This window comes from Anopheles gambiae, chromosome 3 (assembly GCF_943734735.2).
Source record: "Anopheles gambiae chromosome 3, idAnoGambNW_F1_1, whole genome shotgun sequence".
Lineage (NCBI taxonomy): Eukaryota > Metazoa > Arthropoda > Insecta > Diptera > Culicidae > Anopheles > Anopheles gambiae.
In genome coordinates, this window is record NC_064602.1 from 50,769,793 (window position 1) to 50,904,835 (window position 135,043).

The 135,043-nt window shown below is 39.4% G+C and overlaps 13 protein-coding genes and 1 long non-coding RNA gene across 23 annotated transcripts; 7 read left to right on the forward strand and 7 right to left on the reverse strand.

Annotated features, from left to right (window-relative positions):
• Positions 1 to 1,211: 1,211 nt before the first annotated feature.
• LOC1279687 (neurogenic locus protein delta) lies at positions 1,212 to 27,483 on the forward strand. The gene is made up of 6 exons (XM_061656016.1): positions 1,212 to 2,889; positions 12,520 to 12,825; positions 22,369 to 22,432; positions 22,730 to 22,978; positions 23,437 to 23,491; positions 23,834 to 27,483. The coding sequence occupies exons 1-6, from the start codon at positions 2,830 to 2,832 to the stop codon at positions 26,175 to 26,177; spliced, it is 3,078 nt and encodes a 1,025-aa protein (XP_061512000.1). The 5' UTR covers positions 1,212 to 2,829; the 3' UTR covers positions 26,178 to 27,483.
• Positions 27,484 to 33,355: 5,872 nt separating this feature from the next.
• On the forward strand, positions 33,356 to 64,294 carry LOC1279690 (protein unc-79 homolog). Of its 6 annotated transcripts, none has more exons than XM_061660924.1 (28): positions 33,363 to 33,868; positions 34,053 to 34,172; positions 35,853 to 36,185; positions 36,726 to 37,234; positions 37,334 to 38,459; positions 38,523 to 38,665; positions 38,739 to 38,867; positions 38,939 to 39,034; positions 39,121 to 39,253; positions 40,182 to 40,229; positions 40,907 to 40,986; positions 42,102 to 42,219; positions 42,309 to 42,657; positions 43,168 to 43,340; positions 43,407 to 43,967; positions 44,107 to 44,178; positions 44,338 to 44,483; positions 44,733 to 45,545; positions 45,682 to 46,228; positions 60,436 to 60,839; positions 60,916 to 61,269; positions 61,388 to 61,566; positions 61,697 to 61,851; positions 61,915 to 62,246; positions 62,308 to 62,694; positions 62,762 to 62,940; positions 63,015 to 63,438; positions 63,508 to 64,294. In XM_061660924.1, the coding sequence occupies exons 1-28, from the start codon at positions 33,814 to 33,816 to the stop codon at positions 63,799 to 63,801; spliced, it is 8,259 nt and encodes a 2,752-aa protein (XP_061516908.1). In that variant the 5' UTR covers positions 33,363 to 33,813; the 3' UTR covers positions 63,802 to 64,294. The 6 variants fall into 6 exon arrangements, 4 of the variants coding, with proteins under 4 accessions (XP_061516911.1, XP_061516910.1, XP_061516908.1 ...); XM_061660925.1 differs by having other exon boundaries at positions 60,439 to 60,839; XM_061660926.1 differs by lacking the exons at positions 62,762 to 62,940; positions 63,015 to 63,438; positions 63,508 to 64,294 and having other exon boundaries at positions 33,362 to 33,868; positions 62,310 to 62,478.
• Positions 64,295 to 64,364: 70 nt separating this feature from the next.
• On the reverse strand, positions 64,365 to 67,036 carry LOC1279691 (probable glutamine--tRNA ligase). Its single transcript, XM_319458.4, has 2 exons — positions 65,383 to 67,036; positions 64,365 to 65,308 (listed from the first exon to the last, which is right to left on the reverse strand). Exons 1-2 carry the CDS (start codon positions 66,890 to 66,892, stop codon positions 64,500 to 64,502), a joined length of 2,319 nt encoding a protein of 772 aa, XP_319458.4. The 5' UTR covers positions 66,893 to 67,036; the 3' UTR covers positions 64,365 to 64,499.
• A 601-nt stretch (positions 67,037 to 67,637) lies between these two features.
• LOC1279692 (small ribosomal subunit protein uS9m) lies at positions 67,638 to 82,814 on the forward strand. Its single transcript, XM_319459.5, has 7 exons — positions 67,638 to 67,858; positions 67,937 to 68,323; positions 68,391 to 68,479; positions 68,555 to 68,799; positions 68,876 to 68,991; positions 82,390 to 82,552; positions 82,636 to 82,814. Exons 1-7 carry the CDS (start codon positions 67,790 to 67,792, stop codon positions 82,725 to 82,727), a joined length of 1,161 nt encoding a protein of 386 aa, XP_319459.5. The 5' UTR covers positions 67,638 to 67,789; the 3' UTR covers positions 82,728 to 82,814.
• Positions 73,047 to 77,447, reverse strand: LOC1279693 (transient receptor potential channel pyrexia). Its single transcript, XM_061660928.1, has 2 exons — positions 77,296 to 77,447; positions 73,047 to 77,116 (listed from the first exon to the last, which is right to left on the reverse strand). Exons 1-2 carry the CDS (start codon positions 77,445 to 77,447, stop codon positions 73,888 to 73,890), a joined length of 3,381 nt encoding a protein of 1,126 aa, XP_061516912.1. The 3' UTR covers positions 73,047 to 73,887.
• On the forward strand, positions 79,092 to 81,638 carry LOC133393902 (uncharacterized). The gene is made up of 2 exons (XR_009766471.1): positions 79,092 to 79,223; positions 79,299 to 81,638. It is a non-coding gene; the product is annotated as an uncharacterized LOC133393902 (long non-coding RNA).
• A 2,794-nt stretch (positions 82,815 to 85,608) lies between the features above and the next one.
• On the forward strand, positions 85,609 to 88,083 carry LOC1279694 (nitric oxide-associated protein 1). Its single transcript, XM_319462.5, has 2 exons — positions 85,609 to 86,344; positions 86,495 to 88,083. Exons 1-2 carry the CDS (start codon positions 85,673 to 85,675, stop codon positions 87,914 to 87,916), a joined length of 2,094 nt encoding a protein of 697 aa, XP_319462.5. The 5' UTR covers positions 85,609 to 85,672; the 3' UTR covers positions 87,917 to 88,083.
• Positions 88,084 to 88,760: 677 nt separating this feature from the next.
• LOC1279695 (ionotropic receptor 25a) lies at positions 88,761 to 93,190 on the reverse strand. The gene is made up of 10 exons (XM_319463.5): positions 92,646 to 93,190; positions 92,389 to 92,538; positions 92,056 to 92,261; positions 91,664 to 91,928; positions 91,348 to 91,585; positions 90,904 to 91,264; positions 90,237 to 90,829; positions 89,928 to 90,113; positions 89,515 to 89,844; positions 88,761 to 89,451 (listed from the first exon to the last, which is right to left on the reverse strand). Exons 1-10 carry the CDS (start codon positions 92,749 to 92,751, stop codon positions 89,046 to 89,048), a joined length of 2,841 nt encoding a protein of 946 aa, XP_319463.5. The 5' UTR covers positions 92,752 to 93,190; the 3' UTR covers positions 88,761 to 89,045.
• A 113-nt stretch (positions 93,191 to 93,303) lies between these two features.
• LOC1279696 (phosphatidylinositol 3-kinase catalytic subunit type 3) lies at positions 93,304 to 97,302 on the reverse strand. Its single transcript, XM_061660929.1, has 14 exons — positions 97,093 to 97,302; positions 96,830 to 97,018; positions 96,594 to 96,753; positions 96,381 to 96,530; positions 96,085 to 96,207; positions 95,911 to 96,006; positions 95,757 to 95,842; positions 95,421 to 95,684; positions 95,263 to 95,365; positions 95,097 to 95,196; positions 94,806 to 95,039; positions 94,451 to 94,733; positions 93,914 to 94,272; positions 93,304 to 93,828 (listed from the first exon to the last, which is right to left on the reverse strand). Exons 1-14 carry the CDS (start codon positions 97,152 to 97,154, stop codon positions 93,383 to 93,385), a joined length of 2,655 nt encoding a protein of 884 aa, XP_061516913.1. The 5' UTR covers positions 97,155 to 97,302; the 3' UTR covers positions 93,304 to 93,382.
• A 6,622-nt stretch (positions 97,303 to 103,924) lies between these two features.
• LOC1279697 (PP2C-like domain-containing protein CG9801) lies at positions 103,925 to 106,988 on the reverse strand. The gene is made up of 5 exons (XM_061655494.1): positions 106,445 to 106,988; positions 105,812 to 106,377; positions 105,628 to 105,711; positions 105,348 to 105,563; positions 103,925 to 105,276 (listed from the first exon to the last, which is right to left on the reverse strand). The coding sequence occupies exons 1-5, from the start codon at positions 106,576 to 106,578 to the stop codon at positions 104,309 to 104,311; spliced, it is 1,968 nt and encodes a 655-aa protein (XP_061511478.1). The 5' UTR covers positions 106,579 to 106,988; the 3' UTR covers positions 103,925 to 104,308.
• Positions 106,989 to 107,079: 91 nt separating this feature from the next.
• LOC1279698 (myotubularin-related protein 10-B) lies at positions 107,080 to 110,349 on the forward strand. Its single transcript, XM_061655493.1, has 9 exons — positions 107,080 to 107,427; positions 107,540 to 107,591; positions 107,666 to 107,814; positions 107,882 to 108,034; positions 108,109 to 108,233; positions 108,307 to 108,541; positions 108,624 to 108,854; positions 108,947 to 109,669; positions 109,743 to 110,349. The coding sequence occupies exons 1-9, from the start codon at positions 107,365 to 107,367 to the stop codon at positions 110,160 to 110,162; spliced, it is 2,151 nt and encodes a 716-aa protein (XP_061511477.1). The 5' UTR covers positions 107,080 to 107,364; the 3' UTR covers positions 110,163 to 110,349.
• On the reverse strand, positions 110,265 to 116,184 carry LOC1279699 (pyruvate dehydrogenase (acetyl-transferring) kinase, mitochondrial). 3 transcript variants are annotated; one of them, XM_061655495.1, is made up of 8 exons: positions 115,466 to 116,184; positions 114,520 to 114,727; positions 114,240 to 114,430; positions 113,993 to 114,154; positions 113,444 to 113,740; positions 113,261 to 113,370; positions 113,086 to 113,184; positions 110,265 to 110,816 (listed from the first exon to the last, which is right to left on the reverse strand). In XM_061655495.1, the coding sequence occupies exons 1-8, from the start codon at positions 115,566 to 115,568 to the stop codon at positions 110,742 to 110,744; spliced, it is 1,245 nt and encodes a 414-aa protein (XP_061511479.1). In that variant the 5' UTR covers positions 115,569 to 116,184; the 3' UTR covers positions 110,265 to 110,741. The 3 variants fall into 3 exon arrangements, with proteins under 3 accessions (XP_061511479.1, XP_061511480.1, XP_319468.4); XM_061655496.1 differs by lacking the exon at positions 115,466 to 116,184 and adding an exon at positions 114,810 to 114,947; XM_319468.5 differs by lacking the exon at positions 110,265 to 110,816 and adding an exon at positions 112,242 to 112,580 and having other exon boundaries at positions 115,466 to 115,915.
• On the forward strand, positions 116,141 to 117,308 carry LOC4578233 (succinate dehydrogenase assembly factor 3, mitochondrial). Of its 3 annotated transcripts, none has more exons than XM_061655497.1 (4): positions 116,141 to 116,301; positions 116,384 to 116,493; positions 116,574 to 116,745; positions 116,848 to 117,308. In XM_061655497.1, the coding sequence occupies exons 1-3, from the start codon at positions 116,244 to 116,246 to the stop codon at positions 116,727 to 116,729; spliced, it is 324 nt and encodes a 107-aa protein (XP_061511481.1). In that variant the 5' UTR covers positions 116,141 to 116,243; the 3' UTR covers positions 116,730 to 116,745; positions 116,848 to 117,308. The 3 variants fall into 3 exon arrangements, with proteins under 3 accessions (XP_061511481.1, XP_001238160.2, XP_061511482.1); XM_001238159.3 differs by having other exon boundaries at positions 116,143 to 116,301; positions 116,878 to 117,308; XM_061655498.1 differs by having other exon boundaries at positions 116,145 to 116,301; positions 116,940 to 117,308.
• On the reverse strand, positions 116,476 to 117,468 carry LOC1279701 (dihydrofolate reductase). Its single transcript, XM_319471.4, has 2 exons — positions 117,327 to 117,468; positions 116,476 to 117,257 (listed from the first exon to the last, which is right to left on the reverse strand). The coding sequence occupies exons 1-2, from the start codon at positions 117,407 to 117,409 to the stop codon at positions 116,777 to 116,779; spliced, it is 564 nt and encodes a 187-aa protein (XP_319471.4). The 5' UTR covers positions 117,410 to 117,468; the 3' UTR covers positions 116,476 to 116,776.
• Positions 117,469 to 135,043: the final 17,575 nt, after the last annotated feature.

Here is a 135,043-nt window from a genome sequence, read left to right on the forward strand (position 1 = left end):
CGAACGAGTCGGTAGAGTGAATTACAACGTGTTTTTGGAAGACAACCAGCGAATTAATCGCTCACATGCAAATCAACTGAAGAAGCATCTACAGGAGGAAACATCGTGTGGAAATAGAAATTGTCACGACACTGGAAATTTGTTAACTATTTTCTTTGAGGAATTTGGATTGGGAACTCCACAGGCAGTTGAAAACTCAATTGAAATGACTGAACAAGAACATTACTATTCAGCTGATGAAGAGTCCGCTGAAGAAATTGAAGGAGAAAATTGGCAAACATCACCGTCCACAGTTACTACTGAAGCCACTCCACCGATGCCTGCATCTTCTGCTCAACCCGTGATAGCGGAAAGACCTCGAAGAATTCGTAGGCTAGCCGTAGGTTTGAGCCGTATTGGCTGAATTAAGGGGGGAGATGTTACATAGTAACACGCATAACGCAGTAACATTGCAAGACTCGATCAGAGTACACATTGAGTGAATAAAGACGATTCCATTCTAAACTAAGGAATAAAGCAGTTGTGTTTTTCTCAAGATATATTCCCTGCGACATATCAGTCAAATCAGTACAATTTGCTCAAAGAACCAAATTTAGTCAAATTTAGAAAACCCCGTATCTCCTGAATCCGCGTGAACTTTGGAGTAAACTCGGCCAAGGTGTTATAATATGACAAGGTGAAGTTGTTCAGAGCAAAATTACATTTCTAGACATTCCTATAATCTTTTGACGGGAAGTTTACGCTTTTCCATACAAATCAAGCGTAAACTTTTTGAGTTTAGGGCTCGTGTGACGTCCGTATTATGAACAGAAAGAACTGAGAGAAAGAGCGAGAAAAAGCAATGTTGACAACTCAGCGGACTCGGATTGTTATACGGGAAGTCGAAAGTGCTCTATATCTGTCTCGTTCCAAGCGACGTTGGCTTCTCGCTTTTTGCTTCAAACTATGATCCAATATATCACACTTGTTGGACATATTTTCTTAAAAAATGAAAATTTTAAATCGCAGTCACCAAATAATTATGAATAAAGTTGTGATAAAATATATAGAATAATAATTCTAGCATATTATTTTCACTATACCATCAACCTCTCAGTACATTAAGTGTAGTAAAACTTCATTGTGCTTGATTTGTAGTTTTCTTGGCCATCAACACAGCACCGAGTGTGTTGTTCTTTTCCTGTTTGCCCTTGTGCCGCTTTCTGCGAAAGAGTGAGCGAAATGACGGCTGCACTGCCGGTTCGTAGATGCTGCGCTCATGGCGTTTAAATTACTTCACCTGTACAGCTACGAGCGATCGCGCACGAATCGAGATCCATCCGTACGGCGTGTGCAGCTGCTGGACGAAATGATATTCAGACAGAGAGCGCTGCAAGTGACTCGTTAGCTTTGCCAACTTGAGGACTCCGTTCTTCCTAGCCGCGCGACCGGCCAACTGTAGTTTGAACATTGTTGTGCGGTGCTGTTTCCGAACACAAGGGTACTGGTTGATGAAGTTAAAAAAGTGGAAGTAAATTTTTCCAGACTACCACAGTGCAGTGCCGTGCCTGCGTTTTACAGCCAAAACGCCAAACTGTTGCAATGTGCCGTGAAGCTTGTGTAACTAAAAAGTATGCGTATTTGAGATATTTTACGCTTGGATATCATCGCTTATGAAATACAGTGTTGAAAAGGTGCAGAAAACAACCACTTTCAAGAAGTTAACGTAACGCGCTCGGTAAAAAACGGTATATTTGGATGAGCTTAGCGGCCATCATTATTAGAGAAGGTTGCAGTGCTGCCGCTGCCGGGAGTGGTGAAACGAAGAAGCTAAGGCTGGGCTAATGAAAATAGCGTGGCTCGTACTCAACTGGGAGCAATTTGAAAGTGCATATGCGTGTGCATCATAATAACCGTCATCGTTAGAGTCAACCGTTGAAAGAAGGGTGAGACAACCAGTTTCACATTTTACTACACCGCTTGTGGCCAATTTCGGGGTAGCGTTTGTAGAGTGGTCCTTTTAACCTGGCCTAGCGGTAAACTGGATAACTGCTTTCCGAAGACGCGTACCGTTTACGCTTATCAACGTTAGTGTTGGAGTTTGCGGGTGCGATCCCTTTTACCCTCCTACGCCACGATACAGTGAAGATGTTCGTGTGAAAATTTCGGGTGAAATTTACTAAAGTGCGCGCGCGGCATTGTATTTTGTTGTTAAAGCGAAAACGTAAAGTAGGCAAAAGCGCCTCGGGAAGAAATCCAAGTGCCACCAGAAAGCGGCCATGTGGTGCTAAAGCAAAAAAAAGAGAGAAAAAGTGCTATAGCTAAAACGTGTTCATCTTTTTTTTTCCTACTTGGTTTGCCTGTTAATGTGTGCAGTATGGAGAAGCACCAGCAACAGCAGCAACAGCAGCAGTAGAGAGCTGCAAAGTGAGTGTGCGTAAGCGAGTGAAGTGAGCGTTGTTTAAGTGGAAGGGAGAAGGGAGAGTGTCGAGGGTGACCCACAGTGTGCAATCGTGCACGCAGGGCAACGGCAATCGATCCTCCAGTCCCTGGCAACGGTCGATCAGAGCTCGTGCGAAGGAGGCAAGAAGGGCTGGCAAACGGGTACAAGTGAGGCGGAAAACGGAAAGGCGAACCATAGCTCGCATTTTTCTGCATTTGCTTGTATTTTCATTTTTACTTTCCGTCGCCTCTCTCTCTCTCTCCTTCTATCCATTTGTATCTTGCTGCCGTGGGCCCGGTGTTCTGTGTTTGTGAAGTTTTGACCGCGTATTGGAATTTAATTCCCTTTCCCCACATTTCCGTCAAAGCGCGCGCTCACGCCGTGGCTTAACGTTAAAGACACATACAATGAATTGGATTTACATCTTAGCCTGCATTTATGTATCATCACAATTTCTGCTGCTCAAGGTAAGTTGTGAGGTGTTAGTTAATAAACATTTGGCCCATAACCTCCAATATACTATCACGACTGTCTATAGCGTTTACATTGCTTTTCGCCTTCTATGATTCTGCCTGGGTTCGTTGATCGAAGCGGAACTATTGGAGAGTGAAGTAAAGTAAAAATCAAATTTAAATAACAAGGATTGAATGATTGGCTGATTGCATTTCAGGAAAGGTAAAGAAAATAATGGCAAAATAAAGGAAAAGGGCAAACAAGGAAAAAAGCTTCATTTTTTTCTTTCTCTCATTTGGAAAACATATTCCAGAGCTAAAAAAAAGCTCTATCCCATCGCTGCGAAGGAAATGCACGATTCAATTCACGCTATGTGCATCCATCAACAGCGTTGGATGAACGGCGCACTCTAAAATTCGCCCAAAACGATCTACCTTTAATTTTCACATAGTGAGGAAAGCGTCTTTGCCATTTCTCTTTTGATATGTCTCTTCTTTTTTGCGTTTGGTTGTATTATTCGCCTTCTCGAATGCTTCCATCCAATGCGAATGGTGCAATTTTTTTCGTCTTATTTCGTTAGTCCTCCAACTCCAACCCTTTGCATCATCATTCACAAATGTATTTATACGGGTTTTTTTATGTTTCCTTTTCTTTGCGTTTTTTTCCTTTCCCTCGGTTTCTTTCTACCCATTGCTCGCACGAAAGGTGTACTTTAGTATGTCAGCATTCACCTCGCGAGAGAGTTAAAACGATGCCACCTGGCTATGGGTCGGATGGTATAAGTAACAAATGCTGTCTACCCGCCAATGTGTGCGTGTCATGGCGAAGCTAGCGAGCCGGCTTACAGCTGTGTGGGTACGGCGACGGATACCGTATATGCATTAACACACATACACTAACAGACACGCCGCTTGCCAGCAGGATTTCTGCGTTAAATATCTGGCATGGTGGATGGTAAACGTCTCTGCTGGCGTTGTTTCCACCAGTTAGGAGAAACGCGATTCTCTTAAAATAGGAAAAATCATACAATGCACACAATATTAAACGTTTTATATAAGCTTAATTTTACCAAACGACCTAGTGGCAAGAATGTGGTGGTTAAAATGTTAATTTTTTGTGGAATGAGTTTTAACATTTTCCAAAAAGGATAGTTTAATGATGAATTTAAAAAAAACGGGGAAATAGATTATTAGTTATCTTTCGTCCTCACCCACGGAGTTTGATTGAGCTAATAACTTTTTATCAAATAAACAAAGGTATTTGAAACGGGGTTTAGAAAAAAATAACCAAAAGAAACTATTCCTGCACTGTTTTGCCCATGGCTTTTATGTTTACATGGGCGAAAACATATGCTTAGTTTTAATTAACATGCTGCATATGGGCAGCAAAGCAAGATGTTCTCGGATAGGGGGAATGTTTGCAACAATGGTTGTATATGTTCAACGTTAATGTTGTTAGGTTGATCATGTATAATTTTTAAAGTTCTCCGTGAATAACCATTTTTGGCAAACTTAGTAGAAATTAAATTTTCTTCTTTCAACAATTAAAAAAAATAGTTGCGGTTGTTAAATAATGTATTGACCGGAACATTAATTTTAAACTGGTTTTATTGGTTACAAAGCATATAACAACTTTTTTGCTGTTGTATAATGTATTTGTATTGTAAAATATTGTATAAAGTATTTAACAGACTTTTTTTTAAAACTCAAGCAAGAGTACATTATCGGAAAGGCACATTTTAAAATTATTTGTAAGGATGAAGGCTTGTAAACCTTCTTTTGCAAATAATTCTCTTGAAAAAATCTATCGAGCTTCATTCTGTCTACCTGCTCAAAGAAAGGTTCGTCCTTATCCGGATTTTTGGATAGAGCAGGGTAAGATTATTTAATTTTTTGTTTCTGCTCTGTTCGTTCGCACACTGTTCATGGTGAGCAAAAGGTTTTTTTTATTCTAAATTTTCAGAAAACTGAAAAAAACGTGATCGAAGTAGTAGTTCTTAAACATACGGTTAGAAGAAGAATTATATGATAATGAATATTTTTTACAGATGTTAATATGCACAGATGCTGTATTGCTTCACATGACATGCAACATTTGTTTATGGTTATATAATATTATGTATATTGTATCAATTTGTAATATTGATAATTTTATTATTATGTTCCGGTTTAAGGCATTTGGAAACGCAGCTCTACAAAAGAATTTCAACAAGAAAGAAGATAATTGTCAACGATTGTGTCACTAATGGAAAGCAATTTTGGACTACGGAAGACGTGATTTACCTGAGTGGATCCACTTTAAACAACGATTGTTAATATTGTTGGTTGATGGGAGGTTAATGTCACTAGAAACGGTCATGTACAACTTTGGGACATAAATACTTTAGAACGAAATGTTCCGAAAATTTCTTACTAATTTCGTTGTATTTTCCTGCCTGTGATGGAAGACTGCGCTGGGAATGTGATACATGGAGCATGGTAGAAAGAATTCAGAAAAGCTGTCGAGATGTTCTCGATCTTGCAATCACAGAGAAGGGGCTATTACTTAGAAAATTCGTTTGGTTATAGTGTCAAATCATCGAACGCTTCGGCCGCGTAATCGTGAATTGTTTGCTTGGAAACTTCTTTTTATTGTTGCTGCTCAACAGCAGCTTCTTTACAAGCTTTTAAAAAAATCTCTCTTGCTTCCTTTTTTTGCATTGAGCACAACTCGGTGATCTTTCAATGGATGGGAAAATGTTGAGTAGCAAAAGCGGCAAAAGAATTGGGTATTTTATTTTTTCTTGATTCTGTTTTCGTTTCTTTCTCATAGTAAGATCTTTTGGAAGGTTCTCTTTCTTGTTATTGTTGTTTGGCGCGTCAGTTTTTCGTCGCTGTTACTGATGTTACTGCAGCAGTGCAATGCACCTGGAGTGTATCATCGTACCGATTCTGCATGCATCTACGTGTAAAAGTGTGGGTCATTAGGCATATATCATGCACAATAATGAAAATAGGGACTATCGTAAATATGCATGTGAACCGTAATTAAAGCATATGCATAGTCAAATATATGGTGTAAAACAAACATTGAATTGACGATGGTAGGTATCACTATACTTTCTGGTTTTTTTTTCGAACGGCATGACGGTGCACTCATTGGAAGATGGCAATGATGTATTTGACAGTCAAAAGAAAGATTTACGTTTTGTAACATTCGCTCCTACCTCGATACAACCTATGTGTGTGTGTTAGTTTGCATGGATTGAGGTGACTTGAGAGGAGAAGTAATCTGTCGCTGATCAGAATCGTTGGAACTCGCGAGCAAAAAAAAATATGTGAACCAAGGAATTGATGCTAAACGGTGAAAAGAATTGAAAGGAAAAGAAAAACAAAAGCAAACGAAAATTAAAAGAGAATCATAAGGACCGATCTTTAGCGACCGCGTGGTGCACAAATACAGGTTTGGATGAACTGACGGAAGAACAAATGCTTCTTCTCGCAGGAGAAGGCAAAAGACCAAGACTACAGCAGTGTGATGCACACGTGATCGCACGCGATCTTGCCCAGAGAAAGAAGCACAGGCTGTGCGGGGCGGGCGGCCAGGCAGGCTGGCGATTGGGTCGTGGTGCGGCTGGCAAAAATCGGTAGAATGAGTGCGCGAAGTGGAATGGAGAGGGCCGGATAACGCGCAAGACGCTAGAAGTTCTTGCGTGGTGGTGGGTAAAGCAGCAGCGCGCGTGTTTTCGTCCGCACAGGTAGAGGCAACAGACGAAACAGCAGCAGCAGCAGCAGCATGTGCCAGGTGAAGGAGAGCCAGCGAGATCGAGTTGCTTTGTGTGTTGGTGTGAGCGGTACGCGTGAGTGAAGGAAGTGTAGCTATAAGGACCGATGTATGTGGAAGGGCAACAGAACTAGCAGCAGCGGCGGCAGCGCGCGGTGGTCAGATCGTGTAGCTGTAGCTGTGTGCACAGGAGAGAGGTGGCGGAGGAGAGAGGCGCATGAAATGGATGAATTGTTTCCCACGGTTTGAACGAACGGATGAGCGAGCGAATGAACGAATAAACCGGCAAAAGCTGTCGAGAATAGCAATAACAGCAGCAGCAGCAGCACCAGGCGAGGGCAATAATAAAAATAGCATCAGCTCTCCAGGTCGCCTGCAACGAAGGAGCGGATAAAACGCAACAAGGCAAAAGAAGACGAACGAATGAGCGATCGGGTAAAACGCAAACGAATGTTGAATTTTTGTTGGACCCAGATGAATGGAACGAAGTAGGAGGAGGAGGAGGAGGAGGGTAGGAGGACGAGGAGGACGAGGAGGAGATGGGGCATCGGTGGGGGAGGAAGCCTGGTTGCTGGCGATGGGTGGCAGGTGGCGTGCGAATGAGCGAAACAAGAAGCTTATGACGACATTAAAACAAATGCTATGTAATATCAAAGCTATAAATGCTTTTATATACACCCATATACGCGCACGCTCGATGTGCCCCAAGTAATGAGAGAAAGAGAGAGCGTTGCTAGTGTTGGTGCCTAAGGAATTTCTAATATCTATTGCCATCTACTCATTTGGTTGGGCGTATTACCCTTCTTTTTGCTGCAATTTTCCTAACAAAACAAAAATACATTGTTGCATGTGGAAGAAGCAATACAGAGACTCGCTAGACAAAACGATGGTGAAAGATTGGACAAAAAAGCCAGTAAAATCGGTCGGTAGAGAGTTGCATGTGTGAGGTAAAAAGGAAGAAGATAGTATGCGCCGGGTGTGTGTGTTGCTGCAATGCACTACCAACCTGGCAAAATAGGTTTGCAGTTTCTTCGGGCTGTTGCGAACGATGCAAAGGATTATGATGAGCATGTAAATTCATCTCGAGAGCTTTCGTCGAGCTCGAACACAAACACACACACATAAATATTCGCTAGACGACCCCCAAGTGGGACCGGTTCTTCCCTTCACTGGCGGCACCAGATTGTGAATTCCATAGCCCCTCGTTCGCTTAGGAATGAATCATCATTTCAAACGTATCCGTTTACGTACTTTATGGCTGCATCACGATGACGATTCTTATTGAAACAGTGCTATTAATTGAATGCTACTACTTATTGTAGTTAGTTCTAATCTCTGAGGTCATATAATAAAGCATCAAGCTAGCAACTTGATGATAGTGTCAAAGTGTCAAAAACGTGTATTGTAAGCAGCCTTTGACAGTTTATTTTGCAGGGTTCCAGTGTGAATTTTCCTAAAAGTTAGTTTTATTTATTGACTGCTTCTCGAAATTTTGGATTTAAAACAACTTAACCATCGTTCAATACGCGTTTTTAATATTCAATGTTCGCAGAAAAAGAAAAACAACTGGTTTGATATGTTTTCCGGCAGCAAATACGCAATGTGGTAACAAAAAAAAACTAAAAAAAACGTTAAATTTCAACAAAACACCTTTTGAACCCTGAAGAATTAATAGACAGAGGTAAACAAGCACCGGGTAGCGTGTAGAATTCGCAGAGAATAGGTAGTTATTCAAGTACAGATTAATAGAACGAAATTGATCAAGCATTGATCGTCACATCAAAAGGAAGAAAAAAAAAACGTATAACCAGCGCGCGTCCTAAGATCTCAGGCTTTCCTTCATTGAGTGGTTGTTAATGGTAGGAGCCATGTACAACACTTTGGTTGATTGTGTTGCTGCTTCGGGAGGATGCTCTGAAAGGCGAGAGAAGAAGGTGTGTCTTGTGGGTGACTGTGCAAGAACTACTGCTCGGGGCGTCCAGTATGTATTAGTCGGCAGTGTTTTGGTGTTGAGTCTCGATTATACTCAAGCGAAGAGGAAACACCAGAAGAGAAAAGGATGGTGTTAAGTGTGGTCAATCCAAAAGGGAAGGTGTAACAGAAGGTATGCTCCCCAAGAGCCGATGGTTGATTGCGATCGACAAAATTGATTGTATTAAAGAAGATGGTATCTATAGTTTCTGTAGGAAAAGGGTGAGAGAGGGGGCGAAGAATGTGTTTGCGCACATGTGTATTTGTGAGAGAAACAGAGAAATGGCGAGGAAGTGATTTTGTGTACGTTGCTTGCATACTGTTTGTGATACAAATAATTTGGCTCTTAGCGGCGTGCAGTTCGAATAGCAAACTAAACGTGGGGAAAGTTGGGAGCAAGTTGTGAAAATTCGTCTGTTGCTTCTGCCAAATCCATCCGACAAAATAGCAAGCGGAAGGGGAAAAAAACACCGTGAAACAAGCGTACAGAATCGCATTTAAAATAAAATGAAAATACCAATGAACGGCGGAAAACCTCCGCTGCTGCTTCGCCCTTAAGTAGATGTAACAATTCACGTTGCTTTTAGGGCCTTGCCATCCAGCGGAGCCACAGCCTACTATCGAATAGGAGCGGCAGGCAGGGCATGCATGTGCGTGGGAAGATGTGGGGAGTCGCTCGCTTTTTGTCGTCTCCCTTTTCCAGCCCTCCCTCGCTAGAGTTTCGTTTACCCAGAGGTGGTGGAAGAATAGAAGTGAGAGAATGCTGGAGTGATGGTTTTGGACTATTGATGGAATTGCCATTAATGCGCCTATTGAAATGAAGAGGTTTGTTAACCGACTTGTGCTGAACCGGTAAATTTGATCAGTAAACTCATCAGACAGCGATCGGGCGAAGAGAGATCGACGGCAGAGTGAACAGATAAATGAGGAGAAGGGCGCAGAAGAGCATATGATCATTTATGCTGGGTGGGCGAACGATGTGGATCAAGGAAAATCAACTGTTAGTGTTAATTTTTTATTTTTGTTTCTCATTCCCCCTGGTCTCGCTATTGATGTGGTTGATATTATTACTTGCTTTGTTTTCTTCCTTTGTTGTGTGTTTACACTTGTAGTGAGAAAAGATTAAGGCATAAAAAAGGTAAAGAAATAACCTTCGTTGCTCGACCCCTTTCACCACTCCAGTTTCTGGTGTGAGAAGCGGAGATGGGCCTTTGGCTACTGAAGAAGCAAACTTTTCTTACCGGTTCGCGTAATCATTCATTTGCCAGATTTCATTCCTTATTCATTTGGCTGTTCGGACGTTTGTTTTTTAATGTGCTACTGAGGATTGCTCCTCGCTCACGTCACCCGCCAGGAGAAGCTAAGGTCTAACCTGGAATCTTACCTTACTAAAACCGTGCATTCCCACCTTCGGAACACAGATTTTCCTATATTCTTCCCTTGCTCCTTCACCATTCTCTTATGGTGTCGTGTTTATTTATCGAAACTATCTTCTTTACCTTCTAACGTCGTCACTGCGGGAGTGCGCTCTTGGTTGAGTGGAATATTGTCTCTGTGTGTATTCGGAAGATTGAAAATCAGGATCACCAAGCGCTTGATGATGAAACATTATTCATTCTTTATCGTTTGATTGAAAGATTTCTGTAATTGTAAGATAATGCTTACATCCGGAGAGCATTTATACATTCATACAATGACCATATTAGCTATTAAGTTAGAATGTGTAGTTGGAGTGGAACAATTTATTTGTGTAATTGACTGCGTATAAAGCTACAGCATCAATTAGACACGGTTATTACCATTGTCATTGTTTTTATTACTTTGGGTTTGGCTGAAATACCTACTTAATTAAAATTATCAAAATAAATTTGCCATTACTTACAAGTTTGAGGATGCAAAAAAATAAGAAACTATTTTATATATATATAAACAAGTATATACATATGTATATGTATATGTATACATATATGTATAATTCAACCACTTGAAGCGCACATCAGTTCAAACCAACACTAGCGCACACCAGCTGTTGTTTGCCGTTTCGTAGATAGTTTTTTTGGTTCAGCTCCTTTTTTGTGTACTTCCGGTTGCTTGTTTTGCACCGGATGGTGGTGAAAAGCTGTTGCTGTTTCTGCTGGTGATGGTGATTTAGTTTTATGCCAGATGCATGCGTATTTTAGGGACAGACACAAACACACACACCCAGTGTTCTGCAGGTAGTCTCTGTGCTTGCCGGGAAATAAGATACAGGAACACACACACTTTCGAAACGGTCGCACAGAAAACAGGAAATCTGCCACTTCCGGTCTACCCTGTTCGTGTCCTTTAAGAACAGAAGACCATGAGCACGCGAAAGGAAGAATTCGGGCTTTTTTGTTTGTACAGGTAGAGAGGTATTAAAAAATAATGTTAAACTGGATTTTTTTAATGGAATAATTTCTGAAACGATGTGATTATTAATCACACTCAATTGCTGGATAACTTTGTAAAGAAATTGATCGGCTATTTTTTTATAAAAAAATAAAAATAAATCTTATATAATATTTATAGTTTCTTTGTAATTTACATACCAGACAAAAACAAATATGTTCAATTAGTGCAAATATTAATTAAGTTAAGAAATAATTGAGTGTTTGATTGTTACTATGCAACCCTGGAAATGCAGATTCCTGTGGAGGATATTACCTGATTTATTGTGCAATGGAAAAATTGAAATTCTAAATTACTTTTAGTTATTATATTACAGCGTTTACATCAAATAGTTACTATTTTGTAATGAAGATGCAATTTGTGTGTAATTAAATGATACAAAATCCCTTTATTATTCTATTGGTGCATTCTTATTTTCGTAATTATTCGATTCTATTCTTCTACAATAAAATGCTCCCAAACCTCGAAGAAACCCTTTCGTTTACTTGTGCACATAAACTTGCAAATATCACAACATAAAAAATAAACCATGTTCTCCGTTTATCGTTGTGCTCACTTTGCTTTGCTGTAGCTGTTTGTAGAGCTTATGCCCGTACCTTGGAATTTACCTTTAGTCCGGTTTAATATGGAACATTCTCATTCGCGGTCGTTTTGGATTTAATTTGGTAGTTTTATTATCTGACAGTAATTGGGATCCACCTAAAAGCGGACGACGGTGAGGTTTAGTTCGATCCTTATCATTACCAGTGCAGCTTAAAGTGTTTATGGTTTTCTCATGACGGTAATTTGCCGTGGCATCTTTTGATTTCCTGTTTTGCTGGATAGTTTTTGTTTTAGCTAGGCTATCAACTCGAAGCTCTTTTTTAAACTTTTCCATTCCTGCTTTTCTATTTTATATAAAATATGAACATGTATAAACGTATGTTGTGAACATATTCTGTTTAAATGCTATTTACTAATATCAGGTGGCTTAAACAAGATTAGAAACATTGTTTATATTTCTTTTCACTGAGTAGGTGTATGTGAAAGTAGTAGTTGTACGATGTACGATGGTATTGTCCTTTTGATGGTCGTTATGTATCAGCTTGAATGATTAAATCAAGAGAACTTTTTTTCGCATGTCTTTGAAGTGAAACGTGTGTGTATGTCATTACAACGAGTTCCAATGTGCAGGAGAGAAGTCAAATGTGGCATTTGCTTGCCTCTTCATGTGATGACGGTGCTTGCTGTTGCTGCCGAGGTTCGGATTGCTTCACAATTACTAACGAGTATTACGACCTTTTACACATATGCTCCTTTTATTGTATGCTTCAATTTTATGTTCCTATCTGCATACATGATTCACTCGCTGTTCACTTTGTGGTGATGCTTTTGCGTGAATATATTGCATCTGAAATTTGGTCTTTAATTATATCCTAGCCCTTTTCTTTGTTTCCCATTTTCCATTATTTATCTCTCTCTCTCTCTATGTTTTTCCATAGGTTGCCGGATCGGGGCTGTTTGAGCTGGAGCTACGCTACTTTCAAAACGAAAAAAGCATCGACCACAATGAAAAATGCTGCTCCGAAAAGGCGGATGCGCAGGGCCGCTGCATCGGTACCTGTAAAACCAGGTTTCGGGCTTGCTTGAAGCACTACCAGGCCACGATCGATACAACCTCGCCCTGCACTTTCGGTGACGTCATAACGCCTGTACTGGAAGGAACGACACTGAACTTTACAGCGATCTCGGGCGCAAAGGAAGGCTTCACAAATCCGATACGATTTCCGTTTGAGTTCGGTTGGCCGGTAAGTGGTTTTTGGGCTTATTTACAAGTGTTGTTATGTTTTATGATGTTTTTTTTTTTGCATTTAGTGTTGCAGTGCAATTATGGGGATTAGTTTAGTAACATTATATTAACAAATATTATTGAAATTTTTTACCGAACCAATGCAATGCATTAATTGTAAACGTGAGATGTGATTGTGGCTTTCACTCTTCTCGGACATCTAATTATTCATATGCATTACATCAGATATATACCAACTTTGAGGCTATGTGGACAGTTATTTAGGTCGCGTATATGAACGTCTTCACACATGAGAATACTACTTCGCTATGCTGATGTAAAAAATCTTGCCGATATCTAAAAAAACATGGAACAAACACATTTAATAATTGCTGCCACTGGAAGTACTAATATTTATAAGTAATAACTATCATTATTTATTTTCAGTACCATATTAGCCAATATTGGCAAGCAACCTGTCAATTTTATTACAGAATAAAGACTTTCAGTGCTCCTCATACAATTTACGTTGTTTACTTGTATGCATGCTTTTACAATAATTTCTAATAAGGCACCGATCTGATTTTTTGCATAAGCATAACTAAAGTGTATTCTCATCTTTGTGTGAAGAAAGTATTCTGATATGTGGTTTAAAGAACTGTCCAGAAAGCTTCTAATTCAGAAGATGAGTGAAAATATGACGTGTCCTACTTTGAGATGCCGCCACTGTATACCCAGAAGAAGGGAGAAAGAAGTGGTGAATCTGTCTTTTTTGTCATTTTTCATAAAGAAGACTCATACCAGCTGCTTCCTCCCGAAAATTGAGATCGACACCCGGTAGGATGTGTTTCGACTGTTTCCTAGCTGAGTATATTATTTTCGTAGCATGTTCAATCTGTTTCCATCAGGCCCATCAGGACATGATGTTATTGGTTTCGTTGTTGTTTTTTCATATATTGCCGGAATTGAATAGTGGGACATGTGAAATAAAAAATAATTATTTTGTGTTGTTTGATACAGTTTTTGTACAGTGGATTGTAGTTAACATTTTACACACCAACAACACGGCTGCCAATTGTTAATTGTACATTAATCCCCTAAGCCGAATCTCACCTGAAAATTCACCAGGGTTTCTGTAAGCGCCTACCAAATCAACATTTTGCACATCACAAGCAAGTGGGTAGGTACCGCATTGTTTTGTTTTGATGTTCTGACTGACAGATCGATTTGACAGAATGAATTGCTGCATTTTCAGTAATGTTTACTAATATCCAGTGTTGTTTTACTAATATCCAGTGAAACGATTAATTTGACACTTATTTTATTGATTTGATATAGTAAAATGTGTATTTCTGAAATGCATTCAGTAAATTATTTTGCTGAAAGTCAGTAAAAACATGGCATTCATGCTGAAAACCAGTAAAATTTTCTATTACTGAACCTTTACTGAAGCCGAATCAGAAAATTTGCTGTGTAGGCTCAATACCTGCTGGTAGTTTGATGCGTAGCCTTGTATGAAGTGATTGTAGGGATTGAGTTGCTGAAAATATATCGAGGATCACGACAATGACAATCAGGTGGCAAGTCTCAAAATCTCATGAAAACTAGATAGAATCTAAATTTCCCTCATTGGCTGAAATATAGCTGAAGAAATGACAATTCATTTGTTTCATTTGAGCAACGCTACTCACGCATTTGAAGTTCTACGTTGCATACCTTGGAAATGCTCGATGCAATGCAATGTTTTCTTTGGCTAAGCAACTTTTGTCGTTACACAATTCAATACGCACCCCAACTTAGTAGTCAACCTGTTTCCTCTCAAAGGTTTGTGTGACGGTGTACCCGTGTCTGGGAAATTGTATTTAAAGGTAAATCAAGTGCAGTGTTGGTTGCTAAGACAGTTGCGAGACTCATTTGGGACATGCCGGTGTGTTGTGTAGTGTATGGAAATGCATAAAACACCCAACACAACGATGCGCAGCAGTCGTTCTGCCCAACTGCTGCACGAGAAGTGTAAGCAGCAAAATGGTGTATCATGTCTGCAGAATGAGAGAGTACACAATGCGCGAAGCGGGAAAGGTCGATCTTAAAATGCGCCATGTGGCAACACAAATACACAAAAAAACTGCTGGGAATAACAAGCGACATAAAAAAAAACAAAATAAAAATGAAAAAATCCCAAAAAGCACAAGCCTTGTAATAGGGAGAAAATACACAGCGAGAGACACGCATAACGTAGCGGTTGGCGGCGGACTAGTTGTCTGGTTCGTTTGCTCCCAGGCAGTCGCCAAGCAGGACGCAAGGGCCAGGGTACGTCTTGTGTTCTTCACTTTGTTGGGAACATCTGCTATTCAGGTTTTCGAAGCGTCGTTCGTGGTATGTTATACCGTGTGCGGTGTGCCTACGGCTACTGCCAAATGTTCGTCGACATTTACGTTGGTTTAAAGCAGAGGTGGCAAACTTTTTTTTCATATAGATAAGCACCACTCTGACATGTGACATGGAAAAGCGTGCACAGTTCAGATTTCGAATCTGTACTTTTTTAGAATAGGTTTCTATCACATACCATTACTTACTACCGTAGTTTGTTGAAATTATGTAAAATAAAAAATAATAAACAGGAAAACACACAGCAATATTAAGCAATTTGCATAAATTTTGTAGGAAAAGAGCGCGACACATGGTTATGTATCTATACACACTGCTAGAATTTTTATATGTCCGTGTAAATTGCTCTGAAACTCCCAAGACCCGAGACAATCTCGTATGGTATGGTGGTGGCGTGTCGTATGGCACCTTCTGGCGAACGATGCCAGATTCATAAAAAAATGCATACTTTGTACACTAGTGAACGTATGTGTTGGAGTACTGGATATTTAGTTTAAACATCATCGATTAATCATATAAAAGTGATTTTTTACTTTGTTCATGGTTGGAAAACATTTTGTTATGCATATAACACGAATATCCATACCATACTGGAAAGAATAAAGACCGCCAGAAAAATAAGCTGACGCTTTTTGATAAACAAATTACGAGTGCGCTTGAAAATGTCCTGTTGATAATAAAACACATAGAATGTGGAATTTTGTCACGCAACTATCGAGAGTTTAATTAAAAAGCGTTAAACTATTGAATTCTGACAATTTAAATATTCGTACTAGTGCAGTCCTAGGATTGTTATTTCTTCATCATTATAAACTTGTTTGATCCTCCAGGTATGTGTGACTTTTTGCACCAATACCGATATATTTGCTGCCTCTATCAAAAAGTTGGTTTCCTTGGCAACGTTAATGTGATCGTGTGCCCTGAGCACACGACATACGATGAGTTGATTTCACTCAAGCCGGACGCACAATGTTGGTATTGTAGTCTATACTGGTATTGATAGCATCCAGGTTCTTCATTGGCGCACCCCATAAAACGTTCGTTTGTACCTTGGGTTGCAAGGAAGGGAAAGTAGTGTTGAAATTACGGTGGCATCGCGCCTGTTGCAGCTGCTCGTCGTACGATGTCCTCTGTGGCGACGTATATATGTACCCTTCTAGGTATTCTTTAAAATGAAAACAAAAATTTATTAAACACTTATTTTGAAGATTACAATTCGGTGTATAATTCTAGTACATATTTTAATGCAAACTTATTGCAGCAAATTCAATTTTGCTGAGTGTAACACTACCCGCGATTTGCCAAAAGTTTATTTTTATCACTAATCACAATAATTTATTTAAAGTACAGATTTGAAATATTTGGGATAAAATTATGAATAGTTTTATATGTTTTTTCGTAAGAGAAAATAATGTATAATATGTGCATATTTGGCTCTTTAAATATGTTTGCACGAAAAAGCGTGTGATCAGATATGACAACGACGGGGTTTCTCGAAAGTCACCTCCCTGTGTGATGTTCGAGCACTTATGCGACATTCTCCTTTAAGACCTAGAATGCCGTTTGCGGTACAAAGAAGAATGTGATCGGAATGTTTGTTTCCTTGATTTGCTAAAGTATTAAGTATTTAAGTATTAAAGTATTAAAGTATTAAGTATTTAATGATTAGTATGCATAATCTTCGCATTATTTATATTGTATTATCCTTCGATGCTTGCTTGATTCGGTGAAATTCATCTTTTAGCCAAGTAAAACAGACGGTCCCGTGGTACATTCGTCGATTCGCACGATTTAACAACATGCCCGTCGTGGGTTCAAAATTCATATGATCCGTCCCCCCATAGCAAGGACCAGCTGCGTGGTACTAAATACTGGGTTTACCAGTCCAATAAACAACTGTCTGCTTTGTCGTGGTTTTCATTATTTTTTATATTTCTCTATTGATCGAAAAGAAGATGATTTTTCTAGATTCAACATAAGCATCTTTCGTCTCGTAAATCCATTACTAGACTGATCTAACTTTCATCGATATTTTTCCTTTGTACCTTTACCTGTGTCTACTAGATTGTTTTCCTCATTCGTTTCAACCAACTCATTATCTATGCCTACTATTTGTTTTGACCTCTTTTTTTTAAACCTTATCCAAATTATATTAAACAATTTCAAACATATAGTTCAACTCACTCTCATTCCCAACACGCTTGTTTATAACCAGGGATATACCAAAACGGATATTTTCGAATTAGTTAGCAACTATGGATGCCTGACGTTTAAGTGACTCTAGTAGAATATATCTTAAATGTAGAACATAGAAAACATCAGTGTCTTAACTATTAAAAGCAAGCGTTTAACCACTTTTATAACCATTTATGGTTTTCAGTATATATGTATAAATCATTTGTTGAATATTAAAATTTTTATGTCGCTCGCCAAAACAATTTTGTTAAAAATGTTACCCGCAGATCGAAAAAGTTTGTTCTACTTATGAAATAGTGTTGCAAAAGGCATCTTTGTTTTACATTAGCAATACGGCTTGGCCGTTGTGAAGGAAACCAGTATAATCGTATCTTTAGTATGTATTTAGTATTCGTCTGCAGAATCTGTTTATTTTATTGATTCATAATCTATACAAATTCTGGTGATATGAAAGGGGGAAAATAAAGGTGTTGAACGATAGTCTATAGTCGCAGTATATATATATTTATTTATTAAATATTCTATTATGTTTTTATCACTTTCTTATGTTTGTTGCAGTATTAATAAAATTAATATTATGTTCTACATTCCAGTATGGTTTATACTGCATTTTGCTTGAATAAAACGAATGTGTTTGAATCCGTTTTGTTTTTTTTTTTCAAACAAAACAAAGCGTCCCGAATCTGACAGTTGTGCAATCGAAGATGACAATTGTGTTATTATTGGAATTGGACAGATAAGCTTACACCATCTGACGTGTGATCTAGTGGTGGACAGCGTTGTCTATTAAAAAAAGATAATTGTTATAAACAAGTGGAATGTTGTTTATTGGACTAGTAACCCTTGTATGTCTCGATAGTCTGTATAGGCGGCATGTCTGCGTTTGTCGTAACGCCAACAAGAAATCAGATAAAACAGGATTTATTTAGTATATAGTAATGGAATGCTTCATGCACTCGGTGAAATGTTTCAAGTGCAGAGGACAATTTTTCAGAACAGCGGTGGATTTTGTGAAAAAGAACTCCGTGATGTTTTATTAGTTTGGAGCAATAAAACACATGTTTTCAGAAAATAGTAATTGTATATTTGACGCTGTGTGTTTTTTGAACCTTTGTTTTACGTTCCCATTTTGAATAAAGAATGATTGCATTCAAATGCAGAAGGTTAAAAACAGAAAAAAACAGGCGATGATTTTGTTATTCATTGCAAAAATAAATGAAATATGGACCAGGCCATTCTTGTGGAATAAAAAAAATTAAAAAAGGCAAACACTTTAATTTTTGTTAAGTTACTAATTGTTGTTACTGTAAGAAGAACGGAACATTTTGCTTTCGTATGTCGGAAGTGTTATTTGATGTAGGGAACGGTCCGTGTTTAGTTACTGAAATATAGCGATGTACTATGGAAAATGAAATCAGAGAGAGACAAGCACGAGTTCTGAACATAATGAATTCTTCGCTGTGAAATGAAAAGCCAAGAAATGGATGTACGACTGTTACAATCTCGTCCGGACTTGCGTGCTGCCACAGCCAAGTCGATCAGGTGCAAGGTGCAAACGGCAGCACACGAATGGGCTACAATTACAGCAGCGTCTGAAAAGCGAGCAGTACCAAGCGAGCATTGTAAAAAAGGTAGACAAGACTGCAAAAAAAAAACAACCAAAACAAATCACCAACAACAAGTAGACAACTGCAACGTCGGCACTGTGTGGCGACATATATTCGATGGAGTGACAACGATGACGACAGGCTGCTTGCGGTCCATCTGTCGCCACCGTCGGCATTGGATTCCAGTCCAAACGGATAAAGGGTTGCTGGCAGCACGGAGGAGGAAAGCCGATGGTCTGGTTGGAGAGGGCGAGTGGGAGAAGATGGAAGATTTCCAGTGGACCAGAATGGTAATTGAAAACAGCAACAGTAACAATAAAAAATCCAATCTCTTTTCCTGTCTAGCACAGGTGAGCAGCAGCGATTTTTTGTTATTGTTGGAGAGAAACAAAAGATGAGATAGAACCAACGAATTGCAAAAATCAGCCACCCATCAAAGTAAGCCATCCGAGCAAAAGAAGAACTAAAACAGCGTTGAGTCGTTCATCAAAGTAACCATCCATCCAGGCAGACCGGTGTGCGCGGCACACGCAGGAAGACGCAGCCAAAGGCAGCCAACCAGCATAATCTAATTGAGCTCGAACCAACCGCTGGCAGCCGTCGGCGTTCCGTAGTCGGTCGGGGTCGTGTTGGATGGAGCCAGATGGAAAAGTTTATTTTTACACTCGTATATACATACACAGTTATGTTGTATGTGTGCGACGTACAAAACATATACAGAGGACGCGAGAGAGAGAGAGCGAGAGAGAGAGAGAGAGAGAGAGAGAGAGAGAGAGAGAGAGAGAGAGAGAGAGAGAGAGAGAGAGAGAGAGAGAGAGAGAGAGAGAGAGAGAGAGGATCGAGGTTTTGCGTTGTTTGATATTATTTTTCGTCCCCATTTTTCGGCCAATTCCACACTCTGCACTTCTTTGAGCTTCCCATCCACCCAACATAGTATCATCTTCCATTCTCCGTCACCTTGGAAATGTTACCGCTCCGCATGATTCCTTCGGCACTATCTTTTTCGTTTCCTCTGTTGGCGCTGCTGGCTACAGATTGACAGTGTTAGTGTATATTTAGTTAGGGAACGGACCTTTTTTTGTATGTAATTTACCTACGCTCTTTAACTATCCTTACCAGAGCCAGATGTCACGCGCCACATCAACGAACGCATCCACCCATTTTGGATATACCTATCGTGGGCACTGGCATACATTTTGAAAATGTGTACGGGTCATGTTTAAAGGAGCGAACATCATGGGGAAGATTGAACGCAATCAAAATGTAAAAGAACACCTGGGATTTATAATGAACATGTTATTCATAAACATGAAGAAAGAATCGATACATAATTATCGTGCTTACTTCATATCAATATTTTAGTGAAGCTTATCACCGCGACAAGCTTTATTGCATATCTTAATTTATAGCTTAATACATAAAATGATTTCATTCTATGCTCTTCGTTGGCAATTATAGTTGTCATAGATGCATTTCACACCTCGTTCGAATTCAATGAGTTGTACTGTTGCAAAAATTCACACAACAATTTTGATTATTAATATTTTAAATCAAAAAGTGACGATAATATTTTATAAAATGTTTGTAATTGCTTTGAGTTTGTTCAAACGAAAAACGTTGCGTAATGTATAATCACGTTATTCACTCAAATACGTAAAGTGTGCTTATGAGAATTTAAAATACTTTACTACATTTTTCATTTCTTATATTAAGATATGATATACCTAGCATTGTATAGTCGATGCTCTCATGAGCAATTTTAATATATTTGTTGTATTATTTTTGTATAAAATGTTGTTGGAACTTCTTAGAATAGTATTGTATGATTAAAAATACAATATTGTATCTATTAGGATCGTTCTAATTAGCGTGCGATCCTTAATCAGTATGTATCTGAGTGTATCTGATTCAGATTCGTGAATCTGAATAAATTATCGAAATGAAATGAATCGGAATCTCGGATGAAAAGATGTATACTTCTCAGAGATTGATGAATCTCGTAAGGTTCATTAATGTCAAAGATTCATATACCTTAACCCTCTTCTTCTTCTTTGTGTAACGACTTATGCGGCCATGGAGGCCTATAAGGCATTCGAGACTTATAATAAAGTTCTACGCAATCGGATCACACATCAGTCAATGAAAGGGGGGGGGGGGGGGGGGGTGTCCATGCAAATTTAGATCCCACGACAGGCATGTTGTTAAGTCGTGCCGAATTGACGATTGTACCACGGGACCCCGTCCCGAAAATTAATATCTTAAAAATCATTCATCTCAAAAATATCATAACGTTTCATTGATTCATGAACGTTTGGAGATTCGATTCGAGAATTGAATCACTCATCGCCGAAGATTCGTTAGAATGAATCTCTACAAATGATCCATGAAGCACAACACTAATCTCGATGCATTCAGTTTTCATTTTGTGTGTTATAAGGAATGTGCAAAATCAAACAACAATGATGTTCCCGTTAACTGCCATTATATTCCGGTACTGTCACAAAGAGCAGGGTTTTCACTAAATGTGTTAAAATTAATGTTTGATTTATATAAACCCCGATGAACGTAGCGTTTAGTTTTTCTGTTCAGCTTGTATGGAATAAGCAGAAGTTTTCTTGTTCGTATAAATATATTCACTATTTTCGTTGTATTTGGTTTCACAGTTTTGTGATAATTTCATAGGTTGATGTAGTTTTTTTTTCCAATAAGCTTGTTGCAAATGCAGTGTCAAACCATTATTTGGGGCGAAACATGGCAGCTCCTGTAAAGCTAGTCTTATTCTGCAAAACAGGTCTACTATGGAACATACCAACGGGTTACGGGGTCGCAAGTGTAACCCACTATACGCATACCATAAGTTTGCTGCTTCCTCTCGCACGAAGGTGCGACGCGGAGTATAGTGCATTTGCAAAATACGGCACATGGAATTTGCCAAACCTCCGTCATTCGTTAGCATGTGCCGGCTACCAAACATTCCATAGAACGTGGGAGAAGAAGTACGGTCGGTTGGTGTACTAGTTAGCAAGTGTATTGTGACTTGTTCGCAAAAAGCTACAACGAAGCAAGTTCCAAACGACCTTCAGTGGAAGTGGCCGGCTAGTAGGACGCGCGGTATGTGACCTGGTGGCGGTGGATTTTTAAGCCAGTTTGTCAAATGTTTCGTAAGGGGTTTTGTTAATTGTGTAGCATGTCTCGTCGATACAGAAACGGGGGACCGTTCTACAGCGTTCACGGAGGTACAGCAACCACATGGCCAATCAGGGGGTTAAACAAGGGAACGAATGTTACTTAGTGGTGTTGTTGTCTCTAAGGTTTCTACAAAAATGTATCACTGAACTTAATCCATAATTTTTCTTTCTTACTTCTTTCAGGGATACTTTACACTTATCATAGAAGCGTGGCATGATACAAATGAAACAACTACTCGATCTCCAGGTAAATACTTACATTAGCTTTCGTTAGACTTATTTAATGTAGCGTGGAACCAATTTTTAATTGGTTAATTTCCATTCATTCGAAGCTTCATTTCGGGAGTATTGATGGTTTCTTCCATAACACACGCATGTATCCGCTTCAGGTTAAGGTTGATGTCGTTATTTGATGTAAAAGTTCACAACAACAACAACAAAAAATAATTGAGAGAAAAACAACTTCCACAAAAAGCGGGCTGTTTTGATATGATGCTACTCTTTATAAACTAATAATTATGCATTTCTTTTCTCTGCGTAACAGGCACCCTCATTTCCCGTCTCTCAATTCAACGTATACTGGAAGTTTCGGCCGACTGGATGGAAGACAGTTACAACTCATCGCACACGATGATACGGTATGCGTTCCGGGTGACGTGCGATCCGAACTACTACGGTGCAGGCTGTGCCAATTTGTGCCGCAAGCGGGACGATCAATTTGGCCATTACACCTGCTCACCGATCGGTGAACGTGTTTGTCTGTCCGGCTGGCTGGGAGAATACTGTACCGTTGGTAAGTGCTTTAGTGAAGGGGCACGCGCGTTTAAAGTATAAACCACCGGTTTAAGACATCGCTGCGGGTATTGCGCTAAGAAAATGGGTTTCCCTTTCTCCTTCTTGCACGAGGGGTATCACATAATATTGCTTAGAGAGAATGTAATATACTCGTACAATTTCATAAAATGGCGATTCTATAAATGAGAATCTGATCGAAGATTTTTGGGGGGTTAAACAGAAAGTCACAATTTTTAGAAACAGCAAGATCAAATCAAAAGGATGAAGCATATGCCATCGTTTTTAATGAGACATGATAAAACTTTTATGCACAAATTGTATTGAATAGAATGGCATGGATGTATTTTAATCGTATGTTGTTGTGTTTCTCTTAAAGAAATTCGCAAAAAATGATCGAGAAATAGAACAAAAAGATTTATCGGTTATTTATTTATTTTTTTTATTTCATCCATACAGCCCAATGCACTCCGGGATGCCTTCACGGACACTGCAACAAGCCGAACGAATGCATGTAAGTATTGCAACTTGCACCATATCACGACACGCTCACAAAGCATATATTTCTTTACCTTTGCCTTATGTCACCTTCACCTGCAAATACCCTCCTCCTCCTCGTACTCTTTGCCATTTTCCACCTTCTCCTCTTCCCGATACTCCTCCCATTTCTCAGTCACGGGGCGTCGAATGCATGCAAGCTCTGTGTGCAATTAATGCACCCTTCATCTGCGCACTCCCGTCCTCCTCTTTCGTTTGTTCGCTACTGCTGGCATTTTTAATGAGCAATGAGAAGTTTTTTTTTTAATATTTATCTTGCTTTCTCTCTTATATTTCGTTTGTTTGCTACGCTTCTTAGTTGCCAATCGGGATGGAAAGGTCCGCTGTGCGACGAATGTGAACCGTATCCTGGCTGCCTGCACGGTACATGCAAAAAACCCTGGGAGTGCATTTGCAAAGAAGGCTGGGGAGGGCTGTTTTGCAATCAGGATCTAAACTACTGTACCAACCACAAGCCATGCCTGAACGGGGGCACCTGCTTCAATACGGGACAAGGTTTATACACGTGCCAGTGCCGTCCGGGATATAAGGGTACCGAGTGTGAGCTGAGCATCACGAGCTGCTCCGATCACCCTTGTTTGCATGGAGCCACCTGCACCTCAACAGTGGATGGCGAAACATCGATGGACGCTGACGGCCGCAAATATCAGTGCCATTGTGCGAAGGGCTGGATGGGGCGGCACTGCGAACGGGAGGCTATAACATGCGCGGAAAAACCTTGTCATCAAGGAACGTGCGTTGATGTGACGCCTTCCTCATCTTCATCGTCATCGACATCAGCTAACTTCCGCTGTGACTGCCCACCCGGATATAGCGGGACAGCGTGCGAGATCAAATCTGGCGAATGCTATTCCAACTACTGTGCCAATGGTGGTACCTGTCACGTGGCAGGATCATCTTCATCATCCTCCGCATCATCATCCATCATGGCTTCTTCGCAATCATCGTCATCATCCTCGTTATCGGCGCTTTTCGGATCGGGAAATAGCAACAATAATAATGACGGAGGGATTGGAATGCTAATGTGCCTCTGTCCGGATGGATTTGTTGGTGATCGCTGCGAGGAAAATGTAGACGATTGCGTCGGCAACCTGTGCTTGAATGGGGGCACGTGTGTCGATGCAGACAATCACTTTAAATGCCAGTGTGTGCCCGGATTCATAGGAACACACTGCGAGGAAAAGGTGGATCTCTGCCTCACAAAACCCTGCGCGAATGGTGGCATTTGTACGAATCTTGAAAACGATTACCGCTGCCAGTGCCGCGCAGGCTTCACCGGTAAGGATTGCAGCGCGGACGTGGACGAATGCCACTCTGCCCCGTGTCGGAACGGTGGCACGTGTATCAACAGGGTGAACAGCTACCAATGTGTTTGTGCTGGTGGCTATCGTGGACACTCCTGCGAGGAAGAATCCGCTACCGTCATCCAACGTGATGCGGACATAGAAGGGAGTGAATTTCATCATCACCACCATCATCCGCAACAGCAACAACGGCACAGTGGAGGAGAAGGAGTTGACTCCAGCAGTCGCACCGCGGATGGGTTGAGCAGTGGTCAAATCGTTTTAATAGCGATGTTCTCCATTTCAACACCACTGTTGGCGTTCATTGCGACTACGATCGTTATCTGTCTCAAGCGCAAGCGCCAACGGGAACAAGAAAAGGATGATGCGGAAGCGAGAAAACAGAATGAACAAAATGCTTCCCACAATCTTTCCGCATCCTCACATCACCATCATCATCACCTGCAACAGCAGCAGCAACATCAGCAACAGCAACAGCTTCACCATCAACAGTCGTCGTCGTCGTCGTCGTCCACGTCTTCCGGTGCTCTGCTCCATTCATCTTCGCAACAGCAACAACAACAACAATACCATAATGGATTTCACAACCATCTCCAGTCCTCAGGCCAGAAGCGGAATAGTAGCAATACACTTTCAAACTTTGACAGTTCGCATCATATGATTAAAAACACGTGGGATAAGAGCATCAACAACATGCCGTCACCACCAACAACTGCAAGTGGAAGCGGCGTCAGTAGCAGTGGAGGTGGCGGAACCGGTGGTTGCAGTGCTGGTGGAGTTGGTGGAAGTGTCGGGTCCGCAGCACTTTTGCTCAGTGGAGCAAATATGGACGATAATGGCTGCCTCATTGCTTCGGCGGCGGCGGTAGGTAGCAATGGCGCTGGAAGTACTGGAATGGGTGGCGTCGGTGGTGCAGCTGGTGCATTATTGTATTTGAGCACTTCCGATGATGGACCGACGATGGCGTCCTGCTCGACATTACAACGTGCCAAATCACAGAAGCAGCTCAATACAGATCCCTCACTGTTGTTACAGCAGCAGCAACAGCTTCAAAATCATCATCATAGTGTGATATTATCACAAACGTCGGCTTCATCTCTACATCCGTCAGCAAGCGCGGCATCGGTAGGAGGGGGCACTGTATTATCGTCGCCAGTGGTATCCTCTACGGGTACACCCTGTTCCAATGGAAGTGGGAAGGATATGTTTGACAAACGCATATCGGTTCTATCCGAATCGGGGAGATTATGTCATCCTCGGTGGAACGGTGCAACTTCAGCTGGCGTAGTGGGAGGCAGTCCTTCGGTTGTAGGACCTTGTAGTCCACCACACATTTAACCACTATCGCTTTGTTACACTGTAGGACGCAGTCAACAGCCGTTCTATTTAAGTTCATTTCAACCAAAAGAGATCTAGAAAAGATCAAAAACACATACATACACACACGCACATATATCTTTATGTATATATTTACATATATATCTGTGTGTGTATTTACACACTTGAGTTACTGAAAATATGGGTGTCCGGATCTCAGATACCAATCATGCTTTAAATACAAAGGACAAAGTGTATAGTATGATTGATTTTATGTCTTTTGCAATCGTAGTATATGACAAGATCAGCCTTCGGGTATGATCAGACGTGACATATCTGCACGAATATTGTCCTATGGTTTCCTAGTTATTGATCTTAGGATTTTTATTACTTTTATTTCTTTTTGTCAAATGCTATATTGTGTGAGGATTTTTTTTGGTACTTTTTATCAGTCACAAACTTTGAACAAATGATATTCTTTCATGCTTTCATCGCTCAACGCAAAATATTTGTTTGTTTTTCCATCACCGAAATATTCAATAGAACCGTTGCATTATTATGCAATACCGTTTTTTTCGCAGCGGTGATTTTAATTACAATAAAGTGGGAAATAACTATGACTTTATTGCAATGCTGTTAATGCGGCACTGAGTGATGATATTGTGTGTGTTAAAAACTACAATTATTTAAGTGAAGTTCCTAAACAAAAAAACACGCACTTTTAAAACATAAAAATTCACATTTTAATATTATGTGAAATTACCGTAAAATCTGATAAATTTTTCATCAAATATGTGTATTGGTATATTGTTGCAAATTGCTATTAAAAAATAATGGCAACATTATAAGCAAGAGCGTAATAAAGCTCTAATTTGAATGCAATCAACTAGGGCATACATTTTTGGTTCTCTGTGACACGGCACATCTTTCTTTTCTTTTTTAGTTCGCTCCAATTGGCCAGTAAGTACTTAATGGAGCGAAATCCTTTAACATACATTGTTGTTGCTTTTGTTATTCCTCACAGTTATACAAAAACAGTTAACTATTAGGTTTATTTTCACACCGTCATGGTACAAGAGTTTTGTTAGAACAACTCGTCATGATGATTAATAATAATTATAGTTATGTAATTCAGGTTTATGCCGTCAGTGTTTGTGTGTGTTTTTGTATAGAATGGAACAAAAAGAGCGCGAATTTAGTAGAAGTATTACAATCAAGCTATCTTGATTTGCTTCATCGTCGTATTAGCTTATCTCGATATTTTGCCATGCAACGTGTTATATTAAAACATTTAGAGAAATATCATACAACTTTGTATAAAAGAACATAACCATTGATGTTTTCTCTTTATGTTATTCCATGTGTGTCAATTTACAGATTATCTCTTCCGTTCTGTCTCCTTCTTTCTATCTCTCTATCCCTCTCTCTGTCTCTGTTTGAAACTTACTTTTGTTAAATGAATAGTTATTATCCACCAATTACCAATTTCTACACAAAATGTGAAGCAAGGCTAAAACTGAAGTTTTGTTGCTTTTGTGATTTTACCATTCACATCGTATCGTTTTGTAAACCAGAAAAGATTTTGAGGTGAATCATTGAATACATGACAGCACGGTATTTATTGGATGTAAATGCACAATTGTTGTTGTTTTTTATGTGCCGTTCATTAATTAATGTACGGCATAAAAACAATTTCCTATAGAAACAAACCTAGATCATTAGTTTTGCATCATCCACATCAATGTAAAAACCCCCTCTGATATCAAACGCGGCCACATAGCATTGAGCTGGCTTTATCTAACTCTCATGATCAGACTGGGCACCAAAGCAACAAAGGTTCTTTCAAATGAATTTATCAGTATCATCAACATATCTTTCTTTTTCCTTTTTACACAACTGTAGGATGCTTCAATACGTAAACTTTTGTACTATTAACTTAAAAAAAGTTACACCACCTTTGGTAAATAGTAAGTACCAGGAGTCCACTATGCTTTTTTGTGGCAAAAAATGTGATACAGTATAGTATATAGATAACCATTTAAAGAGAAAATGAGAGGTAATAATAATAATAATAATTACAATAATGTTTCATACGATGAAAATCAAAGGGAAAGTAACAAATTGCGTCATGTGCGACTTTCTCTTATTATACTTAAAGTTTTGAAACAACTAAGCAAGCATTCGTAAAAGGAAGAATGGAACCAAGACTAAGTCAATTATTAAGAACACTCTGAGAATGAAACTATCCTACGCTAGGAGTGGACAATGCATGGCAGACTTGAAAAGAAAACTTAATAACAATTACTAATGCCCATCTCTCCAGTTAATGCCTAAGCCAATAATCCATGTAGAACAGCCAACAGTAAATAGCATTACATCGTTATAAGGCAACGAAATGACTGAACAGAAATTGTACATGTTAGCGGATATTATTATATTACTATATTGACAGGAGATGAACAAGTTATTGATTATTTGACCGATTAAGAAAATAGATGGTAATATTATACAGAGAAAAAAAACATGTAATATTTTTCGAGGGGTGCAACCATTTTTGAACGCTTATTCTATTGAAGAGCGTACGTAATTTCATTGCCCTGCATCATAACGCGAAGATTGGAATTGGCTCTTCATTCTGTACATGGAGAAAATGTATTTGTATCTATTTATTTATCGCGCTTGCTTCCAAGTGCGTATTCCGCAAGGAGTGAATGTGAAAGATCAGCAATGGTTTGGGTTGTGTACCATTTGAATCAACATCTTCTTTGTATATTATTAGAACGCGTGAAATAAAATACTATATATACTTATATATATATATATATATATATATATATATATATATATATATATATATATATATATATATATATATATATATATATATATATATATATATATATATATATATATATTTAACGTGTCAAAAATACGAAACGAAGATTGTACAAAATAGGTGTTTGAAACCAAAACAGTCAACCACGCCAAGCAAGGGTGCATTTTTCCGTGTCCTTCAATCGATGTATTGATCAAGAGCAGTGTACAGTAGCGGATTTTTATATTAGTTCGTAAACTAAAATGTAACATAAAGGAATAATGTTATAGGAAAAATGTAATCAAACGAATGAAGTGTACATTGTAAGAACAAAAGGTCGGATGGATGGCTACACAGTGTTCATGCTGATATTTTGTATTAAGATCTTATTATAATAAAATAATGAAACAAATTGACTTTAATCGAACACTGAATGAATTCAACTGATGTTGTATGTACTGGTCCGAAAATCAATGGTTTATTTTTCCAATTTACAGCGGCAACATACTGAACGAAATAATAGGTTTGTAAATCCCGAACTGATAAGCGAAATTGTAATGTTTTTTCAGCGAGTGCATCCTTATGCGCTCAAAACATTGGAGACAAAATGTGAATTTTGTAATTTAAACTACTACATTTTATTTTCGTTTCATCCGGCTGTCCATATATCTATGCTGTTGAGAAATGACAGTTCAATACAAAAGTGCATTGTGTGTTCAGTAGGATATTTGAAAAAAAAGTTCTCACTGCACAGTTAGTGATGAGTCAAGTAGCACTGTGCCACCACGCACACACAGCACAGTAAAATGTGCGAGCACAATTGCACATTTTATAAAATTGTGGTGCCACACTTAGCACAATTTATGTGCTCCGCACAGTTTGTGTGCTCCGCACAGTTATTGTGTGCTTCGCACAGTTTGTGTGCTCCGCACAGTTTGTGTGCGCCGCACAGTTTGTGTGCTCCGCACAGTTATTGTATGCAACTGTGCGGATTGTACACAAACTGTGCGGAGCACACCAACTGTGCGGAGCACAGAAACTGTGCGGAGCACACAAACTGTGCTGAGCACAGAAACTGTGCGGATTGTACACAATAACTGTGCGGAGCACACAAACTGTGCAAACTGTGTGGTAGCTGTGCGGAGCACAAAAAGTGTGCAAAGCACACTAACTGTGCGATAACACAGTAACTGTGCAAAAACTGTGCGGGAACACAGCTACTGTGTGACCACACATTAAGTGTGGTACCACGCACACACAGCACAGTAGACTGTGCGTGGTACCACAGCACCACACAGTGAAAAGTGGTACTTGACTCATCACTATGCACAGTGTCATAATAAGAAAGGTACTGACACATATTTTGCCGAACATAATGAACTTTTAGAAACCCACTACCCCATAGGCCACCACATTGACTGTGCAAAATTAGATTTATCTAAAGTTTTTGACAGAACCTGGCGACATACAATTCTTGAACAGCTCAAAATGTGGGGTTTTGGAGGACGCATTGAAGCGTATCTTCAAAGTTTCCTTTCAAATCGCACTTTTAAAGTTTTAATTTTAACTCCATCTTCTGACCTGCGTGTCCATAAGGAGTGGTGTTCCTCAGAGTGCCATTTTCTCTCCCACTCTTTTCCTGATTAGTGTAGAATCCCTCTTCCGCCCTATGCCTAGTAACATTAAAGGTTTCATGTATGCTGATTATATAGTTCTTGTCTCAGCATCTCACAACAGAACTGAATCACGCACAACTTTACAAGAAGGAGTTAATATAGTACAGAAATGGTTACGTTGGACAAGTTACACAATTTCACACTTCAAATCCAAAATACTTCACATCTGCAACAATACAATAACTCAGTAATAACAAACACACGCACACCCGATGTCCTAGAAGTGACTTTTGATCGTCACTTAACATTTAAAGCACATACTACATGGATCAAAAGAGAAGCGAAGAACCGTATTAATCTTTTGAGAATGTTTGGAACCGGTCAACTTCGTGCCTCCCGTCAAACACAACTTCAAATCATCAAGAGCTGGTTTCTACCAAAACTACTCTACGGCATCGAAATAGTCTCCCGGCAACGGGAAAATTTCCAAAAACAAATTGTACAACTCTACCATACCGCCATCCGCTGTGCTACTGGGGCTTTCGTCACGAGCCCCATAGCATCACTTCTGTGTGAAAGCGGTCTTCAACCTTTCGACCACATCATAACCGACAAGATAGTAGCAGCTGCAGGATGAATGATGGAGATCAAGGCCAATGCCCTTATCCAATGGGCAAACACTGATTTCACCACGCTAACACAACAAACACTCCCCTCAGTCACCAAACTCATCCAAATCGGTAGTCGCCCCTGGTTCTGCCGCCCACCACAAATAGATTGGACCATCAAAAATCAGTTTCGGGCTGGTTGCAATAGTGTCATTTTGAATTAGTCAACTTGTTCAGCAAAAATATCATAACCACCATCTGATATTCACTGACGGATCAGTACAAAACGGTTCCACTGGCTGTGGAATCTACTCTAGCATCGACAATAGCGCCCATCCGACTACCACAGACCATACCGCAATCTTCACCGCAGAAGCTTCTTTTCTATTTCGCGTAACGTCCTTCGCGGACATGCTGCTGGCCTATATAGGCTTTCGAGACTTAATTCATTACCACGTGTAGCCGGATAGTCACAATCCTTGCTACAGGAGGACGGTCCATTGTGGGCTTGAACCCATGACGGGCATGTTATTGAGTCGTTCGTGTTGACGACTGTACCACGGGACCGCCCCTATACTGGATGCTACAACCCCTATTTAATAAACCGCAAGGGATTGAAATGCAGTGGAGCACCGATTATCCGGGCTCATCGGGACTCGTCATCGCCCGCATTCTCGACTAATACGGATAATGAATCAAAGTATATATTTTATCACAAATCCCTGAATTTTTTTAAATTTAAATTATGTTTCGATAAAAATTAGTAAATTTTTATTAACTTCAAGTTTATCCAAAGAGAAAATTCAAAATTAGTTATGCATTATAGCATTTTTTGTTATGGCAATGTGCTCTAGTAACCGCTTTTTCAAATATCGTACTACGCACGCAATGTCATCTTTGTATTGAACAGCACGAATAAACGGACAGCCGGATAAAAGGTACCCGTATAAACGGCGCTCCACTGTATACTTGAAAACGATTTGTTTTCATGAAGCCGATTCCAGAGCCGATACCAGCAACTGATTCCGTACCTACTAATCAGAAACAATTTTACTAAAATTCGGAGCTAGTCGCAATCGATTCTGACCAAAACTTCATTTTTCTAATCACTAGAATCGTGAAGCCAAGATCGATGCCATTCGACGATACTCGATGAGAAATCCATACATTTGTTTCACGGCAAATATTTTTAAGCGACGTGTGGGTGCGTGAAAAATTTGCCATTTTTTCGAATATCATCGCTTGTTAATTTAGGCTTCACAACATGAAATTGTCATGGTATGTCTGGGCGCACGGAAAATGGAATAAAGCGCTTAATAAAAATAACAAAAAACGATTAACAACATTTGAAACAAAATTAAATTGCTTCTGATAAAGCTAATATTTAAAATAAAAAATAGAGTAAAAAATGTAAAAAATGGCAGCAAAATAAAACACATTTTATTTTATTATACTTATCATATTTTTTTTATGGAAAGCAGATTTAGACAAAATAGTAATTTGGAAATTTGTTTAACGCATTATCAATCAAATTTATAAAGTCGTGCATTTCTGAATCCTTGTCTGACTCATATAAACATAGCTTAATGGCATATAGTATGGTACATGCAATTGAAACATCTCCATAGTTATTTTCATCTCCGAAATTTGCTAATAAAAATGCAAATTGTCACTCCTCCAACACATTGAAATTGGACCATATTCGCGTTATGCGCTGTGTAAACAAAACACAAAGAGAGTGTACACATTGAAGTATTTTTGTGTGGGTGTCCATGGTATGCAACAGGTTGTAATTTTGGGTTGAGAAAAAAAATCTGAGTGTTATCTCAGCTGATGCAAAATGGCTTACCTGAATACGTTTGTCGTCTACGTTCAAAAACATAAAATAAAAAATATACAATACTATATAATATAATATAATAAATTATAATATTATAACATTCTTACTGTCTTTGTCGATCTTTGAGGTGTAATGATATTCCCCGCCATTCCAATGCATTTCGCAATAGATGCACATGATACACAACTACATACAAATCCCCATCTGGGAATGTGTACATTTTCCAGCATTCGTTTTCCAAATGCCATGTGCGCATGACTGATTGGAAGAAAAGTACAACTGACAGATAACTGGCCATACCTAACAAATTCTGTCTGTAAACAGTTTGGAGATTTTTCACATCCACAGTTTTGTGCGAGAGCTGTCCGTGTTCACAAGACAATCTGTATTTGGGTTGCAAAGGACATAAAAAAAAGAAAAAAAAACAGACTGCAGGCCCTTTACGTAATCGCAATCAGAAAGGAATCGTGAAACTATAAATGGTGCAAACTTATGGCCACTTTTCATTTATGATAGTGCAGTTAGGTCCCATCGCTTGAATGTGATGTGATTCCGATACTGTGCAAACCTCCAATGGGAGGAATTATGTGGTAATACAGTAAACATGTGTAGGGAGTGGTCGAATCACTAAGTATTATGCTACTATGGCGTTGGTTTAGTTAATTTCGACCTCGGATCTGGAGAGCTCTGGTGCGACTGGATGTGCTGTGTACAGTGAAGCAGAAGAATTTCTATTGTGTTTTGATATTTGTACACAGAATAGCGAAAATCTGTCCTAATGACGGGGAGCTTTCGGATACAACTAATCAATATGAATACCCGAAATGCAGCTTGTAAGTGCGAGGGAAAAGGAAGAGTTTGCTTTATTTATAGAAGGGAGACACACAAACGCTTCCGTATTATGATTGAGTTTGTACTTGGAAGTGGAAATGTGGATAAATAGATTCCATGATCTTAGTTAGCCATGATCGAACTCAACGAGGAATCATTAACTGACTTCTACTTTTTTTTATTTAGTTCAAGCAAAGTTGCGGTGTCTACACGATTTCCACGTCCGACTGTTGGCAAACCAAGCACCGGGACCAACCGGATCGGAAGTTGCCAACACTATCAAATACTTTTCCCAAACTTTACTAAGTAAGTGTTCCTGATAGTTATCTTTTTTTTTTAAAGATATGAAAATAATAGAATATGTAGTAGGCTATGAGTACCAAACAGTGGATTTTGCCTCAGCAGAATTTCGCTTCCTAAGCATTGTAGCCTATGCCTTCTTTTGTAATAAATCAGTTCATAGTTAACCACCAAACGAGCAAGTTGGCTTTTATTTGCTCTCCGTTTGAACTGTAACAGAATATTAGAAATGAAATAATTTATAAGGATTGTACACTAAAAAACTATCTAACACAGTAGAGCGCTGTTCATCTGTTTAGTACCTTTTATCCTGTTGTTTGTTTATCCATGCTGTCAGAGTCAACAGCACAATAAGAAGGTGACGTGGTGTGCTGAAAGGAAGATTAATTAAAACAATTGTCAGACCAAAAGACAAACACTATAATTCAGGACAAATTTAAGTCATTTTGCTTACACAAACTTGAAATCTGTAAATATGTTTCCAATTGTTGTTTTGCATACAAAATCGTCCAACAAATAATTTCCCATAAAAACAATCAATGGGAAGTGCCCAAATTGTGTTTAAATAAGTTTTTAATATTAAAACATTTACTTTGCTAAACATAAGTCAATGAATATCAGTATAGAATGCTCGTTTGTAACAAATATTTATTTCAAGCCACCCTAAATCAGACACCTACCTCTTTGCTCTGCATTACACCTGATATGTACCGCATTTTTTGAGGATACTTGTACAGTTCTTTAAACCCCGTATCGGAATATAGTCTTCATATTAGTCTTCGATTAGTATACTCTTTGATACTATTTGTTTCTGGTGCACAAAGAAAAAAAGCACACCTGTATCTGAAAAATTTGTGAAAAACTAAGCATAGTCATTTTGTTTATTTTTAAAAGCTAAAGTAAGAGTTCTAAATGGTACTTACACTAAATAACTAAATTTAATCAATTTCAGCACCACCATATTAGCTAACATTGTTGAGCTTACATGGACATTATGCTAAGGAATGGAGCCATTCCGACTTTCATTCGACGTAATAAATCTCATGCCATTTTCGACATGTAGGCATGGTTTTACGAGATTTTTCAAGTTATTATTGGCCATAGCTAAGTAATGCTCACACACAACGACGTGTGAAGCAATTTGTCCGATAAATAGTCTAAAGAAAGGTCCAGATCCAGGTTGAAAATATGAGGTACTTTAGGTGACCGTCACTGTGCATGAATGAAGAGAAGCTACAGGAAAACATTGATAAGGTTTTATTTGCATCTTATTTGATAGTATATGCAATATGCAAAGAAGTACGTGAAGTTAAATATCTTTTCAAAATTCAGATGTCTGGATTTGATTAAATGTTCCTTGTATTCGATCAGTTACAGAAACTCATTTCGTATTTTTTTGAAACATTTGTCACAAATTAGTATACAGGATGCAAGAATGAAAGAAGAACATTATTTCAGACAATTTGTATAATTTATAGATATTCTGAGTTTTATAGAAATTCTAAAAATTTAAATTTAAGATTAGGTTAGAAGTAAAAATATTTGTGCATTTTCATCAAATATATTGAATCATTTCTCACTGTACAAATTAGCAGTGGGTGAAATTCTTATCTAGTTTTTCGTTAATCATTTAGTAATAAACTGCAAAAAACTCACGAAGCATTGATTTACTTTATTCTATTACAGCCGTATTGAAAGATGTTCCCTGTTCACCGTTGGAAATGATCAAAGACCCATCATTGGATCAAATTCGCATGTCCAGCTATCCTAACCTGGAGTATCAAAACCTCTACAATGCACTTACCATGCTATTAGATGTGGCGTCCAACATCCAGTCTGGGTTGCACCTTTTTGGAAAGGCGTTTCTTCAGTGTTTGGGATGCATACTGCCATTTCTTGATAGAGATCTTATCGATAATCTTCCCTATCTAACTGCATCTAGCATATCTGTCCTGCCACCATCGCTGCACCAGGATATCATCAACTATCTCTGTTACTATATTCTTCCGTTTACCATCAGTAAGTACGGTATTCAATGTCCATGATTTGCTTCGTTCTACAATGCGCGTGGTCATGAAGATAGCACAGCGGCGTTTTTCTAGCACCCTCTAGAAATATGGCACAGATTTTTTACCGAAGCTATGTTGTGCTAACTTTGCAAGGCCATTCCAGAGGAAGGAAGTGGACATGTTTCTTTCAGCTACCCAACAATGAAATGTTTAGCTGTACAGTGTACATTGCAAAACATTGTTCTTGTCACAAAAAGCTAATTTAAGCCGACGGAAAGTAAAACCTGTCGCTGACCAAGCTCTGTTAAAAAAAAAAAAAACACTTGTTTTCTGGTTATGAAAAAAGGAAAAATTAAACAAGCGTTTGCATTGCATTGCTAATAGGATGTGTTAAAATGGTTTGTTTTTTTTTGTATAAAGATACGTTTTTATTAGTTTTTGCTATTCAAAATTTGTATGGCTTTATGTTCGTTAAGTATTTCAATACAGTTTTCAATATGTTTGTCATCTTTATTTTCGCCCCTCGAAATCAACCCATCGTAATGCGCAGCGCGCCAAAGTGACGACGATCAGGAATGCCACGCGTGCCAATCGGTATCGGCCGTCATAATGCTAGTGTTCCAGTACTCCACCAATCCAGCCCACCACTGTCAGCTACTGGAATGTTTGATGCGATTGAAGCACAACGTCGCCAAAGACCTTCTGTGTGTGATTGGGTATGGAACGGCGATGTCGCGCGCGTCTGCCGCCAAGCTGCTCTTTTACTACTGGCCCGCCTTCGATCCGAACCTGTTCGATCGGAAGGGTCTGCTCTGCAAGTTCACCAACGATCTGGTGCCATTCGTCTGCCAGCGAGAATCGTGCCCGAACGCGGGCAATGCAGAGGCTGTGAAAGTGTGCTACGATCACTGCATCAGCATTCTGTACGCGTCGGATGCGCCACCGCCACTGTATCTGTGCATCGAGTGCGCCAACGAGATACATCGCGATCATCGGAATCTTACTTTCGGCGACATTTTACATCCGATGCAGCAGGTATCGATGGTGTGCGAGAACAAAGTAAGTAAAACGTGCTGCAAGCCGTTCAAAGCCGTACCATTAATTAGTGAGTAATGTTCACAATAATTATTTCTCTTCACTTTGAAATTGAAATTTTAGAATTGCCGCTCGCACGAAAAATCGGCTGTATCGATCTGCTTTTCAAACGAGTGTGCCAGCTACAATGGCAACCACCCAATACGTTACTGTCTGCAGTGTCACGGCAATCGGCACAATAGCCGCCGGGGCATCGATCACATCGTTCATCGGAGCCTGCCACCGATGATGATGATGGATGCCGAGATGCAAACGTATCTGGTGGAGTCTGTAATCAGTCTTCTGCGCGAAGCGAAACCCCTTAACGTGGACTTTCGCAAGGACTCGTCAATGATGGAAACAAAAGGCAATGCTTCCGGCCAGAATGGAGGTGGTGAGCAACAGGTCGACTATTTGACGCTCGAGGAGCGCCAACTGCTTGGACGGTACGGCATATGGCTGCTGGTCGGGCGCTGTACACCAACGGTCGATACGCCGGTGGAAATTTTGGGCCGACTGTTGTCAATGCTCTTCCACTGGTTCCACGTGACTGCATACTCATACGATGGGCAAACTGAGAGTACGCTGGAAAAGCTGAAGCAAGATCACATATGCAGCTGGCTGAAGGAAGTGCGCATCAGCCACTACAAAGAGTTTATTGATTGCTTGCTACCCCATCCACCCGAGTACTCCCGCGTCGGAGGACACTGGGATTCGTTAGCTTCGCGAACGTCCCATCTGAAGGAGGGTCTACAGCGGTTGATTTGTTTGATACCGTACGAAATCATTACGCAGGAGATCTGGGACACGGTAATGCCGCACTGGATGGAAGCAATTACGAACGATGTCCCGGAAAAGGAGCTGATCGAGCTGAAGATCGTACTGAACAAGATACTGGATGCGGAAATGTCACCGCTCGGGTTTGACGCTAGAGCTATGTACAATTTCGTAGCAATACGGTTCGAGAAGACGACAGCCAAGGTGCAGCAGCAGGCGCTCTATTGGTTGCAGAATTTGACCAAGTTGGAGATTGTCATTCCGTTACCGCAGCTCTTTGCGATGTTTGGCGACGGCGTACGTATCATGAAGCATGGAGTACAGGCAGAAATAAACAAATCCAAAGATTCCAGTCGTGGTGGATCGAGCGGTGGCAGCGGTACCAAATTTGCCAAAGAAAGAGAGTTGCAACCACCTAGACGTAGTTCCATTTGTAAGTTTAATATAATAAAAAAACACTACATGATCGATGTGCCATAATTTTCGTCCTCTTCAGCTCCCGTGGTCGAGGATGAATCTGGCAACACATCGGCTATTTCTGACGACGAAGTGCCCATGAGCAAGTGCATGGAGTTTTCGACCGATGCCGAACACAATCTCACATGTTGTGTGCTGATGTTAGATATTCTGTTGCGACAGGTGAACGCTCGCGCCACACATGGTTATACATTTTTTTTTTAAATTCGTCTTTTTCTCTGCTTTCTGATTTTAGATGGAGCTTCAGGAAATTGAGATGCATTCGGGCATCTACACGACCGTGGCCGAAAACGTTTGCCGTTTGCTAAAGTGCATGGTAACAGCTGCTAATGTGGGCATGGGCAATCACAGCTGCCGGCTGATGGTAGGTTCTGTTTTGAATATTCGAAAACTGTCTTACAATAGAGTATCTATTTTGTTGCATTCGTGTTAAAGGATTGCGCATACTGCGAAACTTCTGTCATGTGGCATCAGCTTTCGACCAAGCTGGTTCAATATCTAGCACCGGTAAATCCTGTTAACCCGCCCGATGTAAGTATCACGTGCTTCGATGTGTGTGTGTGTAGTGTTGGAGATTTCATTTTAAAACGTTTCGATACTTTCCATCTGCTTCACAGCCTCCGATGCAGATGGTGATAGATGATGAAAAAACGCGCAAGAGCCCACCAGAATTGGAAAAGGAAGCTAAATCAAACGAACGTGACATGTCTCTATCGATGGCGCCTTTACATATACCGCTTGGGCCATTAGGTAAGGGTTTATTGATGTCCAATGTATTTACCTTTTTTTAGTTATATTTATTCTTTTTACCTCCATTTACTTCCACACAAAGCTGTTTTTTGAAACGTTTATGTTTGTACCATAATAGTTTTCAGCCTGCAGTATTGTTCCATTTATTGGAACAAATGGGCAAATTTGTACAATGGTTGAAATAGTGAAATATATAAATGTGTAACCAAACTGCGCTGCTTGCAGTTTGGAGCAGCACATGCATTTGCACACATTTTCACACTTTAGGAACATTTTTGTTCGATACATAGTTTCCTTGTAAATTTAGAGGACCGATCTGCTTTCCGCATACTTTGGTACGCCTTTGTAGATGAAGTGATCGAATTTTCTTCATAGAAACTACAACTGACGAATTATAAACATTAGTTAAGGCACAATGTATTGCTCAAATGTAGAGGTCTACGCTACAACCGCTTTGATTAAAATGATGAGAAATTATTTTTACGTAATAAAATTTAAGCAAAAATTAGTGCAATTTAATATATTAAAGTATATTAAAGCCTGATATCCAAGTCAATGAAGCAATTACATGAATCCTATATCCATTCCATTCAAGTAGTTTTTTTTTACATATAGTGAAATGTGGCCAAAATGTAAACAAAACTGCCCTTAAAATAACATAAATCAAACGTCTTGACTAGTTGTGTTTAGAAACAATAAAATATTCACGATATCGTTCATTCATTCCTAATGTACATGTGTATATGTCTCTTTTTCGTTTTTTTATATCAACCGACACGCCAAAAAAATCATACTAAAACATTACAAACGCGTCTTATCAACACGTACACTTCACAACAACAACAAAAAATTAAACAATATCAAAACAATACAAACATGTACAAAACAAAATACTTCAATTCCAAAAACCAAACCGAAAAAATAAAAGTCATGCCTTCTATTCTTGATGATGCCGGAAAAGTCATTATAATGGCAGGTGAATGTCTTCCATAATTTCTGAACTTTGCTATGCATTTAATTCGTTATTCAATGCCTTTACAATTCAAACGTTTAAACTATTTTATAGGTCAATTTGTATTGCAACTATATTACCGATACATTAAATTGTGTGTCCATCATAAAGGAGTTTATTGTATGGCAAAGAGAGCCTAGTTAATGTTAAATAATTATGGGTTAAATAATTATGCTTATATTTTTTGGCCATTGTATTGTGTTTGTAGTAGTGTAGTGTTCGGTTTCAAAACATGTAGCACAATCGTTTTGTTGTCAGGGGTTTCGAAATTGAAATTCTCGAACTCTCACTATTGTTTGTTGATAAAAGAGAGTCAACTATATTTTACCCTACACTACTATTTAGCGATATTTGTTCACAATTAGTATTCGCATAGACAAACGCTGTCTGGTAGTAATAATATGCATGCAACAGTAGGTAGCGTTAACCGGCTCTGGATGCAAGTGTTTGAGCCGTTATTAGAAACATTTCTCGCTTCGCTAGCTTTTAAAGCGCACTGAGAAAAAATTTAGCTTGCAGGACCGCTGACAAATAAAATTGAACCAATTAATAATCTTTTCTTTGTTTGTTTCTTTCCATTTTTTTCTTCCTGTTTCTCTGTTCCGATTGTGTGCGTTGATTATCGAAACACTAACATTTAGGTCCAGTACCGGTAGCAGTTCCACAGCCGGAACCTCACTCGGTTGGTGGTGTATTAGTACATATGCCGCATGTTTGTTCTGTATGTATTATATTAACTGTCTTCTATCTTCTCTAATGCAATCATCATCACAGTGTATAAAAAAAACACACACACAAACACAACTAGCACATCTGTCGATCGATATGAGACAAAAAGTAGAGTATAATCGTTTGCTAACTGTTAGCGAGAAAATATTATTTGTTTTTGCTCAATTCATTAAAGGGTGGTGTATTAACGATGTTTTCGATTAGATGGACTTTTTTATGATGTTTTTACCATGCTAATTAATGCATACCTGCATAGGGAGGTGAAATGAACAAGAATTGAATTTGCGATTATCTAATTTTAGGCAAAAATATTTCGTTCCCACCACACATTTAGCATTGTTTTGTTACTTGTGGTGGTAAAGTGGTATTCACTACCGGCTCCCATTGCCGTGGCCCACATTTTACCATATGTTTCGATCGACATTATTTCAATCACAACTCTATATCTATAAAAAATTCGTGTCATTATCTATAAAATTCTGAAAAGTTATATTCTGAAAATTGATGAAAATACTAAATGTACTATAACTGCTAAACTTATACAAACTGTGCATGATCTTAACTTAATGGAAGGTCTCTTACTTGTTTGATAAAATAGAAAATATTGAATGCTGTGAATCATTCATTGGTGTTTTTTTATCATATATTTATGTTCATTCACCGAGAACAGCGTTTAAACGCTCGTCTAAAGTTAATACAAAGTTTGCTTCATTTATACCGTTCCACTGTCTCTCTTTAGTCGTTTCGTTATTTCTGTTGTTTTATTCCAAATCATTTTTGTTTATCTCTTTTGCGTCACCTCTTTGTGGCTAATTGTGTCATTTTAATTTCTGTGTTTTTTTCACTTCTGTGTACGTGATGTGTGAAACTTGTTGCGTATAATACCATAACTAAGATCAAGTTAAAACTATGACACAATCAAGCATGTGTCTGTGAGCGAGGAGTGAAAACGAGGTGTTAAATATATTTGAAACACATGTATCTAATCATGATGCAAATAATTGGTACGAAGTATATGTGTGTGTATATATATTTAAATATATACACACACATATAACACGCTCGCTACATGGATTAAGATCGTTTACGACTTTTTATTGTGTTTAGATCATGACCGCCACGGTGGAAACAGTCTCGGAACAATTAGACCTGGCTGCAATAATGCCTTCGGAAAAGGTGGTACCGGCGGTGGCACGATCTGTTACGTTGTCCGAAGCCGACGTCGGTAAGTATAGATTGTACCTTCTCGTACCTGTCTAGCAGTCGAAAACATAAATAATTGCTAACATTGTTTCACCACTGGTCTGGGTCTAGCTACTGCTACGGTGCAGATTGCGAAACCGAATGTGATTGGCGAAAGCAGCTCTGAAGGTGGCGGCCTTGATTCGGAAAATCTGGACGGATCCCATCCATTCGATGGAGACGAGGAGTTTTGGCACACATCGGTTGGAAAGTTCAAGTTTTCCATCGACACCCTGCCTCAGTCTTTACAGTTCATCTATCAACTGTTGAAGGAAATCCCAAACATCGACAAAGCTGATATACTGTACTACGTACTGCAATGCCTGAACGTGATGGTCCTGCATGGCGATGCTTTCGTAAAGGCCGCTCGAGATAATCGGGGATTCTTCATTTGGTGTCAAGAGAATATGCTAATCAAAAAGTACGTATCTGCTGTACAACTTCTTTTTCTTACGATTTATTGCAACATTCTGTACACAGGGGGCGGAATACGCAAACTAAGCGGCCGCGTGGTGCCCCGAGGTCTTGTAGGGCCCCGAAAAAAGGGACCTTTCCCCGCTCACAAGTAAATTTGCTTCTCAATCCTTCTTTGGTTTAGAATTCCTTTAGGGCCACCGTTAAGGGCCTTCGCTCGTATTAATGTGCCATTTATTTATGCAGACTTTAACCATTTTTCATAATGTACAAGTTTGGATAATTGATAATGTGAGGTTTGGAAAAAAGCACACACTAAGAGACAAGACTTCTTGTTGATTTCGAGGAAAAAAATATTATGGAACGGTTGTAAAAGATGATCTTTAAGGATGCTTTTCTAACATTTATCCGTTACTGTAATCTACGTCATCCAAATGCTGTTTAAAAAATTGGCTAATAGAAGACGAACAATACTAACTCAAAAAAGCATTTGCTCGAATTGTTTATATACTTAAAGCTTGTGGGACCTGTGCACCGCTGCTCAGTCGCACATTTGCCAAGTAACTGTGCCAACTTTGCTGCACTGCATCACGCTTCCGATGGGGTCAGATGTATTTTGGAAAGTAATTCAGGAAGCATTTCATGACGCCGATTGGAGAGTTCGGTTTGAGGCGGTAGAGCGTGTTACTGGTACGTTACAGAAAGGTGTACTTAAACATTAAAAAAGAAGGAGTAAATTCAATGCATGTTTTGCAGTGATCACTCGATTCATGGACAGCACTCCGCTTCGGGCCGAGGTCAGCCTACAAACATCGCTAGCCACTGCGTTTTGCCATCTAATTGCGGCGTGCGACGATATCAACGTGCACGTGGCTCAACGTGCAACCTTATACCTTGGAACCATCCACGATTATGCCATCCAAGCACTGCTGTATTGTCTTGAAAGTCAGTTTGACAAGTTCATCGTAGACCGGCCTGTGGTGTTACAATCGATCTATCAGCTACACAATTCGCTATCCGACCGCAAGGTACTCACGTGGGATTTTTTCTTAAACCGCTTCGATACGCTATTTGTGGAGGCGCAAGTAAATCTGGAACGGGCGGGAGACATTTCGTATTTACGCGATCTGCGAAACAGTGAAAATGGGAGCGAGATCCTTTCCACGAAGATAAACAAGGCCCGGGAAGCGTTGAGTCAGTCCGACACGACCGGAAGCATGTCAAAAACGCTAAGCGCTTCCTTTGGTACTAAATGGCCCTACAAGCGTACGATGTCCGCGCCAGCAACAATAATACCGCGCCAGGAATCAAAAATCGGTACGTTTGATTATTTTTTGGTTGCATTTACTGCTGTGCATCTTTGCACCCGTTTCGGTGTTGGCGCCAAGATTGTATCCACTTCATTACTAAAAGCATTCACTTTCCTGTCACGTTCCTGTCGTCGCTTCATTTACAGAAAAAGAAAAAGTGTACAGCCGCCAAGTGTCTGCACCGATTTTGAAGAGGAAAAGCTCTCGTTTTGGGCTAGGTAAGGGATCGCGTGGAAGCGCAACCATGGGCGGAAGTGTTACACGTGAACAGTACTCGTTTATACCACTTCCGATACACCTTTCGTCTTCATCTGTAACCGTTTCCTGGTTGTGTGTTCGCTGACTAAAATCCTTCCACTGTCGTTGGTCTTTTGCAGATGGACACGTTCATTCGATCAGCGGTCAAAATGAAGATTTTCACATGGGAAGCCTATATCGAGTGATCGATCTAGAAGAAGCGGACAAGGAAACGATCCACCTGCTTGTCTTCCTTCTGATGCAGTTCATGTCCCGGCCTGATCTGGTGAGCATGCGTTCAGTGTTATAGTGCATGCTAAAATATCGTCGTTCTTATTGATTCTGCTTTAGCCGTTTCTTTCTGTTTTCTTTTTTCAATCGTTTTTAATTCTGGCACATGACTTCCTAACTCGATACCCTTTTTTTGTTGTTTCTTGATTCCCTTTCGCCGCATTCGGAACTCGGATTTCATACCCGATGATAAACACACTCACACACCACACCGCGTGTATACGTATATACGGACTGAACGCAGGCTTATCCCACGGATGAGAAACCACTGTTCAAAATTCAGTCCATCGTGCTCCGGCACCTGTATCTTCTTTTGGGCTACAATCAGGGGGAAAAGTTCTTCCATGTGTCGCCTGCCCGCCTGCGCTGCTCATCCGTATTCAACGCATTTATGGCCAATCTCCCGCAGGTGCTTGATCAGAACCATCAAATGGGTTGGCTGCTACTGCCAACCGTTATCCAGCTGCTGCTCTACGCTCCGAATCAGGCAAACGGAGGCTTCCTGCCGCCAGGAACGGCTAGCGGTGCAGATCAAAATCACCACAATAATGTCGTAACGTACAATTTTTCCATCTGGTATCTAGAGCCGCATGTGCGACGGAACTGGCTGATGTCGTTACTGGTCATTTTGTACAAGTACCAGTATAATCAGGCTTCCATGGCCGATCAGGTGCAGAATTTGATTCGCCTTGTTATCAATTCGCTGGATGCACAGTTTCACAAATGTCGTCGTATTCCGACCACCATCATTATGGATTACTCTGCGACACGCTTACGCAATCAAAGTCAACCTTCGCTCGGCGCCACCTCGGAGCTGGGAGATGAAAAACGGACAACAAACGATAGCAGCCCACCGTACAGCCCGCTGCAAACTGCGACACTTTCATTGTATGGATGTGAGGAATCTTCCAAAGGACGCTCATCCAGAGGTAAGGGTGCCGGTGGTAGCAAGGCACGCAAGCATGCTGAGGTCGATGGAGACGACACAGAATCAGAGCTGGTCGTCATACCGGAGAGCGATGTGAGCGACAGCACAATTCAGGAGAGCAGTGTTCAGGTGCGTATGGGTCCTTCGTATTACCCTGATAGTCATGTAGATTTTAAGGTTTTTTTGTTGCTGTGGGATTCACTTGAAGGATACATAGCACCAATATTGTAAACAGGTATTCAAAAACGTACTCTCTTTTCCCCAGGGATCGCTAGAGGATACGGCTAGCAATGACGATGATTCCAATGTATTAAAACCTGATACGGCAGGAAAGATGAAGGAAGGTCTCGCTAGTCTTAGTCGAACAAACTTGTCCATAATTTGCGGAGCTCCAAAAATCGCCCCAGTGGCACAAACATCGCTGCCGACAAAATCGAAGAAATCTCAGCAACCTACTTTGTCGCTTGAACAAACAGATGCGGCAGGTAGCAGTAATGCCAACAGTAAGGATACCGAGGGAAAGGGTCCCACTGGTAATAAGACGGAAAAACCGGAGAAAACAAGCAGCAATATTTTCCGTATGCCGTCAGCCTTTCAAATGAACTCTCAAAAATGTTCCGTTCAGGAGGGCGTTCGTATGATGGTTACATCATCTATGCTAGGCCAACCGAAAGCACAAGCAATTTTAAATCCCTTTGCTAATGTGCAGAAAGCAATCGTCGTTACACAAAGCACCACCAGCAACGCTAGCAGTGTACCGAATGGAGCAAAGGATGTAACCTCAAAAACAAGCCAATCGTGTGCTAAACAAGGTAAGAAATGATAAACTGCATTAATATTACTAGTGAAGCATTACAGGGCTGTCCAATTGAATAAATAACGTTTGCCATTAGGCGAAAGGCCATGGGAGTGACAAAATGCTGACAAATTTTTCAAATCGTGAGCTTTTGTCACTTTAGTTTTTGTCAAAATTTTGTAACCTGGAGTAGCCAGGAAATAAAGTTGATAAAATTGATAAAATGCATGTTTCTAATTGATTTATATACCTATTTAGTATTTCTTAAACAAAATATCGATGATATTCAGATGTTTGAGCTTTTTGTCGTTCTTGTGTATATTTTTGGTGCGGCCACGAGAAAAGCTCATTTTTGAAGTTGACAAGCAATTTTGACAAAGTTGAAAACTTTTTCAATATTTTGTCACCTCCGTGGCCACGCGCTAATTGATCTCAACACCTTTGATTTCGATGTTACAGGGTTTTCCAATTGAATAAATAACATATGCCATAACATTCCGGTTGACTCCGGAGCTGATTCCAGAGTTGACTCCAGAGCCGATTCCGGAGTTGCCTCCGGAGCCGATTCCTAAATCGGCTCCGGAATCGATTCCGCGATCAGAATCGGCTCCGAAATCGGAATTGTCCTGGGAATCGATAACGGAATCATAATTGACTCCAGAATTAGAATTAGCTCCGGAATGTGAATTAGTTCTTGAATTGAAAAAAGAAGTTTTAGAAGCAAAATCAGTCCAGGAATCTCCATGAGAATGGATCTTTTACAAGTAAATTTTGTTTTTTGCGGTTATCAATATGTAGTATGATTGGACCCAAACGCCTAATTTTATGGCGGTGCAGAAACTGACTCCGTTTGGAAGCCGATTATAATTTAGGAGCCAATTACTATTCGAGAGCCGATTTCGATTCTGGAATCGATTCCGATTCCGGAATCAATTCTGGAGCCAATTCCGATTCCGGAGCCGATTCCGGAATCGATTCCGGAAACTGATTCCGGACCTACTATCCCCAACGAACATTTTAAATCTTATCATAGTTTTAACGATATTGCTACGGTTATTGCATTAAGTCTTCCTTTTTCACCTGACTGTCGTGTATGAACTAAGAATTGTCCAATTTACAACTATAGTCTTAACAGAGTTCTGTAGATGGGCCCTTTCAGCCTTCAGTGAGTTTTGTTATAGTCTTACAAAACTCACTGAAGGCTGAAAGGGCCCATCTACAGAACTCTGTTAAGACTATAGTTGTACATTGGACAATCCTTGAAACAATTTGTACTGATTTGTCATTTGATCTGTAAATTTAGAAAACCGCGTAACTCCGAATCTGCGTATGTCGAGAACCGTGTATCTCGGGAACAGACTGTATTGATATGGATACGTTCAAGAGATGGTAATGAAGCATCGAATATGAAGTCATGATAACGGTCTTGATATTTTTCTGTGGAAATCGCTCGCGTATGAGCAGAAATCCATGCCAAGAAGATTTAACTGTTGAAATACATTATAATAATGTGAAAAATATCAAAGCACCTCGATGATATGTATCTTTTGAGTTAAAAATACATTATTTATAAAAAAATTGTTTGGAATGCCCACAATTTGCACCAAAAGCTTTGTTATAATAAACATGACGTGAAAAGCGTTTTAAAAAATGCCATTTTTCAATTTTTCATGTAAACTATGAATTTGTTTATCAAAATATCAACACGATTGACACATATTGGACACACAAATCAACAATCATATCAATAAAAATGGACTCCATTGAATTAAGATCAGAAGGACTTTCTTGATCACAAGTTCAGACCATTTGTAGTGCAATATGTGTGGCTAAGATCGATGTAAACAGCATATAGCTTTGGGAAGCGCTTGTGCAGTCTATCAAGTTTTAAGACTCTCCGCGCACAGGCAGTCAGTTTGAGATACGCATAGTTCATAATCGTTGTTTTCTCAGTTTTATCCCTTTATTAGATTATTAGAATTAGACAGATATTTAATAATCTTTAAAAGGGGATAAATCCACCCACTGCAAGGAACAGGAAAAGAAAAATAAATATGTTATGGTTCAAAACCGTAAAATACAACTCACGAAGAAGTTAGAAATTCTCGGCTCATGCACGTTTTGCGTTAAAAGCGTATTTCAGGAACAACCCGTATAGTATGTTCCAAGTTCCCTTCATCCAAGACTTAATATGCATTTAATAAGATCAATTGATCCTGATGCCTTAGTCTCAAATAACAAGTCTTTAAACGTGCTTAAGAATACATTTACAGGTTGATTAAAGTCAGCCATCAAAACTCCAATTTTAGTTTTAACAGACAGTCTTATAAGCTTCGTCAGAACGTTTTAAAGGTTTAACAACTGTAAAGAATGTTAAGCATCTTCAAAAGACATGTTAAAAGTATATGGCTTAGTACACTCATAATAAAGAATACTTTAAGATATGTTTAAGTGTAAAAGGTATGGAAATGTTTCTTGGGTCCGGAATCGATTCCAGAAAACTGCGGAGCTAGCCGAAATCGATTCCGACAAAAACTTCATTTTTCCCATCACTAGTTTGGTGATAATCAACTCATCCACGTAGTAAATCTAATTAGACGTAATGGGTAAATATATTTCTTTCCTGCTGCTAATACCATACCTTAAATTTATTCGTATGCAATGAAGAGATTCGTATTCTTTTAAAATATCCCAATTTCAACTTCGCAAAAAATTAAACAGCAACTAGTTACAAGAGTAAAGTATCGTTACTAAAGCACCAGTTTAGTACGTTTCTTCTTTTTCTTTGGTCCTACAACTGTTGTCGGTCAAGGCCTGCCTATATCACTAATGGGCTGGATGATGGGCACTAATGGACTTATTGATTACCATAGCAGGATGGTTAGTCCTACATATAGAACAATTGGCCAATAAAATTATTGAAATTATTAAATTAAATTATAAAAAAAACTAGTGAAAATAATGATAACTATATTGATGAAGATAATAATCATAATAATGATAATAATCCTAATAATAGGTGAGAGCACAGGCTAGAAAACTCCTGGGCGTCCATGAAAAACCTCCATGGGAAAGTGGGAGCTAAGGGTACAATATCCTAGGCAATCAAGTAAAAGCTATTTAGCTTTTGTTTTTGGAGGAAATGCCAGGGCAAAAACCCGTATGCCTCCGGGAAAGAAGGCTAACGGCAATAATGGTGGCACGATCTATGAGAAATAGGACCATGCGATTCCCCGAGGAAGGAGCCCCTACTGGAGCTGGGCCTGGGACGGGGGACAGAGCAAACGTCCAGCGGCTAGAAGATGAAATGGTGCAAGAGCGACTTTTCAGTCAACGGGCTCAGCCCGTACCACGAACGCAAAACAGAAACAGCAGCACTATAAATCACCAAGCCAATGCTGCACCTGCTAATGTTGCTGTGGATGATAGACAACAGTCACACACTTTGGCAGGATGCCGACGGCAGCGTATTATGTGGACGAGAGAGATGAACCATTACGTGATTTGTTGCTACTATGTTTGCACGAGGATGGAGACTGACATTTGCATATTTTTTATATTAATTGAAATGATCGACGGACCTCATACGCCCACTCGATATATGTAGGAGTACGATAGGAATATAACATATATTCTTCTTCTTTTTGGCTCAACAACCGTTGTCGGTCAAGGCCTGCCTATACCACTTGTGGGGCTTGGCTTTCAGTGACTTATGGATTACCCCCCCATAGCAGGATAGTCAATCCTACGTATGGCGGCACGGTCCATTTGGGGCTTGAACCCATGACGGACATGTTGTTAGAGTCGTACGAGTTGACGACTGTACTACGAGACCGGCTCACATATATAACCGGCTCATAACATATATAGGGTAAACGTACCTATAGTGGTGCTAGTAGCAATAGTGGTGGTATTGCACTAAAATGCGTCTCATATGATAAATTAACAGTAGTTAAGTTATTTATGATAGTGTGAAATGTTATCTAGCCTTTTACAAAGGATTTTAAAATGAAATGGGGCCATTTCGTTTCTTAGTGACCGAAAAATCTATTATTTTGTGAAAGGTATCAAAATTTTTCCAAAATCCTTAGGATTTCATAACGATACTCAATTTTTTTGGTTAACGTTCTAAATGACCACATAACAACGCAATTATTAGTTTTTTAACATAATTGTCGTCAAATGATATTGTTTTATTCAAATTCATTGGCTTTTGACCATTTTTACGTATTTTTAAGTGTTTTTTACGATAGTGCCATTATAGGTACACCAAACAGGCATGTTCCTATAGTGGTCCTAGTTCTAAAATCAATAAAAACAGCTAATTTTAGATTTTTTTCGACGACATTTATGACATGTCGTACTGTTTTCATTAAAATAAGCAACAAAAATGAGTTTTCTGTAAGTAATTTATCAAACAAAATCCAAAATTCGCTTATCTGGCTGAGTGAAAAATCGACTTCAAATCAAGCAAACTCTTCTAGGTATGGGCTGACGACAGGTGTTATTCAGTACTTCAGTCAAAATTTTCATCAACCAAATTCATACATTTTTACGATCAAATTACGAAAGATATCATTAATATGGCAGTAATCCATGCTATTCATACGAAAACAGCTTCAAAACTAAGCTATATTGATATTATACACTGTTTTGAGGTATCTTTGTTTACCACCACTATAGGAACACAATACGACGACTATAGGAACCATACCACCATTATAAGTGCAACGAAGCAATCACAAAAAAATGTATTTTTTCGTAAATTCGATGTGTTTCATGGTGAAAATGGTTGTGATTGCGAAGATAAAACATATTCCAACTGTTATGTGTTGAAATATACAGAAATTGTCGTTCCTGACACTTTAAATCCATTAAAATACATCTGTACCACCACAAATTGCAACACTATTGGTACATTTACCCTAATCACACGCTTTACACAAAAATAACAAGGACGCTAAAGATTCAGGCGAGATGCGCGAAGCAAATTAAAGCGACTCAACACATTTGCTATCGTCATGCTGGGCTCATGCGCATCAGAAGCCGCATTCAGAGCAAGACATTGGAGGCCTTCACGATTCTAGTTAGTTTTTTGTATGGAGTTTGACAGTTGGAGGCTGAAATCATGTAAACAATCCATACAAAACCACTCAAAAAACTAGCCTGCGATTTTCAGTCTAGAAAATTTTAGTCTAAAAGCTAGAATTAGATTTGAGTACCTGCTCGAAAACACGGGTTTGTTTACATTTATCCCAAGGTGCATTAAAGAAATTAGGTGATCGAATCTGGAATCAAAGTGTATGTAGTCCAGGTGGTCTCATAGCATTTTTTATAACCAAATTTTAATATCACTTTTTGACAGAACGAGTGAAAACTTTTGCTCCAACGAGCTTTCTGGAGGCTTGACAAATACTCAAAACACTCTTACAATCTTCATTCAGAAGCAGAAGCGATAAAAATCAGCCTTCCAAATTCATACACCTTGGGATAAGCCCACCTGTATATTATACTCACTTAGATAGCTGCTCGAAAACTGCTATACAATGCAAACAGCTGACAGGCTGAAATTTCAGCCTACGAGCTTCAAACGGAAAGGGCCCCATTGTTGGAATAGTTTATAGAGGCTTTGGCTCCAACGGAGTTCTTTCGCCTATAAAGAGAAGAAAGATGAGAGCAAGACATGACCGAATAATATGGTAACGCCTGAGCAACTGGAGTTGATCAAGCTGAAGGTGCGGAGGGAATTTGGAGAGGCAAGCTCGCGCAAATCGAGTAGCATTTCTGATGGGCTTAACACAATTGACCAAAATGCATCAAGGGCGAGTGAAGATCGTGATTTGGATGAACCCACCGCTCCAGGATTGTCAGTGGATACCCAACACTGACAGTTACGAGACGAACTAACCCTCCAGATGGCCACAGCTGTTACGCAGTTCCATGGGAAAGACCCCTTGTCTCGTCACCGACTACCAAAACTGCATAATTCTTACCGCCTGAAAACTGCAGTAAGCATCATAAACCAAGATGTCCTACCTCAGTATTTGGATAGCGTGGAGAACATTGAGGATATGCAGTTAATTGTGTAGTCAGTTGCGGTGGCTGTTGTTCGAACGCTAGGATTGCGGACCTATCCGCAATGAGACAGCGAAGGTCGAGCATGCTCCAAGGCTGAAAAGCCCGCCTGGATGCGACGTCTGGAAAACCGGATCAACCGGATCAAAATTCCTGCCAAGTATAGACCAATTACCATGCTTTCTAACTTAAACAAAGTGCTGTCATCAGTGATAACGCAGAAAGTGCAAGATCATTGCGATATCAACAACGTAATGACCGAAGAACAGAAAGGATGTCGAAAAACACGCAAGGCTGCTAAGACCAGGTCATCATTGATACAGTCATAGTTGGTCAGGCAGCCAAGAAGCAAAGAAATCGAAGTATGGCATACATCGATTACAAGAAGGTGTATGATTCAGTACCCCATTCATACCTTCTTAAGGTACTCCAGTTGTACAAAGTAGACGGGAATGTCATCAAGCTAATGCAGCACGCGATGGGTATGTGGAGTACATCTCTACACGTTACCGACGGAAAAGTTGTACTACGGTCAAGATCTCTCAATATCAGGAGGGGTATTTTCCAAGGCGACACCTTTAGTCCGCTGTGGTTTTGTCTTGCTATGAACCCACTTAGCAGAACACTCAACCAGCAATGCAACTTTGGGTATTTACTCAAAAGTGAAGAAATAAGCACGAGAATCACCCACACCTTCTTTATGGATGACTTGAAGCTTTTCGCAGAAACAGTACAGAAGCTGCACCACCTGTTGAAGACCGTGCAGGGATTCAGCAACGACATTAAAATGGAATTTGGTATCGGCAAATGTCGATCAATTCATCTACACCGAGGTCAAGTATTGGATGCCGATAGCTTCCGTGCCAACGAACAAGAGGAAATCCGCCACATGGTTCAAGGTGAAACGTACAAGTTCCTCGGTTTCCTGCAGCTGAGGGGTATTCACCATACAGCAATCAAGAAGGAGCTACTGGACAAGTTCTTACATCGTGTTAGCTGTATCCTGAAGAGCTTCTTGTCAGCCGGCAACAGGGTGAAAACAATATACACATTTGCGGTGCCTTTGTTGACCTACAGCTTTGGGGTGGTGAAATGGTCTAAGACTGACTTGGAAGCGTTGGAGCGAACAATTCGTGTGGCTTCCATTAAGCACCGAATGCGTCACCCAAAAGCGTCCGTCGAGAGAGTAACCCTGCCACGAAAAATAGGAGGGATAGGCATCATTGACATTCAGGCACTTAGTGTTTCTCAGATCCATCAGCTGCGAAGTTACTTCGTGGCAAGCCAAGACCGACATGAACTATACCGCACTGTGTGTAAAGCAGATCACGGATTCAGTGCCCTGCATCTAGCGCAGCAAGATTACCAACTGAATTGCAACATTAACACTGTGGATGAAAAAGTCGCAACGTGGCAACAGAAGGAGCCCCCCCCCCCCCCAGAACAGAAGGAGGCCCCCATCAATTAGACGTGGAACATATCGACAAAGTGTCGTCTAACATTTGGCTTGTGAGGGGTGACCTTTTCTCGGAGACAGAAGGTTTCATGGTAGCCATCCAAGACCGAGTAATTGCGACGAGGTATATATTGCGTGACAGGGCCGGTCTGGTGGTACAGTCGTCAACTCGTACGACGTAACAACATGCCCGTCATGGGTTCAAGCCCCGAATAGACCGTGCATACGTAGGACTGACTATCCTGCTATGGTAACAATAAGTCACTGAAAGCCAAGCTCCTCTCCACTAGTGGGTACTGTCAGGCCTTGATCGACAGCGGTTGTTGTGCCAAAGAAGAAGAAGAAGATAAATTGCGTGAAGACGTGAAGGACCGGTGCAGAATGTGCAACTTAGGAGGAGAATCGATCGAGCATGTCATTGCCGGCTGTCCCGTGCTAGCTGGATCAGCGTATCTCGATCGCCACAACGACGTTTACAAAATTGTGCACCAGCAGCTTGCACTGGGGTACAAGTTGGTAGAGCGATTTTGACCCTACTACCGATATCTCCCAGATCAAGTCTTGGAAAATGATTGCATAAAGCTGTATTGAGATCGCGAAATTATAACGGACATCCTCATCCGTGCCAATAGGCCAGACATCTCAGACTACGAGAAAAGAAAGAAACGAGCGACCATCGACATCGACATTGCTGTAACGTTAGACCAAAATGTTCAGACAACATTTTCCACCAAGGTGATGAAGTATCATGATCTGGCAGAGGAGTTGAAGCAGACGTGGTATCTGGAGGATATCCGCATTGTTCCGGTAGTCATCTCGGCGACCGGAATTGTACCTATGGCCCTCTTACGTTCCCTGAACGAGCTCGAACTGCAGAGAGAACTACCCAGGATTCAGAAGGCGGTGATTCTTCGAACATGTAGCACTTTAAGAAGGTTCCTGAATCCCCATAACTAACATCCGGTGCAAACTCATTAACATTAAGAAAAGAGAGAGGAGAAATGATAATGAGATTCATTCACCTTTGGCATTTGAATAGCCCGGGGTGAAAAGTTCCCAGCATATTGCTGAGAAGGGACAAAATTCGGATAATCTTCTTCTTCTTCTTTGGCTCAACAACCGCTGTCGGTCAAGGCCTGCTTGTACCACTTATGGGCTTTGGCTTTCAGTGACTAATTGATTTCCCCCCATAGCAGGATAGTCAGTCCTACGTATGGCGGCGCGGTCTATTTGGGGATTGAACCCATGACGGGCATGTTGTTAAGTCGTACGAGTTGACGACTGTACTACGAGACCGGCTCGGAAATTCGGATAATAATAATAATAATAAAATGCATAATAATATTAATGCTTTCGTTGAGAGAGCCGTATTAGCTATTGTATTATCGTCAACTTGTACGACTGAACAGCATGGCCGTCATGGGTATGGGTAAGCTCCGTATCGGTTGCTGTGCCAAATAAGAAGAATAACGAAAGGATTGAGGAGTCTTAAATTTGATGAAGTAGAGTTTTGCACGATACGTGAAACCAGCTATAATTCGATATATTGACAAAATTACTTCTATTTTTATAGTCCAAAATAACAGTATAACTTTAATACTTCCGTGGACGTGATGGTTGAAGTATTTTGCCTGAGGCAGAGCAAAAAAAAGCAATATCGAATTATTGCTGGTTTCACGTATCGTGCAAAACTCTACTTCATCAAATTTAACCGTAGAGTTGGCAACCAGATTTACACACGTAAGTTGGCAACCGGCATACCCGGGTATTCCACACGTTTTGATGCAAAAAATTAACGATTTTCATAGGTAAACAATGCTTTCTATATTTTAATGCTGTAAGCAAGTAATGCCGACCATATATTCTCTTCTATTTCATTTATTAATTAAGTTTTTCCATTTTATTATAAAAATAACGGTCAAATTGAAATTTGGAATCGCTTGAATTTGACTCGAAAATAAGCACAATACAAAAAGAGGAAGAAGAGAAACGTCATTCTCCATACAAAATGTATGGAATACCCGGGTATGCTGGTTGCCAACTTACGTGGTAAAGTTTAAAAAATTCAAAATAAAATACTTACAGACTGTTTAAAATTAAAATTTATGTACCAAAAAATCATAAATTAAAAGTTGGGAGGCTACGGAAAATTTCAGGTCAATAAAAGCAATGAATCAAAAGTTATTTCAGTTTAAAGTTGAAAAAAATACCCGGGTATCCGGTTGCCAACTTAAAGGTTAAGACTCCTCAATCCTCAATCAAGGGGCACTTATGGTTTAACTATTCGTATTGTTCCGGACCCGACGGCCAAGCCGACCGCGAAGGTTTCGGTCGTTCTGGAGCGCTTGATAACCGTCTGCTGCCACGGAACAGAACGTCCCGGGCAAAAGGGTTTCGGGAGCGTCAACGGTCCAACTCTCCTTCACCAAACTACTTTCAGTATTGGCCTACCAGGCTAGTTACCTCTTTTCCAAATTAAATTGGGAGGTCTATGCCGTGGTAGCGCCGCTACTGATTTCGTTAAGCGCTGTCGAGAAGGCAATCGTATTCGCCCTGGTTTCACCCGGGAGAATCTTAACACCAAACAGAGAAACGCCCCAAGTGCCACAAATCCACTAAACGACCACTAAACGGCTTCTAAACGACTCAAGTTCTCTACCTAAACGGAATATAGAAAGACTTCGTTTAGCAGACGGCAAACGACTCATGCATTCTAAAAACAGCGAAAAAACTGGTGGCGCTCTCTGTTGGTGGGATACCCCAGCCAGTTGAGCTTCATCGCTTGGAGGAGAGCTTTCTCATTTCCTCTGTACTGTTGTATGGTTTCGCATTGATGTTATGCATCGCTAGAACTAGAACGGCGATACAATTGTTTAAATACTAAACTCCAATGGAAACCACCAGCACTGAAGCAAGTGAGATTTATTTGAGTAATGGTCGTTGGTGTTGATACCCACGTATCTGACCACACGACCATTCATGTAGATTTTTGCTCGGAAAGTTAGAAGGCTATATAGGTCATGATAAGATGAAACTTGCCGAAACACATTGCAAGAAAAGGATAGCAATATAATAATCAGTTTTTAATACGCCATCTATTGATCAAACCAATCAAGCTGTAGAGCTTTCATTTTTTTTTCTATGGATATTCAATTTTCCAGTCGTTTAAGCTTAATCTGTGGCGCTTGGGGCACTCATGAAATGCTGGTGTAAGACTGCCCAAGCGCCACAGATTAAGCTTAAACGACTGGAAAATTGAATATCCATAGTAAAAAAATGAAAGCTCCACAGCTTCATTGCTTTGATCAATAGATGGCGTATTACGCCAGGACTCCACAGAGCATAACACGGAGCGCAACATAACAACTGACAGCTGCCAAACGCTTTAGAAAACGCTTTATTGCTGGTATCATATTTTGAACATCCTTAGTAGGCCGCTCATTGCTCGTAGAAAAACTACCAGCCTACTGCGATGACCGAAAGTTAATGAAACGCTTTACCTCCTTTCCCAAGCGTTTTGGGAAGCGTTTGGCAGCTGTCAGTTGTTATGTTGCGCTCCGTGTTATGCTCTGTGGAGTCCTGGCGTTACAACTCATCATTATATTGCTATCCTTTTCTTGCAATGTGTTTCGACAAGCCATCTTATCATGACCTATATAGCCTTCTAACTTTCTGAGCAAAAATATATATGAATGGTCGTGTGGTCAGATACGTGGGCATCAACACCAACGACCATTATTCGAATCTCACTTACTTCAGTACTGGTGGTTTCTGTTGGAGTTTAGTATTTAAACAAGCGTATCGCCGTTCTAGTTCTAGCGATGCATAACTTCAATGCGAAACCATACAACAGTACAGAGGAAATGAGAAAACTCTCCTCCAAGCGATGAAGCTCAACTGGTTGGGGTATCCCACCAACAGAGTGCGCCACCATCTTTTTCGCTATTTTTAGAATGCATGAGTCGTTTGCCGTCTGCTAAACGAAGTCTTTCTATATTCCGTTTAGGTAGAGAACTTGAGTCGTTTAGAAGCCGTTTAGTGGTCGTTTAGTGGATTTGTGGCACTTGGGTGATTTATTATAATTATTTCCTCCTTTCATACTCTAAATTACAAGCTATCATAGCCTACTAAGAACAAAATATAAATTATTTAATTATAAATTCAAACAGCCACCTTCGATGTGGTCGCTGCGCAACACGTATGAACCCGCCTTGAGCTGTAAATTAAAAAAAAAAAGCAGTGCTATACAAAATTCCGATTGCGTCAACTCTTTGTTCTTGCTAAAGTATCAAAAATATAAGTAAAATCATGTAACGTGCGCTAATGAAATGCAATGCAGTGAACACACGCATAACGAGTTTAATCTGTTCCAGAGACTCACATATTATATTTATATGAGAAGGAAAATAGATGGTTACATGTGCCAAGTCAATGTTATGATTTGAGAATGAAGGGATTTTATTATCACTTTTAAAGCGTGAAAAAGAGTCCAATGTATCAATGTATGTATCAATGTATGAAATAATTAAAAAAAAAGAAATGAAACCAGAACTGAATGGATGTTGCTGGTTGCTGGACGACATTTTACTCGTAAAATTTAACACCTGAGCAGTAATTAGATTTGATTATTAAGCGAAACTTTCTCTTAGAGAATACTCTTAAAGGTCCACTGAAATCTCGCTATATATAAAATCGAAAATCGCCACAATGACGTGAGAGTAACCATTCAGCGAGAGAGAGAGAGAGAGAGAGAGAGAGAGAGAAAGAGAGAGAGAGAGAGAGAGAGAGAGAGAGAGAGAGAGTTGTGAGAGCAGAGCTCTCTTAGCAACGCGCGTTGCTGCGAAAATAATTGCTCCAAGCACCATTGCTAGCCCGCGGATGATGAGGGCACTGGTTACTTAGATTTTTTGAATAAATCGGCTTAGAATTACATGGTATTGGATCTAAGGTTTTTTTTTAATAATTTAAGATGCAAATTTGCCAGCTGATGCTGATGTGTCCCACGATAAATGCTGATGTGATGCTTCCCATGATAAATCAAGATATTCAAGACAAATTTTAAGAAAACATGTTTGAAAACATGCAAAATAGCTTAATTGTGAAATGGTTGATATTCCAATTAATTCAATCATTCATCAAAGCCAACCATACTCATTACTGGAGCTTAAGCACCTCGAATACTACATACAAGGAAAACGCATAACAATAAGAGGCAGATGTAGCCGAGAGACCCTAAGCGGCCATATGCTTAAAAGCCTTGCTGAAATTCCGAGCGAAAAATCGGCGGATGTTGATGGCTTGAAAGTTAAAGTTGAACATTTAAGAACTAATTATTTCAGGATATTCTTGCGCAACATGGCTGCAACATACTGCGCGTTAGGTGAGACAACCGTGCGCACTGCATTCAGCCGGATCAGTATCAACTTCAGAATGATCCACAATGAAACTATGCTTAATGTAGCTTGCCCAAGAGGACTGAAAAGATTCTAACTGTATTTATCAAGAGTGATGACGATATCTACCATGTGATGCTATCACTATGGTGTTGATTAAGAACAACCACGTTATAATTAAGGACACGCCAAATTAAAAGCAAAATCTGAAAGATGTGGGGCGGCAAGAGCAAGTAAAGTAGTTTGCAAGTAAACGCGAATTTAGTTAGTTGATCTGGGAAGGCTATAACAGTGTTGAACCATTCTTTTCTATAACAGTATAGATTGGAATATTAGAACTACACATTTGGAATGGTTATATGAGGGGATATGTTCACTGTTGAAATTTGATACTTGGCGCAACATTAACAATTGTCTCATACACAAATACCAATTCCATTTAATACTTCAAAACCAGTTTCAGGACAATAAAATAAGCATCTATTACTTATTACCTAACGTATGAAACATAGGTCGTAAAAAAGAGTAGAATAGGAATTCGAACCACGTGCGATATCATATATTTTTAATTCGATCTTACATTTATGGGCACAAAAAAATGGAAGATGGATTGAAGCAAAAGTGAGCATTTTGACATTGTATGTTTTTAAGTACGCAATTGGATCTAAACACGTTGTATATGCGGCACCTTAATTTTTTAATCCACTGCCCATCAATACACACTCCTGAGGCAGGCCAAGACCGCAAAGCGGGTGTAGCGCCGGATAAGTAAGTAAGTTATTCAATGAACACGTTGTTGAGGTTACTACTTAACTATGCTTTCCAAAAAATCACGCCAATAACTAAAAAAGAATAATCAAAAAATTATACATTTGTGTCAACAAAGGCATGAAACGTATCAGTTCGATTGAAAATAAGTAGGAATGCAGCTACTGAACCTGCTATTTTATCAAAATAGCCACAAAACACGCCAATCATGATTATCATTGTTATTACTTATAAGTGTTAGTACATAAGATTCATTGGTACTTCACGTGCGTAACAAATAACCTCATTTTTGAACACCACTTCAAAAAAAATACAAAATTGCGTGACTTGGTTTTTTATGGTTATTAAAGATATTAGCCTAATTTTTACATCAGTATGTCACTACATTGTATGTTTACATTGTCACTGAACGTGTAGAGTTTGAAAATAATTCGAAATTTGAGGACATCCGGTAGATTTTACCGGGCCTTAACTAGTATAAATATAAAATAACGCAAGTTCAACTACAAAAATATGTTTCTCTTTTTTTAGCAGATGAATCTCTAGGTTGCAGGAAGACAACAAACACAACGAATACAAAGTTTGATTCTGAACAAACGAGCCGTGCACCTGGTACAGATCCTCACACATTCAAATTATCTTGCGAACGATCCAGTGCTACATGTGTACAACCAACGGATATTAATGAGCGCAAATCTCCGGTGTATGATGCTCTAGCAGAAGCGACTAAAACATCAAGCTGCCCTGTTTCCGCTATTCCCGCTGGATTAGGTAAAAGCTACCTACAACAGATACCAATTCCAACGCCGGAACGATTGTTACCTATAGGGCAGTATGCAACAGAGAGCGTAAGCACTATTGTGGAAAGAGTACGGGAAGGATTGGCGATTCCAGAAGGAACAAGCTCCAATGAAACAACTGATGATCGATCCGATGTAAGTAAATGTTGTGTAACAAACAGCACAACAGCATGTTAGCCTTATTAATTATGATCTTCCTTTCGCGTATTAGAGTGCTGCCAGCTGTTGTCACACACGAGATATATCGTCGTCATCTCCAAGAAAGCTAACGAAGCAGAGTGCCCTAGAATCTCCACCCCAGGCCCTGGATAATGAGAATGGGCCTGCAGGAACTAGTATCAGCAATCCTTATGCTTCGCACGGTTTGCCAGAAAGAGAATTAATGACATCGGATGGCATTAATAAAGAGATCCAACAACCCCAGAAACATTCTAAAAGAACAAAAGTGTTTAGTGACGGTTCGAAGGACACTCGTGTAAAGTATGCTGGCTCCTGGGCACCTGACACTAAGGATGATGGATCCGAAATTGATGATCCTGAGAGCTCATCGTGTCCGGAAAAATCAGTAAGTAGATATACAAAATAGGCGGATTAAATATCCAATCCTACAAACATGGTTAAGTTGCAAAATTGGAACATGCTGTATTTATACTTACACCTTCTACTGCTTCTTACATTTGCAGAGTAATCTGCGGATTGGTGATGAGTGTATCTGTCACCGCTGTACAGAATGTGGAGCGGTGAAAGAGGAGTATACAGATGAAGAAATGGGCATAATGTTAATCGTGCTTGGTACCTTTATCCACCGGGAACCTTCTCTAGGAGCACCGTTCTTACCGGAAATACTAACTATCGTCTCAAGGTACGTTACATGCATTTTGTGTACAATTAATAGCCTTCGAGCATTAGCTCTGCTTTGACAGAGGAGGAATTATGTTCGTGTTTTGCAACTGTGTTACGCAACGATATTATTGTATGTTTTTATCTTCCAGAATTTCTTTACACCCAACATTTCCGTGGCGTTGTGAAAGCTTAACTCATTTGCCAGGTGGTTCACAATCAGTTGCACACCAGTTCATTCGATGTGTACTGCATCAACTTGCTCCTAATGGCGTATTTTATCAAGTTTTTTTAACCCAGAAAGATGGTAAGTATGCATTTTCGCGAACAGTCTAAACCTGCCTACATTCAACTTATCGATTTGGCACAGAAACAACTCGTAAGCGATTCTATCGAAGCGTGTCCAACAGTTTGAACGATTTCTCCGAGCTGAACCCAACAAGCCCAATACAAATGCTTGCCGAAACGCTGAATGCAAAGAAAACACTCCCAACGGATCTATTGCCCGTGATCTTCCGCAATCTAGCCGAGTATTTACAGTGTGTTCCGATAGACTGTATAGCAGGCAGCGTATGGTTACCAGTAATACAAGCTCTGGACAGTTTGCTTCGCCGGGTTATATTGATACTAGGTAGTATCAGTGGTTCCGAGCATCTGCTTGACATAATCGTAGCCGTACTAAAAGTACCCCAACTGTCTAAGGTAAGGTCATTCGGGAATACCAAAGATCAATCAATACAAAAACTACCGTAACATTTTTCAGAGCATTTTGGAACCATTTTCTAAAATCATAAGCTACGCCATACAAAATCTTCAATTGACGCAGAGAGTACTCGTTGAAATTTGCAGCTTGAGTGGACGAGCTTTTGCCAAAGAGCGTGATAAGCTGTACCTTGGACGGCAAATCGTTTTTGATCTAGTGCAAGCACTCAAGTTCAAAATCAACGTACCGGATAACAATCTGCTGCTTTTGGTAGGATTTCTACTACAAGACGCTGGTGGAATTCTGCCACCAGGTATTATCGGAGACATTTCTACCGGCGAATCGTTTGTTCATGCGAACTGCAATATTTCTGAATGCATGAGACAACCCTATCTTAACGATATTCTAGAGTTCTTGGCCGATTTTCATACACTGAGTAAAATTAAGGTAAACGTTTGTTTTTTAATTCCATCATTTAATTATGTCTCATTAGTATGAAACGTAATAATTTTAGAATTTGAAAGCGTCAAGCACCACACCTGGCTTGTGCGAAGACACAATAGGTGGAGTACTAAAGGGTGCAATCGCACAGTATCTTGCACTTGAGATGTCGCGTGGCAATTCAAAGGATAGCCGAACCGTTTCAAAATATCTACCATGGTTGAATAATGCGCCATCATCTTTACAGCAAGGGTAAGAATAGTTATATATACTATTTTATATACTGCAAAAATTAAGTGCATTGACCTGTTTGTTGTTCCACACAGTCCAAAAGAATTCACAGAGTGCGTTGGTCACATGCGTTTGCTCTCCTGGCTACTGATGGGTTCACTAACGCACACAGCATTGATCGTGCGCCGTATAGGGGCTGGTACAACAGCACCGCATCAAACTCACTTGCGGAACAGTGCCCTCATTATCCAACCCGTGCCACAAGAAGCCAGTTGTCATATTGCCGATCATGTGCAAGTAATTTTTGCTGGATTTGCAGAACAGTCAAAGACGTCTGTGCTACACATGTCGTCATTGTTTCATGCTTTTACTTTGTGCCAATTATGGACGGTTTATCTTGAGCAGGTGGCCAGTTTGGCAGCAATTTCATCGGAAGCATATAATACCACTCTCAGTGTTCTATTTGAATTTTGGGCAAAAGTCACTCCATGCATCTTGCAACTAGTGTCGCACTCGAAGGTAAACGAATATTAATCAATGAAAGAACACTTTAATCAACTACCTTGCTCATATCTCTCCTATACACAGCTATCAGAGAGCGTAAACCTTCATTTCTTGGGTCTTCTGGAATCTCTGAAGGAAACTAGATCCACGATACTGGCGAAATTGCTGCCGCTCTGGACACCGGTACTTTCGTCTAACACGCAACTGTCCGGTACGCTGCACGTGCGCTTGCAAAACTGTCGCGATGCCGTTCCTAATATTGAGGAACAGGATTTCCACGCATCGGAAGCTCTACTGAAATGGCTACAGCGTCTTCAGTTTAAAATGGGCCAAATAGAACTGCAATCATCTACGGCCACTCAATTCTATTCCATTTAAGGGTATTTTGTTAGTTTGTATTCATCATATCTTGCTTGCCTAATGGTAGACTTATGTTCCCACATAATCAAATAGTGAGTTTATGCGATATCCGTATCGGGGAGGAAATCGATCCACCTCCGTACTAATATAATGTATTTACAATTGTGTTGCCAATTAAACCACTAATAATTCACGAAAATGTGTACAATTAGAACAGGCCAGCTTGGATATGTTTGTTATTTTTTCCCTTCGATAGAGTGCTGCCATTCTAATGATATTCTACCGTAATAGTACGCATGGCAGATATTACAAAATGTTAATCTTAAACTTGAACAGAAATTCCGAAACGGAAAAGCGGTGTTGGAAATATAATTCATTCATTAGCATAATTGTCTATGTCACGTGATTGGAAAATTGGTAGTAAACCAATGTCGATATTGTACAACTTGCAAACGATATTAACAAATAAACAATGTGCTGATGAAAGTTTGCAAATGCTTACCATTAAAAACTGACGCTTGTAATATTCATCACTATAATTAATTATTATGCAGAGGGCAAAAAAAACTCCACTCCAAGAATCACTTCACGAACATTTTTCTTTTCTTTCTATTATTGTAGCATTTACCACATGCAAACATCTCCATAACTGGTTTAATATTTCCTCCAATCGTATCATAATGACTGCAAGATTGAAACGGGCTTGATTTGTCAATCTAAATATTTTTACCAGTATCTTCTTTAAGCGTGACGGTACGATTGAAAACAAGCTGGCCGTTTCTGCTATCCGGATCCACGGAGAAGTAACCAATGCGTTCGAATTGATATTTATCGTACACTTTACTGTTCATGACATGTGCATCGACATAGCCGCACAGCGAACGAATCGTGTCCGAAGCACAGTCGCTCAAAAACCCATTGGGAACATCGTTACTGTCTTCTGGGTTCTTGTGCATAAACAGCTTCTCATACAAACGTACCTCTACTGGACAGGGTTTAGCTACCCAGTGTACATACGCTTTAGGTTTTTCGGTTGCAGTACACGGTTCTATGCGACATACTAGTTCCTCGACGGTGCCCGATTTTCGAACAACACTTTCTACTCTAAGCATGGAACCAATGTATTTCAGTCCAACCGGTTGTCCTGGCGTTAGTCGACGGAAAGATTTGTCAGCATTTTCCATGAAATCGGTTCGCTCTATATATACAACACGATCGAACCAAATCATGTGCTCGCCTTTCTCCGGCACGTTTGGAAAATTGGGCACTGATAGTTGAATTGGCCCGTTATGCGGATAATCAAGTATAGTAATCTTCAGAGGTTCTAGTACTGCCATTGTACGTGATGCTGCAAGATTCAATACATCTCTGGCAGACGCTTCCAGTGCAGCAGGGTCAATGGACGTTTGGGCACCGGTGAGACCCATCTGGGCACAAAAATTGTTGATTGCTTCGGCTGGATAACCCTTGCGTCGCAAAGCAGACAGGGTGAATAATCTAGGATCATCCCAGTCGTTAACAATATCTGAAAAAAAAAAACAAATGACCATGTCATACACATTATTTACACGTCGTTGTACATCGAATATTTAGTCTTACTTTCAGTGATCAGCTTGTTAATTTTGCGCTTAGAAACTACGGTGTAGTTAACATTAAGCCGCGCATATTCCCATTGCACTGGGCAGTATATATTGAGTGCATTACAGAGCCAATAATACGACGATCTTCTCGATTGGAACTCCTTGGTGCAAAGCGAATGGGTGATATCCTCCAGACTATCGCACAAACAATGTGTATAGTCGTACGTCGGATAGATGCACCACTTTGTTCCGGTCCGATGGTGTGGAATAAACTTGATCCGGTAGGCTACCGGGTCCATTTTTCCCTCCTCCAGCGTGATTTTCATGCGTAATGTTGCCGCACCTTCATCAATTTTCCCATTTTTCATGTCTTCGAACAGCTGCAGGCTTTCCTCGATTGGACGATTACGCCACTTGGATGGTTCGGTTGTAAATCCCTTCATTTGATCAGCAGTTTGATGACACACGTAAGCCATATCTTTTCTTATGAGCTGCACAGCAAATTCGTACAACTGTTGGAAGTAGTCCGAAGAGTAAGTAATTTTGAATGGCTTATAACCGAGCCATTCGACAATGTCGCGTATGCCTTTAACAAATTTTTCCTCTTCCTTCTCGGGATTGGTGTCATCGTAACGAAGGAAGCAGATGCCATCGTTCGCTGCCGCGTAAGCAAAGTTGATGTTGATAGCTTTAGCGTGGCCAATGTGCAGAATTCCATTCGGCTCAGGAGGGAAGCGGGTACGCACTTTGCCACCAGTTCGCTGTAAATGTTCCTTCAAGAGACGTTCCGTATCGGGAGTAATAATATACCCATCAGTTTTGAAATTTTCGCCTGGACGATGGAAATCGACATTACGCATCAGATCAACCATCGTTCGAGGGCCTTCTGGTCGATTATTAGCATTGACGGCTGATGGTTCAACGACAGAGGTTGCTTTGGGTGCAGTATCTGAGGCTGGGGTTTCCCGACGTTTTTTACCCACTTTCTCGCCATCGGCATCCGTTTTGGGGCCAAGTAAATCAAACATTTGCACATCCACCTCACTTTTAAGGGCTTTACCATCCACCCATGGCAAAGCACTTCGAATTTCGCTCAACAATTTTCCGACATTAAAACGATAACGTTGGTCGACGATATCGCTACGATATTTGGCAACGGTTATTTCAACCGCCCGCTCGATTTCTTCCGGTGTCACAACTACTCCCACACCGCAAGCCGCATCGAAAGTAGCTTCGTCGATAGTGGCTTTCGTCACGTTAGCCAGAACATATTCCAGTGCGGTGTCAACACGTAGACTAGTGTCCAAACTGTTATCCAAAATTTTTCTCACTATAAGTTCCAAATGGTGAGCCGTCTGCGGTTTTATCTTTGAGCATGCCTGAAATATCAGCGGTTTTTGTGCTGAACTTAACTCCACACCCGGCGGGACGTAAGAGAAGGCACGTGTAATTGTGCTAGTAAGGGTTGCGTTTTTAAGCGTTTCCTTGATTTTTTGCTCATTTAGACCGAGAGAAACGAGATGTTCCATCGTGGTACACTAATGTTTTAGCTGAAAATAAGATTTATGTATAAATCTGGATTGTTAATTAAAACTAAAACAAAAGGAGAAATTTTGCTAGCGCGAACACGTATGATGAAATAAGTGACAGTGAACGGTATTACCTTTTCTATACGGCATTGCGAAAATCGAAAACCGAAGACATTTTCAGGGTGGCCAGATTAACTGAAACACTGATCATAGGGGAACGCTGATTTTGACGCTCGCTCGAATAACACGGATCATGAGTCGTAGTATATATTTTATCACAAATTTCTGATTTTTGTTTGAAATTTAAATTATGTTTTGGTAAAGCCTAGCCAGTTTTTAGTAACTTCATGTTTTTCCATAAGAATGGGGCCTTTCACGATTCTAGTCAACTTTTTGTATGGAGTTTGAATCAATAGCGGGGGGGGGGGCGTCAATGAGGGACCCCAGAATTTTTTTATGCTCGTGGTGGGTATCTCTGCGAGCAAGATTGCAGGTGAGGCAGATATGACAACTGAAATGTTATACGAGAGTACCGCGGCCGAGAAAACCTCGCGTCGTGTATTTTCGGCCTTATATTAACTGCACTTTCATGTTGTACAAAGAAAGCTTATAATTTAAAAAATGTGCTGATTGATTATTGATTTTTCCGTACGCCTTCCCGCACGCCCGTAGGAGCGATTACCGCTACCTAAACGGCGTTCCACTGTAGTTTATCACGCGACTTTCACAAAAACAATAGTTGCACGGTTGTGAAGAGATGGTGCTATGCGTTGTGTAGCCGTGAACTGTGCATGAATAAACGTCAACTATCGGAAAATAACAACAAACCAGCAACACAACGTGCACCGGCTGCAAAATACCTGTTATTTAATAACTTTACAGCTTAAACTGAGCGAGATGTTTTCAATTGTAATTCGCGGACTGCGATCTACGCTTCCACGGCAATCTTTGATTATTAATACTTCAGTAAGTACACCAATCATGTTTCGAATAAAGGTCGGAACAGACGTAATATGTGGACAATTTGTTACATTACATTCGCAGTCTCATTTTCATCTTTCGAGTGTTAATAAGGCCGAAGATGTGGAAAGTGTTCAAAAGGCTAAAATAAGTAAAGCAATGAAGGCTTATTTAGAACGAGCCAAAGAATATGAAAGTTGTATGGAAACTGCACGACTAGAGTACAAGCTTGGTAAAAGACATCTTGCCAACATGATGGGAGCAGACGTGGAATCCTTTACCCAAGAAGACATCGACCAGGCGGTGCAATATTTGTTTCCGTCAGGCCTGTATGATCCGGCAGCACGGCCGACAATGAAACCTCCGGAAGAATTTATTCCTAGAAAAAAGGGCGCTGAATTCGATGAAACTGGTCGACCATTCCATCCTTTATTTTACACCGGGCGTCCGAACTTCTTTCAATTGCTGTTTGTAAGTCTTACGGCCACTGTAATGGATTTCGTAAAACAATGCAATGATTTTAATGCATATTTTCTAGGATGTGGTTGAAAATATTAACAAATTGAACGCACTAGAGGATTCAACCCGAATGAAAGGCAAATCTTTGGATTCAGTGGGAAAGAAAATGTAAGTAACAAAGTAATTGTTTGAATACAAGTGAGTAAATGAGTAAATATAATACAAGCTTCTTTTATATCACAGAGACACCACCGGATCTGAATGGTTACCAAAAGAATTGCTGGAAAAGAAAATTGTGGAAACAATTTCCGACATTGAGTACGACAATTTCATCAGTGCAATGAATCGCCTCGAAGCTCATCCACTGTCTGATCGTGTGAAAGATTTTGTGTTTGAATATAGAAAACCACTAATTTCGAAACTCGACAACGATACCATCCCTGTACCGCAACACGACGAAGATGGGCGGCAGTGTGTGACAATATATGGTATATATATATTTTCAGTTTCCGTTTGTTCTAATGGATAGCTAATTCAAGTAATACACACATTCCATTCCTGTAGAATGCTTGCGTAAAACAGCACGCGGGGATGTGACGCTTAAATTTCCAGGAACTGGGAAAATTGAAGTGAACGGACAAGACCTTCGCAGCGTAGGAAATACACAACAACGCGAACAGGTAAGTGGTGTTTTTTTTAATTTTAATTAATTAATTAATTAATTGCAGGATGGGTCAAATGCAGAATACGCTAGAAATGTTGAGCAAAGCATTTTACTTTTTGTTGGCCGCGAACTGAAATGTTTTTTTAACTGGATGTTCGCTAACTGGGATGGATCCCAGTTAAAAATCACTTAAACGTCGTCTTTAACGGCGAATGGAAAAAGAAAAACCATGAGAATGGTTTTTATTTGATTCCATTGATGGTTATAATTTTCATTTCAGTTAACGAACATCGTCCCCGAACTGGAAAGTAAAAATATCCCAGTTAGAGAGCGGTACTCGTTCCGACGCAATGCGTTACGATTTTCCCAAAATGTATGGGATTTGACAGACCTATGCGTTAACAACGCATGACGCAGCGTCAAAGTAGAAAAATTTCTATTTCGACGCACGTCGTGATGTGTCTGTCAAAACGATTTAACCATATCGAGTGAAAATCGATATATTTTCATGTTAAATTGTTTCCATCGCAGTTTTGCGTGTAACTGGACTACTAAATAATTTTATTAACAAAAAAAACAAAAGCGACTTCCTCTTTCTGTCTCCGATTGACCCTGGTTACATTGATATACAGTTCGAACTCACTGGTTGAACTTCGATTCCCTGCCAGCTATTGAATTTGTGCTTTTTAGTTGGCTCGTTTTTTCATACAAAAAGTTTGTGAAAATTTTCTCGACAAGCCATGAGATTTTTGTGAACTTTTCAAAAACTGGGATTCGCATACAAACGTATGCTTTTTATTTGAATTGTAAGCCAACTATCGAGCGTCCAACTAAAAAGCGTTCAACTATTGAATTCTGACTGTACTTTTTTTGGAACCTTGCAGAAACAGTATTTGGCTGATTAAGGCCATAGAGCGCTTGACCTAGGTTATATAATACGCTGATGACTACCCAAAATAGTCGATGGGCCAATAATATCTGATATTAAATAATTTTGCATCATATAAGCTAATATTGGAAAATTACGAGGTTACAATTTTGCTATGAAATGAAGACTGTCCGACTTTCAGTGGACCGTATACATTTTATACATTTTATCACATTTATGATTGGTGTTCCGAGATTTTAAAAGATATCGGTCTGATTTTTTGCATGTGCATAGTTAAAGAGTGTCTTCAAAGACGTAAGAAGAAAGTTTTCCGATAAGTGGTTTAGAGAACTGTCCATGGTGCTGCAAAGTCAGATAAAAGGTTAAAAAACATGAGGTGTCTGACTTTAGGTGGACGCCACTATACGTGTCCTGCGTTAGGTCCGCCACTGTGAGTCCGAATATATAAAAATATCGTGGCAATATTTTTACAAAAAAGTTACTGCAACAAATAACCTTCTTTAAGGTGTAGCCGGTCATGCCGGCCTATATAGGGTTTCGAGTCTTATTACGAACCACGAAGCCGGATAGTCAATATTTGCTTAGGGCTACGGCTCATACGAGGCTTGAACCTATGACGGGCGTGTTACTAAGTCGTCCGAGTTAACAATAATACTGCGGGACGTCTTTGTCTTTAGGTTATGGTCTGCATGGGTATCGTCCTAGGGTGAGTTCAAAGTAGTGAAGATTATTTTCGAAGTCCTTGAAAAAGTTGTGATTTTTTTTTTTTTTGTGAAAACTGTTGTGAATTCCTAGAAAAATTTTCCCGAAAAAGACGTATTGGCGTAACAGAAAATGTCAAGTGTAGCTAAGGTGGGAATTAATCAATTTGCTGGAGAAGGTTACGATCTGTGGAAGTTTCGTGTTGAAACTCAGATGACAGCCCATGGTTTGAAGGAGATGTTGAAAGACGATGAGCCAAAGGATGCAACGCAGCGAGCAGTTGAAAAGACATTTGCGAAGCAAGGATTCGCGTGTCAAAACTACGTGCGAAGATCGCTTGCTGTGTTGAAGCTGTCGGAAGGAACGCTACTTATGGATCATTTTCGAGTGTTTGATCAGTTAATCCGCCAGTTTAAATAGGCTGGAACAACTGTATCAGAAACGGACGTGATAAGTTAGCTGTTCATGTCATTGCTGTATTCATATGATGTTGTGACGACTGCATTGGAAAACATTGAGGAAAACCAGTTGAAGTTGGACATAGTGAAGGCACGGTTATTGGCTGAGGAACAAAAGCGATCCGGAAGTGAAAATGGCGTTAGTGTGGATTCTGAAGCAGGGTTTGCAGCAAAGTCCACAAAAGAAAAATTCATGTTTTAAGGAAAATGTTTTTTTGTGCGGCCATTTAGGGCACAAGAAATTTGCATGTCCTAAGAACAGAAGCAAACTTGTTAAAGCTCAGGTTGCAACTGTACCGGTTGACAGAGAGGTTGTTTTGATGCCAACTCGAGGAGGAATACCCAGATCAAAGAAGCCATCGGAAATTGAATGGATTTTGGATTCGGGAGCGAGTCGTCATATAGCGTGTGATGAAGAAATTTTTCACGAAACAAGCGAGTTTGATGTACCAGTGGTAATCGATAGTGCCAAGAAATGTGAAAAACTTCTCAGAACAAAAGCAGGTACCGTGAAAGGGAAAGTTCACGTGAATGGAAATGTGTTGATGCTATCGCTGGGACATGTGTTGTTGGTGAAAAATTTGAAATACAACTTGATGTCATTGTCCCATTTGTTGAAATCCGGAGTGAAGGTAGACTTCATGCCAGACCGAGCTATGTTGTTCAAGAACGGAGAACAAATAGGAGAAGCAAAACTGCGAGGAAGTCTGTATTTTTTGAAAATGAGCTGTGTAACACCTGAAGCGGCTATGTTTGCAAAGGATGTTACTGGTGAATTGGAATTGGATCAAGTTTTCGTATATTTCAAAGTATATGAGGCAATGCCAACTGCGAAATTTGGATCAAAGATTGAAAACTTGAGTTGCGACTTAGGTAGAGAATATTTTTCGAATTCCAGCCACAGACAGCAAGGAATACAAGTTGAATCGACCGTTGGCTACACACCACAACACAATGGAGTTGCAGAAAGATTCAACAGAACAATTGTGTAGAAAATGAGAGCTATGTTAACTGAATCTGGAGCTCCCAAGGTGATGTGGAGAGAAGCTGTACTGACGACGGTGTACGTCACAAACCGAAGCCCAACCGAAGCTCTGACGAGAGACAGTACTCCTGCTGAATGCTGCCATGACGAGAAACCGGACGTAAAAAAATTGAAGGTTTTTGGTTATCTATGCAAACCGCCATCTACGCATGCCCCTACGATTGAATGCGTACAACCATGGTTGAATCGCGTTTCACTACGGTTGAATCATGTGCCATTACGATCGAATCGTGTGCCGCTACCATTGGATTTCTGAAAGGTAGAGCATAGTAAACTGTTTGTTTACGTTTGAAAGCTGTTTCTTTCTTCGCCCATGGATTTTTTTTTTTGTACAATTCTAATGGTAATTGTTCATTGATTACAGGTAAAAACCACGAATTATTGAAAACAAGGATTTTACCATTAACATGGAACACCGAATATTATTACGGAGTGCGACTCCGCACGACTCCGGTCGACTCCGGACGACTCCGAACGACTCCGACTCCGGGCGGATCTAGTGGTTCCATTTTGCCGGTGTCGGAATCGAACTAACAATAGTCGGAGTCGAATCGGAGTCGTGGGTGCGCTCCATACAGCACATCACTAGTTTGCACGCATTCGATCGTAGTGGTATGCGATTCGAAGCAGGCGGTTTGTGATTCAATGCAAACGGCACGAGATTTGAACGTAGCTGGAAACAGGTGTATTTTTGGGAACCCTGCGCGTGGGGATAACATTGGTTTAAAGGATTTATAAACGGTAAAAATAAGTGTTAAGGATACACGTTCATAATATCGCCATTTTCGAGTCTACAGAAGAATTGTGTCATGGAAATGGAAAACTGTTTGCGAATCTTTTTTTTTTTGGTTCAGCTAAGACATTAGTAGGCATTTGAGACTGAACATGTACTGTGTGCGGGCTGGTTATTTATATTAATTTATACAAACTTTCCACAAATTTCGGAAAACAATTGAATGAACAATATCTTAAATGAGTATTCTACGATGCATTATATGCACGATGTTTTTTATTGCAATCACATTTGATTTTATTAAAATACGATACCCTGGTATAATAGTGCCTTAGGCCCGTGGCAGTACCCATCCGATGCGATTTTATCGGACGTTGCTGTCACATGCTATTTCGGTTCATATTGCGATTATTTGTATAATTCCAATTGTTTCACTATTATACAAAAATTAATTTCATGTTGTTCCTACATAACCTACATAATTACATTGACAGATAAAATCGGATGCGACGATCCGACGAATTAAAAAATAAAATTATTCCGTCGTACGACGAAATCGCACGTCCTACATTATCTGTTAAATCCCATATAAAATCTGACTGGCCTTCCGATAAATTCACATCCGACAAAGCAATGCCATGGACCTTAATGACAATAAAATCGAAAAAAAAGAAATGATAAACCGTTTTCGATAAAGGTTGGTCAATCGTTCAACATGAAAACATTTAACAAAGAATGCTGATGTTATTAATAATTTTGACAATAATTTGATGCAGAACAGGTATGACAGTGTAGTTATTATCTGTTCTATTATTTGTGGTAATGATGATACTATTTGTGATTAAAAATTTAAAAACTGAGTTACACTGCTATAGCTATCTACTACATTCTATGGAAAATCACATCTAAATGACGTCACTGCGGATACTGTATAAACGAACGAAATTGCGTCTACGTTTTAGCTTATAAAAAAAATCAAAGAAAGTCCCCTTCAGGTTAGAGAGTAGCGCCATACAACACTATATAGCAGATGCACCTTATATTGGACGGTGTGAAGATGACGTTATCACCACATTTAATCGGTATTATAATTGATTCGATTGAATGTTGTGTGTTTGACTTTTGCTTAGTAATTCGAGCACCTGCCGCAGCATCTGCTGATTCTCCTCGATTGTTGATCGTAGTTCTGCAATCTCTGTTGCAATGTTACCAATATAGTCATTATGTTCGTCTAACTTATTGGTGAGACCATACAGCGTTGGTGTGTCATAGACGTATCCAAACTTTGTTGTATGATCATTATTTGTGCTGGCTACTCCCATTCCTGTATGAGCAGCTCGGCGACAGTTGGATACATTACAGCTACTATCTGTGCGTTTGTACGTTTTTGACTGCATCCCATTCACTATTAGTGCGTTTTTTTGAGGATCGTAAGACACATCACGACGTAGTGTTGAGAAACTCTTTCTGACATAGTGTTTTTTCTGCTTCGCTACCTCATATGCGGCCATCATGATATCCCGGGGAAGTCTTGTTTCGCCGGGATTGAGAGGTTTGACGCTTAACACAACACGGTAAGCTTGTGGCGAGACCAGCGCCGTGTAGTAAAGTAAATTGCGCAGCCAGTTTGGTAGCCAACCATTAAAAAGAGCAGATTCGATGTAGGAAATCAGTTTCGTTTGCCGGACTAATTTTGACAGACCGGCAGTTTTTTTCAATCCTTGTATATCGTGCACAGCTATACCAATGAGCAAGTTCATCAGAATGACTGTGACAAACAATAAAAACAGCACAAAAGTAATCTGAGCGCTAATTTCAAGAAGAAACGGTGGATCCTTGCCATCAGGATCATTGATTAGCAATTCCAGGTCTTGTTCTCCCGTCATCATCACTAGTACAGTGATAAATCCCATGAAAGGATTAGCAAACGAAGAAGAAGATGGAAAGATGACACAAAAGCTGATTGTGAAGCCAATCAACATACATGAATAGGCCATGAAAAGTTTGGCAAATTCAACCTGCACTTTGGTATACATGGCGACATACGCACCGAAAACGGGTAACTGACCGATCATAAGCATCAGATTCGTCCAACCAAGCAGTACTGCAAAGGCTCCTACATGATTCTGCCAAGTGTAGGTCCTTTTAGTGTAGATGTAAGAGATAACAAATACGCTCAGTATGATGAACCATTCGATCGCATTTTCTGTTTGTGTTACGTAATGTTTTAACGAAGTATAGCCAGTGATGCCATAGATCTTACGACAAATTTCAATTGCTGTGATTGCCACTAGAACCATCCATTGCATCTCAATTACGAATGGGTTATTGCGTAGCATATCTCCAAAGATGGATTGTTTTTGACAAAGCTCCTGTTCCTGAATAGTTTCCTTCATGTCCTTGCTGCCGTTATAGCAATTATGCGCTAGTGCTGTGAGCACGTACAGTGTTAGAAAGAGCACAAATGTGAAACAGAAAAGCAATCGCGCGATATAGTATTTGCGTATTTTGTTCCACTTAATGTAGAGAAAAGCTGAGCAGAGCGGATGTTGCAAAAATTCCTTTTGTCCATCGTCCACAAATGTATTTAGATAGCTAATTTCCCTTGGGTGGCAATGTTGCAGGATACTGCGAAAATCTAGTTCTAATTCCACCTCCCGGCTGGATGAATCCTGGGAGTGTGTCAGAGTGATAGCAGCATCAAGTTTGCATTGTATGACTCCTAGAGATGCCGGAGTTTTACGACTTATAATGTTGAGAGCGCTAGTTCCCTTCCTGGATTTCATTGTGACATCCGCACCGTGGTAAAGCAATGTTTCTACGCAAGGACCTAGTGCATCTAATGCCGCAAGATGCAGTGCGGTAAATCCGTACACATCGCGCTGGTTGACATTAGCACCCCATGCAATTAGTGTCTCAATCATTTCGACGGCAGTATCGGATTTGCTGACTGCAGCGTGTAGTGGCGTACGTTGATCGAAATCGGCCATATTCGGATCACATCCACCAAGTTTTAGTAGGGCCTCGACACAATCTGCACTTCCACTGCGAGCTGCCAAATGTAGCGGCGTAAAACCACGATGATTACGAGCGCGGACGTCCGCGCCTCGTGCTAGCAGTTGGGTAACGCAGTCCAAATTACCCTCGTCTGCGGCAAGATGCAACGCAGTCATCTGCTTATCCCCTTGCTGAATACGGATGTTGGGATCGGCATTCGGACACTCTAGCAATGCAGCAAGACACTGGGTGTGGCCGAGGTCGGCGGCAAGATGGATTGGGTTCGTTCCATTACGTTCTAGTGCATTTACATTTGAACCGTGGGCTATGAAGAATCGAAGACAGTCGATAGCATTTGAACGTACGGCACAGTGTAGCAACGATTCTTCACAGTGTTGCTTGTTGGTTGGCACGTCAATGCGAGCACCATTTTTAATTAGAAGCTCAGCGGTAGCTAATGAATTACCGAATGCGGCACAGTGTAATGGAGTGTACCATTTAGGTTGCATATTAACGTCTAGTCCATGCTGAATCAGAAATGCGCAACATTCAGTACACCCACTGAAAGATGCGAGATGGAGCGCTGTTAAACCATTACTGTCGCAAAAGTTGATATCGGCACCGAGTCGGACACACTGATCAAGTAGATGAAACTTTCGTAGAAATGCCGCCCACAGAAAGCAGATATTTTTTTCAAGCTGTTGTCCTCCAACGCAGACACTGTTGTTAGTGGGAAAGGTTGTAGTTGAGGTATTCGTTGCTGGCCCTGATGTTGCGAGTGTTGCTGTTCCATTCAGCAGATGCTCGACTGCCGCACAATCAAGTGTGAGGTCGAGTTCGAAACTTTCAAGCAATGCCACTCGACCACCTGCAAGCCGCATCTGCTCTGTGAGCGATATACGGATGATGTCATTACAGAGTTGGGCACTGGATTCGGAGTAACTTTCGTCGTAGCTATCGTATAGATTCGGTGCGCCCTCGGCAGGAGGGGATGGTCCTACTTCCATGTATTCATAACAGTCAACGTGCGATTTACGACCGTTAGGTTGACCTGTTCCACTATGTGATGCAGTTGTTTTGGTGTTAGTATTTGTGGTGGTGGTAAAGCTTCCATTTACTGTTGCTGCAGACACGTTATGATTGTCTGCTGATGAGCGTCTGATTCCAGCAGTCACATCGCTTATGTTATTTTGTATGTTAGCAGTCTTGGTGCTATTCTCATTACGAGGCCCATTCTCATTCATAAGCGTCTCCGATAATGCTGCTTCTGGATCTATCGGTTGCTCTCCAGTATCCTTTTTCAATGTAGCGTTGAATCTAAAATTCAGAATAAGTAGATTGCTTAACAGCCTGTCTGAGCTACACATTTGCAATGTTTGAATCAATGGGATATTAACTTAAACTCTAAAAAAGTTGCTAAAACTGTTTTTAATTATTTCAAATAATCATCATTTCTTATACTTTTTAATAAGAAAAGCTCTACGGAAATCACTAACCTGCTACTCAAACGGGGAAACTTAATGGAACCATTCTCAATGCAGCTTATCGTTCGAAATATTCTAGGCGGCCGTACTGGTGGCGTCGATGGTGGTGGAAGGGGTGATGGTGCTGTTGTACTATCACTATCTTTAAAGCCATAATTGTCCATTTTGTTCGTCTGCCAAGAGCTGGTAGCCAGAAGTTGGTGGGCCGGATGATACTTTGTTGATGTTTAATGTGGTTTGTTTAATCAGTTAGTTCAATTTGTTGAGCTCTATTGTTTCGAGAGACGTTATTGTTGCGCTTGGCAGCTTTAAATGGTGATCGTGCAATGGCGTTAGAACTAGAATAGTGCGGTTGTAACATTTCATTCTATCCGTTCCATCTAAAGCTTGCGTGTAGTAGAGGTGTTTGAAGCTGTTTTTGTAGCTGTGTTTTGTATTTTATTTTCAATCCCCTGTGACCAGCTCAATCTGATTTTTACGGGATGATGTCGCGAGAGGTGGACAGCTATTGATCGAATCGCGTTTACTTGCTAGAGGGATAATGATCTGCACTATATCTGAAATGTAGTGACGAAAAAGAGATACAAGGCTTATTTATAAAGGAGCGAAAGAGAGGAGGTTTATAGTTGCGGATATACATAAAACTCGATTCAAAAAAGAAAACAAAATAATGGAAAGGGTGGGAGATATAACGGAAGAGCCGACCAATCTTGATTTTGTGTTGACTTGTATTTGAAACGAGTTTTTACACACACAAAAACCTCGCTTTGGTTCGTTGCTACAGTCGGGCATCTAAAGCATCGTCATTCAACAAAAATGTTTTTCGCTTACCCGAACCAAAAAGTTTCTCCGTACTAAATGTTCGATGGAACTCGGTGAAATAAAAAAAAACAACAACTGTACATTCAAAAACATATTAATAAATATGGACTACATAAATATATGTATAAATGGACATACAAAAACAATACTATATATATTATATTATTATATATATTATATATATTATACTGGGAAATAAGGTTTTATTTGAAAAAAAACACAAATTTCCAAGCTCAATTTAATATTATCAATTTGTGAGTGAGGCTATTCACAATATGTACATTATAATGAAGGTGACGGTGTATGGGTCCGGGATATATGACAATAGTAGCAAAACATGTGTTGCATCTTTGTTACCATGCAAAAAAGCATTATAATTGATAACCGGTAGTACAAGAAAGAAAAGCTTTTAGTTTTACATTTTGAATTGGGTTTTGGCAAATAATTGCACTGCGATGAACTGTGAAAAACGTATGCAACTCAATACCAATGTTTGATTATCACGCCTCTTGTTGTGGGAACCGTCATAAAAAAGCAACGATAAAATTTATGTATTATGAGGGGATCAACAATGGAAACAATCTATTTCGTTTGTGCAGCTTGTGGATGTAGAAAATAAGCGGCGGCAAGGCACGGAACTAAATCACGATCAATTCTTCTTATCACGAACACATACACGCGCACATAGCATATAACTGCAATCAATTTGAAATCTCGTGGCATGCATGCTATGCGATGCACGAGTAGCACACACTGTTAGATTGACCAACCCAAAAATTATTTAACACATATGATTATTTATTCGAGTTTAAGTGATTACTATTTAGGGATAATTGATTCCGAATGTTGAAAACACACCTTTAAGCTAAATTGTGTTGAAATGCATAAACGGCAAGCTATGCACAACTTTCGTATCAAGATCGTACAAATAACACAAAGGACAATAATGTACTGGACGCAACCACCCCTAGCCAACCAGATCACACTGACGGAGCTCGAAAAGTTGACCATCCGCCGTCCACAGGCACACGACGATCGTGCACGGTGGTAACTGTCAGACTAGCGGCCGATTCAAAACAGTGCCGAGTGTCGTCTCGGTCCCACGATTGTTTGATGTTGTATGTGCGCTGTGCTATACAAAATACACAAAACGGCAAGAGATCAGCATATATCATGGCCCCCTCCCATTGCAGGTGTCGTGAACAACGAACTGGTGAGATATAGCAACTGATTTTTGAGTTGTTCTTCGGGGTGATAACAATCCATCCGGGGATGAAGCGTGTCGAAACAATCTAAACCGATCAAATAGAGATAACCGAGTGGAAAGCAGCAGTGCGAAAGAGATCCACAGCAAATGTTTAAGCGTGTTGGTGGATGCGTCTTTCAATAGGATGGATGGATGGACCTGTGCAAACATATGTTTGAGTGTACTAACACACAGAGATAAATATGTTCTCCCCGTTGGGCTCGTCTCTTACGATTCGCTGCCGAAATAAACAGATCGGTAGGAAAATGGGGCATGACGGTTCCCATAAAATATTCAAGTATTGTCACACGTATGAATTTTCATACATTTATGATGATAGTTCTGCTTATTATTTTGAATTATAAATAATAGATTAAAAAAACATATTGAATTAAGCCCTTTCGAGTTTGATATAGACGTATCATATTTCGGACGCCTGAACTGTAATGAATTAAAATAACATAATTTTATGGATATATATATAGATATAAATATAAGATATATCCTAACATCCGAGAAGATTTATTTAACAAACACTAAAAAAATAATGACGGAAAAATAATAACGGAAACAATTTAATTCATACAAGACACAAAAATTACCATGTAAAAAAACAGTAGACACTAATTGTGTGTCAAACTGTCGTGTAACTCTGTCGTGTGTTGTGTCAGTCATCATTTACCGTTTATCTAACGAAAGAAACGGTTTAATGTCTAAAAAATCAAATATAACCTAGGAATCAGTGCATTTTATGATGGCTAATATGATCAGGAAAATATATAGATCACATTTGGGTGATGGATTTATTTCATTGTAGCTGGTCATGTTTATTTTCTTTATTTTTATAGAGACTTTGAGCCGATTGGCATCATTCGTTTCTTGGGCATTTTAAGGCAAAAACAAGCTTTGAAAATGGTGGCCCAAAAACGAGCTTTCATTTGATTGCTAGGGAGTCCAAATTTACTTAGTAACTCATAACTCATACTTAGCTACTCATATCTGCCAATCTCCATACAAATCTCAATCAATTTCGGAACCTTGGACAGTTTCCAATTAAGGGTTTACGTCAGTTGGGACGAAATCGATAACTAATATACAATACTGAATAGGCTACGAAAACCTTGTAACATGTCCCAGCCATCGTATCCTGCCAGCCTTCGTAACCGTCAGGATGTTCGGTTCGCCGTACAGCTCAGCAAGTCGGTGGTTCATCCTTCTGCTCCACGCTCCATGCTCGAACGCCAAAGATGATCCAGAGGATGCGTTGCTCAAACACGCCCAGAGCCTTTGCATCGTCCGTTCGAATGGTCCAAGACTAGTGTCCATAGAGGAGCACCGGGAATCAATGTTGGATATATCACACATTTCGTGCGGTCTCGAAGTATTCTGGATCTCAGCAGTCAGTCATTAGTAAGCACGATTCCCCTGCACAATGCGTCTCCGGATTTCACTGCGGATGTAGTTGTCCGAAGCTACGACCATCTCAAGATAGCAGAAATCTGCTACCAGCTCGAGATTGTCGCCGTCAACTAATACACTACTTCCCAGTTGGGCCCTATCTCAGACTGAGCCTCTTGCAAGCAGGTCCTTCGTCGCATTGATTCTCAAACCAATTCTTGCTGCTTCGCGTTTGAGTTGGGTGTACGCCTCACACAGCTTGACTGTCGTCTTGCCGATGATGTCGATGTCATCCATGAATCCAAGAAATTAGAGAAACCGGTAGAGGATCGTGCCACGGATGTCGTTGTCTAGCCCCGCGCCGCAAATGATACCTTCCAGAGCGATGTTGAAGAACAGGCAGGAGTGTCCGTCACCTTTCCTCAGACCCCTGTGAGATTCGAACGATTCCAACGTCAAGTTCGATACTCTCACCATGCACTGCATCCCGTTTATGGCGGCTTATAACGTATCAACTTCCCAGAGAAATGGTACTGCTGCATGATGTTCCATAGCTCATTCCGGTCTGTGGTGTCGTAAGCCGCCTTGAAGTCTATGAACAGGTGGTGCGTAGGGATCTGGCACTCTTGGCACTTCTGGAAGATCTGTCCAAGTGTAAAAATTTAGTCGGTGGTGGATTTAGCTACAACAAACGGTAGCCGGTAGCTCCATCAACACTGGTAGCTGCACTCGATCAAGCGCGGATTACCGAGCGTGAACTGTATTCTGATGAAAATAAAAATAAACTAATGTAGTTTCTATTACTGTGCATAAATTGGTTCTAATTGCTACGTTTTAATGCTTTAAAGTTTCAAAGCCGACAGGATATTATTGACAAAAAAAAAACAAATCGTATAAAACATTGTTTGCAGTACTTTTCAAAATGTCCAAAGCAAAACGGCTTTCAGGGTATATAGAACAGTATATTACACGTCTATAGCTTTCTGTAGCTTTCTGTAGTCGTGACCGTTTTGCCATGCTTGGATATGTGGTGGCACATGTTACCACTCTGCACGATGAGGACATGTCGGAATAGGAGTTGGATGGAAGAGCCTGTATTATCCCTCGAGGTACTCCCATCCCATCCCATCCCACACGACTATCCTAACATAATTTACACGTCTAACAAAATATTTTCAGATTTCTTCTATAAGTAATCAAAAAGATAAAGAAAGTTTCGCATAAACCGTTACATTACGACACGTCATGGTAAAAGGACACTAATATCAACAAAGTCACAGGCAACCCGTGTAGCCCGATTACCTGGAATATATGGGTATTGCAAAACAAAATATTCTAAAAAATAGGTATTAAAAAACAAAAAGCAATGAAAATTTTCAAAGTAAGACTGTAATATGTTTACATACACATTCCTAATTTAAAGTCAATCGGTTTCCTAGAATCTGATCAATAAGCAATCAAAATCGATTTTGCTACCCTGGTAGCCGAATGCCAGGAATTGGGTTAAGGAAAGTTAACACACACAGAAGGATTCGTCGTAGATCGTCCAAATGTACCATATATATTCTGGTTTTTTCAAAAAAAAGTGTTCCACTGAAATCAATATGGTTCCTAATAGAAAATTATCATTTTTTCATTAGGTTCTTTTCCCTCTGCTGTTTACTAAAATGTATGGAAAAATTGATGTTACTGCAAACGTTTCTGGTGGCGGGCCGTCATCACAGGCAGGCGCAGTGCGTTGGGGTATTGCGATGGCATTACGTAGTTTTGTCGACGAGGATCAGATTGCTCGAATGCGTGTTGGTAAGTATTCCCCCTTTTATTTATTTGCCCTTTTCTTTGAAATAGTTTTGAATTATTTACTGAAAATAAGTCTACTTTTTAAGCTGGTTTGCTAACTCGTGACTATCGTCGTCGAGAACGTAAGAAGCCTGGTCAAGCCGGTGCCCGAAGGAAGTACACTTGGAAAAAACGTTAATTTCGTATGGTATTGTGAATGTAAGCGAATCATAGTTTTTTATTAAATATGGTAATGAATAAATTTCGCTAATGTAGAGATAAAAAATGTGTTTCATGTGATTTATAATAGTGTAAACTTTGGCAATTTTTAACTCTCACACGACTATAGTGTCAAATTACAGGGGTTTCGATGATACTATTTAGAGACCATTTTATGAAGTTTTTGCATTTATCGCAAATGTGCATTTTATAAAATTATTAAGACAGGTATTGTAACGGTTTTCATTCAAATCAAAACTCCTTTATCTTTTTTATGGTTCATATAAAAATTCTGAAAAATGTATGCAAAACGTGTAACCTACAGTTTAGTGATGGGAGAAATCCAGATTTCGTCGGAATCGATTACGGCTAGCTCCGAAGTTTTCTGAAATCGATTCCGGATAGTAGGGTTTCCGGAATCGATTCCGAAATCGGCTCCGTAATGGGTTTCGGAATCGGCTCCGGAATTGGTTCCGGAATCGGCTCCGTAATTGGAATTGGCTCCTTAATCGGAAACGGCTCCGGAATCAGAATCGGCTACGGAATCGGAATTGGCTCCAGAATCGTATTTGGCTCCGGAATCAGAATCAGCTCCGGAATCGGAATCGGTTCCGGAATTGGCTTCCCACACTTCTTATTTCAATTCAAAAACTAATTCTCATTCCGGAGCTAACTCCATTTCTTGAGTCAAGCCTGATTCCGTTACCGGGGCAAATTGCGATTCCCATGTCGATTCCGATTCTGGAGACGTTCTGGATCCGATCCTGGAATCGATTTCGGAGCCGATCCCGGAATCGATTCCAGAGTCGACTCCGGAATCGGCTCCGAATTCAACTTCGGAATCGGCTCCGGTATTGACTCCGGAATCGGAATCGATTCCAGCATCGGAATTGGTTCCGGAATTGGTTCCGAACATGGAATCGGAATCGGGTATGTCCAAAAAGAGAGTTTTCCATCCACCCTCACCTGGCACCTTGGTCATAGTCATTCTAACTAGCCTTATCAGTTTGGCCGGGATTCCAAAAGAGCTCATAGCGTCATACAGTTTTACCCTGGCTATGCTATCATATGCGGCTTTGAAGTCAATGAAGAGATGGTATGTGTCGTGTCTGTATTCAGCCATCTTCACCAAGATCTGCCGCATGGTGAAGATCTGATCAGTGGTTGATTTTCTGTTTCGGAATCCTCTTTGATAGTTTCCAACTATCTCTTCGACGTGCGGGACAAGGCGATCCTGAAGGATCAAGGAGAATATTTTATAGGCGGTATTCAACACCGTAATACCCCTGTAGTTGTTGCTGTCCAACCTGTCTCCCTTCTTGTATATGGGGTAGATGATGCCGAGATTCCAATCACAAGGTATCGATTCGCTATCCCACACCTCAGTAACGATTTGATGAATCTCGTTTTCTAGTCTTGCACCTCCATTCTTGACCAGTTCAGCTGCAATTCCGTCGGTTCCGGGTGCCTTGTTATTTTTCAGCCGACGGATAGCCTTTTTTCATCTTGTCATATTAAAATACTTTGATGGAGGGTACGATGGATTCGATGGATGTGTTTTCCATCACTTGCGGGAATCCAGTAGCTCAGTTTCGAAAGGTTCGAGAGGGCTAATGTAAACACACGGTCAACATTATATGGTGTTGAGGTACGATGGGTTCGATGGATGCGTTTTCCATCACTTGCGGGAATCCAGTAGCTCAGTTTCGAAAGGTTCGAGATAGTGTTACCCGTTCCGGCTCTAACCTAGTAAAAAAGTTATTTTAGTTGATCGTTCCGTTCCGTTCCGTTCCGTTCCGTTCCGTTCCGTTCCGTTCCGTTCCGTTCCGTTCCGTTCCGTTCCGTTCCGTTCCGTTCCGTTCCGTTCCGTTCCGTTCCGTTCCGTTCCGTTCCGTTCCGTTCCGTTCCGTTCCGTTCCGTTCCGTTCCGTTCCGTTCCGTTCCGTTCCGTTCCGTTCCGTTCCGTTCCGTTCCGTTCCGTTCCGTTCCGTTCCGTTCCGTTCCGTTCCGTTCCGTTCCGTTCCGTTCCGTTCCGTTCCGTTCCGTTCCGTTCCGTTCCGTTCCGTTCCGTTCCGTTCCGTTCCGTTCCGTTCCGTTCCGTTCCGTTCCGTTCCGTTCCGTTCCGTTCCGTTCCGTTCCGTTCCGTTCCGTTCCGTTCCGTTCCGTTCCGTTCCGTTCCGTTCCGTTCCGTTCCGTTCCGTTCCGTTCCGTTCCGTTCCGTTCCGTTCCGTTCCGTTACGTTCATTTCGATCTTTCCGTTCCGTTCATTTCGTTCTTTCCGTTTTTTCTGTTCATTCCGTTCCGTTCATTTCGTTCTTTCCTTTCATTACATCCCGTTTCGTTCTTTGCCGCTTAAATATTGTTAGCAAGGTGCTATCGTTCGTGTGTTCCGTTCTTTTCAAAAACCGGTTTGGTCCGGTTGTTTATTGCTGCATGAAAAATTGTTATTTACTCTTTCTCGCACACAGTCTGTGTTGCCTGCGCTCTGTCACATGCTCACAAGAATATTTATCAGACTTCGTCTCGTATCGTTTATACAAATTGCGGTAAGCGAAACAAAAAAAAACAAATCGAAATTCATTTTCAAAAATGAACTAGTTCTGTTCCGTTCCTTTATTTTAACGTAATTCCCTACACTAGTTCGAGAGGGCTAATGTAAACACACGATAAGAGGTTCCGTGTATCTCGGGGACCGCCTGTACTGTTCACGCTCGGTAATCCGCACCATTTCAATCCGTCCAGCGGCATTTTGTCACTCTCGTGGCCTCGTGCATATTGGGTGTATGGAAGTTTTTTTTTGTTAGCTGGGAAATCGATTTGACAAATGTCAAATTATTCAACAATCGGTGTTTTGATGGATTTTGCTTCTTGGGAATATATTATTTGTTATTGTATCAAATCAAACGCACATGTGAGGACTTGCAAAATGTTAAGAAGTTTTCCAACATTTGATTTGCTCAAATGGAAAAGTGTGGCAGGATTAAGATATTGTCAATTCAATCTAAACCGTAGATTAGTGAATCAATCGAAAACTCTTATTTCGACTGATGCAAATAACACGGATACACTTTATAGCAAGTGGAAAGACAAACTGTTGTATAGCTCTTTCGTAGAAAAACATCAATTAAAATTGGGTTATAAGCAAAACAAGATACTAGAATCTAAGTTAAAAAAGTACGAACAAAATGAGTTCAAAAAAACGTCTGCTGTCAAACCGTTTGCTTTAGTTTTAAAGCAATTGCAAACTCCACTGCGTGATGAACGATCAGATTGCTACGAATCGTGTGTCGAAATTGCAGACCGTCCATCTACACATCAATTGCCTTACCAGCATCTCACCTTACAAGTGAAAACACACCAAAACTCGATACAAGAGCCTAATGAAAAATTATCTACAGGAGAATGGATGTCAGATTTTGAGTATTACGACGAAACTGAAGAAAATGTTACATCATTTTATGGTACACCTGATCCGAATGAACCTGCCTCTACAATTCCTTGTGGTGGATGCGGTGCTTTGCTACACTGCATCGAACCAAGCATTCCGGGCTATTTACCTGGTCAATTGTTCAAAGGAAAATCGAAAGAACAGCTGTTGGTGAGTTAATAGAATCAGAAGATAGATTGTACGGAACACTGCATTGTTTATCTCAAATATACGCCATAGATGGTTCAGGCGTATATTTTTTGTGATGAACATGCTATTTAATGTTTTCATTCATGATAATTTTGTTTAATTCCTGCACAGACAACTAATTGCCAGCGGTGTCATTTCCTGAAACACTACAATGTTGCTGTAAATGTGACAGTTTCGGCCAACGATTATATAGGAATTCTGTCTTCGATAAAAACAAAGAAAGCTCTTGCTGTGCTGCTTGTCGATGTTCTGGATTTTCCATGTTCCATATGGCCTGGACTTTCTGAGATTTTGGGAGTGCAACGACCCATCATCGTGGTAGGCAATAAAGTCGATCTTTTGCCACAGGACAGTGCTGGCTACCTGGAGAACGTACGACAATGTTTAACGCGAAGCGTTATTGAATCCGGATTTTCTAGGAATAACATTAAACATGTTTCGCTCATATCAGCCAGCACAGGATACGGAGTAGAGGAGTTGATTACGAAAATCCACAATGTTTGGGGAACCCGAGGAGACGTATATTTGGTTGGTTGCACGAACGTTGGCAAGAGCACACTATTTAATGTGTTACTCCGTTCTGACCTATGCAAGGTTCAAGCAACGGATTTGATTCAAAAGGCAACGGCAAGTCCTTGGCCTGGCACTACCATAAGAATGCTTAAGTTTCCAATTTTGCGGCCGTCTGACCATCGACTTTTCTTAAGAATGAAACGGTTACAACAAGAGCGCTATATAAAACAGGCAAACGAAAAACTGCGACGTGAACAGAAAAATGCTACAAAAGATTCAAAGCAGGCTACACTTCTCGGTCACATTGGTCTTACCTTTGAGAAGGAAAAGGGAGAATTGTTTGATCATTTCTCAGTGACACAAAGAAGTGACGCACCCTTACCGATATTTACATTGAACGAGAAGAATGAAAAGTATATCAATTCCAAATGGTGCTACGATACACCCGGTGTTGTTCAGCCCGATCAAATACTGGATCTTCTTACCACGGAGGAGATTGTTCTTACAGTTCCAAAACAGACTATCCGACCTAGAATCTATCTGTTGAAAAGGGGTATGACCTTACTTCTGGGTGGTTTAGGACGATTAGATTTTGTTGATGGCCCAGATTCGATTCGCGTAATTCTTTATGCTTCTAACATGCTTCCAACGATCATTTGCCAAACATTGGACGCACCGGCGCTGTACGAGGCGCTCCTCGGCACGGAATTTCTAGCTGTTCCTTTCGGAAGTCAGGAGCGGCTAGAAAAATTTCCAGCATTGGAATGCGTTCCTAATATTCTCGTACATGGTACACTAAAGAAGCATCTTACTGTCTGTGACATATTGTTATCATCCGCAGGATGGATCGGGGTTAATTTACCAAAGAACAGCGAAGCCATTTTCCATGCCTGGACGCCTAAGAAAAGGGGCGTATATATCCGTCAGCCTGCTCTGCTACCTAACGGACTAGCTTTGCGTGGCAAACGGATACGTCGATCACTGGCCTATCGAACGGGTACCATTTTCAAATCTCGTTAGATTTATACGACCACGTAATGTAGTCATCAAGTCGTAGCCTAGTTGTATGCACGTGAAGGATTTACGGCTAGAGCTCCCCACACAGGGAAAGAAAGAAGATCAAGAAGAATACACATATAAAGTAAAATATGAAAAAAATGTAAATAAAGTAAACATGATGTACAATACGACCAGACTTTTCTTACTTTCTGTGGTTCAACGCAATTCGAGCGTTCTCCTCAACTGGATGTGCCACTCATCGATCGAAATCGTGACCATCCATAGTATTGCAAAATTTTCAACTAAAAATCCACCTTAAAAAAGTCAAAATTTCTCCCTTGTTTGTTTGTTTGTTTGTAAGTTAGATAGGCTTTAGCTCCAATGGAGTTCTTTCGCCTCTTAACATTTCCCCCTTGGGAGAAATTCTCCACCGGTTGAAAACCGCTGATTTAAAGCTACGCAATTTTGGGCAACGGTAATTGATGGATAACCTATGGATTGTAACGGGGATCCTTTAGCGGTCCTGAACGTGTTGCTACTCGAAATCGTTCTCCGCCATTTTTTCCGCCTTAGCCAGCTCCCGGAGAAAGGCCGCTTCGAGTCCCGGAGAAGACCAAATCCTACAGCGCCTAAATATTGTTTTAACGTAATTACATATCTTATATTTGGCATTACGACTTACACAAGAGGCGAAAGAACTCCGTTGGAGCCAAAGCCTCTCTAAACTGTTCATACAACAACAACAATTACGACTTACGCGATCATGCCGGCATTCCTATAAAGCTTTCGTGACTTATTTGCAAGTACCACGCAGCCGAATAGTCAGTCAGGATCAGGTGTAAATAAACGTTCAAGCCTCTAAACATTTAAATTCCGCGGAAACAACAGTTACCATTTGTATTTATTATTGCAATTTCATTTAATTTTTAGCGTTTTGTTGCATAATTCAAAGAATTGCTCAAAATGCACAAATCGTTATATAAGATTGGTAAAGATAGTTACATATATATCCCCATTAAATTCATATCATACGTTAAAATTAAAAAAATACAGTTCATAACTATCCGTAGTCGTACTAATGCTCGTAAATCTTACGAGGCATTAGTATGTATTCGTTGTACTTCCAAAGCGCAGTCAAAAACGCATTACTTTAGAAGCGAGGTTGAAACTTGCTCAAATTCGGCATCAAGGTACGTGTTCGGAGGTTTTGATAATTGTGACCTTTTGTTGAGTCTTTTAACGAATCTTGCTTCATAAGCTTACCAGCGGGACGGACATTTTTTACTATTGTTCCACCGTGTTGCTGGTCCGTTGATTCGGCAACATCGATCACTTTGGAGTTGTTTCGATACTTGTAATACCAAAACTCAAACAATAACGTAATGCACGCCATCCCTATCCCCACAAATATTACGATGAATACGCCTCCGATGTTTTGTATCGAGATGCCATCCGACTGGTCATCTGGCTTTTCGCACTTGTTTTGTACGTCATCATTCTTCCACCATTGTTCTTTCAACTTTTCCAGCTCGCGTCGGTTCAGTAGCATCAGTATACTAAACAGCGAAGAGAAGTGTAGGTTAGAAAACGCAAAAAGGAATAATAAAATTAATACGTACGCATTATTAAATTGATCCTTCAGCGGTGATCCTTGCTGGACGGCGATCGCGTACGGTTTGCGAGAAAACTCTTCGCCAACCATCTGTAAATCGCAATTTGTCAACACTTGGTAGCGTATGTCGGTTGCGTCGCCCAGAAATGCGAATCCAGAGGCAGATGTCGAATTTCGTATGCGCTGTACGGCTTCTTCGAGACTGTTCGGTAAACCTGCCTCAAGCATGGCTTGCCACATCTTTGTGTATTTATCGCTGACCGGATAGTCCCAGACAGCTAGCTTCGATCGCTCAACCGCCGTCAGAGAGTCATTGAGCGACATCTCCTTCCAAATCCTGCGTTTGCCAGAAAGTAGTAAAATAAGTAAGCAACATGATCATATCCTTTGATACTTGCGCCGGTATATGGCACTTCTTACTCGTAGAATTTAGCTTCAATGTCAGCCATTCGCTGGAAGTACGTCATAGCCGATGATCCATTCAGTGGAGCATACAGAATTTTGTACTGCTTTGATAAATCATCCAGCGATTCAACCGGCGTGTCTAGTCGGGATACAGTCAAGAAAGCTGCCAAATTAGCCGTATACGAGGCAATGATGATAAATCTGTTGAATAATGACATAATGATAGAAATGCAATGATAATTACACCTACTGTGTAACCACGCGGGTGGAAACGGCACACAATGGAAACATAATTTTCCTTCTATCAATACTGCTACTACTTACCCAAACAACCACCATGTGGCAGCGACTAAGCGACCGGACAAATTTTTGGGTGCTTCTCCGCCACCTTGCGGTGTCAACGATGTCATGCAGAACCACAGACATTCTTTAATATTGAACTCCCGTTTTTCGTCGTCGTTCTTGTACTTCTCTCGATTATTCTGGTAGCTGTATGGACTATAGCGGTCAAAAATCCACATCAGAAAGCTGGTAAAGAAGTAGGCAGCCAAAATGCAGAGCCACACATTCGTTTCCAGCACGGTTAAAAATTTAAACAGCGAACTCGGCGTGCTTGGCAATTGCATCATAATACTAATCCCAACTAGATCATAGTACGGGACGGTAAAGTCTATAACTGTTTCCCGCTCGGCCATTACAGACATCGAGCCGAGTCCGATATCTGCTTGCTTGTCGATCAGCTTCCGTACGATACCATTCCACTCGCCGTTTTCATTCATGTTGCCAAACTTTCCGTCCTCCACTTCGCGTATTTCATAGTCAAATTCGACGATCTCGGCAATTTTGTTGAGCAGATCGATGCAGTATCCCTTGAAGCCCTTTGGTGCCGTTGGGTCTCGCATTATGAATGGCGCTTGCTGAAATAAACGGGGTTTACGCTGGTTAACATTGTTGTCGCTTACAATATATTATCTTATCCACTCGCACTTACCACAACCGTATAGACACGATAAACAACATCGGCAGTAAGATTTTTTATTTCCGCCTCATTTGCTACATTTATCGGTGCATTTAAGCTCGCTTCCCATGTTCCGAGACTGCGCGTATTAACGGATGCGCCGCTACGGATGGAAACGGCGTTAATGTCCATATCAAACTTCATGTAAGTGTTACCGTTGAATTGCATTTTTCCGCCTTTTGGTATTTCAAACGGTCCGAAAGTGGTTGGCTCGGTCACCTCAATGAAAGCCGTTTTAAGGTCGATTGTGTGATTTGGTGTGTTTGTCCCGTCGTAATCCTCACACGTGATGTATTTCATGTTTGATGGCCAGGATCCGGACTGCAAAATATTTCTAGCAAATGAAAGAAAATAATTTAAAAAAAAACTCAGTTCAGCATCTAATGCTAGCCAACCATATAAAGCTTGATATATTACTTAATTGCAATTAACGCGCGCAGTGTCAGGTCGAAGTAGAAAAATCCGGTAATTTGAGGCTCCTGCTTAAGATTGTATGTTGTGCGTATACTGCCCAATCGATCTTTGCTTGAACTATCAGACATCGGACGAAGAAACATGATAGTGGCATTTTCAACATTGCACGTTAGATCCTTTTGCTCTTGCGTTATTACATGCCAGGCAAAGTTACGTTCAAAATACTCATTTTTAGCCGATTCTGTGAAAACAAGTGACCAAAACAAGAATAGCGTTAATTAAAACGCGCACCTCCGACGACAACTACTAACCCACTTACCCAATACTTGCTTGATCGATGCTAAAGAACCTAGTATAAAGAAATTGTTTATGTCCAAATTGCGAAGCTTTTCAATCTGGCTGGCTCTATCGCGATCGTCAGCAATGGTGGTGATGACGTGGCGCGTGGGTATATTTTGTAGTAAAGCTTTATATTTGTGATCCATTACGAATGTGTTGTCGTACAGAATTGCAGCATTCGTTATGTTCATGTAAATGATGATAGACCGAATCACTTGCGGAATCATATCAGCCGGGGGCATAACCTTCATGGATAAAGAATGTTGAATCATAACGTTCTGGCTTCATTTCATAACGATTTTGATTGCAGCCTAAGCAAGGCACTGAAAACTACCATTGCAACCGCACCCTGCAGAAGACATAATGATTTACCTGAAGCAAATAGCCACGTTTGGTTGGCGTCAAGTCTCTCCACTGGCGTAAATCTCCTTCCTGTCCAAACGAAGCCGATACGGTTGGTATGCCAAGTGCCAGACTGAACGATTTCACCGTTTCCGATGATACTCCAGTCAGCGTGGTATCCAGTAGTAAGTGTGGCGGTCGATTTTCGCTCAAAGACTGGCCATACTTCGAGCACACTTTCTCATTTACCAAATTAGACATTGAAAAGGTAAAAATCACACACAATTAAATAGTACGTTTTGTAACCTTAAGCAGTAACACCAGAGAGATAACAACAACGACATAAGTGTTCATAGTTCTTACGCGCTTGTAGCAGATCCTTGGAGTCGGTGCGGTTCCCTTCTACGTACATCATATCAACGGACAGCCCCAGTTGAGGATTCTTTTTAACATAGTTCAGTGCGACTTCAACAGCAACATTAGCCAAATTGTTATCGACCTCATTGACAAACACTGGTAATAAAGTGAAATTTACGTTTTAAAATAATTTGAGCTTTTTCTAATGTTCACAACAATCTCTACTTCCAGCGCAAAAGGAGTTAATTAATGAAAATGCTTACATATATTAATATTTTGGGTAGTTTGTCCCATGATCGCTATAATTGCATATGATGCAAGCTGAATAGGTATTAAAACCAGCCAACGCCTTCCGTTCCTAGGATCCATGATATTTTTGTAATACACACATATACCCAAGCCGAACAGTATAGCGGAATCGGTCTATAAGCGACGGTCGGTTCCCGACATACTGATATGAAAAGCCTTTTACTACAATCATCTTTCTCATGAAAAGGATCTGTTGTTGCAAAGCGTTACCGAGGAGATCCTAGGTATACCTAGGGATGATGAATGCGATGGTACATTTGGTTCGCACAAGTGCATGCGCAAATATATCGATTCGTTTAAGATCATTGTCACACGTGTACTTACGTGATTGTGAATGTATCTATATGAATCAGACTGACATATTTCGATTTTGCTTACATGCATGCATTAACTCAATAAATATTTCAATGAAGTTCGATTTAAATATAACAAGTAAATAATAATCAGTGGAATGGTTAGATGTTCATGTACAAACGAATGCCATTGAAAAGCAATCTTTTTCATCGAATGATAATTAAATCAATCTGTGTTAGATGCAAAACCCTGACGAAATGACCGAAATTGAATTATGTATTTCTTTCTTACGGTCCTTTCTCAGATAAGACTGGATTATTTAGAAACTCAAAATAAATTTGTATTTAAATCGTTTTAGATGATACATAAAAAACAGCCACATATTGTAACACCATGGTTACTTTCGCCAGTACTGAGCTAACTTGTGTATTTGTTCTACCAAGGCAGGCATTACGGCCGTTATGGAGATATCCAATAGATTTTGCAAATGCTGTACAGCTTCCTCATCGGATAAATCGAGTCGAAGATTATCCTCCACCTTTTTAACTGACTTATCCGGCTCTAATGCAATGTCGGGGACGGATGCATCAACCATCAACCCAAACAGATTGAGCATTACATTTGCATGACGACGCAAATGCAGGAATGCAGTGTAACACAGTTTCCGAAAGGTATTGTAATATTCTGAGTTAATTCCACCCATCGCCTCGACCATCTCCTTGCTCAGCTTCATCGGTGGAGGCATAGGTTTCGGGTCACGGCCTAGTATATATCCAAAATCGATATGAAACAATTTTCCGCTGGACGTTAACAACAGGTTATCCAGATGCCGATCTCCAATTCCTGTAATTTAATCAAATAATTAAATACGATGCAACATTTTCCAGAGACGTTTATCACAATACTATCCTTCGGACGACACACTTACCCAGCAGATACGTTATTACGCAATATCCTGCACAGCTTTTAATGTACGTGTCCATTATCTCTGGCATGATACCAAATGGGCCCGTTTCGCAAGGATTAAATTTACGGAAGTAGTTATGAATGCTTCCTTCCGTATTGAGCACCTCAGCCACCGTTACCGAATCAATGTACTGCATAAATCCGTGTTTAGAACTGGTTGCCAGTACGCGATATGGGGTTAGCTTTAGGTCAAGATTTTCCTTCTGCAGCAACTTGTCCATTAGTGTGATCATCTGCAAAATAAGTTGATCCTGTCGAAGATCGTCTCCGTGCTTAAAGATTGCCACATAATCCGTTCCGCTGGTGGTGCGGAAGGTTAATCTAAATTGAATAATTAAAAAAATCGATGATACTTATATTGTAAACATACTTGTGACGACAATCTATGCTATTCCATACAGCAAATAAGGTAAAATTGAAGGGAAAATGCAAAAATAGCTAACAATTCCAAGCGGGCACATATATCGAATGTTTTTGAATATTTATACATTGTACTTACTTTGACGGCATTAAGGCACTTTTAAACAAAGACACCTTTTCGGCCGCGATTCCTGTTATTTGGATGCTGGGATCTAATGGAAAGACTATGGGACCAAAATTGTTAAAGTTGAACTTTGTAACGTTGGAAGAGCTTGACTCAGCCAGAAACTGCTGGAATTTTTCGGTCTTGCGTTTTCTATTGCCCGACTCTTTTGCAACTATCTTCACTAAAGTTACCAATCGATCCACAAAGTGTTGCTGCTCTTTCAATTGCGCGTGTGTTGCTTTCATTTCTGGAGTGCCTGTAAAATATAAGTGTAAACATGAACATATGCACATCATTACCAAAACACTCACGTATCCACTCAAATCACCTTTATACAAGCAGTTCAAAAACATCCGCAAAACATTGGAGTACATTTTGCTTATTTTAAGATCCTTTTTGCTGCTTCGTTCGTCCTCGCATTCTATCGTCAAATACCAGTACAGATAATTGGCGAGAGTTGGATTTTGACACGCCCGGTCAACAAGAAAATTTGCCAAATTGTTGACACTACTACACTGATATCGATTGTTTATCACTTCTTCGACGTTATTGTCAGAGATACCTGCAATATGGATTAAAGTTGTGCATATATATCAAGATGCATCTCATATTAATTTACCTGTGCTATCTGGTTGTAGATCATCGAATTGAGCGTCTGTTGGTTCCTCGTAAGATTGAAAAATCTCCTTTCCTTCGGTTGGTGAACGAGTAGCAGAGTTCTATGGAACATAGACAATCATTTAATAAGCTATCCTATAATCAAGCATTTTCGGAATTGTACATACACTGGACTCATCAAATGGCTCGTATTTTAAGGCTTGTACAAGTTGTAGCAAATACAAAAGTAGATATTCATCGGAAGCTTCATTGAGACGAGTGATCGCGTACCTGAAGGAAAGAGATTTTCAGTTGAAGTACACAGTAATACTCTTACTCTCTATACCATCTAACGATGGGATGGCGGAATGTAGAATTCAACAATTCTAGAGCGTCTTCCACATCCATGGGGGACCAACTTTCAAGTAATGCTAGAGCCTGTCGCACTTCAGCAGCGGTTTCCCAGTTTACACATTTTAAAAATTTGGTTAACGCTTTCTTATGACTGCTAAGGTAGAAACGATACTTCCAGATTATATCTTGTTCCTCGCTACTTAAAGGATAGGTAGAGGAGTATCGATACACGATCGAGTTTAATGTATCCCGGACTCTGCAAAATCAAACAATAGGCAAATTTAAGATTATGTATAATTATATCATAAGAAACGGGAAAACTTTATACATTGCATTAGGCTTAACATCTCTATCGGATGTTCCAGAACGGTCCGATCTGGAAAGTCTATGGTGTTTGCGTTCAACAAGGTTTTCCTGTGCCATTTTTGAACAAAAGAAAACATTATTTTTTATCCAAGCGCAATCGACTGATCGACCTTTACCTGATGAATTTCGCAATCTGGAACCACTACTATTTTTGGCTTCGCAATAAATGTTACCACGGAGTTTGAATTTTTCTCCAGGTGAATCACGGAATACTGTTTTTGGCCAACAACAAAAGCAACGAAATAGGGATTACTTTTCGTCCCCTAATGTTACTGGAGCAAGATACTTACTAGTTTTTCATGGATGTATACCTGTGGAAATTCCACCATCAGGTAAAGGAACTGGGAATTACGTTTCTCCATTTCATTTATAACCTCAAGTTCGCGGAAAGTAAGACGATCGAGCCAATCAATCTGCCATAGTGTTTGTTAAAAAAATAAAAATAAACATTATAAATACGCCTGTGCTACAAATGATCTTCTTCTTTTAGGCTCAACGACCGTTGTCGGTCAAGGCTTGCCTGTACCACTACTTGTGGGCTTGGGTTTCAGTGACTTATAACAACAAATGATGCACATAAAAATACCTTTTCCATCTGGCCATTTCTGTGTTTCTTTGCGAGTTTGGATAATCGTTGCATTTGATGAACGCCGGTAGTGATAGCCTTGCCAGGGGTTATTGAATTACATGCTCCATCCGGTTCCATCTGAGGCCACACTTTCAGATCGTACAAACCCTAAAAATATAGAATATGTTGTTGAAACTAGGCAATTATTAAAATTAAACTCTTTCTCTTTACCTGACGGAAGAGACCGTTTGTGCTAAAAAACGATATTGACGTTCCACCTACAACTGTTAACTGTTCTCTTCCTCCTGCACAATCGTAGATGGTTAATCCAAGTACTGCTGTGCGAGAAATATCAGTGAAGCGCATAGGTAAGGTAACCCATTCATTCCAGCTGTAATTATTTGTAGAAATCAATTATTATTCACTGCTCAGTTCCAATTTGGTGTCAAATATTTGCAGCAACAAACCTCCATCGCGTTGTGAAATGTTTGTGGGATGTGCACACTGGCAATCCCACTGGTTCTCCGTTATCAAAGATTTGCAATTTCACTTTCAGTGGCGGCGTTTTCTCCGTATACATTCCGGAGAACTTTAGCAACGGTTGTTCGATCAGCTTCTCATATGAATATCCTACATTTTCTCCCTCCAGTGTTCCGCTGGAAACATATATACATAAGTGTATTCTAACTCCAAATCAAATAAGAACAATCGAGGGTACGAACAAACTTACATTTTGATGGAAATTTTTTGGAGTAAAGAAGAACTACCAATGTATCGTAAAGCGCTTTCCATATTTACTGTGACCACACTGTTATCTATGAGATTTTTTTCTAGAGTAACGCAATACTTTCCAGCATATGTTCACAACAATGATGTTTTACCAAAATGCACCTCGATGTCATTTGGTTTGTTTATGATTAAGGTATTTGGTACGTTGGACAAGGCGAGGGTTTTTGACGTTCAAAAATCGCTGCATCTCGCTCATTTTCTCTACCCTTGCTTTACTTGCCTACAGTGTCCCCCGTCATGCAATGCGAGGGTTTTTGAGGTATCTCTCACTCTAATTCTTTTAGTTGTCTCGTATCCGCCTAGAGCAGTTCGGTCGAGCCATGCTTTCAGGCCCCTTCCCACTGAACTTCTTCCTACCTCGTTAATCATTACAGGGGTTGTGAGTACCCAAGCTTTCGACCACGCTGGTTCTCGCTGGTCGTTATCCCCGAAAAGACCAGCGAAAACCGGCGTGGTCGGGAGCTTGGGTAATTATGGCTCTGTGGACTGCTATTGTTTTTTTGGGCTTATTTTGGTGTTTCGGTTGCAGATGCGTCGGATTATGTTAAGTTTTTTTCTGGTCTTGTTTTTAAGTTCTTCAATTTGTTTTTTGAACTTAAAATTTTCGTCTATCCATGCTCCGAGGTATTCATACATTGTTACTTTTTCGATATTGGTGTTATTTATTTTTAGCGTTATTGAGTGCTCATTTTTTCCAAAAACGGTTCATCGGTAGTTTTAGTTTATTAACTTCTTCTATCAATATATTTAGTGTTTTTTTTTAATTTTGTTTGTAGTTCTTGGGCAGTTTTGGCATTTTGTATTATGATGAACTCATCTACTTATTGTACCAAAGCGCCACAGATTACGCTTACAACTCATCATTATATTGCTGTCCTTTTCTTGCAATGTGTTTCGACAAGTTTCATCTCATCATGACCTATCCCAAGCGCCACAGATTAAGCTTAAACGACTGGAAAATTGAATATCCATAGAAAAAAAAAAATGAAAGCTCCACAGCTTCATTGGTTTTATCAATAGATGGCGTATTACAACTCATCATTATATTGCTATCCATTTCTTGCAATGTGTTTCGACAAGTTTCATCTTATCATGACTTATATAGCCTTCTAACTTTCTGAGCAAAAATCTATATGAATGGTCGTGTGGTAAGATACGTGGGTATCAACCCCAAGCGCTACAGATTAAGCTTAAACGACTGGAAAATTGAATATCCATAGAAAAAAAATGAAAGCTCCACACAGCTTCATTGGTTTGATCAATAGATGGCGTATTACAACTCATCATTATATTGCTATCCTTTTCTTGCAATGTGTTTCGACAAGTTTAATCTTATCATGACTTATATAGCCTTCTAACTTTCTGAGCAAAAATCTATATGAATGGTCGTGTGGTAAGATACGTGGGTATCAACCCCAAGCGCTACAGATTAAGCTTAAACGACTGGAAAATTGAATATCCATAGAAAAAAAATGAAAGCTCCACACAGCTTCATTGGTTTGATCAATAGATGGCGTATTACAACTCATCATTATATTGCTATCCTTTTCTTGCAATGTGTTTCGACAAGTTTAATCTTATCATGACCTATTATAAAGCCTTCTAACTTTCTGAGCAAAAATCCATATCAATGGTCGTGTGGTCAGATACGTGGGTATCAACATCAACGACCATTACTCAAATCTCACTTGCTTCAGTGCTGGTGGTTTCCGTTGGAGTTTAGTATTTAAACAATCGTATCGCCGTTCTAGTTCTAGCGATGCATAACTTCAATGCGAAACTATACAACAGTACAGAGGAAATGAGAAAGCTCTCCTCCAAGCGATGAAACTCAACTGGTTGGGGTATCCAACCAACAGAGAGCGCCACCAGCTTTTTCGCTATTTTTAGAATGCATGAGTCGTTTGCCGTCTGCTAAACGAAGTCTTTCTATATTCCGTTTAGGTAGAGAACTTGAGTCGTTTAGAAGCCGTTTAGTGGTCGTTTAGTGAATTTGTGGCACTTGGGATATAGCCTTCTAACTTGCCGAGCAAAAATCTATATGAATGGTCGTGTGGGTCAGATACGTGGATATCAACACCATCGGCCATTACTAAAATCCCACTTGCCTAAGTGGTAGTAGATTACATTGGAGCTTAGTATGTAAATAATCGTATCGCCGTTCTAGTTCTAGCGATGCATAATTTCAATGCGAAACCATACAACAGTACAGAGGGAATGAGAAAGCTCTCCTCCAAGCGAGGAAGCTCCACTGGACATCCCACCAACAGATGGCGCCACCAGCTTTTTCGCTATTTTTAGAATGCATGAGTCGTTTGCCGTCTGCTAAACGAAGTCGTTTTATATTCCGTCTAGTTTGAGAGCTTAAATCGTTTATAACCCGTTTAGTGGTCATAGTGAATTTGTGGCACTTGGGATGCATTTGATAGATCCACATATATGTTTCCGGTCAGGGCTTTATTTCGTTTGTTGTTGTTTATTTCATTTACTAAGTAGGTGATGCATTGGTTTATCGAATGGTTTGCTCCAAATCCAAGAGAAGTTATTGGTATTACCTTTTTCATAGCACATGTTTATGTTTATGTTTATATTTATTTGTCTATCGATGGACAGTAATGCCCTCTCGAACCATTCTAGCAATGTTTTACAATGAGTGTTTTACAATGTATTACAATAACATAGAACATAAAAATGTGCACTATGGAACCAAATTTAACACAGAAACACGATCATTAAACTCAGTTGGCGAAATCCTCGGCTCAAAAGCGTCGCTGACGGCGTTGAAAGCGCGGCACATGAGTAGGAACGGGTCAGAGGAGCCAAATTGCGTTCTACGGTCGTCGAGGGCCAACATTGCCCGAGTCCGGAGCGGCCTGGCAGGAACGTACAGGTTGATGGCAGCCAGTAGTGACGGAGAGTCAATACGGCCGTCGAGAAGTCCCGTGATGAACGACAACCTGGCTTTTCGTATTCGCTCACTTAGGGTAGGTAACCCAAGTAGTAAACACCTAGTCCGGTAATCGAGCCTTTGGTTCCATGAGCGAAGTGCAAATCGTGTAATTTTGCGCTGGATTGATTCCAATCGAGCTAACGGACGCGCTGCAGTTGGCCACCATACGATATTTGCATATTCCATCAACGACCGGATAAGTGAGCAATAGAGCGCCTTGGAGCAAGGTATATCATTAAGCTCGCGAGTCATATTGATAACTAGTCCTAGCATTCTATTGCTGGTGGCTACTACATGATCCAGCTGATCCTTAAATGATAGTTTTGTATCGAGCAAAACGCCTAGATCTTTGACACATTGTTTTCGCGCCAAGGACTGTGCATCAAGCGCATATTCATATAATGATGGGCGGCGAGAACGACTGAAAGTGATGGCTTCGCATTTATATGTGCATAGGGTTAAAGCATTACGGTTGCACCAACACTGGAACTCATGCAAGGAAGTTTGCAGTCGGGCGTGGTCTTCTGGTTCACGAATAACACGAAAAATTTTCGCGTCATCTGCGTACAGTAGATGATTATCAGCCGGAAGGATCAACGCGTAGTTGATGAAAAGAGGGAACAGCAAAGGACCCAGGTTGCTGCCCTGCGGGACTCCAGAAGATGCATGCACTGGACTTGACATGTACGGGCCTAACTTTACAGAATATTGACGATCTGTAAGGTACGATCTAAGCCACATTATCATAGGGTTTGGGAGACCAAGTAAGTCGAGTTTCGCTAGCAAGATGGAGTGCGATACACTGTCGAATGCTGCCTTGATATCCGTATAAATAGCATCTAGATGTAAACCGGTATCGATAGATTTATGGCATTTGCTAACAAATTCTAGAAGATTAGTTGTTGTAGATTGCCTGGGTACAAAACCATGTTGATTCACACTAATATAGTTGCAGGCCGAGGCCAACAATGGCTCGTAGATTAGCATTTAACACCTATGCACACTCTCTGAGTCATTCATGTAGTATTTTTTTTAACACCGCCATATTTATTATTTTTGTTCGTGTAGGGAGTAGTGAGATCGGTCTATAGTTTTTTTTTTGTATCGTTAATGTCTTTTCCCGGTTTGGGTATCGTTATCACTTTGTTTTTCTTATAATTTTTTAAATTTATTTTGCCCTTCTTCCACATTTCGTTTGCTTGCGCTATCATTACACTACGGGATTCTGCATTAATGTTTTTTTTTTTAATTTCATATGAAATGTTGTCAGAACCGGGGTCTGAATTTTCTTTTCTTTTTGAACAATTGTTGCGATATCTTCATTTAGTATGTACTCTGGCGTTGGTATGTTTTTGTATAAATTTGTATCCCCTTTTGTGTTATTTTTTAAATTGTCGTTCAGGAATTTATTTGAATTCTCCATGTGACTTTCAATTATATTTTCTTTTCTGCTGCTCTCTTGTTTACTTTCTATTCTATTAGTCATTTTCCATAGTTCGTCAAGGCTGGTGAGTGAGTCCATGGAATCTAGTTTTTCTTCAAAATTTGTAATTTTGTCCTAGCGTTTTTGGAGTCGGAATTGTGCTAGTGTGTTTTTTTAATTCAATCTCGTTATTCGTTGTTTTATTTTGATTAAATAACTTTCTTTTATCATTTTTTTGGTGCCATACCTTTTCGGTGGATCTGTTCCACCAGATCTTTGACTTTTTGAAGGTCATTTTTGTATTTTTTTAATAATCTGCGATATTTTTTGCATATTTAGTGGCTTGTATTGTTATCTTTTATTTTTATAGCTGTTATTTTTTTAAATGCCCTATTTTTGTAAATACGTTTTATTTTTATGGGGGTTATATTTTCTTGGATTGTCGTGAGTATTGTTTTGTGGTGAGTTGCCCCCATGTGGTGTTCCAGTACTTTTCTTTTACATTTGTCTATTAATTTTTCTATAATTATGGTAAGATCTACTGCTGTGGCTCTTTTATTGGGGTCTGTTGGTATGAATTTTATTTAATTTTCATGGAGCAGAACAAAATTGGATCCTTCGATTTCATCGATCAACATTTTACCTGTTCGGTCGTTGTAGTTTGTGGTAGAGGATGCGTAAATTAATATAATGTTTATTTGGTTTTGGATTATTGTCAGTTCTGTGATGTGTATTTCATTGTCGTATTGCCTTTGTTTAGTTTTATATTTGTGTTGTGTTGTGCTCGAAATCATTTATTTTTCCTATTTTCACATTTATTCCTCATTATCTACGAGACATATGGACGATTTAAGTGAGATTGGAACTGTTACTCACACGATTTTAATTTTCGTTATTCGCCCTTGGCGTTATGCCAAATTCAATGAAATTCGATTATATTCGATAATAGGTTCATAGAAAACCAAACTGTTTCACGGTGCATATTTTCACGGCATGTAAGGGTGCGTGAAAAATTTGACATACACACACAGGGCACACAGAGGTGGAAGGGGCCACCAAAAAAGCAGTTATATACGATCTGTGCAATGATTCGGCTATTTTGGTTTACGATTGTGTCGTTTATACAAACCGGAACATCATGCTTTAATTTAAATAAAAACCTATCACAAAAATTTCAAATATTCTTCCTCTTACTCTGTGCCACGCGTTGAAAAAGAATGATTTGAGAAATTGAAAGAAATTGGGAACAAGAAGAATAACAGTTGAATGTTATTTTTTTACCTATATGAGTTGCATCTACACACACGCTTGTGACTGATCCGGAGTGATCCGGACTGATCCGGAGTGATCCGGAGTGATCCGGAGTGATCCGGACTGATCCGGAGTGATCCGGAGTGATCCGGAGTGATCCGGAGTGATCTGGAGTGATCCGGATTGATCCAGAGTGATCCGGAGTAATCCGGAGTGATCCGGAGTGATCCGGAGTAATCCGGAGTGATCCGGAGTAATCCGGAGTGATCCGGAGTAATCCGGAGTGATCCGGAGTAATCCGGAGTGATCCGGAGTAATCCGGAGTGATCCGGAGTAATCCGGAGTGATCCGGAGTAATCCGGAGTGATCCGGAGTAATCCAGAGTGATCCGGAGTAATCCGGAGTGATCCGGAGTGATCCGGACTGATCCGGAGTCGAATCCAGTTATGATCCGGAGTCGGAGTCATATTTTGCGCACCGGAGTCGGAGTTGATCCATGACTCCGCTCCGGATTACCCATCACTACTCCCCAACACACATGAAATGTAGGACCCCGTGGGGTCAATGAGAAGGAGATGGAGGAGTGGTGAAGTGTATTTATGTTTTTGACCATTTAATTTTGTCCATCTACACAATCGCACACCAGCGCGAGCTTTTTGGCGGCTATCGTTAACCCTCAAAAACCCTCACAACGACTTTCAAAAACGCTCGCCCGCGAGGGCAATCGAACCGATTTGGAGCGTTGGCGAGCTCGCGAAACCCGGTTTTTGCCCTGCGGGCGCATTTGCATTTGGTGGCGTATTTGCGGCGCATGGGATTCCTAGGATTCCAAGCAAAGTGGGAGTATTATATACAATCAAATAAAATGACGTACACTCTACATTCAAAAGAATTCATGAAGAAAATTATTAATAAATTGTTTAACTAAATTTAAAAAAAAAATGTATAATAAAATATACATCTGTTGGTTGATAATTTCTATATTTCATGATAATAACATATCAGATGTATCCGTTTATTTTCGTTTATTAATATTCGTTCTGTAAGGAATGCAAAAATTGATCGTAAAAGTAACATACTTGCTCATTGCTGATATTGAAAACGTTGCATTATTGTTCTCGCAACACAAACATACCTTAAAAACAGGGGTTTGTTTTAGAGCCTTCATGGCACATATTTTATTACATTAATATTCTTTCTTCGTGTTGTAGCTTGTATAAAATATTAATTGCAGCAAGATTTCATTTATTTTTCTTTTAAAAAAAGTCTTAGCGCCAGCGGACAGATTTTTGTATAGTGGCAATAATTGTCGACACTAGTGGTTCAGCACGAAACACTAGTGGTTCAGCACGAAGCAGAATTCGCACAAGTAATGAAGCTTTGCGCTCTTGAATCAAATACTCTGGATGAATTGAATTCATAAATAATAAGTTTACATACTATACTATAGATAGAAAGTAATTTTGCTGCAATTTGCAAGCAAATTCACAAATTCAATATTACGAATGTGTTCGTACACTGCTAAACTGGTAATTAGATAATATGTTCAGCCGTTGGTTTATCTTCCGATCTTCGTCTGCTAACGGTATACGCGACAATCGAAGCATGATCCAGTTTTCCAGGGAGCAACGAAAATGTAGTACCATCTACCATACGCTTTCGTATCGCTTTGTGCTCGTGTGCGCTGTGTGGAACTTCCTTTCGGGTTCCGTCCGGAGAGCACACTACCTTATAATATAACTCGCGTTGCTCCAGTAGCTTGCGTTTGGCAGCCGTAATACAGGACACAAAGTCGATCAACAGCTGGCATAATTGTTTAGCATTCGTACAAGGCCGTAGTGAACCATTTATACCGTAAACGAGCAGGTCGGCTATCCTTAACAGAGTTAGAACATGTCTTTGCTGTGCTGTCACCTGAGGTAGCACTATTGCAGTGTGTGGCTTTGCAACGACATTGTTCGATCGCCTTAACACTGCCGCCGGTTCAATGAACGTTTTCGATCTAGTAACATATTTCGAGTTATAGCTTTTGTCCTGCATTCCAGCGATCGGTGGTCCTGTTTTTCGCACCGGAACAGAAATTTTTCGTTCGGCACGCGTACTAGCAGCATGATTCGCGTTTCCTTGCTCGGGATCCGATGCACCACTGCTTTGCGCTAAAGTAAGCATAGGTGCACTTTTGTTCTGTCTTTTAGGGGCTAGACCTGCTTTACTTTTCCGTTCATGTTGCTGGTTGGATGTTGGAGGTTTGCTGGTGTTGACAGCGTTACTGCTACTATTAGCAGTACTGGTAGGTTTACTACCGACCGCTTCCGCAAATTTTCCGACCACTGGATCAAAATTGTCACTGATGCCATCCGATGTAAGAAACACAATGTCTCCTTCATCGACGTATGACATAGATAGTGTGAGATTGCTCATTTCCGGTTTATCGCCATACACGGGACCTAATGCACCTAAGGCATCTCGCATATCGCGCATAAGACTAACATCATGTGAACCTACGAATAAGCGATTGCATGTTATTCACTGTTAACTACTCCGTTTAAATTTTGTTTCACTTAGCGCTTACCCATAGTTATCTCCCGTACGATATTGTTTTTCGAAAATATATACCCAAGAGAGTCTCCTACATTGCAACAGCAAACAATACTTTGGTCTGATGACTCAATGGGTAATACGATGGCGACGGTCAACGTGCTCAAGGCTCCTCCGACTTGAAGTATGTAGTTGTGTGCCTCCCAAAAGCTGCGAATCAAGCTAACAAAAATGGCTCTGGTCGAAGTTACTGTAAAATGAATGCATCAAATGTTGAAAATCAAAATACAAACTGTTACATTGCAAAACATTACCTTGGTGTATGCCAAAAATCGCAGAACTCAGATATTCTATTGCACCCTGAATTGCTGATCTCGCTGCAATCCGGGCACCTTCCCCTGTGAAATGATATCAGTAAATTTGAATCCATGTCATACAATAATCGTGTAACTCAAGAGCATACAAATATTGGAACGAAAGATGGGTATGGTCACCTACCCCAGTTCACACCATCAGCCATTGCCATTATGCAGGAATCAGCCCGGGATACGATACCAAAACAATCTGCAATCGGATCACCAACGTTTCCGGATGTGTGTAAATGTGTTTCGTACAACGATACAGATATACCGTAGGCATCTTCATTTGGACGGTTCCAGTCAGTGATGTTTGCTATAGGATCGTCACTGATTTTTTTCGTCTCCGGATTCTTCTCCCCGCTCGTCAATTGACTTGAGACAATGGAATGCTTTGCAGGAGTGAACGGAGCAAACGATTTTGAATTTGAATTTGAGTCAAATGCTGGAGAGATTTTCTTTGATTTGTCCTGTTGCGATGTCGAAGCTTGATCTTGCAGAACGTCGATGTAATCAATATCGTCTTCAATTCCTGCCGTTAGATGCGATTTGGCACGTCTCACTCCCGTGAGACCTTCGAATGGTCCTGTATAAGCAGCGTCCTTTTCCGTTTGACTTACAGCATACTGACCAATTCGTACCTCCGGCAAGTCTTCCGGCAATTTACCGCTGTAAATAGGTGCCATCGAAGCTTGCGGGTCCCATTCTCTACACACAAGCAGATAAAACGATAAATAAACGTAATAATGATTCCTTTATTACGTCTTTGACTTACCCTTCTAAATATCTGGTCATAAAGCTCCCGCCTGCCATCGAAGAACATTGCTGCGTTGGGCCCCGCTGGTCTCGTTCGGAAACGAAACTCAGTTGCCGGAAGTAAGTTGTAACCTTCTGGCGGAAAGATGGCATCGTTCTTGCTGTACGTTTTTCGCCACTTTGATAATGGTATGTGAGTTTGTACGTATTCTATTAATGACTTATCATTTTATCATCAAAGATTGCGTTAAAATGAATAGCTAACACCATCGAGTAGCTCTAGAGCTCCATTTCTTTAATTATGACATGACAATTATTTCCTTTGTTTGAAATCATTCACCATATCTTTCGCAACGCCACACGCACATATAGTGAACAGTGCACAACGCACAGCACTTTAGAAAGCGGAACAATTGTTGGATCCTAATAGTGTTATGCTATAATTTTTATTTCGACTTTCCTCGTGCGTGAACGCCTTGGACTAGCTTTTCCACTTTACCGAGCTGAAAAAAAGTGTTGACAATCGGAGCTGTCGAAATGAACAAGCAAAAATAAAAGACACACACAGATAAAAACACACACAGCCACACTCAGTACAAAAACAAAAAAAAAACACACACACACACAGCTCATTCAATTTGACAGATTTACTGTCAAAATATTCACATTGAGCCAACCCCGTATTCTGCGAAGACTTCGCTAGTGGCGTGTCAACTGTACGATAATTTGTTTTCTCATCTGTTGTTTATCATGTGTAAAAAATTGTTCGGTTAATAAAATTTTCCAATTTTTACCGTCGCAGACACAAGTCGTTCAAGTATTAATAAATTCAAGTATCCCGTGATTGAAGCAATACAATAGTACCGCTTACCATTTCCGGGTTCTTTATCCGATGCGTACGGCAAATTAGTTGATGTGTAAAAACATTACACAAACCAAATGCCAACAATGTCCGAGGGTCGTAATAAGACGAAACAGAACTTTACTAGCTACGTAAACCAGGTATGTTAGTGCGTTCAATCCCACGTATTGTCTGCCAAGCGAGGAAACCAGAGGCGTATGTGTTTTGTTGGCGCTGAATGTGTCGTAATGTTTTTTTTTTTACAATTTTCAGGTTCCAGACGAAAACTTCGTAAACGATGACTATAAACCAAAGCTACTATCAGGTCAGTGGCAATGGATGAATTAACACATGCAATCAGTTAGGTACAGAGATCTTTAATAAGATGCATCATTACAGGTGAACTAGAGGCTGCTCGGGCGAATAATGTATGCATGTACATTACATCCTATCTAAAGGATGGCAAAGTGTGCGGCGAGAAAATGGGAATCTTGCTGATCACTAACTTCCGGCTATCGTTTGTTTCGCTGGACATGGATGACGATCAGGTAAGCAGGAAACCTACGTTGATACCAAGTTATTTTTCCTCTAACACTTGGTTGTTTCTCCCGAAAGCTTTCTTTCCAGAGTAATCGATTTCTGGGTTCGTCAGACGTGTCACTCTCTAATATCGACAGAATTTACCAATACGTTGATAAAAAGAAAAGAATTATTAGTCCGCAGGTGAAAAACAGCAGTAAAATTGATAAAATACGTATTGTGTGCAAGGTTTGTAGGATGGATGGATGGAGTAAATGATTTTTAGATGAACTTTCTAATTTCGCTTTCTTGTGTCTGCGTAGAATTTTAAAACCTTCACGTTTGGGTTTCAACTGTCGGAAATCGGTAAAGGGAAGTATATCGCTGATGCGCTAGTAAAGTTTGCCTTTCCAGCGCGACATAATCTACTATTTCTGTACAGATTCAAGTAAGTGTTGGAATTCATATGTTTCGTATAATCCACAAAACCAGTAAATATGCTATCGCAATACCTATTCTAGGGAGAAATATTACAGTAGCCCAATGAGTGAAGCCGTGAAGATGTACAACAAGAATTCAGATTGGTTCCAAGAGTTGGAACGTTGCAATGCAACCGGAGGTTGGCGTGTATATTCTAAAGACTGCCGTGTTTCCAGTAGTTCCCTGCCGATGCATTTCGTTGTTCCTAAACATTTGAGCGACGTCGACTATGATAACATATCAAAAAGCTTCCGAAATAATCGTTCTGCTATTTGGGTAAGTGGTCATGAAAGAAGTTTGTGTACGTGCCAATATTATGATTATTCGTTCCTATATTTTTCCTTGGATTTTTTTGTAGGTTTGGGGTCTTAAGGATGCTTCGCTGGTTCGATTAGCTGAGCTGAATCCAGACATTACCAACACAACAGTGGAAAACATTTTGCTGGAACACGTGCGCCGTTGCGATCCGCAAAAACGACAGCCTAGGCTTTTGGAGCTATACAAAATTTTACCCAGTATTCAAGATGTCAATTTGAGTTACATGAAACTGCGAGATCTGTGCACTCCCGATAACGATCAACAATTTATGGTCAGTTTAAGTTATTCTTCACTGATAACACCACATGTTTTGAGTGCACAAAGCGTCCCCATCAGTGCATTAATATTAACGCTTTATTGCAGGTGCAGGATGGAAGATTCTATTCCCTTCTGGAAAAAAGCTACTGGCTACTCTACGTCTCGCTGTGTTTGAAGCATTCGGATATTGCTGCGAAGTTGCTACGCGAAGGTCAAACTGTGGTGCTCCAAGAAATCAATGGTCGTGATATGAGCTGTGTGATATCGAGCTTGGTGCAATTGTTATTGGATAGCAGTTTTCGTACGATGCGAGGCTTTCAAAACCTTATTCAAAAAGAGTGGATAATCCTAGGACATCCATTCAGCGACCGGTTGGGACACGTGTCTACTGTAAAAAGTACCGAACGCAGTCCGCTGTTTCTTCTATTCCTTGACTGCACATGGCAGCTTTTGCAACAGTTTCCCGATGCATTTGAGTTTTCGGATGTGTTTTTAACGACGTTGTGGGATTCATTGTTTATTCCAATTTTTGACACGTTTCAATTCAATTCCGAAACCGAACGATACCAAGCACTGCATGCCGAGCATGTTGTGCTGCGACCGGTATGGGATTGGGAAAAGCAATTTGAAAGTAAAGATCTTGCACTTTTTATAAATCCACTGTACCAAACAAAAAAAGCGCATGCGGCGCTAACAGTACCGAGCGCTAGTAGTAGTTCTTCAAGTCCGCAAAATCCTATCCAGAATTCTTTGTTTAATGCGCGACGTGCGGAAGATTCGAACGGGCAAACTATAGTAAACGTAGTTGGCAAATTACAACTGTCACAGGCAAGTAGTACTGCTTTTTTCCTTAGCACAATAATTGAGATATTTTTTCCCCCTTAATCTTGTTTTCAATCAGAATAACGAACAGTTCCTGGAACCACAATGCTGCCTGCGAGACATTGAATTGTGGCAGCAGTGTTATTTTCGCTGGATGCCGCATCTCGAGATCAAATACGGTGGTATGGCGCAGTGCGATCTATTTAACCGAATACTGTTGAACAATATATGTAAACTTCGTCAAAATCTTGACCAATCGGTACTTTCCGAGATAGCGAACGGCCATATGGATGTACTGGAGCAAATACTATCAGCAATGGTAATACAAACCCGTGATCCCGATGCCGCAACTGATGCTTCGCTGGCCATCAGTTCATTTTTTCCATTTTCTAGTATAGTACCAACAGCGCAGGCAGTATGCTCAGATTTGTTGATTGCGAGCAACGATATAAATTTCTCGCATGATTCGATGTATGAAACTTCTTCGTTAAACGATTGAGCATAACCATCGTTTTAAGAAAGCAAGTATCAAGCAGAACGTGATTGAAGAGTATTTAAAAAAAAGGTAAAAACGATCAGGCAATAATTGTTAGAAATAGGATCCGTGATTAATCAAATATTTTTATTATGTTTACTTCGAAACTAATATTAATGAATAAATATGAATAACTATTTTATTGCTAGTACATTTGTGTTAGTTTTTTTGTGTATAATAAATTCAAAAAAATATAATAATGTTGCTTTTGTAGCTAAGGTGCATACTAAAAACGGTAGAAACAAAACTTGTCGATTGATGTTACAAATATCGCCATCTTCAAATCTTGCCGATAGCAGAACATTATAGAACAGAGCAGAAACAGTTTACTTAATATTTTCATTCATTTACATTAATCCATGATGAAATTGTTGTCAAGATTTCGCGAAATCATAACCACTATTTATGATATTGAATCTAATCCCCTGTTGCTATCTACTACTATGCATTGCTTAAATGACATCTTGCACTTGAAATTCGATTCTGTTGCTGTTACTTTAGTTCTCTAGTATTGCCATCTTCGTCGTCTGTTATCGGATGAGATCATGATGTGTTCGTGCCCAGAGAGCCTGCTCGTCTCGTTTGAGCGTTCATTTGTTTCGAGTTCATATCAGAATTCTGTAAAATGGTGACAAAGATTTTGATAATGATACTGTAAATACTATCTCATGCGTGTGTAATGTACTGTTTTTGGAAATACATTAACCAACAAAATAGCAAACAAACAAACGCCACAAAAAGACTTATGTTATGATATGATGTGCATGCATTTTTTTTCTCACTTCCCCATCTTTTCATTGTTGTAAGATACTACATTTTGTATCAAAATTAAGTTCAAAATTGAGTTCATTCACCACTTATTCAAAAGATTTTTCTCGTAGTTTCACATGTATCGGCATCAGCAGCCCAAATAAAGGGAGAAGGTGTATTTATAAAACATTTATACATATAAATCACCCGAAATCGTAAGGAGTTGTATGAGCTAGTTGCGGCTACAGACAGGATCGCTGTGTTACAAAGCTAAGTCGAAATGAACTACAGTATGAGCTAACTGGTTGGGATACGATTGCGTGTTAACTAGTGCATGCATTCGCACGCGATGGTTGGAATGCCGGCGCTTCCGTGGCACCTAACAAAATTCTTCAAGTTTCAAGCCTCATATGGGGCGTTTCTCCATAACAAGGACTTTGACCGGATTGTATTCCGGCCGAGTGGTTCTAATACAGGGTTTTCCAGGGGTTCTCTCATAGTAGTTGTGGGACACCACTTCGTTGACTCTTTCTTATAGGAAGTGAACTTCATACGATGGAAATTGGACTCTATGGCAACCTTTTTGAGCAGGTTCAATCCCATTACATTGAGTTCAATTCACGTAAGAAGGAGTCAATAAAGTGTCCCACAGCTAAGAGAACTCCTGGAAAACCCTGTAAGCCTAGCATGATAGCGTAGGTTATAACGCCAATAAAAAGAAGAAGAATATTGTTCAACTACCTTTGGTTCAAAATCGGAAATTCAACTTTATAATTCATAGCTCCATTGACAACAATGCCGGTGCTTCATACTGGCAGAACAACTTCGTTGGAAGGATGACAACCCAACTATTGAGATGTGCCACTAATTAACAACCAACAAAAAGACCCACTCAATTACATGCCAACTGTTGAATTTGCGCTTTTTATATTTAGATTCACATTATTACGGCTTCGGCCGTATATTATATTTGCGCTTGTTAGTTGGCACATGTTTCCATATAAAAAATCTGAAATTATTGTTGTTTCGAATAAAACAGATTTAACCGTTGTATTCCGACGGTACTGTAGTTTGAATTATTTGTTGAAATCATATTTGTTTGCTACGCCTACCATCCACCCACAATGCCGGACTAGCAGAGTTTTCGATTCGATTTCGGTTGGCTCTGACAGTTTGCTTGGAGTCGACCTGCTCAATACTATAGGAAACTTATCAAAAATCATATGAATTAAACGCACACAACTAAAGATACATTACAACTTATTAAAAAAATACACTAAAACGCAACAATGCTAGAATGGTGTAAATATAAACATCAATATATTTTCATAATTTTTATATAATCTTATAACGAAAAAGATACATTAAATAAAATAAAACAGAACATTGAAGTAACTATCATCAAAATATCTAAAAACGTCAACAAAGGTCGTTAAACCAAACATTGTAGCTCAGCGACACGTAGAAGTAGTAGTAGTAGTAAGCGGGAAGAATAGAGTTCGTCAAATTGGGACAAATAAAGGGCGACGGTCAGTTGAGATCCATCGTACTGTCAATTGAGCTCTAAACATCACATTCGTACAACAGTCGTTAGTAAAACGGCTACAACAACCTGTTGGTAAAGTTCTTGCCCTAGTAGAATAGAAAAGAGACGGAAATGCCCGCAACAATAAACAATAAGAAGATGCGAAGAGGGAACAAAAGAAAACTATTCAAACGTATTCAAGCTAGAACGCCACAACATAAAATACTATACCTACAATATTACCGCCTACAAGTAATGTATTTTTAATACTACACCTAAGATGTTGATAAGGTGGGCTGCAAATATTACGTACAATGGTGGATGATCCAACGGAAATTATATAGTGAAAGCTTTAAGTTTTACAATCTCTTACAGCACATAATTTTATAATTAACAAAATATCCATAATAGTTCATAGACATAAAAGTCCATGAAAGCCGATAAAATGCTTATATTACTTTAATTGATATATGTTTATATCTTTCATCAATTATTTGATCCTGATGCTGCACAATTCTGATTAACCAATGGGTTCAATTATAGTAACGAACATAACAACTGATGAAGTAATAATTATATAACTATAGGAGGTTTGATTTTTTTGCCCTTTACCTGATTGGACCAATCACCAGTTGGTACGGTTGCTTTATAAAATCTGGTGCTAGTTTTATTGAATATTGGTAACAATTCGTTTGCTTCATCTGAAAATGCCTGTTTGAGTAAATGTAAAAAAAAACGAATGGACAAATTAAAATGCATTATTGACGAGCACTGTATAACTATGTACCTTGAGATAAATTATTGCATCGGAACCGTAACCTTCACAGGAGAACAGGACCAGATCACCATGAAAGTATCTAGCATACAGTCTGGAAATGGGCAACCCGTATCCATATCCTATAAGTATTATAAAAAGAAAACATCGTCATCAACACTATCAACACTACGCCGTAACGCATTCATAGCATACCAGCCAATGGAACTAACGGCAAATCTGTTTTAGATTTCGGCGGTTGAGGTGCAGTACTGTACATGTACTTGAAAAGTTGATCCACTTGCGATCGTGGAATACCGCCCCCTTGATCGGACATCTTAACACATATATCCTCTTTACCCTTTACGATAGTAACCTTGATCGGAGGCACATCATTTTCTGTTCCGTGATGCTCCATTACAGCACGCATTGAGTTCTTGAATAGCTCAAACAGCATGTGATACAGATGCGATGGTACATACACAATTTTTATGGGGTTTCCCTTATCAATCTCTGCGCAGACACAACAAACAAGAGTTTTATGTACACATGAATTACATTTATCTCGAAAAGTTTAGGTTAGTAAGCATATTTGTCTATTTTTATTTTGATAGAATTGATTTTCCGTGCTGATCCTTCTTATACTTCTTTTAAATGTTCAGTAAATTGTAATTCGATCTAAATATTAAGTCATTATTTTGTGAAATCCTTGAGGAAGATAAATTTATCAATAAACTAACGACATTACCGACATCCATTACTTACCATTATGCTCTATTACTTCGAGTTCTGGACTTGCAAGATAATATTGATCACATAGAAAACGTGCATTTTCGTAAGCATCCCGTACGACCATGTGCGGATCACATAGAGGATCTATGCTACCGATATGGCGTCCTGTCTGCGGTATATCACCAAACAGTATAGCTAAAACAATGCGAACAGTGAAGTGTTAAAATCAACAACATAATACATCACGCATCCTTCTAACCAGCCTCCAACCGTTACTTACTGTGCTGATTGATGAGCATTCTTATACTGATACGGGACATGTACAAACGATCCAGAAAGTACTGAATCGAGAGCTCAGTGGATGGCTCAATCGCTCCATCTCGGCTTTCCTTCAATTCCAGTATGCCTTGAGCCATTGTTTGCACAACATCGGAGTGGCGGTCACGAATCTGGGTGAGCGATTTGCAGAATCTGTAAATTGAGATACGCGCCGGATTGCAAGAGGAAACCAATCAAAATATGCGTACTTTAGTTTTAGCGAGCGCTTCTCTTCCCAGTACTTCTCTAGATTGTTTTCGGTAGGATCCGTTTTTTCGAATGCCAGCACTTCCTCGAAGCTTTTCACATACCAGGCGCTGACCAGACCGACTGAGGGCATTCGTAATAAACTTTCTGGCAGCAAGGTGATCTCTTTCATTATATTCGCCAACCGTACGGGCAGCTCTTTGCGAAGGAAAACAAACGACTTTCGAGGACATGCATTAAGCCCTAAACGGAAGCGGAATGGAAGAAAAAATAAAAATATACGAATTATACGGAATTCAGTATTTTAATTTGTTATTAAACGTACGTTTGCATCTCTATAAACACATTCTAGTTTCCATAAAATCATCGATTAGAGACTTTCAGTTTTCAAGACACAACAACAGAGACACACACAAGACAAACGTCTCCTAAAACCCAGGAATAATGGAAGCAAAATCAAGCAAGAAAATCTAATATTTTGTTGAGACGTGCGTCAATCGCATCCATCAAAGTCAGTGTTGTTGCCGTGTGTTGGCCAAGTATTTTGACCCACTCATGGGAGAGAGGAAGGGCAGACACAGTGACATCCGCCGGGGTCAGTATTTAAGATGGCTTAGCAACAAAGAGTTGAAGAGTCGACGAATTCTCTGTATGCTCACACATGTAGTTGTACTATGTAGTCGTACATAACGTATATTCCAGCTATTTTACATGAATGTTTTATATAGTTGTTAATCGCAAATCCAGCATCCAACAAAAAAAAACATTAGATTTTTCTATTATTACGTTGCGTTATTACGATATTATACGACACGGTCTGAAGCATAGCCATATGTTTATATTTGCTTAATTGTTACACTCATTCAAATTTCGCACTGAAATGCACCAAAATTCCGGTTTTTCATGAATTGTACGTTTATGAGCGTAAACATCAATCGTAAAAAGTATCAAAGAGAAAAATATTGTTGATGTAATACTTACCGAAGTCGATAAATTGCTTAATGCTCAGGGGTGATGGATTAAATTGGGAGTAAAAATCCAACATCTTATTGATGTTGGACAGCCGCACGGGAAACAGCTTCATTTTCACGGGACAGTATTTCCTAGATGTCGTAGTCTCACAAGGTCACTGATAGAACACAGTCACCAGACGAACTCATCTAGTCTCTAGATCTAGTCAAGAGTTGTTGCGGTACAAGTGGAGAAGGTTCCGCGTTGGGAGTTTTTCACTTCTTTTCGAAAACGAGTGCCACTTTGGGTAACACACACCGCTTTATGCGAGGTGTTAACTTGTCACTGTGCGTACTGATAATTGCTGATGCACTGCTCGATATGTATTTATTTTTCTTTCGATATTGTGGTAACTGATTCAATGTTTACTGATTTCGTTCAATATATGTTGATATTGAATGTTGTGTCTATCGCCTAAACCAGATGCAGATCATTGGGAAGTTTCTGACACTAGAGATCAAATAATGTGGTGGCAGTTTTTGAAGTTGTTCAAATCATTTAAAAGAAAACTCAGTAAAAAAAGTGCACAGTGCAGATATGTAAGCAAATGTTCTTTAAACAGATGAAATAGACAAAAAAGAGCCTAACTACTGCAGTAGTGGATATTTAATACGAAATAAATGGTAGATTTCTCATGGATTTGAGATGTGTAAAAAATGTGTATGATTGATTCTGGCAGCACTGGTCATGTTTACGTAACTTCATTTGACAGACACGAGCTGAGCGGAATTAAAACAATTGGATAAAAATGAACCACGTACAGAAAGTGAGAGTTTTGTACAAAACTATTCTTCGTATGCACCGTGGTTAGTAATGCAATTTCGTGTACAATTTGTTGTATTAATCCTGCTAACATGAATTGTACGTTTAATGATTTCGTTTCATCAGGACTGCCGGTGGCGTTGCAGGAGCTCGGTAATAACTACGTGAAAGAAGAGTTTAAACGCCACAAAAATTGTTCTCCTATGGAAAGCCAGAAATTTATGAGCGAATGGGCAGTAAGTTACTATTTACCCATAGTTTTATTTCCATGAAAGTTTTACATATTTAAAATGTCGTATTTTCCTTATTCTTACAGGGATATGCGATAAATCTTGCTGAGCAACTGGGTTTGCGAGGGAAACCCGGACCGATTGGAATGATAGGAGAAGATTTGACTGAAAATCAATTAAACCATTTTCGAGATGAACAGATAGCTCAGCTGTATGAGCTACTGCAGGAAGCCAAACGATAATAGATGATAAAGGACCGTAAGTTTTGCTTCGACCTATGATATCCAACCTATTGCTGTTTGTTCTCATATATCTTGTATACATATTGTATTCCGTTTTCTTCTTGCACACCACTTGGAGTGTCTGGATCATTATCAATCACCATAAAAGAATTGGGTATTTCTGGGAAGAATGCATCACAATCGAATTGCTTTTTGATTTCCGTCAAATAGATTCGATGGCAACGATCGGATTCCATGGCTTCCTTATATACGCTGTTACCTCCGACAACCCAAATGTTCTCTATGTGTTCCCCATGGTCAGTTGAATCCAGCTTGTGCAATGCTTCCTGCAGGCTGCCACAAACCAACACATCCGGCGGAAAAGTATAGGCAGCCGCATTTCGCGTCAACACAATATTTAGACGTTCCGGCAATGGACGTTTGCTTTCTGGGACCCCGAAGTACGTTTTTCTTCCCATGATAACCGCATTTCTTTTGTCAGCATCATTAACTTTCTTCGTAGTATGTGAAAAATATTTTAGTTCCTGCCTGTAAAGATAACCAATACACAAAGTTCAGAGGCGTTGGGGATGGAACAGACCTGTATGCTTCATTCACTTTAGTTTCCATGGTAAATCTCCGTTAATGCCAATACCACGATTTTCACAAATAGCAACAATGCAGCTAAACTTTTTCGACATAGCTTAGTTCAATGAATTTCAGATTCAGTGAGTGGGTTTAAAGTAGGGTCTCGTGCTTGGTTATTAATCAACAGGTAAATCTCAAGCCGACATCAACGCCAGGATGGACAAGCAACTAAAAAACCTCGACAGTTGAAATCAACCATGTACAGGCAGTCCCCGAGATACACTATTAACCGTATTGTCTACGACCAAAAAAATACATGTCCCGCAAAACAAATTCGAGCAGTCTGCGAGGTCGCACTACAAAACACCACAGATTTAGTTTTTGATAGATAAAATAGGATGCGGAGTCCGACGAATCGCACGTCTGATTTTATCTGTGAAATCCCGTATAAAATTTTTAAATGCCTTCTAAAAACAGGCCTATCATATACAGCAATTATCCGCAGTACGCGATTTCTCTAAGTTTGACAGCTCCATGTGTTTTTTGCAAATATTTTGATTCTTTGAAATATTTTATGTTCTTTTTGAATTTCCTTACTGTTCTTAATGCATTTTGCATTAAATTTGTGCAAAAGATGCTTGTTTTATGACAAAAAACTTTAATGCAAAACTCTATGGCGATATATTTCAACCCTCGAACCGGTAGTGTAAACTATTTTACCATAGGAATCCGCTATACGCGAAAACTCGAGATACGCTGTTGCGCTCAGTCCCGTACGATAGCGTATATCGGATAATGATTGTACGTCGAACGACTCTCGAATCCGTCGGAAGCTCCAGAATCTAACGGGAGAAAATTTGGTATCATATTCGCCGTTCGAATCGATTAAAGTTTCGTCGACTTTTTTTCTAGTTCCAGTGTGTTTGACACTTGGTCAAAGCATCCGGTGAACAGATTAAGTGTAAACAAACTGATTGAGCGCATCTTTCAAATCAATATTTTCCATGTTTTGGTTACAACTGGGTCAAACATGAGTGATAAAAGTGTTACTAGACTTGTGTTGAACATAATTACAAATGTAGACAGCGGTCACAATTCGTTTAATGGTTCAATTTGCGTGTTTCCGACAGCTTGAGCTGTCGGGAGAAAATCTCTTCAATCTGCCTACTCGATCGACATACATGATACCAATTTATGCTTCATGAACTCGAAACTGCCGGCAGAAAAGCAACATGTCAAATGATAGCAAAATGAACAAAATGAACGCTCGAGTGAATTTTCTTGAATGCTGAACGCAATATGATAGGCCTGAAAATCCCCAAATAGCCAGCTCGAACTCCATAGCTGATTTGGGGCTGTTTAACGAAAAATCGTTCCGATTTCGTACTTTATGGGTGATTAAGAGATGAAACGGTACTTGGTGGAATCCTACAGCTTTTTAACAAGCACACGGTACACTTTGGAACTTTGCGGCTGAATAGTACTATCTGTAGGGTTGACGATGGAACTTTAAGGCTTTTTAAGAATGTGTACCAAACTTGGTGGAACTTTATAGCTTTTTAATGCATGACATCGTTACAAGGTGGCTCTTGTCAAAGACAGACGCCGTCTCGTAGTTTGTGCTCCAGATAGATTAGTTATTTGAAGTAATAATATTAAGTGAAGTGGTCTTGACTTAACTGTAAAGTATTTAAAAATCTGTAAACGTTATGAACAATTACAGTTCACAAATAAACATGCACGTAAAGAAAACATAAAATTGTGTTGTTTATTTCAATGATGACGCCTTGCTTGAAAATAAAACACAAATAAAAATAATCCTCGGCATCCTGGCATAAGGAAGCTGCTTAGGCGCTATTTAGAAGGACCACCTGGTACTTTGACGCTGTTTATCTACTGCAAAGGGCGAATTCATGCAGCGATCTTTAGCATGCCAAAATTGGCTGCTTAAGCAATTTTGGCTATTTGGGTAGGTTGTGTTTAGTTTTAGTATTTGTTGCGATTTTGTACTCGTCATTTGTTTACATTGCACATTGGCTGGTTGCTGTGATGTGTTACCTAACAGATATTTTAGGCTGGAAATAGACGAACCGAGATCATCGCGGTACCGCGAAAATCGCGTATGACTTGAGCTGTCAATTATGTTATAAAATCTGACAGATAGGCGAGATAATCGCGGTTCGTGTATGGAACCATCCGAGGGCTGGTGACGATTGAATGTGCCAAGAAGAAATATTTTTCTATCAATTTGCGAATCAAATTATTTATTTCACATAGTGTATGCAAAATAAAATACAAAACTCATTTCTCGACACGAGTTTTCACATAAATCCGCCAGAAAAAGTAAAAATAATCGGTTCGCGCTACCGCGAAAATCTCAGCAATACCGAAGTTGGGTATCTCTGCGAAACAGCAGGCGCGATTGGAGGCGCGGAAGATTTGACAGCTCTACTGTTATACAACTGTTAATAACAAGGCGCGAATTTCGCGGTACCGTGACGATCTCGGTTCGTCTATTTTTTCTTGCAATAACCAGACCGGTTTATCTTTTTAATCACTGTTGTGGGAACGCAGCCTAAGCAGCGCCAGCTGCTCGACGTCGACATACGCCTGTCGACTATTGAAGCACGATCGTGTTGAGTGCCTGAGTGTTCCCGTATTGGCGAACAAGGACCGGAGCCGCACGAGAGTTGATACCGAGCGCTCAAGGGCAACGGACGGTTGCACACCCACACACCAGTATTCGCGTATCGTCCTATGTGTTATTTAACGTGTTTCCTATTAAGTCTTAAATAAAGTGTAAGAATCACAACAATCACAAATAAAATTTGAATCAAAAAGGGCTCTTAGATGTCAAACTCCCTGTAATGAACTTTCGGCTACTTGTCAAATCGTTCTATATTACAAGCAAGGTCTTTGAAAGAGAACAGGTCGATGCGTTTAGAGTAAATTGACAGAAAGCCATGAGAAAATTTTGACAGTTAAATTGAACATTGTTTATGTTTAGCGATGGACGTTGCTATAGTGTGAATAAGAGGTATTTTAAGGTATTTACAGCGGCACCCACAGTCTGATGACAGCTCCACAGTACACTTGCAACATTCCCCTAATCGATTGCAAAACTCCCCTAAGTGATTGCAAACATCCACAGCTTGCATGCAATATTCCCCTACCGATTTGCAACATTCCCCTAAGTGATTGAACTATTCCCTTGTATGATTCGAAACCCTGTAATAGATCTTGCTACATTACTTGACCTCGTTCCTACACAGTCCTTGCTGTACAGTAATGTAAATTCTAGCAACGACTAACGGTACGTTACTACAGGGTTGCTTGGATCGTTTCGCTTGAAAAGCAACGATTGTTGCACACGTGTGCGAAATATGAAACAGTAGAGCAAACTCTATAACCAGACTACTTGGATTGCACACTTTCGTTTGCACACTTCTTCTCTCGTTCTACATACTGTTCTATATTTTGAGGTAAAAGTATGGACCCTCTTCGTTAGCGTTAGCGTTACGCGTAACGTCTGTTTATGTCAAACCCAAGCAGCATTTTTATTGAACATCTGTTTTAATCGTTGTGGATGGGAAAATGGATAGATGATTATGTCTAAATATTAATTATTATTATGTGATAATAAGAAAAGCATAATTTTACAAAAAGTTCGATGATGGTCCGATCTATTGATAATTTATGAGTATCAAATATAGTTGTGATATATATTACAGTGGAGCGCCGTTTATCCGGGTACCTTTTATCCGGCTTTCCGTTTATCCGTGCTGTTGAGAAATGACAGTTCAATACAAAAGTGACATTACGTTATGAGGAGGATATTTGAAAAGGCGGTTATAAGAGCACATTGTCATAACAAAAACACTATAATGCATGGCAAATTTTAAATATTCTTTTTGGAAAAACATGAAGTTAGTAAAAACTGGGTTATTTTATCAAAAAATAAGAAAAACATCCAAAAAATAACCAGAAATTGGTGATAAAATATATCATTTGACACATTATCCGTGTTATTCGCTTATCCGGGCGAGGTCAAGACCCGAGAAACCCGGATAAACGGCGCTCCACTGTATTATTATTTTATTATTTTTTACATCAATTAAAGTTATAACATCTTTAAGAATTACCAAAATCATAAAAATTGCAATAATAATAATAATAATTCTATTCTATTCTATATTTTATAATTCTGTTTACTTACTAAGTTTATTCGTATTCATCGGGACTCGACCTCGCCCGGATACTCGAATAACATGGATAATAAGTCAACGTATATGTTTTATCCCAAATTCCTGATTTTTTAAGTTTATATCATGTTTTGATAAAAAATAGCCAGTTTTTATTAATTTAATTTTTTTCCAATGATAATATTCGAAATTTGCCATGAATCATAGTGTTTTATATTATGACTATGTCCCCTGATAACCGTTATTTTTTTCTTCAAATATCCTCCTCAGCACTCAATGTCAACTTTATAGTGAAATGTCATTTCTACACAGCATATATAAACGGACAGACGGGTAAAAAGTACGCTCAAAAGGTAGCGTTAATCGATACTGCTGGCGTGCGGGCGTGCGTGCAAAAAACTCAAAATTGTTTGATTCTGACGCATGCGGTTTCAAACTGTCACCCGCTGCGGGTGTCAAATTCCATACATTTTCAGAAAACGCACGCCCGCCCGCATAAGGGATTACCGCTGCCTAAACGGCGCTCCACTGTACTTATTTATTTATTTCTTTTTTTATTTGTCAACCTATTGGTAAAACTAGGATATTGAGATCATGATCAATGTACTTCTTCTTCTTCTTTCGCACACAACCGTTGTCGGTTAAGGCCTGGCTGTACCCACTGGTGAAGTGAGCTTGGCTTTCTTTGACTTATTGTTACCATAGCAGGATAATCAGTCCTACGTATAGCGGCAAGGTCTATTCGGGACTTGAACCCATGACGGGCATGTAGCTAAGTTGTACGAGTTAACGACTGTACCACAAGACCGGGTATTCCTCTAAGTAAACAGTTTCCTTAATGACCTAATTCCTGAATGACCATAAGCTTGCTACCATAATTCCTTATTATAATTCATTATTCCTAGGAGTTACATAAATACCTATCTATCAGGCGTGACAATGGTATTATGTTTTTTGTTGATGTTCTAATTGACAAACCGATTTGACAAAATGGATAAATAGGTGATTTTCCTTTTTTTACTACTATAGTAAAACGACAAATTGATGACTGTTTTTGCTGATTTAAAATACAATATACATACTGAAATCATTCAGCAACAGTAAAAATCATTTTATAAAAATTCAGTGGAAAAAAATAATGCTAAAATTTAACAAATAATCTATTTCTGATCGATGTCTGTAAAAAAACTTTACTGAAGCAGAACAAGAAAATTTGCTGTGTAGGTTTATGAATGGTTTATGGGGCGGTCCCGTGATACAGTCGTCAACTCGTACGCCTCAATAACAAGCCCGTCATGGGTTCATGGGTTCAAGACTAGAATGAACCGTCCCCCATAGCAAGGATATACTATCTGGATGTGTGGTGATGAATTAAGTATCGAAAGCCTTATTGGCCGGCGTGTTTGCGTAGGACGTTACGCCAAATAGAAGAAGGTTTATCAAAAATCGGTAGATAAAGCAGTGGTTTTAGTCACTCTTTATTGAATGCAAATATCGCAGTTCGTGGTGTTCGTGGACGCTGTAAGTGTGAGGTTGTCATGGCGGTCCAATCTAGACTTGAACCCATGACGGGCATTTTATTGAGTCGTTCGAGTTAACGACTGTACCACGGGACTGCGACTTCAATTCTGGTTAAATCAAGCCGACGATTCCGTCCCAAGGTGTCGGAGCCGTCCGAAACCACTAGTAGCCAATCGGAGCTGTATCAGGGTTTGTTTGACTGTGTTTATAATGTTAAATTTAATTAAACTAACAATAGCCAAATGGTACCGGTCCTTTGAAACAGTTGTTAATTCGTACGACTTAACAACATGCTCATTATGGGTCCAAGTCCAGTATGTGAAACAGATTGAAAATCTGTTGCGATCATATTGGATTGAGGTAATTAATTCTATTCGAGGTAGGTCCAAGTTAAGGGAGCAAGATGGCGTTGAGGCGGGGCCAGAAAGGTAGCAATAACGGAATTGCAGACGAAGGCGCGAGACAGTGAGCGGTTACGGACACTCTTGGTCAATATAGTATGTGGATTGTGGGCTGTATTCTAAATCAAGACAATTTAATCGTCTTTTTAGCGGAATGAGCTTACGCGGCGATGGCAGCCTATACAAGCTTTCAAAATTTATTAAATACCACGTAGTATAGTTAGTCGTTGCTACTAGGGAAAGTCCATACGGGGTTTGAACCCATGAATGGAAACATTTAAAATCGTGATTATATAGTTGACTAAAACAACTCTAGCAATCTTGTTTACCCTTTTTTAAAATGATGAAATTTCTTCACACTAGCCTTAAAGCTTGTAAAGATTCTATACGAAATACGGAACTAAAAGCAATGTTTATAGCTCAGATCAATAACGCAAACAAAACCATGCCCAAGGATGTTAAATGGCTATTACTTTGATCAACAGACTTATTGCTGGAAAACATCAGATCGAAACAAAAGTCTTGCAGATTGATGTTATAACCCGTAATATTAATTCTATTCTTGATTGTTTTTAGTGAGAGCTATAGCTGTTCATTTCACTTAGAAATTGATTCATTTGTTTCAATATACCGTAAAATCAATGGACTTTATTTGTATTGTAAAACCCGAAAGAAATGATGTGCTCCATTAAGATGATCAACATTATAGGCTGGCAGAGAAATGGTATTTCAATGTGATCGTAATTTTACAAAGTTATTAAATGTAAAAATATATAAGTGAAATATATTTATGACATAGTATGTCAGTAAGAGATATATGGTTTAGATGTCATTTTAATGTAATATTTTCCTCAAATTGAAACATTATTTTCTATTATCATTTTAAACATGCACTCTTCTTTACTATTGAACGTTTCTGAATTGCCGTACGAGGTATGTGTTGTAGTATAGATATTTAACGTTAACAATTGCGACGCATAAAATAACACACTGTTGAACTCAACAGTTTCGGTAGCAATAAATGCGGTTTGGAAAAAGTTTAACTTCTCCCGCTGGCTTAAGTCTATGTTATATGACAACACGTTAAACCATGAAGCCATTAGTGAAGAATCAGAAAACTCAGCACAGCTTGAAGGTACTTTGTTAGTGGTAATCAATGTACCGAAGAAAGCTAACCGACTCCAGGGTAGCAATGAAAGAACCAACAATATACTGGGAATATCCTGACAGGTATACGTATGTTATAGGATGAAGAAACGTTATAGGATTTTTTTGAGTATTTTGCCTTTTGCCCCTCCCTTTTTGGGTTAGCACAACCAAACAGAGTGGTTGAGAAGAGAATCTTGAGGTACCATGATGGCAATACAAGAATGGCCTGGGATAGCCAATAAATGATAATTGACAGGAGTCCAAGTACAAGGCATTGCCAATAGCACCATATAAAACCCTATGAATAAAACAGCCTTTACGGACACTAATTCGTCATGGTCTGCAAAGATTTTCATCACTAGTGGTAGCTTCAATCAATCCGAGCATAGCATTTTTTTAAATTTTCTAGTTTATGTTTTCTCACCCTCACACACAGAGCACTGCCGAGTTCTCACATCAATACGAAATTTTGATGTCTAACTTCCAGAGGTTGATGAAGTATGAATATGATTCTTTTGTTATTTTCTTTGAATATACTAAAATTCATCAATAATACTCTTTTTTTATTCAGGAGGAACGGTCCGAGAAGGCCGTATTACTTTATAATTCTCAGTTATTAAATGAGTTGCGTTGTCTGAAAACGCAATATTCGAGATACACGCATGTCTTTGGAATGCATTTACCGTAAAAGCGTGAACATAATGTACTAAATGAGGAAAAGGATTAAATTGTATAGACAAGCATCTACTTCTTCGTATCAATAATCACTAACGCATTTATAAAGGTTTTCTAGACTAATCTGAACACAACCAGACAGTGTATTGGAATTTGGTTAATGTCTTCTAAATTCAATCAAATTCAAACCAAACAACGGCTAGGTGACGATAGATTGAGATAACATAAAATTATTTAATGTTAGATAGATGATGGATGGGCTCTAAGCAATTTATTAAATTTGTAAAACTTTTATTTATTAATTTTTGTTGTTGTTTTATTTAATTTACGTATTGAATAAATTAGTTAAATAAATCATTTAATGAATTAACTCATTCACTAATAATGATAAATGAATGATAGATATACATGCAACTAAACAGGTTCAACTGAACTCAATTGAACGTAGTTTATAAGTTATTTTGAGCTATACTGCTTAAGTAATTTCTTCTGAATAACAAATGCAATGCCAAAATGGAATGGTAGAATTCATCTTTTTCGAACATTTACTATAACATTATTGATATTTAGCTGTTTATTACACGTTATTTCTTCAATGCTATAAGAAGATGTCGACTAACAAGAGCTTAATTGAATGTAAACCTTTTTTAGGTTGACATTATGAATTGAAATTTTCTTTCTAGATTTAAATTTCTCTATTATTGCACGACATTTCTCTTTGTACTTTAATCAATAATTTAGATTTCCTGTAAAAGAACACCATTAGAAATGTCTTTTGATGTTAATATAACTGTAGGTTAGTGCTAACACCTAAAGCAGGGAAAAAGAAGTAAATGTCATGAATTTGACCATGCAGTTTATTTAGCTTAATTGGGTCGTTGTGGCCGATCAGGCCGTGCAAACTGACCAATGTTATAACAGGCGCAAAATTGCCAGTGGTTATCGGATTGGCAGTTAAATGTCCATTGAAGCAATTATTGAACCACGATTGGGCGATTTCAAATTATTTCACAGATGACCACGGGTGTGCTATTTGTTTCCGTTACTGGTGGCTTGATATATTGGTTTTGAACCCTAGTTTCCCAGCATGCGTCCTTCATTGTCGGAGAAACATTTCGCACTGCCGGTCTTTTTTTGCTAATGCTGTAAATATGCCACCTACGCTGTTCCTATTGCAATTGCCAGAAGCGGTGTGAGAATTTAATTGTCATCACAGTCAAATGGTTGCTGTACGTTATGGACAGATGTGAAAATTGCCTTCAACGCCGGTGTTTAGTGCATTTGATTGCTTTTTATTTAGCAGTAATAATTTCACAAACACATTCTGTGTGTCTTTGTACTGGTTTAATCGATGTACTGTTTCAATTAATTCAAAATAATAAGCCACGAACCATGGTAGAATCATTAAAGGGGAGTATAATCATCAGTACTGTTTCGCCCAATTCAACGAAATAGAAGATAATTCAAATTTAATAGAGAAAACATAAGCACATGTGTTACGTGATATGTATTAAATTGGGCAGAATATTTAAGCGTTATTATTTTAAACAAAAAAAAAGAGAATCAGTGGATGAATTATGGAACGCTGCAATTCTTTCCATCGACTGCAATGTAATGTTTGAGGTGGTATATTCGACCAGAGAGTAGATGGTATTTTATGCTCTACCATACTGCATGTCCATACGAATCCCAATCAAGGTTGCGACTGTGGTGATATTTCGACCGTTGATCGTTGAATCGAGAAAACCTTGCACACTGGTATCGTAAGGGTAAGTAAGCATGGAACAAGTGACGGTAGTTTTTTATTCATTACCCTTCTCACAGTATCGAAAATGTGCTGTTGCTCTGTGCACGGATTGAAGCGGTATGTTTGTGTGACAAGCAGTATGAATTTTCCTGTCCTCCGTTGGGAAATCAACTTTAGTCGGTATTTATATCCTTCGCGTTTCCTTTTTATCTAACTTATACCTAGTCGGAAGGGAGCTTGTGGTAGGGTTAGGCAGTGTTATGATAGGTTTTTAGGGCCATGATAAAGATATATTTTCCAACTTTCTGCTGATACATGATTATAAACGTAGGCACAAATGGTATTGTTTGCGTAACATCACCTTTTGTAGTAAGGTCCGCATGACAAGCGTTGAACAATATCTAGTTTAGAACTGTAGTTAAACGTATTAATTTTGCAAAGGTGTTCTTGGGAAAGAAATAATAATTTAATAAAATCATCAATCATTCAAAACTCCTTGCGCTTGATACAGTTAAAGCATATAATTTGTGCATATATTGCTTTTAAAGTGCTAGCGCTATTTTCGTTCATACTACTTCTACCCAACTATTGTATAACGTGTACGGGGCATGTTAATTCATACGAACCTTTAGAATGGTTTACTGTTGTACACACTCGATATCCCGGCTCCTTTACCAGTACAGGTGCTAATACATAACCAGTCCCAATTTGATATTGTTTTAACAACAATGTCTTTCATAGACGAAAACTTATTGCTTTCCTTAATTTCATGTTTATTGCTGTTTAAGACATTATAATTTATACTATGTCGAAAAGATGTCATGTGCAGATTTGGCTGTACTGTATGTATATTTACATATTGTATTTGATGGGAACTGCACATTATTTGAACGATGAGAAGGTCAGCATCAAAGAAGATATACGGATACGGAGCTGTAACAGTTTTTGTGCTTGATTGACTAATTATGTTATTGTTTTACAATAGCCATATACTGTTACAAAACAGTTCCTTTCGTCGATGTTCAGAAGGGAAATTTAGAACGTTGAAAAGAAAATAGGACGAAAGCTGCAATAAAGCAGATCCAATGAAATTTTGAAGATTTTCGTTACCTTATGAACAATTATAGTATTGTTCTGTTGTATTGTATTATATTGTATTGCAGGGTATTGTATAGTATTGTGTTGTATTTTATTGTATTTTATTTTTTAAAAAATATTATGGAACTTTCATGAAAGTCATGGAAGAGAAAGAAACCTTGTTTGCATAATAACTAGCATTCATCTTTGATAAACAATCCAACGGGTTTGGCATTCATATTAATCGAATTATTTAACAATCTAAACTTGATTATCAATTAAATTAACAACTCAACAATTTAATATTTGAAACTTTTCCAATTCGATTGTGTTGACATTGCTTGTATGGGTGTTTTAGAGGTACCGGCATTGTATCATATAATAGAGGTACAACTGATTTTATTACTTCTCCTGCGCAACACGTTATCTCGAAGACATTAAAACATTAAAAATAGCAATCATTACTCGTGGGATTAAAATAAAGCTAAAATCTCTAAAAACATACTTCGAAAGGTAAGTCTGTTGCATGTTTGTCTAGCAGTTATAAATGCAAAAAATGTAACAGAAAATCATCATTCTGCACCCTTTCGTAAACACCAATCCAGTGTAATGCGATGCTTTTCCCCTAGTTGAAAAATACTTTACTGTCGAGTCAAGTGAATCCAAATTGTAAAATAATAAACAAATCGCATTATAAATGGTTGTTTTCATTTATTCACAACCTGTTCCACTACTAATAGTCAACGGGTCTTTCGCCTAGAACTGATAGTTGAGGGGCAATGCATCGTGGATTGGGATTTTTTTATCCTTAATTTTCGTGTCTCGGGTCAGCATCAAACTAATCCCCGATAATTCTCACCCTCTTGCTTGCAGTAAACAGCATTTTAGCACAGCTACCTACGGAGATCCAAATGATCAACACAATTCCCGTGCGCACGATTAGGATTGAATTTCCGTGCAAAGCATCAAGGATGCAGGGATAGTTGTCGTTTCTAATTTCATCCGGTTCGGTGTGCGTATAATTGATTCGTTTCAATATGGGAGTCATTTATAACTAGTTAAGCCATGAAATTAATTATTTATAAACACGCGGGGTGACCGACACCAACTGCTTTCGAGATATTTGTATTGCTGCACTTCGTCCTACTGCATCCCGTGTGGTTTAGGGTCGATACAGTGTGAACAACGTGTTGTATCAAAACACGCGCCCAGCATGACCGGTTGCAATGAAAATATGTTTTGATTTTCCCGATTAGGGGCATGATTTGATGCGTTGAGCTCAGCACAAGAAGGGGTTCATCCTGGACGCGCATACAGTCATGCCCAATTTGCCAAGGTAATTTACGACCATAAAAACATACGCATGAACACAAAACATTAACGATGATTCGAGCGATGGTAAAAGAAAAAAAAAAATGTATAACCATGTACATTATCTCTTGGCTTAAATCTCGGCACGCTTTCGATAGATGTTCACATTTGACAACAGTTTATCATATCCTATTATCGTGCCCAATAAACATACCTATCAGTCGCGTGTCTTTCTGTATCATGTTTTAGAAAATAGAGACAGAGAATACAAATATATGTTGGAATTTATTGCGTAATATTTTTTTAATATGATATCCATATGAGTAATATGAGCACTACCTCAATTTGTGGAGAACATAACCACCCAGAAATTGTTTATTCCAATTAGCTACACAATTTGGCAGTTACTTAGGATGCATAAATGTGCAAAAAATTTATTCTCAATGTTAATTTACTTCAAAGCGTTCAACAATCGATGATTGACCCAAATTTTATAAAACTATCGTCGTTAGCATCATTTTAACTATAAAGCAATTCTTAAGATGTAAGAACAGATTTCAACGTGGGCTAGCACTTCACAACACTAGATTTATACTCATAAAAAGAAAGAATCTTAGATTGTGGTCGAAAGTTACACAGAAGTGGGTGGATTTTTGTATTTTATTTTCATTTCAACGTGATATTGAGCTATACGCATAGGAAGATCTTCATTATGAATTCAATGCTTGGGGTCAAACATCTTTCTTTCAAATGTATGAAACAATGAATAAAAAACTAAGTTTAAAATACCATTGCAACAGTTGGTAGAGTAAAGGCTTCATTTTGAATATGTTACGTTGAATATGTTCAACGTTATGTAAATGATAGCTCTTTCTGTTCCATTTGTTTTTTTTTCAGGAGGAACGGTCCTAAAAGGCCGTAATACTGAAATTGTTTTTAAAAAGAATATCTAAAATATAAACGTGATTTATTGAGAATATAATTGACTTTTATGATATTTTTGCTTTAAGGCGACTAATGTGGCAAAGTAAGGTAAATAATTAACATTTAAGTATCTTCGAATTAAGAATGTGTTTAATCTATGCAAAGTAAATCCTGATTTGTTGTTAATTTTAGTTGTTTTCTACTCGGTTAAATAGTACGTTTATATTTGGTCGGTGTTTTAAGCAAGTAAAAAATTAATTTTATTTCATAATATTTGGTTTTGCTCGATAGGCTACAGAAGTCAATACAAAAAGGGTAGCATTTTCCAATAATATGATGTTCGTCGTGTAGCTTTACCTGCCTCAAACCGCTGCCTGAAAGAAAAACCTTCATCAAACGATTGGTTGAAAAACAAGCAACAAGAAAAAAGTGTAATAAATTGTGTGTCTGTAATCGAGTCAATAAATTCATCACATGATGCCTGCTTAATATATTCGTTATTTCTAACTCGATGCAGAAGGGACTGAAACGATGTCAGAATAAGTAAGATTTGAAGGCAAGGATGTGATTACCAACTGAGGCCAATAGACAGATTTTACCCATCGTATCACCCATGTGTTAAGGAAGCAAACGAAATAGTATATGGGTATATGACTTCCTAGCACATAAACCCAACTCTGTTTTTCTGGGATAAATAATGGCATCGCTACCGTTTCTGCTATCGCTTATATACTTAAACGATCGTTCCAGCGCCATCATCGCATCTCCCCTCGAATCGATGTTGGAGAGTTGTGACTGGCTTCAACGCTCATCGCTTTTTTAGGGATGTTTCTTTCGTGTGTTGGTATCGAATTCTTCGTGTAGGGCCAGAAAGGTACCATTTTGATTTGACATTCCAATCACTGTGGGTGCTTGTGATGTACAACAAGATTCATTGATTATACAGAACTGGAGAAAAATGTCATAAATCGTACGTAAATAATATAGACAATTAATTTCTTCATATGACTGTGTTTTTGTTGCCTCATTTGAGGCCCATAGCTTGTGAAAATCGTTGTTGGATGTTTGTCTTGTATCAAACATTTGTTTATGCAGAGATATTGGAAACTGTAATCTGTTCATTTTGAATTGCGTATCATAGTGTTGTAAGTATGATATTTTATCTATGTAACACTAGTTTAAATGCTTTAAACAATGTGCTTAAAGCTGTGTTTCCTTAAAATGAATGTTGCTAATATCATGATTGGAAACATGCATACAAAAATGACTGTCAACCTCTACTTCCAAACAGCGGAAGTCATGGAACCTGGTTTGCATAGGCATTCAATCTGCGACAATTTGAGGGTTTTTTTAAGAGCGTCCTTAGCGTCAGTGAAAAAATGTGGCATTTATGGCGGAATCTTTAAAGAAAAGGGAAAGGAAGAGACGCTCCCTTTGTACATATAATAGAGGGCTATCTATGTGTTTCTATGTGTTTGTTGTGGTAGAATTAGTTTTTTATGTTGTTGTATCTACGGTTCCAGAGAACGAAACGAGGAAGTGGGCGAATAAGAACTCTTCACACCCCCTGCAAAAGATTCCCAGATTCCGTGACAATGTTCCTGCGCTTTGAGTGGGCGCTAAATATAACCGATGAATAATCGTAAGCAACAGTAATCACCAATATTTACTTGTATCTTCCGTTCCGTTTAGGATCATTAGGCGGTTTTAAATGTAAACCTATTAACGCATCTGTTTTGAGTGCTACTAAGTGGAAATACGGCTGCGATGGGACTGAATGTACATGTCATTGGTCCATTTATAAACAAATATCAAACTGATTGCTCAATCTTGAAACCGTAAAATAATTGAAACTGCATGTGGAAGTTGCCGTGGATATTATCTTTTTCCCCAAAATTGTTTTGAAAACTTTCAATGTAATGGTCTATTTTGCTAATAAATATCAATATCAATAAATATCAACTAAATGTTGCCTACAAACATGCTTTCAAACTTGCAATATAAACAATAAAATAATATTAACATGCTAGGTATTATAGTAATATCTACTATCTAGGCCATATTTACACATTTAAATTATTTTCGTGGATTTTTGTTTCCTTTCAATTGGTGCTAGTAGCGAATTAACTATTACATTGATAAATTTCAAGGATTGTATAAGAGTGTCTGAAACAAATCCCCATTTATCGTGTATGCTATTGGCATATTCAAATCATTTACGTTACATCGTCCAATTATCTTGTTATTATTTTTGTGTGGTGGTAGTGTAAACAAAACGGTTACCCACACTATGATGAAAGCTTTAGGAAAATAAACATATGTTTTGGGCAGAGAATGATAGGTAATCCAACGTAGCAAAGCATAGGGTGTAAATTGTTCACTTGTTAACAATAGGCATTAGTTTTTCCCACAGGGAGTAAACCCGATGAAGACAAACCCTTCTTTTGCTTAACTAGCTGTGTAAGGTGCGTTAAGAGGGATTTCAACGGGTGAACAAACCAAACCTTTTATTCCGGTGCCAATTGAAGTTTCTATTGCACCCTCCGAGCATGGATGACGTGTTTACATGCGCAATCAACACCGGTCTAGGGTGGATGCGGTATATTTCATTATATTGCTCATGCGATTAATTGAAACCTCTAAAACAAAGCGTTGTAAATATGTTTAATTTTTAAGCAATTGAATGTTTGTAATAATGTAATAATTTATGTATTGGCACTATTATTCACAATAAAGACGATAAAGGATATTAAGAAGTAGAAGTAGAAGTAGAATATAAATTCCCGCTTTCATTGTAATAGATTAAGACATAAACGTACACTATATTTATTCTTTTGAGATTCTGTAAGAACTAACTCTTAATAAGAAGCATTTTTATTGCCTTTTTTAATCTTTTCTGTATTATTAAAATGTAGATCATATACAGTCTTTCCCCTAGCTACCCGACACTCGAGATACGCGAATTTTTAATTCTAACAGCTCAGTTGTCAAATCAGTACAATTTTCTCCGGCAATTAGAAATAAATACGTTTTCACAAACCTAATCTTAGTTTGCGAATCTTTCCCCTTCAACCAGAAACAACTGCAAAAACAGATTCGCCAATATTCATATTCATATTCATATTCATATTCATATTCATATTTATTTGTCTACCTTTTGGTTTTTTGCGTTCACACACCACGAATCTTCGTTGGGTACAATTATCATAATCTAACTACCGCTTGGGCTAGGGAGCAATAGAATATAGGAAAATATGTAAAAATAACTTTAAATACGATAAAGTGCTTGGATTGCTTGAATGATTCGCCGAAGGCTGCTAAACTTTCCTTACCCCAATGAAAAAGTGTGTTTGACAGATATTTTCTAGAAGAATACGCCGTATTGAAACGCGGCTAATGCAAAATAAATTTCATTTTTGCTGAATGTTTGAAATCGCTTAAAAGTCATAATTTACCTAATTTTCTGCATGAATTGTATGGAATAAGTAATTAATTGCATATATGTACAAAATTAAATAAAAAATAACTTTTTATCAAGTATATTTTGATATTCGACATACGCTAAAATTTTAGTTAACGAATGTGTCCGGGACGCATTATTCGCCTAACACGGGAAAAGACTGCATGAGTCAATAATTATATTAAAAGTTTTCATTTTATTAATTACCAAAAAACTGTATTCTTCAAGATATTTTGAATTTAATTAAAAAAAAGCAGTGGTCTATTGAAATATCGCTATTTTTTTTAATCAACCTTCCCTCTACCTCCTTTTATTTATTTTAACAAAACGCAACGATGCAAGCCCTCAATAAATAATTTTACAGATTGCAAACACAACGAAAAGATTTTGAAAGCATTTAAGAAACAATCATTAATTACAAAATTAGTTTTGGGTCACTTTTTCAGTCCATCTTCAGTTCATTTAAAACGGAACAGATTTAACAGATGTTAATGGGGCATAATATAAAAATATCTCCTTCCGAGCTTACTGCTAAGCCGTTTCAATTATATTAGAATAAAACAATAATTGTGCAAATGCGTACGTGCGAAAAATCATCAAATATTCATTTGTGAGTCGATAATTATGATTTTTATTTTGCCTTACATTACAAACATTTTAATCTCTCCTTTCCGTTGTAACAAATTGTAACGTATCACGAGACTCTCTCCCTCAATGAAAAATTCTTAATTGAAGCCAAACAGAAAATAAACAATCCAATTGTAGTACAGTGTGCAGCAAAATAATTTTCGATTATGTAAAATTATTCACAGTAAATGATACGGCCAACCAGGCCGTCCTTGTGAGAAATAAAAAAAAATAATCACAGTATGTTAAACAAAACGGAATAATTTACACCACTGAACCATCAACATCGCCGTTTACAGCTATTAAAGCTGAATTATTGCTAATTGTAAGTGTACCTTATAATTATTCATGTGTTTAGGCATGTGTTGAAGCGGCTGTGCTATACTGCCATATTGTTTTTATAGCTGACTTCATTGCAAATTTTGAATGATTTCATATATTAAAATCACACAGATAGTAACAAGATGGATTTTACCATACACATAGATTTTCAACCTCAACCATTCTTGTCCCGACTAATTAGTCTAGAATATCAATCGGCAAAGAACGGCTCATGAGCCGCATGCGTGCCTTGATTTCGAGATGGCAACTCTTAATCGATCAAATATTTCCACTGGTGGATTTAGAATCGGACCAGTCAGCTGGTCGTCAAC

What these genes read in the sequence shown, in the direction of transcription:
- LOC1279690 (XM_061660924.1), top strand. Translation starts at nt 33,814, where the DNA reads ATGACGGGGAGCTTTCGGATACAACTAATCAATATGAATACCCGAAAT. An exon ending in CAACTGATGATCGATCCGAT is followed by an intron (nt 60,840 to 60,915) that starts GTAAGTAAATGT and finishes TTCGCGTATTAG; the next exon opens with AGTGCTGCCAGCTGTTGTCA. An exon ending in AAGTACCCCAACTGTCTAAG is followed by an intron (nt 62,247 to 62,307) that starts GTAAGGTCATTC and finishes AACATTTTTCAG; the next exon opens with AGCATTTTGGAACCATTTTC.
- LOC1279695 (XM_319463.5), bottom strand. Translation starts at nt 92,751, where the DNA reads ATGGATCCTAGGAACGGAAGGCGTTGGCTGGTTTTAATACCTATTCAG. An exon ending in AACGTGGCTATTTGCTTCAG is followed by an intron (nt 91,929 to 92,055) that starts GTAAATCATTAT and finishes TTATCCATGAAG; the next exon opens with GTTATGCCCCCGGCTGATAT. An exon ending in ATTGAAGCTAAATTCTACGA is followed by an intron (nt 89,845 to 89,927) that starts GTAAGAAGTGCC and finishes TGGCAAACGCAG; the next exon opens with GATTTGGAAGGAGATGTCGC.
- LOC1279693 (XM_061660928.1), bottom strand. Translation starts at nt 77,447, where the DNA reads ATGGACAATTATGGCTTTAAAGATAGTGATAGTACAACAGCACCATCA. An exon ending in TTTCCCCGTTTGAGTAGCAG is followed by an intron (nt 77,117 to 77,295) that starts GTTAGTGATTTC and finishes TCTGAATTTTAG; the next exon opens with ATTCAACGCTACATTGAAAA.
- LOC1279701 (XM_319471.4), bottom strand. Translation starts at nt 117,409, where the DNA reads ATGTCGAAAAAGTTTAGCTGCATTGTTGCTATTTGTGAAAATCGTGGT. An exon ending in GATTTACCATGGAAACTAAA is followed by an intron (nt 117,258 to 117,326) that starts GTGAATGAAGCA and finishes TTATCTTTACAG; the next exon opens with GCAGGAACTAAAATATTTTT.
- LOC1279698 (XM_061655493.1), top strand. Translation starts at nt 107,365, where the DNA reads ATGCCAACAATGTCCGAGGGTCGTAATAAGACGAAACAGAACTTTACT. An exon ending in AAATACGTATTGTGTGCAAG is followed by an intron (nt 108,035 to 108,108) that starts GTTTGTAGGATG and finishes GTGTCTGCGTAG; the next exon opens with AATTTTAAAACCTTCACGTT. An exon ending in CTATTTCTGTACAGATTCAA is followed by an intron (nt 108,234 to 108,306) that starts GTAAGTGTTGGA and finishes TACCTATTCTAG; the next exon opens with GGAGAAATATTACAGTAGCC.
- LOC1279687 (XM_061656016.1), top strand. Translation starts at nt 2,830, where the DNA reads ATGAATTGGATTTACATCTTAGCCTGCATTTATGTATCATCACAATTT. An exon ending in GGGAGAATACTGTACCGTTG is followed by an intron (nt 22,979 to 23,436) that starts GTAAGTGCTTTA and finishes TCATCCATACAG; the next exon opens with CCCAATGCACTCCGGGATGC. An exon ending in AACAAGCCGAACGAATGCAT is followed by an intron (nt 23,492 to 23,833) that starts GTAAGTATTGCA and finishes TACGCTTCTTAG; the next exon opens with TTGCCAATCGGGATGGAAAG.
- LOC1279699 (XM_061655495.1), bottom strand. Translation starts at nt 115,568, where the DNA reads ATGAAGCTGTTTCCCGTGCGGCTGTCCAACATCAATAAGATGTTGGAT. An exon ending in CGAAGTAATAGAGCATAATG is followed by an intron (nt 113,741 to 113,992) that starts GTAAGTAATGGA and finishes GTGTCTGCGCAG; the next exon opens with AGATTGATAAGGGAAACCCC. An exon ending in ATGCAATAATTTATCTCAAG is followed by an intron (nt 113,185 to 113,260) that starts GTACATAGTTAT and finishes TTACTCAAACAG; the next exon opens with GCATTTTCAGATGAAGCAAA.
- LOC1279694 (XM_319462.5), top strand. Translation starts at nt 85,673, where the DNA reads ATGTTAAGAAGTTTTCCAACATTTGATTTGCTCAAATGGAAAAGTGTG. An exon ending in AATCGAAAGAACAGCTGTTG is followed by an intron (nt 86,345 to 86,494) that starts GTGAGTTAATAG and finishes ATTCCTGCACAG; the next exon opens with ACAACTAATTGCCAGCGGTG.
- LOC4578233 (XM_061655497.1), top strand. Translation starts at nt 116,244, where the DNA reads ATGAACCACGTACAGAAAGTGAGAGTTTTGTACAAAACTATTCTTCGT. An exon ending in TATTCTTCGTATGCACCGTG is followed by an intron (nt 116,302 to 116,383) that starts GTTAGTAATGCA and finishes TCGTTTCATCAG; the next exon opens with GACTGCCGGTGGCGTTGCAG. An exon ending in AATTTATGAGCGAATGGGCA is followed by an intron (nt 116,494 to 116,573) that starts GTAAGTTACTAT and finishes TTATTCTTACAG; the next exon opens with GGATATGCGATAAATCTTGC.
- LOC1279697 (XM_061655494.1), bottom strand. Translation starts at nt 106,578, where the DNA reads ATGCCATCTTTCCGCCAGAAGGTTACAACTTACTTCCGGCAACTGAGT. An exon ending in ATGACCAGATATTTAGAAGG is followed by an intron (nt 106,378 to 106,444) that starts GTAAGTCAAAGA and finishes GCTTGTGTGTAG; the next exon opens with AGAATGGGACCCGCAAGCTT. An exon ending in GGCTGATGGTGTGAACTGGG is followed by an intron (nt 105,712 to 105,811) that starts GTAGGTGACCAT and finishes ATCATTTCACAG; the next exon opens with GGGAAGGTGCCCGGATTGCA.
- LOC1279696 (XM_061660929.1), bottom strand. Translation starts at nt 97,154, where the DNA reads ATGGAAAGCGCTTTACGATACATTGGTAGTTCTTCTTTACTCCAAAAA. An exon ending in GAAATGGCCAGATGGAAAAG is followed by an intron (nt 96,208 to 96,380) that starts GTATTTTTATGT and finishes ACACTATGGCAG; the next exon opens with ATTGATTGGCTCGATCGTCT. An exon ending in GATGTTAAGCCTAATGCAAT is followed by an intron (nt 95,685 to 95,756) that starts GTATAAAGTTTT and finishes TTGATTTTGCAG; the next exon opens with AGTCCGGGATACATTAAACT.
- LOC1279692 (XM_319459.5), top strand. Translation starts at nt 67,790, where the DNA reads ATGTTTTCAATTGTAATTCGCGGACTGCGATCTACGCTTCCACGGCAA. An exon ending in CTTTGATTATTAATACTTCA is followed by an intron (nt 67,859 to 67,936) that starts GTAAGTACACCA and finishes TTACATTCGCAG; the next exon opens with TCTCATTTTCATCTTTCGAG. An exon ending in ATACACAACAACGCGAACAG is followed by an intron (nt 68,992 to 82,389) that starts GTAAGTGGTGTT and finishes TTTTTTCATTAG; the next exon opens with GTTCTTTTCCCTCTGCTGTT.
- LOC1279691 (XM_319458.4), bottom strand. Translation starts at nt 66,892, where the DNA reads ATGGAACATCTCGTTTCTCTCGGTCTAAATGAGCAAAAAATCAAGGAA. An exon ending in TAACAAGCTGATCACTGAAA is followed by an intron (nt 65,309 to 65,382) that starts GTAAGACTAAAT and finishes TTTTTTTTTCAG; the next exon opens with ATATTGTTAACGACTGGGAT.